The sequence below is a fragment of the Zalophus californianus genome, chromosome 14 (assembly GCF_009762305.2).
Source record: "Zalophus californianus isolate mZalCal1 chromosome 14, mZalCal1.pri.v2, whole genome shotgun sequence".
Lineage (NCBI taxonomy): Eukaryota > Metazoa > Chordata > Mammalia > Carnivora > Otariidae > Zalophus > Zalophus californianus.
This window is the reverse complement of record NC_045608.1, coordinates 25,411,424-25,555,602: the sequence shown is the minus strand read 5'-3', so window position 1 is coordinate 25,555,602 and position 144,179 is coordinate 25,411,424. Positions and strand designations below refer to the sequence as shown.

The 144,179-nt window shown below is 47.0% G+C and overlaps 1 protein-coding gene, 2 long non-coding RNA genes and 1 gene segment (V, D, J or C); 1 reads left to right on the top strand and 3 right to left on the bottom strand.

Moving 5' to 3' along the window:
• Positions 1-40,663: 40,663 nt before the first annotated feature.
• LOC118356287 lies at positions 40,664-41,694 on the bottom strand. Its single transcript, XR_004819607.1, has 2 exons — positions 41,597-41,694; positions 40,664-41,447 (listed from the first exon to the last, which is right to left on the bottom strand). It is a non-coding gene; the product is annotated as an uncharacterized LOC118356287 (long non-coding RNA).
• A 1,372-nt stretch (positions 41,695-43,066) lies between these two features.
• On the bottom strand, positions 43,067-139,495 carry LOC113915726. The segment is given in 4 exon segments: positions 43,067-43,526; positions 44,941-44,975; positions 138,931-139,237; positions 139,353-139,495. Coding segments are annotated over 4 exon segments (708 nt in total).
• Positions 51,616-57,925, bottom strand: IGLL5 (immunoglobulin lambda like polypeptide 5). 2 transcript variants are annotated; one of them, XM_027575939.2, is made up of 3 exons: positions 57,555-57,925; positions 54,670-54,841; positions 51,616-52,068 (listed from the first exon to the last, which is right to left on the bottom strand). In XM_027575939.2, the coding sequence occupies exons 1-3, from the start codon at positions 57,636-57,638 to the stop codon at positions 51,749-51,751; spliced, it is 576 nt and encodes a 191-aa protein (XP_027431740.1). In that variant the 5' UTR covers positions 57,639-57,925; the 3' UTR covers positions 51,616-51,748. The 2 variants fall into 2 exon arrangements, with proteins under 2 accessions (XP_027431740.1, XP_027431741.1); XM_027575940.2 differs by lacking the exon at positions 57,555-57,925 and having other exon boundaries at positions 54,651-54,702.
• LOC113912576 lies at positions 63,129-66,883 on the top strand. The gene is made up of 3 exons (XR_003516883.2): positions 63,129-63,333; positions 65,763-65,862; positions 66,686-66,883. It is a non-coding gene; the product is annotated as an uncharacterized LOC113912576 (long non-coding RNA).
• Positions 139,496-144,179: the final 4,684 nt, after the last annotated feature.

Genomic DNA, 144,179 nt, shown 5'->3' with positions numbered 1-144,179 from the left:
ATCTTCGGGGTAAATACCCAGTAGTGCAATTCCTGGGTCATAGGGTAGCTCTATTTTTAACTTTTTGAGGAACCTCCACACTGTTTTCCAGAGTGGCTGCATCAGCTTGTATTCCCACCAACAGTGTAAGAGGGTTCCCCTTTCTCCACATCCCTGCCAACATCTGTTGTTTCCTGCCTTGTTAATTTTTGCCATTCTAACTGGTGTAAGGTGGTATCTCATTGTGGTTTTGATTGGAATATCCCTGATGGCTAGTGATGTTGAACATTTTTCATGTGTCTGTTAGCCATTTCTATGTCTTCTTTGGAGAAGTGTCTGTTCATGTTTTCTGCCCATTTTTTGACTGGATTATTTGATTTTTGGGTGTTGAGTTTGAGAAGTTCTTTATAGATCTTGGATACCAGCCCTTTATCTGTAATGTCATTTGCAAATATCTCCTCCCATTCCGTGGGTTGCCTCTTAGTTTTGTTGACTGTTTCCTTTGCTGTGCAGAAGATTTTTATCTTGATGAAGTCCCAAAAGTTCATTTTTGCTTTTGTTTCCCTTGCCTTTGGAGACTTTTTTTTTTTTTTTTAAAGATTTTATTTATTTATTTGAGAGAGAGAGAATGAGAGACAGAGAGCACAAGAGGGAAGAGGGTCAGAGGGAGAAGCAGACTCCCCACTGAGCAGGGAGCCAGAGATGGGACTCGATCCTGGGACTCCAGGATCATGACCTGAGCCACTCAGGCGCCCTGGAGACGTGTCTTGAAAGAAGTTGCTGTGGCCGATATCAAAGAGGTTACTGCCTATGTTCTCCTCTAGGATTTTGATGGATTCTTGTCTGACACTGAGGTCTTTCATCCATTTAAAGCTTATCTTTGTGTATGGTGTAAGAGAATGGTCTAGTTTCATTCTTCTGTGTGTAGCTGTCCAATTTTCCCGGCACCATTTATTGAAGAGACTGTCTTTTTTTCCAATACTTTTTTCTGATTTGTCAAAGATTAGTTGACCATAGAGTTGAAGGTCCACTTCTGGAGTCTCTATTCTGTTCCACTGATCTATGTGTCTGTTTTTGTGCCAATACCATGCTGTCTTGGTGATCACAGCTTTGTAATATAGCATGAAGTCAGGAAACATGATGCCCCCAGCTTTGTAAGGAACCAGAAAAGACCCCACATCGCCAAGGGAATATTGAAGAAGATTTATATTTCCTTGATTAATGATGATTAGTGATGTTGAGCATCTTTTCATGTGCCTGTTGGCATGTCTTCTTTGGAAAAATCTCTATTCAGGGCCTTTGCCCAATATTTAATTGGGTTATTTGTTTTTGTGATATTGAGCTGGATGAATTCCTTATATATTTTGGATATTAACCCCTTATCAGATATAGGCATACCTTTGGAGGTATTGAGGGTTTAGACCCTCAGAACACTGCAATAAAGTGAAAATTGCAGTGAAGCAAATCAAATGAATTGTTTGGTTCCCCAGTGCATATGAAAGTTATGTTTGCAACATACCATAGTCTATTAAATGTGCAATAGCATTATATCTAAAAAAGATGCAAATGATCTAATCAAAAAATATTTCATTGCTAAATAATGCTAACCATCATCTGAGTTTTCAGATTCAAAAATGTAATTACTAATCACACATCACCATAACAAATATAATAATAATGAAAAATTTGAAATACTGTGAGAATTACCAAAATGTGGCAGAGAGATATGAAGTGCACAAATACTGTTGGAAAAATGGTGTTGATAGACCTGCTCAACTCAGGATTGCCAAAAACCTTCAATCTGCAAAAAATGCAGGGTCTATGAAGTGCAATAAAGTGGAGTGCAATAAAATGAGGTCGGCCTGTATAAGATTTGCAAATATATTCTGCCATTCTGTAGGTTGCTTTTTCATTTTGTTGTTTCCTTTGCTGTGTATCCCAGGTATAATTTTAAATATTCCATTTGCCACATTAAAAGTAAACAGATGAAATTAACTAAAATAATATATTTTGTTTAATCCATTATGTCTAAAATATTACCATTTCAATATGTAATCAATGTCAAAATTGTTGAGATATTATATATTCTTTTTTTCCACATTAAGTCTTTAACATCTGGTATATATTTTACACTTATAGCACATCTCAGTTCACACATTAACTTTTCACCAGAAGTACTTGATCTGTATTTAGATTTAATAAAATTTACAGTTGAAAAAGTAGATTCATATAACAAGTTGTTCTAAACCTACTTAAAATTTTTACAGTAACTGAATTAAAGTACAAAATTTCATTTTCCTTTAAATTAATGACAAAAGTGTTCATCTTTTTAGAAGAATTATTTGACTTGGAAGCAAAAGCATATCATTTTCAAAATTGTATCTGTCCAAGTTAAGTAATTCACTAACTCTGTTGTCAACTCAGTATTATTAACATTGAATTCAGAGGCAATTACATAGTTTGATAAGCATTTCTAAATTGATGAATAGCACAAAGCATTCTTCAAATTTTTTGTAGATTTGCCTGCCAATTACATAACATAGCCAGTTTACAATTAAAATCTTTGACATATTGACTCATGTTAGGAGAATGCATAAGATCATCATCATCATTATTATTTTTAAAGATTTATTTATTTTAGAGGGGGGAGGGCAGAGGGAGAGGGAGAGAGAGAATCTCAAGCAAACTCCCCGCTGAGCATGGAGCCCCCACTACAGGGATTGATCTCACAACCCCAAGATCATGACCTGAGCCAAAACCAAGAGTTGGATGCTCAACTGACTTAGCCACCCAGGCACCCCAAGATCATTATTACTGATTTGTATCATAAAGTTCCAATTTCAACATAAATTCTAATATTTGGCTAGCTAGGTTACAAATAAGCTTTTCCTTTCTTTGAGTATTCAAATTTAGCTAATTCATGCATAGTACATATTAGTGAAAAGTGTAAGTTCAGATTGCCATTTTTTTGGTCTTCGATTACTGAATATTGACTATAAGCATTCCTTTTGTTTCAAGAAAATCTTGAATTATAGTTGACATTACAGTAATTCTTGTAAAATTTCCGAGACTCAACCAACGGGCATTGGCAAAAGCATATCATTAAATTCATTGCTTTCTGTTTCTTCCAACAGTTCTATAAAATGATTATTCATATTTGCACGTATAAATTGAATGATTTTAACAACTGTATCCAACCACAATACTTTCCTCAGAGTCTGCTGTAAAAACTAAGCACAAGTATTTTTAATATGTATCATAGAGTGAAATAAAGCAATAAGGGAAATATCAATCTCTTGTTTAAAAATCCCATTAAATCTGGAGTTTTGACCTAACTAACATAGCTGGAGCACTGTCTGTTAGAATAACAACTTTTTTTTTTCATATTTAGCTGAAATTCTTCTTTGATAAATGTAAAAAGTTAAAAATATCTGTCTCAAGTTTGATCTTTTGGGTCATGAACCAGCAACATTTCTTATAGGTTTGGATATCCTTTGAGACAAAAGGTATTCAAAATATTAATTGAGGGGTGCCTTGGTGGATCATTCAGTTAGGAGTCTGACTCTTGATTTCAGCTCAGGTCTTGATCTTGGAGTCACGAATTCAAGAACTGCATTGGGCTCCATGCTGGGTGTGGAGCCTACTTAAAAAACAAAACAAAACAAAACAAAACACCCCAAAATGCAAAAAATTAATTGAGCATGGTCTCATATCACATGGGTCAACTAGACTTAAGGAAAGGTACTTGCAAATTTTCAGAATTTGAATCTATTCATTTTTGGCATCAGGGCTTAATTGAAAAATCTTTCACTTTTGTAATGTATATTTTTAAAACATTTTTTCATAATTTTCTAACAAATTACCACAGCTAAAGTAATAATTCCTTTTGTCATCTTTCCATCTAAAATGTTTTTCTGGGGCGCCTGGGTGGCTCAGTCGTTAAGCGTCTGCCTTCGGCTCAGGTCATGGTCCCAGGGTCCTGGGATCGAGCCCCACATTGGGCTCTCTGCTCAACAGGAAGCCTGCTTCTCCCTCTCCCACTCCCCCTGCTTGTGTTCCCTCTCTCTGTCAAATAAATAAATAAAGTTAAAAAAAAGAAAAATCTTTCACTTTTTGTAATATATATTTTTAAAACATTTTTTTCATAATTTTCTAACAAATTACCACAGCTAAAGTAATAATTCCTTTTGTCATCTTTCCATCTAAAATATTTTTCTTTCTAGGGCAAGAATCTAAGCTGTTTCAAAGTTGGCAAAAATTGCAAACTCAAATTTTGTTAAAAACCATTACAGTTATTTGGGACATTTGTTTCTGATTTCAGATAACTAATGTTATAACTTTTGTTTTAACCATTGAAAGCAAACTTTAAAAAAAATCAAATTCACTGTGTAGTTATTGAAAATCCTCTTAATATTGTTTACTCTATTAAAATTTTTTACATACCCAACAAATAGCCCTGTCATAGCATGATGCATAAACATTATGTCCTTGAGGTGAACTGATCCCTTTGTTGTTATGCAATGACCCCTTTTGTGCCAGGTAATATTATTTGCCCTGAAATCTACTTTTATGTTAATATAACCACTTCAAGTTTCTTTTGATTAGTGTTAGCATGGTATATCTTTTTCTATCATTTTTACTTTTAGTATATTTGTGTCTATATTTAAAGTGGATTTCTTTTCTTTTTTTAAAAAAAATATTTTATTTATTTATTTGACAGAGAGGTATAGCGAGAGAGGGAACACAAGCAGGGGGAGTGGGAGAGGGAGAAGCAGGCTTCCCACTGAGCAGGGAGCCCGATGCGGTGCTTGATCCCAGGACCCTGGGATCATGACCTGAGTTGAAGGCAGATGCTTAATGGCTGAGCCACCCAGCCACCCCAAAGTGGATTTCTTATAGCCAGTATATATTGGGTCTTGGTTTTTTATTTAATCAGATAATTTCTACTTTAATTAGCATGTTTAAGCCACTTACATTTAATGTGAGCATTGATGTGGTTGTGTTTAAATATACCATCATGCTATTTGTTTTCTATTTATCTCATATATTCTTTTTTTTTTAATTTGAGAGAGAGAGATTGAGAGAACAGTTGGGGGAGGGGCACAGGGAGAAGCAGACTCCCTGCGGAGCAGGGAGCCTGATGTGGGACTCCATCCCAGGACCTGGGATCATGACCTGAGCCAAAGGCAGACACTTAACTGACTGAGCCACCCAGGCGCCTGGATCTCATATGTTCTTTTTTCTTTTCTTTTGGATTAATATGTGTGTGTGTGTGTGTGTGTGTGTGCGTGCGTGTGCGTGTGCGTGCGCACTTATCTCCTTTGTTGGTTTATTGGCTATAACTCCTAGTTGTGTTATTTCAGTGGTTGCTTCAGAGCTTATAATATACATTTTTAACTCAACCCAGTTTAGCTTCAAGTGATATTATTTCACTTCATATATGGTATAAGAACTTTATAATTGTATACTTCTATTTCTCCTCCCCAGTCTTTGTGATGTTGTCATATATTGTACTTTATATTTCTTATAAATTTTAAAATTTGATTTATACATCTTATTTCATTTAAAAACAGTTTATTATCATTGAAAGAGATTTAAATAATAATTAAAAAATCTTTACTCTCAAAGTTACCATTTCTGGCACTCTTCATTCCTTTGTGTAGATCCAGACTTCCAGCTTGTGTCATTTTTCTTCTGCTTGAGTGACTTCCTGTAACATTTCTTGTGTGCAGTCTGCTGCTGATACATTCTTTAAGATTTCATATGTCTGAAATTTTTTACTAGGTGAATTCCAGGAAGACACTTTTGTCTTTCAATATGTTTAAGATCTTGCCCCACTGTTTTCTAGATATATTAATTCTGATGAGAAATTTGCTGTCATCCTTATCTTTGTTTCTCTGTACATAATATGTATTTTTTCCTCTGGTCACTTTTAAGATTTTCTCTTAAATGAGTTGGTTTGAGAAATGTGATGATTATGATGTACCTTGATAGGGTTTTCTTCGTGTTTTTGTGAATATGTTTGTTGAATTTCTTACATGTGTTAGTATATAGTTTTTATCAAATTGAGAAAATTTTCTGCCCTTTTTTTTTTAAATGCTTCCCCTCCCCTCTTTCAGAGATACCAAATACGTGCATATTAGATCACTTGAAGTTATCCCCAGGTTACTGATGTTTTGTTTATTTATTTTTCAATCTAAATTCAATTCAATTACAAATTTCAGTTCTTTTCTTCTGCAATTTCTAATCTGTAATCAATCTCATCTAGTATATTTTTCATCACAGATGTTGTAGTTCTTGAAGTTTGATTAAAAAAAAAGTTCCATGTATTTGCCTAACATTTGATCTTTCCTCAAGCTTCTTGCACATATGAAATAACATTATAACAACTGCTGTAATGTCCTTGTCTATTCATTTATTTTCAGTGTCAATCTGGGTCAGTTTTGATTAGTTGACTTGCTCCTTATTACAGATCATGTTTTCCTACTTCTTTGCATGCCTGGTCATTTGTGGTTGAATGTTAGACATTGTGAATTTTATCTTGTTGGGTGCTAGGTATTTTTGTATTCCTACAAACATTCTTGAGTTTTGTTCTGGTATGTGGTTAAATTACTTGGAAATAGCTTAATCAATTCCAGACTTGCTCTTGAATATTTTTTTTTAGGTGAGACCACAGGGGCATTAAAGTTAAGGTTAATTTCCCCTACTACTCAGGCAAATCTTCTGAGTACTCCATCCAAGCTTTTTAATTATGAGATTTTTCCTGCTCACTGGTGAGAACAGGCATTATTTTCAGCCTGCATTTTCTCTAGATATTGGTCTCTGTAATTGTTTTGGGTAGGTTTTCCGTGGCCTCAGATAATTTCCTCAAATGCTTGCACTGATCACTATTTAGTTGAATACTTGAGGGTGACCCATTGAAGATTTGCCACATTTTCTTTCTGTTCAGCTCTCTTTTCTGACACTATGCCCTATGAACTCCAGCTCTTTTGGATCCCTGAGCACCTTTATCTCTTTAATTCAGAAGGCCACTGGGCTCTGCCTGTATTCTCCCCACTCTGAGCCTCAGCCTGGAAACTCTCTCCATAGAGTAATCTCAGGCAATTGTAGGGCTCACCTTATTTGTTTCTCATTCTTCATGGACTATCTTCTTTCATTGCCTGATGTCCAGTGACTCAACAGCCATTTTTTTCCATATATTTTGTGTTGTTTTTTCCCTTGTTTCATGCAGGAGAGTAAATCTGGTTCCTACTACTGTATATTGGCCAGAATGTCCTTTTCTTTAGGAAAAAAAACTAGCTTTATTGAGATATAATTCACATATCATACATTCCAAATATTTAAAGTATGCAATTCAGTGGTTTTTAGTACATTCACAGAGTTGTGCAAATATTACCACAATCATTTTTATCACCCCCAAAAGAAACCCCATACCCTTTAGCAGTTACCCCACCTCCCCTAATCCACTCATACCATCCCAGACCTAGATTTGTAGATTCTGGACATTTCATATAAATAGGACCATACAATATGTAGCCTTTTGTGTCTGGATTTTTTTCACTTAATATAATGTTTTCAAGTTTGTGAAAATGTTCTAAAATTGATAAAATGTTCTAAAATTCACAACTTTGGGGGATGCCTGGGTGGCTCAGTCAGTTAAGCATCTGCCTTCTGCTCAGGTCATGATCTCAGGGTCTTGGGATTGAGTTCTGCATTGGGCCCTCTGCTCACTGGGGAGTCTGCTTCTCCCTCTCCCTCTGCCTCTCCTCCTGCTTGTGCTCTCTCTCTGTCAAATAAATAAATAAATAAATAAATAAATCTTAAAAAAATAAAAAAAGGACACCTGGGTGGCTCATTTGGTTAAGTGTCTGCCTTCTGCTCAGGTCATGATCCCAGGGTGCTGGGATCGAGCCCCGCATCAGGCTCCCTGCTCAGTGGGGAGCCTGCTTCTCCCTCTGCCTGCAGCTCCCTCTGCTTGTGCTCTGCTCTGTGTCTCTCTCAAATAAATAAAATCTTTAAAAAAAATAAAATTCACCACTTTGGGCTATTATAACTAATACTATTTTTTTTTAAAGATTTTATTTATTTATTCATGAGAGAGAGAGAGAGGCAAAGGGAGAAACAGGTTCCCCGCTGAGCAGGGAGCCCGATGCAGGACTTGATCCCAGGACCCCGGGATCATGACCTGAGCCAAAGGCAGATGCTTAACCATCTGAGCCACCCAGGCGCCCCACTAATACTATTTTGAACATTCATGTATATGTTTCTGTGTGGACACATGGTTTCCTTTCTCTTCAGTATATGCCTATGAGTGGGATTGCTGAATCATATGGTAACTCTATGTTTTCCTTTTTGAGGGAATTCCAGACTCTTTTCCAATGTTGCTGCACCAGGGTTGTTCCCATCAGTGGTGTATGAGAGTTCTGATTACTCCATATCCTTACCAACACTTTTTGTTATTTGTCTTTTTGATTATAACCATCCTAATGTGTTTGAAGTAGTATCTCGTTATAGTTTTCATCTAATATAAATTAAATGACTAATTATGTTGAACATATTTTCATTTGCTTATTGGCTGTTTGTATATCTTTCGTGGAGAGATGTCTTTGGGTCCATTGCACAAGTTTTTTAGTTGGGATGTCCTTTTATTATTCAGTTGTACAAGTTCTCTATATATTCTGGACCCAAGTTTCTTATTAAATATATTATTTGTGAATATTTTCCCTATTCTGTGAGTAGTCTTTCATTTTCTTAATTGTATCTTTGAAGCACAAAAGTTTTTAATTTTGATGAAGTCCAATTTATGTATTGTTTTCATTTGTTGTTCATGCTTTTGGTGTTATATCTAAGAAATCGTTGCCTAATCCAAGATCATAAAGATTTACCCATATGTTTTCTTTTAAGAGTGTTATAGTTTTAGCTCCTATATCTAGACTTTTGACCTATTTTGAATTAATTTTTGTATATGGGGTGAGGTAGGGGTCCAGTGTAATTCATTTACATGTGAATACAGTTTTCCCATCACCATTTGTTGAGAAGACTATTCTTTCCCCATTGAGTGCTCTTGGCAACCTTATCAAGTATCAACTGACCATAGAAATATGGGTTTATTTCTAGACTCTTGCATCTGTTATGCTGATCTATATATCTATCCCTCTGTCACTACCACATTGTCTTGATTATTGGTTGCTCTGTAGTAAGTTTTAAAATAGGGAATTGTGAGTTCTTCATCCTTGTTTTTTTCAAGTTGTTTGGCTATTTTGGGTCCTTTGAGTTTCCATATTATTTTTAGGATCAGCTTTCTAATTTCTACAAAGAAACCAGGATGGGGTTCTTATAAGAATCTGTAGACTTCGGAGAGCATTTCATCTTATCAATATTAAGTCTTCTGATCCATGCACATAGGATATATCTCCATTTATTCGGGTCTTCTTTAATTTTTTCCCACAATGTTTAGTGGTTTTCAGAATATACATTTTCTACTACATTTGTTAAATATATTCCTAAGTATATACTCTTTTTGATCTTACTGTAAATATAATTATTTTTTTACTTTAATTTTTGGATTATTCATTGCTAGTGAATAGAAATACAATTGAGTTTTCCCAGCTTTAGTGTGATAATTGACAAATAAAAATTGTATATAATTGGGGCATCTGGGTGGGTCACTTGGTTAAGTGTTGAATCTTGGTTTTGGCTCAGGTCATGATCTCAGGGTTGTGAGATGCTTTGGGATTCTTTCCCTCTTCCTCTCCCTCCCCATTTGCACCTCCCCCGCTGCTTGCACTCTCTGTCTAAAATAAATAAAATAAAATCTTTAAAAAGTTGTATATATTTGTGGTGTGTAATGTGATGTTTTAATACATGTATACACTGTGAAATGATAACCACAATCAAGCCAATTAACATATCCATCACCTCACATAGCTGTAATTTTTTTGGGTGTGGTGAGAACATTTAAGATATGTTTTCTAAGCAAATTTTAAGTACATGATATAGTATACTATAGCTATCATGCTGTATATTAGATCTCCAGAATTTATTCATCCTGAATAACTGAAACTCTGTACCCTTTGATCAACATCTCACAACTGATTTTTGCATATTGATCTTATATCCTGCAACTTTGCCAAACTTGTTGGCTTTAGTAGTGTTTTTGTGGATTCCTTAGGATTTTCTATATACAAGGTCACGTCATCTGTGAATAGAGGTAGGTTTACTTTTCTTTTTTAATCTGGATGCCTTCCCGCCCCCGCCCCCCCCCACTTTTTCTTGCCTAATTGCCCTGGCTAGAACCTCTTTCCCTGACCATTGCCATTTCAAAATGGTTTTTGAAACTTTCCTCTCCCCCAGTGGTTTTTGAAACTCTGGAAATGGATGCTCAGCTGGATGCTTACACAGCTTCCATTGCAGAAGAGACTTGAGGATAGATGCCCCAGTAAGTCAAACCTCCCACCTTTCTTAATTAAAATTTTTTTGCTAGGCACACATTAATTTGTAGAGTAAAACTCTTGTTATCTTGAATTTGAATTTTCCTAGCTCTTTTGGTGTAAAAGGGCACTCATAATCTAGCTAGCTCCTAAGGTAGTCTTCTTTTAGGGTTGGATTCATTATCTCCACCTTGGCAGGGGATTGGGGCACGTGAGAAACAAGCCTGTTCAGGGTGCCAGCCCTCTTCCAGCATGCTCGCCACCTAGTGGGCAAATTTTGTATGGACTGCCTTGAGCCTGGATTAGATTTGGTGGTCTCTGGCGCCCTCCAGCGATAAAACGTGGTAGCGCAGTGATTTCTGCTCATTTGATCATATTTAATCGGCGGTGAAGTGATTCTTGACCCAGTGAGTATGATCACCCTTGGCAAGGAAGCAAATTTGGAGTTAGCTGAGGGGCCAAAGTAAGCAACCTGTATGCATGTCCACAGGCTGCTGGCTGTCATTTCCCGTGGGCCTGAGTCGGGTTTGGGCTCATTGTGAAGACATTTAAGACATGTGCTTCCCTAAGTCTCTAGTCCAATATTCCTGCCAGATCAGTGTCCAGAGTTACCCTGTGGTTTTGGACTCGTGCAGCGAGCTCAGCAGACTTTTGCAGTAACTACGAAGGATAATGGCAGTGTCCCAGTATGGTCGTCTTCCCAGTTGTGCTGGCCAGTGGTGAAAAGCCGAAAAAGAGAGGCTGCTCTGGGGCTTATTGTTTTACACCTAGACTTTCAAAGGACAAAACACATCCACGTCCCTCCTTTGTTGGGGTTCCTACGATTCCAGATCTTTTTCCCCCCCATTCCACGGAACAGTAGAGGATCACCTTAATGGCTGAGAACCACTTATTCCCATCCATTTTATTATTATTATTTATGCAGAGCGCCTGCATCCATTGGGACTGATCTGACTGCAGGTGTCCTACCACCCCAGCCCGCTCTCTATTGGTAGTCAGGCCAAACTGCCTGAATCTGTGACCCCAAGGCTGAGGAGCCTGTTGTCCTTGTGGTCAGTCCAAAGCTACGATCTTGTACTCCTGAGCTGCAACCTGTGCTGTGTTTAGCTTAATTGGGCAACCAGTCCAGGGACTCCGGTTCCTTATTTTATTCCTTCATATCATTTAGAAAAAACAAAATCCAACCTCTTTGGTAGCAGTTTGTTCTGGAATGTTGGTTTTAATTGTCACGGGCCAACCCTCTTCTGCCTCTCACCTTCCATGAGATTTCCCACATGAAAAGCCCTACAACTGATTGAGGAATAATCATTTTTGAAAAACATGACACTGGGGGCCATCCTGTGTGAGGCCATCCCTGCAGTCAGAAATTCTACACTCTGAGACATCATTAAGGGTATGGAGAGATGACTGAATAATTTCCTCCATCCATGAGACTTGGAAACAGGGAAATGTTTGAAGGGAGAGAAAGCTGAACATCTAGCCTTGGTCTCATTGTATGAAGCCTCTGGGAGGGGCAAGGGTAAAAGAAAATCGGTTCCCTCTTTTTTGATATGTGACACAGCTTGTATGTGCTTTTGGACACATGCCCGGCCCATCGTCCTTAACTAGAGCTAGGCCTCAGGCATTTGCAAGAGTGTTTATATTTGGTCCCAAGCTGTCACAGAATCTGAGTCCATCAGAAATTTCTGACTTATACACCCCTGGACAGGCTGCTCTAACTTAGCTGTCCTGGGATTAAATCTCACAAGTCCTAGGAGACCTTGCACTTGACGTTGCTCATTGGCGAGGGCAAGAACACCTGCCTCCATTCTTGGTTCCCTCCCCGCAATGGCAGTCCCAAAAAAAGCTGCTTGTGTTCTCACTGGCTGATCTGTCCTGTCTGGTTTAACCCCAGTTTGGATTGGGCTGATCAGCAGTTGGGTTCTTCGGTCACCACATTTGCCTTTTGTTGTTCCCTGTGGCGGTTGGCTGTTTGCATTCTGCAGGACCCGGTGCCTGAAGGCTGCACCAGTTAGAACTCAGAGGACATAGAATGGAGTGGAGGGATGAGCCCAGAAGTTTTGGAAAGCCAGATGCAAAATATTGGACTGTATCCTGCAGGAAGGCAGTTTTCTCAGGAAGTCTTTGATAAAGATAGCACCCAAACGATCAGCCTTATCTCCTACAAAGTGGATTTCTTTTTTTTAGCTGATGGTAATTGATTTCTACCTGTACTGGGGGGGTTACATTTGAATTCATAATCTTTCCCACTCCCCCATGCCCAGGCCCCTTTAGGTTTTATCTGATTACATGGGGTTACAGGTGAGTGAGGGGTCTCTACATACCCTGGTCCAGTTCCCTCGTGGTACCTCCCCTTTCCCATCTCCCACTTCCCTCTGGAAGAAGGTGTTTTTTATTTTGTTTTTGGCTTTTAGATCAACAATAACAACGGTTGTGAGATGACTCTGTTTTCAGGCCATCTTTTGATGTTCTGTTGTTAGGTCAATTAGAGCAGAGCCAGGAGACAAACCGCACCAGTAATTTGATCAGGAAATGTTTACTATAAAGAGTTAACTCATCAAAAGGGTAAAAGAAGGTGCTGAGAGGTGCCCTCACGTACTTACTACCCACTACCCCTAGATGAAGCGAGGCTGGACAATAAATAAACTAAGAGCTTAGGAGAAGGACTCCATACAGGGCTGAGATCCAGACCTTTCCCAAGAGGGCATGACTTTGCAGAGATACACAGCCTGCCAGAGGGAAAGAAATGTGTCACAGGGTGTGGGCCAGAGCTGGTTCCTAGAAGTGGTTCACCATTGCAAAGGGTGTGTGTGTGTGTGTGTGTGTGTGTGTGTGTGGCGGGGCAGTGGTGCAGGCTGGACAGGTCTGCAGGAGTAGCTTCTGGGGTAGGGAGACAGCTGCCTGAGGATGCAGCCAGAGCAGGTCTGTAGAAATAGCAGCCAGGGATTTATGTTTGAATTAATAATCCCCCCCCAATGGCCCTCCAGGGATCTGGAAAAAAATGGAGTCCTGGACTAAGCAGAAGCTTTCTAGAATATGCTATTGAAAAAAAAAAGAGTACACTACTGAAGGGATTCAAATATAAACCTTCAGGAGTCAGCAATCTGTTGGGGATCGGGATGGTCAAGAGGTAAGCGTAATGGTTTTCCTATTCCAGAGGCTACCCTCATTTCTCCACCTATCCTTACCACAGGTGAGGATATAAGGCTCTGAGATCTGGGAGCCAAGGGTGACGCATGAAATCAGGGAAGTCTTGGACCAAAGAAAAGACTTGGGTTTCGGGGCCAGATTCTAGGTCCCAGGAGGGAAGACTCATCATGAACAAATGCTTCCAGGTATGCTAACTGGGTGACTCTGGTTTAGGGATGCTGTGGTGACTGCTTTGGGTGGATACACTATTCTGGTACTTCTCCATCGGGGGTAGGTTGCTGGTCTGCAGTGGTGATCTGCTGGCATGACGTGGGAATTTACTGCCCTATAAGGTCACTTCTTACTCCAACCCTTGGAGCCACTTCCACCCAAGAGGGAGGAAGACCTGCAGGGGTCCCCATCATGGTTCCTCCCAGGCATTGAGTCTTTTCTGGAGATGGTCGACCCCTGGGCCGAACAAGACAAAGGGGAGAAACCTTTGGGATGCAGTTTCCTATTTCTTTCTGCACACTCTAGACCCTTCTCTCTGTGGTTTGGGACTTGCTTGTCTCTACCAGTAGATGTCGCTGTCCACTTGTACAGAAGCAAAGGGAGCCCGACTATTGGCAGCCCAGACCGGAGAGCGAAGCACCAGGCATCTGCAGAGTCAGTCAGTGGTGTGTCGGAGACTGCTTGCACCAGCTCGTGAGAATTACTGATTGAACATATTTCTTCTGTGATGCACCTTAGTAGCTCAAAATCAACCATGGTGGGAGTAGTTACACCATGGAAATGGGAAATGCTACAAACTGGGGCTCCACCCTCCCCACTGCCAACATGCACACTCTGCGTTGGTTGTCAACATTCACCAGCACACCACTGGGTGTAGTGACCGCTTAGAGATACGGACTGGGAAATTGAGGCTCGGGGAATTTATTAGTGGCAGAACTGGAAAAGAACCCTACTGTGTGTGAAGCACCACGTTAGGTGTTTTTGGAGAAAACAAGAGTCCGTGAGTCCCTCACCTTTGCCCAGTCTGAAGAGGGAGACTTGACACGTTCTTGGAGTAGAGGTCTTACCTGGCATCTCGCACACAAGTGGCATTTTGCCTGCGTGATTTCAGAGCCGTAAGGGAGGGTTGTTGTAAGAGCACAGGAGTAAAAACGAGAAAGCCTGGCAATATCTTGTGCTGCAAAGACTTAGGGAAGTAGGACCCCCACTCTGCTGGTGGGGGTGTAAATTAGTGTGGCCACAGGGGGAGCAGTAAACCTGACAAGTATGCATTCTTTTTTTACTCAGTGGCTTCACCTCTGGGTATACTTGGAATAGCATTATTTGCTAACTGCTCCATTCTTCATAGCAGCAAAAAGCTGGAAACCTAAATGCCTAGTGTATACCATATATACAGTATAGTATATATACCTATGTGTATATATGTGTATAGTGATATATATGTGTGTATAGTGGTATATATGTATATAGAGATATGTATATGGGGATATGTATATGTATATAGTGATATGTATATGTATATAGTGATATGTATATGTATATATATATATATATATCAGGTGATGCTTGTGACAATTTTTCTAGCCTCCAGTCATGCAACCTGGAGAATTATGCCTCATGTTGCTCTAGTTTGTGTGATAATAAATATTATTTAGCACACCCCAAACATATATGCATTTGTAATATATATATATGTATATATGACAGATATATATATATAGGTATTTTAATATGATGTATAAACTAGATGTATTTATATTGCTATCATGGCTAGATCTCAAGAACATAATGTTGAGTAAAAAAAAAATGTAGCTCAATAACATGCACAGGGGCACCCGGGTGGCTCAGTCAGTTAAGTGTCCAACTCTTGGTTTCAGCTTAGGTTGTGATCTCAGGCTTGTGGAATTGAGCCCCTCCATGGGGCTCTGTGCTAAGCAGGGAGCCTGCATTCCCTCCCCCTTTCCCTCTGCCCCTCTCCCTGCTTGTGCGCGCTCTCTCTCTCTTTAAAATAAATAAATAAATCCTTAAAAAATAAATAATATGTATGGTATAAATCCATTCGTTTAAATTTTAAAATTTGGAAAAAAATTCAAATTTCTTGTCACAGCTTAACATGACCTGTTGTTATTTATGTGTATAAGTTTATTTGTGTATGATCTCTCTCCCTCTTTTAAATGTAAGGCAAGCACTTTGTTGTGTTCATTTCTGTGTCCACCTCTGTTGTCACACTGTGGAAACGTAGAGTTGTACATCTACTTTGGAGAACAGTTTGGTGGTTGCTTAAAAAGTTAAGCAACTGGGGCACCTGGGTAGCTCAGTTGGTTAAGTGTACGACTTTTTTTTTAAAAGATTTTATTTATTTATTTGACAGAGACATAGCGAGAGAGGGAACACAAGCAGGGGGAGAGGGAGAGGGAGAAGCAGGCCTCCCGCTGAGCAGGGAGCCTGATGTGGGGCTTGATCCCAGGACCCTGGGATCATGACCTGAGCCGAAGGCAGACTCTTAACGACTGAGCCACCCAGGCGCCCCAAGTGTACAACTCTTGATTTTGGCTTAGGTCTGATCTCAGGGTTGTGAGATTGAGCCCCGCATCGGGCTATGGGCTGGGTGTGGAGCCTGCTTGGGATTCTCTCTCTCTCCCTCTGCCCCTCCCCACCCTAAAAAGAAGGTTAAGCAACTAGCTACATCCACTGTATTACCCAGTCATTCCATCCCTAGGGATATACCCAAGAGAAAAGACAACCTATGTTTATACAAAGACTCATACACAAATGTTTATTAGAACACTGCCTGGAATAGTAAATAATCATTAAATACTTTAATGAATGAATGAATGAATGAATATTTCAGGGAAAGGAAAAGATGTAGTCTGAGAGGGGAGGCTGTGAACATCAGCTGGTCTCAGGCAATGCAAGCCAAAATCTTGTCAGATCAAGACAAGGTGTATGGCCCACCCTGGCCAGAAAGTGTGAGGCCGGAGCTGGTCATTCAGGGCTGCTGAGGTGAAACTGGGCCATCTACGCATCCACCCACTGACATCTGTACTCAATAAAAAGGAAGGAAAGCTGGAAAATGAGTGAGGTGCCCTTTTGTTGCGATGGCCTTGAAGCCTTCCTCTAGCGCCCTCTATTGGCAATGTTTAGCATTGCACCAGCTGGCAAAACAACTTTCCATCCGATTAAGATGCAGCTACCTTTACACTCTCTCTCCCAGATGTGGAGACATACGCTCCCAAGAGCCACTGTATCTACAGCTAATTATATTAATTTCTCCTCAAAATCAATCACAGTATATAAAATGTTAATTAGAAGCAGAAAAAATGGTTAATACAAATACATACATATAACAAGCAATAAAACACCAAAAAACAAAAACAGTGCAAGTTTTTTCCATTGGTCATGAATAGGGTTGCCAGATAAAATACAGGATGCCCAAATATTGAATAATTTTTAGTATAAGTATGCCCCAAATATTGCACAGGATATACTTATACTAAAAGGCTTATTTGTTGTTTACTTGAAATTCAAATTTAACCAGGCATTGACATTATTTGCTAAGTCTGGTGACCCTAGTCATGAGGCCATAGTTGATATCTATGACTTTTTTTCCCTCTACCAATTTGATATTCCTCTTGTCTGTAGCTAGAACCTCAGCTGGTGATGAATATTCACCTGGTGGTTGAGGGGAAGATCTAAACCCTCATTCTTAAAGGCTCTGAGTACTAAGAAGTACTAAGATGCTTAGTACTTTGGGTTCTAGAGAAAGCCCTCCCTGCCCCCACTGTGTAGCACCAACCTGATCTCTCCTTAGAAATCCAGACCAATCCACGGCGCCTGGGTGGCTCAGTTGGTTAAGCGGCTGCCTTCGGCTCAGGTCATGATCCTGGAGTCCCAGGATTGAGTCCCGCATTGGGCTCCCTGCTCAGCAGGGAGTCTGCTTCTCCCTCTGACCCTCCCTCCTCTCATGTGCTCTCTCTCAAATAAATAAATAAAATCTTAAAAAAAAAGAAATCCAGACCAATCTGTTCAACTAGTAGAGTAGCCCCCTTTTCTGCCTGTTGGGTTTTAATTTAATGGGAGCATTGTATTATGCCCTGGTGGAAGCATTGTCTTCTTGGGAAATCAATTTTCCAAAGCAGGAGAGCTCAAAGCTGCCAGCACAGGAAGAAAACATTCTTTGAGTAGATTATTAGGATTAATTGTGGGAGAAGCCACTCTCACTTCTACCCCTTGATTCCCAGACTCATGTATTCTGGCTCTGGGGAGAGACTGCATCATATAAGGGTCTTTGATTCAAAGCATAAGCTGAATCCTATAAGACAGAAACCCATATTTCATGGTGTTATCTCTCAACTTGTGCCATAACTGAGTCTTTAGTAAGCCACTCCACTTTTTTTTTTAGGCTCCATGCCCAGCATGGGGCCTGAACTCATGACCCTGAGATGGAGACCTGAGCCGAAATTGAGTTGGACACCTAACCGACTGAGCACCCCCAGCCCAGGCATCCAGGCACCCCCAAGCCACTCCCCTTTTAAATAGGCCAGCCACTTCTGGGTGATGGGGTATGAGTTAAGACCAGTTATTTCCATGCTACACTTCTTTTGCCGTGGAGTAATTTCCTTGATTAGACACTGCTTTGGGGGAATGCCATGACGGTAGTTAAGGCATCCCAAGAGTCCAGGGATGGTGTTACTGGAAGAAGGATTACAGGCAGGGAAGGCAAATCCATATCCAAAATTTGTGCCCCTTCCGTGAGGGAAGTGCAATGGAATCAACCTGCCACCAGGTGGCTGGTTGCTTCCCCAAGGAAAGGTGCATCATGGGGGCTCTGTGTTGGTCTTTGCTCTTGGCAAAGTAGCCACTAGGTGGCAGCAGTAGCCAGGTCAGCCTTGATAGACCGTATATCTGAAGAGCTCATGCCCAGCCTCCAAGCCTGTCACCATGACCCTTTTGTTCATAAGCCCATTGGGCAAACACTGAGATGGCTGGGAATGAAGCTGACTGACATTGTGAAGTGTGCCATTTTGTCCACATGATTATTGAGCTCTCCTCTGCAGAGAGCGTTCACATGTCACTTGGTGATATGGGATGGGACCGGCTTCACATTCTATTCACTCCAAGAGACCTATTCCTATACCTCTTCTTACTCATTCCTTTTCATTAACTTTCAAATAGTGACCCTTGATCCTTCTGAGTCCCTGACTGTCTCAGTCTGCTGGGTTGCTATAACATAATACCATAGACTGGGTGGCTTAAACAACAGGCATTTATGTCTTACTGGATGCTGGAAAGCCTGAGATCAAGGCACTGGCAGATTCCGGTCCTGCTGAGGCAGCAAAAGAAGGATTACAGTTCCCTCTCACTCGGGAATATAGATACAAACATTCTAAATAGAAAATTAGCACATTGAATTCCAGCTATAGTGTGGGATACTACATAAAGGACAAGTCTGGTTCATGCATTCCAGAAGGCAAGATTGGTTTGACACTAGAAAAATCTATGCAGATTTCCAACATTAAAAGAAGCCCATATAATAAAATGCAGAAAAAGCATTTTTCTTTTGCATAAAATCCAACAAATGACTTTAAAAGGCCCCTCATACAAAGAATATAACAGAACTTTGTTCTAAGATTTATTTATTCATTTTAGAGAGAGACAGAGAGTGAGTGAATGCATGAGTGGGGGGAGGGTCAGAGGGAAAGAGAATCTCCAGTAGACTCCCCGCTGAGCTGAGTGCAGAGTCCAATGTGGGGCTCGATCTCCCGACAGAAATCAAGAGTTTGATGCTCAACCGACCAAGCCATCCAGGCACCCCTAGAAATTTCTTGATCTATGAGAGAATCTTTAAAATTATACCAGGCATCGTGTTCCATAACGAAATGTTTAAAAACATCCCTTTGTGACAAGGATGCTCATTATTCTCCCTGCTGTTGCACCTGTGTTACTGTACCAGCAGAGGGAGTAAGCAAGGCAAAGAAATGAAATGTGTAAGAATTGAGAAAACAGTAACAAAATTGTTGTTATTCACAGATGGTATGTTTAGGTATGTAGCAAGTCCCACAGAATGTACAGATAAATTAATAGAACCTATAAAAAAGTGTAGCAAATTTACCAGATCCAATTTCAAATATAGAAATGTATTATATCTCCATATATCAGCCAATGAATAGAAAATGACATTTAAGAAGGTTACAATTTACAACTGCATTAAAAATATCAGCTAACTAGGGATTAATCTAAAGAGATGTCCATGCCATTTGTCTATGGGGAAGTCTACATACAACTTCATTGAGAATTATTAAAACCTATTAATGGAAGAGGGAGAGGATATTGATGGATTGAGAGATTCAATGTGGTAAGCTGTCAGTTTTTCCCAAATTGATTGGTTAATTCCCCTGAGAAGTGGTTCAAAGTGCAAAATACCTGTACCTTTTTTAGGGGGGGCAGAAGTCAGGGAAGCTGATTCTAATTAAGAGAAGCTCAGATCCTCTTGCCTGAGATGAATGCTTTTCTTCCCAGTCATCTGGGCAACTTCAAGTTTACAATCAAGAAGGACCTGGTTCCCTCCATTGCCCACTCAGAATTGTCCCTCTTTGTCCTGGAGGACCTATAACCCGTGTCTTCCTTTCCCCAACCCCGGACCTGGTGGGGTCCCTGCTATGGACACACCGCTGGCCCAGCGTGTGGGTCCCCCCCCAACTCCGGGGCTCCCTGTGCTCTCCCGGGGCCGCCTCGCCCCATCTGGCTCTAGCCTCCAGCAGTCTCGCTGGGGCTCCCGGACCCGCCTCACCTCATCTGCCACCAGGGGTCTCTGTCCCCTCTATAGAAGCTCAGGGAGGGGCTCCCGCGCGCGGACCTAAACAAGCGGAGGAGAACAGAACAGTGGGGTGGGCTCAGGGACCTTCGAGTGACGCCACGGGAAACTGAGGCTCAAGAGTCCAGAGTCACACTAGGCGGGGCAGAATGGAGACCAGGATGGCGGGGCATAGTGACCGCCGATTGACGCCTGGGGGCTTTACCGGGGGTTCTCAATGCTGCGGGGGGGATGCGCACCGCGGGGGCAGCAAGCTGCGAGCGTCAACAATCCAAGGAAGGGTGTGAACATGGGGAACGGGGGCCGCGACCTGTCTCCGGGCCGCAAATGAGTCTGGCTGCTCCGGAGAGCCGGCTGATGCTCAGAATAAAAGTGACCATAGACGCCCCGTGTCCCCGCAGTTGCAGGAATACAGACGCCCTGGGTTCCTGCGGTTCCAGGTCTGGTGTGTGCCCCCCAGAAGCGCTGGTGTGTGCACCGGGGACGCGGGGTTCCCTGGCCCAGTGTTTGTGAAGGAGGAACCGGAACTGCCCCAATGTTCATCCATCTACCAGGATGGCCAGTACCGTGCTGTCTATTCACACACAGAGGCATCCAGCTCAGTGGTTAGATCCCAGTCGTTATCTGTGTAGCAAGTTAGAAGGAAAACAGTATGTTGACATGATGTTCGGGTACATTTGAAAACCTGGAACAAAATGCAAGGTGCTCAGCATTTGCTGCAAGGCCTCAGGGACATGCTGGCTCCTTCTCCTGCCTCCTGCCCTTCCTTGGCCTCCTTGCTGTTCCTGCAAGTTGTCAGGCACACCCCACCCCAGGGCATTTGCACTTACTGTACCTTCTGCATGGAGCGCTCTTCTCTAATCACCTACCTGGGCTGTTCCTCTCACTTCCTTCACGAGTGGCCTCTCCTGATCATCCATCTAAACCCACAGTTGTCACTTCTCTCCCACTTAACCCCTTCCTTTCCCTAAGGAACTCATCACACCACATATTACAGCAGAACGTATTGTTTGTTCTGGCCTCTGTCACCCACTGGAACTTTGCTCCAGGACTTGGTCTCTGAGGCCACAGTCCTGTCCCCAGGGCATAAAGCAATGCCAGGCTTTGGAGCAGATCAGTTTCTACCTGGGGAATGAATAGTGCTCGTTTCTTTCCAGGAAGTAGGGAAAGCACGGGATTTGGGGGGTGGGGGTGGAAACAAGGGGAGTCCAGCATGATCAGTTGGTTTTCTTCTCTCAATAAAAGATATGAGCTAGTTGACCAGAGGTTAGCACGTGTTGCTTCTGTGTGCCAGGTCTATTTCAGTGTTCTTGGTATTTTTGTGTTTCTGGAAAGTGCAGCCTCCTCCCCTCCCAACTCCCCCCCATCTAGCACAGAGGAGACCACTCCTCAGGACCCTCTGGTCTGGAAATTCCTCTTCCCCAAGGCACCTTCTTCCCTCATGGTGGGTCATGCACCTTGCATGTGAGGGAAGTGCGGGTATGAGACCCTCAACTCCTTTGCCCAATCCCTCCCCTGGGAGAAGACCCAGTCTCTGGGCTCTGGCAGGACCCTGGGAACTGGAATGAACTGGAATCTGAGCACCTAGGCCTCATGGAAAAGGGGAGAGAACACTGGCCTGGGAGTCAGGGGTCAGGGCTCCCTGTTACCTGCAGGCAGGCACGGGGTTTGCATGAGCTAAGCCAGGCGGGGGCCTATTGACCAGAGAGGAGCCCGAGTCTGGGAGGCCTGGAATGGGGAATGCTGACTTTCTGAATTTGACTGCAGACCTTGAGGGATCTTCAGCCCAGAGTAGTTACTGCTGAGTCTCAGGGTACAGGTCACAGAGCTGGAGGCCAGTGGAGAGGGGGCCCCCTCAGGGCCGAGGGCATGTGAGTGCCATGTGGGAGAGAGCACTGATCTTGAGTTTGGTGGCCAGGCTTACAGTGTGACCCAGGCAAGTCCTTTGCCCTCTTCAGGCCTCAGTTTCTCCTGTGAAAGCTGAGTGGGTGGAACCCAGTCTCTAAGGTCCCTGCTCTTCCCCAGCAACCCCTCTCAAGCTCCCTCTGGTTCCTGGAGCAACTGGATTGGGCAGCCGGGACCCCTGATGGGCCTGACAGCCCAGGCTCTGAGACCCTCCCCACCAGGGTGGAGGCACGAGGCCCTGCTGCTGGAGGTCTCCCCTCCAACCTCCACATCAAGGGCAACTGCCCCAAGAAGGCCAGATGGGTCTCTGGCCTCAGAAACGGAGGGGCCATGTGTTATCTGGGGCAGAGGGGACCAAATCCCCTCCCGGGGCCCTGACTGTGGGAACCACCAGCAGGGCCTCTGGTGCCTTCCCAGAGCCCCACACATGTAGGTTCACAGCCCCTGGCCCACAGCCCCCCATTCCAGCACTCACGCCCTCCCAGCCCCCTCAGAGCTGCCAGAGGCCGAGCTCACAACCCTGAGCCTTCTCCTTCCACCCGGGGCTGGGGGCTGCCAAGGAGACACAGAATAGGGGTCTGAGACCTCCTGAGGAGGGGCCACCCTGTGGCAGGTGCTCCAAGGAGCTGGGAAGAGGCCTCGGAGCCCCCCTCTGCCCCCTGCCTCAGAGTAGAGCTGAGGTCCGAGTGGGACTGGTGGGGGGACCGTGTCCTCGGTGCCGCTCTGGCCACGCCCCAGCTGTTAGGACCCGGGGGGGACTTCTGGGCTCTGGGGGATGTGCTGCGTTTCTGGAAGTCGGTCTGTAACATGCTTCCAAAGCCTTAGACAGGCACGACCTTCGATCCCTGCGGCGAAGGTCAACCCACAAGTCTGTGGTGGGACTTGCGCACAGGGATAGAGGCCGGGGCGGTGGCTGCGTCTTGTATGGAACGGTGGCGCTGGCGGGACCCGGGACGGGCTGCCTGGCATTCGAACCTTGGGCTCCCAAGTGCGACGCACGCCCAGGCTTCCCCACCCCTGTGAGGCTGTGCTGTTCGGTGACAAAAGAAGCTCTCCGTCTATCTCTTGGCTCTCGCCTGTCATCCCTTGTCCATCGTCTACGGTCCATCATCTATGTGTTGTCCGTGTGAAACGCAAGGTCAAGCCTGGAAGGACATACACCAGATACCACCAGCATGCTCTCCAAGCTGCGCTGGCAACTTCTTTATACTTTTTTCTGTTTTCTCTGAAAAGAATTTTTGAATTTCTTTTTGTAATCAGGAAAAAACCCAAGCTGTCTCCATTTTTAAAAAGAGAACAAACGGAAACAACACGCGGCACGGTGCCAGGGCCCCGGAGAAAGCCTCGCTCCGGGCTGCAGTGGTGTCGGCGGCCGGCCCCGGGGGCCGGGGGTGGGGGGGGCAGACCCGCCCAGTGTCACCCAGGACCGGGAGCGACCAGGTGGTGGCTCATCGGCGCCAGGCGAGCAAAGGAGCCTGGTCAGGTCCGCAGGGCCGGACAGCACAGACGCTGCGTCGGAACAGAAAATACACGCGGTCTCACTGGCTCTACGGGAAGTTCAAAACCAGGCGAAGCTGAGAAGTAGTTGGTTCAAGGTCACACAGAGCCCTGAAACTACGGGAAAGAGTAAAGGGGCGGTTAAGCCGGGGGCGCTGAGGTCCTGGGCACGTTCAGAGCCCGTGAGGCTGACTAATGAACAGTCTACATCATAAAGAGGTCACCATTTAAAATGAACAATTGGGTCGCCTAGTACATTCACCATGCTGTGCTGTTATCACCACGGTTGTTGTTACTTATCAAACTTACAGATGCACTTTATTTATTTTGTGGTTGGTACAGTTTACAGTGAAAATAGGATTAAAATAGAAGGACATCCATCAAAATATCAGCAGTGGCTCTTCTGGGTGCAGTACGAGGGCTGGTTTTTTGTCCTCTGGTTTGTTTTTCTGTACTTCTCATGTTGTTGACAGTGAGCACTTATTATTTGAAAACTAAAGACCAAGACCAATAAACTCTATTTTCAGAGGAACTCCGAAAACAAACAAGGTGATTCTTCTTTAGGTGGAGCTGACACCTGTGTCCCTGTTGCTCGTCTACATCCTGTTGCCTCCATCTGGGCCTGGAGTTTGGACCGCCCCCCTGCCCCCCCCCCCCCCACCGCAGGTGCCCAAATCTGTCTGCTAGGATGACCCTGAAGAAGGAGAGAAATCTCTTCCAGGCTCAGCAATCCCCTCCCTGGATTCTCCGCTCCACGTCCTCTGGCCGACTCCCCGGCATGCTTGTGTTTAAGAAATTCTTTTTGTTTCAGACTCTGGTTTTGTTGGTTTTTGTCAACATGAGCTCATGAACTAGAACTGCAGGTCCCCTGGGAAGCCGGTCGAGTTGTTTTTCCACAAGCCACTACCTCTTTCTCCCTCAACTTTACTTTGTTGTTCAAGTCCTCTTACAACAACCTTGAGAGACAAATTTAAAGAGGAAGTTGAAATTCCATCCAAATGGTGGTCCCTGCTGTTTCTATCCCGACTTCCCCTAGATCTGGAAGCCTCTGCCTGGTGGACGTTGCTTCCAGGTGACGGTAATACTATCTCAGGGCTGTGTTTTAAGGCAGGGCCCTGTTCCTGGGCAGGAAAGTTCTCACAGTGGACTGAATTCCTGTGTGCTTTGCTGTCCCTTGACCCACAAAGAGCTATTGGGCATGTCTCTGGTCTCAGTTTCCTAAATGAAGGTTGTAGATTAGATCAGTGTGGTTAACTCTCAATGGGTCATGGCCTCTTTCTGCAAAAAGCCCCAAACCTCTCCCCACAATGCATGTTTATACAGATACATTTCAGGGTTTTGTGAACTCCTGAGTTAGATATCCTAGAATACCTCGGGCCTCCAGGGCATCCTACTATGGGGAGGGGGTAGTTGAGCCTCTATTTTGTGACTCCAGACAGCAGACCTTAGATCCATTATTTTATCCCTGCCAGGTGCTGTGCTGAGCACTTTCCAGAATTATCCCCCTGAATCCTTACACAGCCCTGAGGGATGGCTGTCACTATCATCACCTGCACATCACACAGGACAATGTGGAGAAGACAGTCCACACTCAAGGTCATGCACCTGGGGAATGATGTAGTCAGGACTAGAACCGAGGTCTGTCTGGACTCCAAGCTCAGGCTCTTCCCACAAGCTGTGATCCAACTCCGGGGGGAGTCAGCTCGATGACCTGCAAGGTCCTTCCACACCAAGAGCGCACCTGGGAAGCCCTCTAGAGTTCCTAAAGCACCTTCATGCCTGTCTATCCTTTCAGCTGACTTCCCAGCAGCTGAGCTGGTGAGGTGGGCAGGGCAGGTACTGACCCACATCTTTGTTGCCTGTGAGGGGACAAGGCTTAGAGACACTGAGGTAAGGACAGCCCCAAGGTCATACTCGAGTCAGCATCAACATCAGAACCCAAGTTTTGGGTTCACTTGCTGCTTTGCACAGAGCTGCCAGGCACCAAGGATCTGTGTTTCTCATGGTTAGGATCTACCCACCCACCCAACTATCTGTCCATCCATTCACCCATCTAATTACCAACCTATCCATGACCCACCACTTCACCTACTCATCTACCCATCCATCAATTATCCATCCACCCATCCACCCATTCATCAATCATTCACCCCGTACACACTCCATCTCTTCTTTCCTTCTTCCTTCATTCAAATTGTGTGTTGAGAGCCTTGCAGTTCCCAGGCACTGAGCTGGGGATAAAACGAACAGCCAGCAGACCCAGGAGGAAGCCACATCTCTTGGGGGCAGCATCTTTCCCTTTGTCAATGAGGGTCCTGGAAGGGGCAGCTGAGGCAGGAGGCAGGCAAACTGGAGTGGTGGCTGTTGAATTCCTGCTCTTTTGAGCCCTAGGTCACAGCACCTGACTAAAACATGGGCTAAAAACTTGTATTTTTCTAGGGAAAAAGTGAGGAGTGAACAGCCAAGGCATGGTGGCTGTTCTCATTGTTACTTATAGAACAGATGGGTGGCAGTGACCTTAAGTGGAGAGGTTTTTAAAAAAAGATTATTATTTATTTATTTATTTATTTATTTATTTATTTATTTATTTATTTATTTGAGAGAATAAGCAGGAGGGGCAGAGGGAGAGGGAGAGAGAATTTCAGATAGACTCCAAGCTGAGCGACAAGCCTGATGTGGGGGTTGATCTCACGACCCTGAGATCATGACCCCATGATCATGACCTGAGCTGAAACTAAGAGTCAGATGCTTAACAGACTGAGCCACGCAGGTGCCCCTTAAGTAGAGAGTTTCTTTCGAGATTTTGAGAATGTAAGAAGAGAAATGACATCTATACAACTTACTATATTACTAAATATAAACAAGATCAGATTTAACCAACTATGGGTACTGTAGAGTGAGGCTCCAGTAACAATTTCTAACCTGTTTCCATGATTCATTGAAGCAGACTTTCTGGGAAGGGATTTTGTGCACATTTTCTTGTGCATTCCTCACAATGGAAATAGGATCAAATAGCAACTAATATGATCAATATGGACTAGGTCAGAATATGGGGAGAGGGAGTAATTGTCATCTCTGTGGCAGAGAAGTTTGTCAACCTAGGTCTTCCCACCTGTGCATACCAAGCTCTGACCTTCCTGTCTAAGGAACTGATGAAAACTTTCGAAATTTATTCTGGCCTGCTTCAGAGAGTGCTTCTTTCCTTCACATCTGCCAATTCTGGACTAACCTTGTCCCACGCTAATCTGCTTTATTTGTAGGAAGCTTTTTATTACTATTTTATTACTATTTGCAGAAATTGCTTAAACTGTTGGTTTGCGATTGCTCATTCTTCTGTTTTCAACTGCCTTTATTTATTGATTTTTTTAAAGATTTTATTTATTTATTTGACAGAGAGACACAGCAAGAGAGGGAACCCAAGCAGGGGGAGTGGGAGAGGGAGAAGCAGGCTTCCCGCCGAGCAGGGAGCCCGATGCAGGGCTCAATCCCAGGACTCTGGGATCATGACCTGAGCTGAAGGCAGACGCCCAACAACTGAGCCACCCACGTGCCCCTTCAACTGCTTTTAAAATACATTGCTTTCCTCCAATCTTCCTTGCCAAATACCTGCTGCTAATTCTTCTCCACCCCCGGAATACTTTCTTTTCTTAATGGTCCAGCAACTTCCCTTCTGCTTCCTGTCTCTGTGTGGAGCGGGAGCTAGGACAGTTTCATGACTGTGGACAGGGCCTGAGATTTAGGGATAAGAATCCATGTTGGTATTGAAATGACCTCTCTCCATATACATTCTGCCCATTGTACCACTGCCCAGGAGGGACAGCCCTCTGTCTCTCCATTAATGTCATCCCAAACTCTGCACCTGGCATATCATGAGTGCAGCAGGTAAGCAGGACATATTTGCTGGATGTGAAGTGATTGGAATAAATATGCTTATTCAAGTGAGAAAAACTATTTTGTCAAAATTACACAATAAATGCATGAGCTTTGTAGAAAAATCAGAAAAGTCAAATGTGCAAAATGGAAACAAAGCTTACCTGTATTTCCAGCCACAGGTAGCTCCAGCTCAGGGCTACAGATATGGGTGCTTTAACAGGCTCACATGCTCACATATGTCACATCTTGTCTTGCAACCTCTTTGTGATGCCTCTTTCAGATGCCAATCAGGTCTTCCAAGGCACCATTTTTAGAAGATCATTGATCTTGGATCAGTTTATTGTTTTGTTTTCTGATTATGAAAGTAACACATATTCTTTGAGGAATCAGAAAATACAGAAAAGAATAAAGAGGAGAATAAAGCAAACATCTGATCTCACTACCAGAGAGGACTCCTGTTGGTATGTTGGTGTGTATGCTTCCAGATTTCCTCCGCATACAGTCATGTCCTTTTCACAAGCTCGGGCTCAGACGAGACCTTACCTTATCATCTGCCCGTGTCCCACAGTCCCCCACTGTGGAAGTGGCCCACGGCACTTATCTGAGGCTGTTTGGAGCTGTGAACATTAGACTGTCTGAACATATGGCTGTTAGAAACCCACCACGGGGTGCACCGTCCTGCTGATGAATTTCTACCAGCAGGACTCTGGGATCAAAGGGAAGTGCTTTAACAGGCCATGGACACCGGGGATGAATTTCCTCTGGAAAGGCTGGACTGTGTCTCCCTGAGTCCCCTGGGAATCATGGGGTCTTGGGAAGTCAGAGTGCTTGTGCTCACCCTCTGCTCCCCTCATCTGTTCATTCTGCTGCTGGGAGGGACAGAGCCCAGGCCCTCCCTCCTGCGCTGATTCCCTCTGTGACCCTGGTCATCCCTTCCTCGGGACTCTACGGGCAGTGGGGGACACCACTGGCTGGTTCTGAGACCCCCTAAGGCCTGGCCCTCCAGGATTCCGGGACTCAAGGTGGAGCTCGGGGAGGCAGCCAGGGGGCAGCACCATGACGGGGTCAGGGCTCCAAGAGGGGCCGGACTGGGGAGGGCTCTGCTACCCCCACCTGTGAGCTGCACAAACATCCGGTTATAGCCCTGAAACTGCCCCTACCCTAGTCCCCAGCCACACCTGGCCCTGTTTGTCACACGTCCCACGCCCTGCTGGCTGCAGGCTGGGTTTCTCTTCCCCTTACTTCTCTCTTTTGGTTACCCTGAGTTCTGGTTTCAGCCAACGCGGGGTTAACTTTAGCTTGGGGGTTCCCAGGGGTGGCCAGCTGTAGGCAGGACCGCTACTCTGCCTCCCTTGCCTGAATCCCCTCCCCCACCCAGCTCCCACCCCGGGGCCTCCGCGCCCCTGCCGATCCGGGGCCTCCCAGAGCAAACCCTTCATCCAGGAATCCTAGTTTTCTCACAGTTTCTGGCCCTCGGGGCTCCTCGCCCAGCTCTCCTTGAGCAGACAGGAAGGTTGGGGCCCGGAGAGGGGAAGGGAAATGCCCAGGGTCACAGAGCATGTCAGAGGTGTCCCCTGGGCAAGAGCCCAGGAGATGACAGCAATAGCTGGTGGTTGCTGAGGGTCACCATGGGTCAGGCACGTCACAGGCTTGAATCTCCACACCCACCCTGTGGGGGGGAGATGAGTGAGCTCCCCCTTGTACAGACGAGGAAACTGAGGCCCCCAGAGGGGACGCAAATCACCCAAGGTCAAGGGCGGAGAAGGGTTGTGTGTGGGCGGGGACCCTGGGGTCTGGGCTCCCACCGTGAAGTCTCCCTGAGGCCCTTCGCCTGCTGGCCCTGTCTCCTCTCAGGGGCCTGCAGTCCTGGCTCCACCTGATGTCCACTCCTGGGCCTCCTTTCTGCACCCCTGAAAGGGAGTTGGGGCCGCAGAATGATAGAGGGAGGTCACCCCCCGGGAGCATGTCTGGGCCCCGGCAGAGGGCAGCTCTCCCCGTGCTCTGCTGGCCTCAGTCTCCCGCCCCGTCAGATGGGAGGCCCCAGGCTGGGAGTCGGGACATGCAGACGCTGCTCCAGCTCACTCTGGGAGGTTAACCATTTTGAGCCTCAGTTTCCCTACTGGTGAAATGGGATGATGATCCTGGTTGTCAGCCTCACAGAATCCCTGAGTGGCTCAGCTGAATACCACATGTCCCCATGTTTTGTAAGTGCTACAGGGACGATAGGCCACTCACTAGGGTCTCAGGGATCAGTTGATTTTGGAATCAAGGACCTAGTCAGTGCTGAGGCCTTCAGGGCCCTGCCCCTGCCCCTCTGCTAGGCTCCAGGGCTCTGCACACTCCGGTCTGCTGACTGGGCTCAGCATGCGCGTTCAGGCCCCCGCCCTGCTGTCCCCTACCTGCGGCACTGACCACTCGTCCACCCTGGAGAACTCCTGCATGCCCCTGCGACCCCGCCCTGGCCGGCTTCCCAGCATCCCCTGCCCTGTGGTCACTGTCTGGGTCTGATTCTCCTTCCTCCCCAGGGCAGGACCCAGCCCCGTGGCACAGAATCCAAGGGCTTTCTGGGTGGTGAGCAGGATGGCGGGCCAGGCGGCATGGAAGACAGGAGTCTGGGGTCTTCGAGGTGGAGGGGTCAGGGGGCTTCAGTGGGGCTGGAGAGCACCAGCTGAGGGGTGCTACGGTCCCCCTCTGCGCCTTTGCTCATGCTGCCCCCCCCGCCCCCAAGATGTCCTCCCCACCTCGGTCCTTCCAGCCCTGGGGGTTCGGCTCCCAGGCCCTGTTTTGGGGTTACCGAAGTCACTGCTCCTGCCAGACCACCCTTGCCTACTGTGCAGGACCCCCAAAACCCCCCATTCCCTGTCTTCTCCACTAATGTTTGTTGGGGAGGAGAGTCTCATCTGCACTGTGAGCTCCAGGTTGGGCAGGGATGAGCATCCACTGTCCTAGCTTCACTCCCAGGCCTGGGCCAGGCATGTATGTGTCTATTGTGGGGCAGGTGAGGGGTGGTATGAGTGAGCAGTGGTTGATGAGTTGATTGGCCGTGGCTGGGGTGAGGGCCACCCTTCCCTGGGCTCATCAGCAGGGGCACTTGCCCCAGGCCTGCCCATGGGACACTTCACATCTCATGTGTCAGGTGACATGGTGTTATAGTTGAGGCTAGTAGACCTGACTCCTGGCTTCCCCAGGTTGGGGGAGTTACTGGTGGTATCCCCCAAGAATGAGCTGGTGGAAGGGATTTACCATCTTTGGGGGTAACTATGCTGGGTACTGGGTTCCCATCCTCCACTCCTACCAAAGACCTCAGAGCCCTGGAATGTCCTGGGAGCCTCTCTGATTGGAGAAGGATGGGGGCGGGGGTGGTGGTGGAGAGGAGAGTAGGGGAGGTCAGCCTGGAGGGTGGATCAAGAAGGCCTATAACGGGGGGTGGGAGGAAGCTTGGGGAGTTTGGTTACCCACAGGTGGGGTGCATTGGACCTCACCATGCTGGCCACCTTTGCCCCTAGCATCTAGACCTAGCTCCCAGTAGAGGGCCAGACTCGGCAGTGAATGGTACCTGAAGACCCTCTTCCAAAGGTGAAGCAAGTACATTCCTGGTCTCACTTTGACCTTGGCTAGACCAGTCCCACCTCTCCTGGGACATGGGCACCCGAGAGCCCTTCACAGGCCAGGCCCCCAGAAAGCCTTTGTGGATGGATGGGCGGATAGATGATGAATGGATGGACAGACAGTTGAGTGACTGACCGATCTGAGGTCCTGACTACTGAGGAAGGACCCCATGAGGCCTCTTGAGGGATAGCTGTGCTTCCAGGCTACCCAGACCCTGGACTCCCAGGGCAACAATTGGGAGGGTCTACATCCCCACCCCTCCGCCCCTGCCTCTGGCCCAATTCCCAGAGTTTCAGGTCTGGAAGCAGCAGGTGAGGTGTGACCGAGTGTCCCACATCCAGCCCTGACCAGCCATACCCACTCAGGGCCCCTCTGAGCAACAAGTGTCCAGCTGTCTCCCATAGTAATCTGTAGCTGCCTGCATGGCACTTAGGAAGGTTCATGGGGAATCCCAAGGAGGGGACAGGATTGACATGAACACAGTATTCTGGAACAGAATACTGCTCCTGGTGTTGATCATGATCTCGAACCCTGCCCACCTTAGGCCTGGGCACAGGGGCTTGGGTGGCCTCGATGCTGGGATGCAGGCCCCTTTTCCAGCGGGGCTTGTGGAATCTTCTGGAGCTGGAACCCCTGCCCCTCTGAGAGGTAGAGGCACCTGCTACTGGGGCTGGGGCCGGTCTGGGTTTCCCCAGCTATTTTGGGCATCAGGGACTTTTGGTTTCACCAGGCCAGCTGCATTGGGGTGAGGGTGCCAGGCCTGCGGGGAGCCCAGCCGCGGGCCGGGGTGCTGGCCTGAGGCTGGCTGGGGTTGGAAGAGCCCAACGATAATGACGACAACAACCACAGAGACAAACAAAACATCCATTTTCCATCTGATTATCACTCCCCTCCTTCCGAGGGTGAGGTTGCCTTATTGTCAACCAGGCTGCACAGAAGAGAAAATGAGGCCCCAAGCAGCCAATCCCAGCTACGGGGACCCGGCCCCCAGTCAAGGCTCCTCCTGGCCCCTGGCCTCCTCCAGCTGCTTGGGTGGGAGACCCCGGCTGGACGTCGCCTGGTTCCTTCACCCCACTTTATTTTCTCCAAGGTGCAAACCCCCATCTCCTGCGCCATACCGTCCATGTAAGTGCTAGGCCTGTTTCCATTCCCCCCAAACACGAGTGCTCTGAGCAGGGCTGTGCCTGCCTTGCCCTTGCCGTGGGCCCACACATAGTAGGTGCCCAGGGGAGAGATGCTGAGCAGGTGACTTTGTTCTGGGTCCTGTCTACACCGGAGGCCACATCCATGCTGGGCCTCGGTCCACCCTAGAACTGAGTTGGAGCCCCTGTCTGACTAGGGACCCCTGAGGATGGGGCTCCCCTGGCTGGTCTGGGGTCCCACCTTCTCCAGCCCTGCGGCCCCGGGCCCAGTACCCCTTCCCTCAGAGAGCTGCGCTCCACCGCCTGGCCCACGGCAGCCTTTCTGTCCTCTGCTGGGAGTCAGGCCGGGTCTGGCCTCAGCTTCCTCTCTCCTCCCAGGGTGGTCGGGAGACCCCACATCTCCCCACGAAGGATGGGCACCTGGTGAGGACACATGGCTGGTCCAGGCTCCGGACCACAAAGCACCGGGCACAGTGGATGCTCAGTGGCCCCTCAGTGGCCGTCAGCCCTGACATCAGATGTCCCTGGGCTGGACGCTGAAGAGCAGGAGGGACCTGGGGCCAAGTCAAGGGCGTTCATGTGGCCACAGGAAGAGGGTGTGATGACAAAGGTGTGCCCTGGTGGGTCATGCTGACCATCAGCTACTCTGTCTCCAGAGTGGACACAGGGGCATCGGATGACCCCAGCTCTGTGATGCTGGCCACAGAAGTCACCCAGCCCTGTCCCTGGGCCCTGTTCTGGTTCCTCAAGACATTCTCTCTGATTCCTGCTGGATTCCTGGGGACAGGGCTGCCAGAGGACCCCGCCCCTTGTTGGTCCCCACACACGCCGTACTGTCACTGGGTGGGAAATAGAGTCTGGGTCACACCCGGGTCTCTCAGGGCCTGGGCTGGTGTGAGCTCACACCCGGGGGCTCTGGGTTGGGGCCCACGGAGACCAGGAACCCCATGGTGACCACCGGGTGTGGCCCCTGGTGAGGTCAGCCGGGGGACTGCGGGTCCCATCGTGGTGCCTCTGCCAAGGCACGGGGCTGTGCTGTGGGTGTGTGGCACGGCTGACCGTGGGGCCTGGGGCTGACCTTGGCCCCCCCATTATAACTCCTTATAAGGAGCATCATTCAGTCTTCCAGCAAACACTTATAAGCTCAGATGACCAAAATTTACCATCCAAACTGGGACATTTCTGGGATTGGAAGGAGTGCTATTAATAATTACACTGGGACACGGCCCGAACTGGGAATGTCCAGGAAAATCCAGAACGCAGGTCCCCCGCAGCCCCCCCGCCATCCTGCGCTAGGCACAGGTGTTCTGTTCTTGGGGTGACTGTCACTTATGGGGTTCCTGGCCAAATGAGGTTTGCTGTAGTCCCAAGTGATCAACTGGCTTTTTAGAAAAACTGGCCCTGCCCCAACCCCATTGCCCTCTGTGACATCTGTGGCCATCTGCAAATGCTCAAGGTGTCTGAATGGGAGCAGAGGTTCTCCCAGATCACCCTAGAGGGAACGAGTCCTTACAAAGGGGTCCTGTGTGAGGTGCCCCTGGGGACGTTGGACAGCAGTGTGTTTGGGAAAGACCCGGCCAACTCCGTGGATGCTGGTTTGAGACGCTCCTGGGCATGCGGCCAGGGCCACCTTTCCTCCCGCATGTCCTGCTCAGGAGCCACACGTGGGAGGTTAGATGTGGGATCACACGGGAAGATGCGGAAACTGACGGGGGCCACAGAAGCCCTGGAGAGGACGCTGCTGTGTGGGGAGGGAGGAGGGTGAAGGGGAGCCCGCTCTGAGATATGGACTGGTCACTGTGCTATGTCCTGCGTCACTAAAGCCGATGGGCATTCCAGGGGGCAGCTGACTGTTGGACGCCCCTGGAAGCTGTATTTTCCAGGTGCCTGGAAACCTAGGTTTGGGATCTCTGTGTTGGGAAATGAGCGTTTCTTGGTGAGGGTCTATATTGCCATAGGACACAGGCTGGGGTCTGACCCCATTCCCACCGCTGCTGGGCTCAGTGAATACTGGCGGATGAAGGAATAGGGTGTCCTCCTGCCCAGGCTGGGCTGGGAAGCAGTGTCTTGGTGCCTGTGCAGGCTCAGATGGGGGCTGGGCAGATGGGAGAGTCACTTAGCTCCGCTCAGAAGGACTAGGCTTCCCCCATACTCTTGAGCTGTCACCTCTCCTTCCCCTCCCTCCCCTCCCCCAGGACCCTTAGCAGTCACCTCCCTCTCCTGCCCTCCCCCAGGGCCCTGAGCTGACACCTCTCTTCCTCTCCCTTCGGCCCTCCCCTGCCTGAGGCTATTCTGGGCTCCGTCTTTTGGGTTGAGAAGGAAGTCACAGCCTCCCGCCCCCATCTGACTCAGTCCCGGCCCAGTCCTTCAGCCCAGGCCTCCAGCAGAAAGGAGGTCCCCTGAAAGGGAAGGGGCCGCCCTGGGTCCTACAGCTAGGCAGGGCGGGGCCAGGTCAAGCCCCATTCCCCAGACCTGTCACTCTTCTCCATCCTGCGTGGACCTGCCTGCCTGGTGCCCTGGGGCCATCACTCCTTCCCTGCTCTGAGCTGGGCAAGGCAGCCCCAGTGCGATCCTCATGGTCAGTGACCTTCAGTGAAATGGGCTATGACAGCCCTAACGGACTCCAAAGGTCCATGAGGGACTGTGACGGCATCCTGCTGATGTTTCTGTTGGTCCAATCTTAAGTGAGCAGAATCTGCTGCATCAGACGCTCCCTGGGCTGGGAGCTGATGTGGGGGGCTCAGGGATGAGGGTGGGGTCAGTGGCAGTCTCCACAGCTGTTTCTTCGCAGCATATGAGCTCTTCCTGGGCACGTGGTCCTTGTCCCTTGCACCAAGCCCTGGCCCACAGCGGCGCTCGCTTGAGGGCTTATTGAATGAAGGATTGTGTGAATGAATGAACGAATGAATGACATGTCATGTTGGGCTGAGCTGCTGTGGAAAGAGTCTGGGGAGCAAGTCAGCAGCAACCAGCCGTGTGACCCTGGCAGTACCCCTGCTCATCTCACCGGCAGAGCCTCAATTCTCTCATCTGTGAAATGGGTACACAACACCAGTCCCTGCCTTGCTTTGTGGATTCAGAGAGTCCTCCCATGACTCCCCTCCTGCCTGCCTCCTGCCCACCTTGAGTCAATATAGAATGAGGAACTCAGGTCCTACAGAGCCTTCAGGATGCCTCTGATTTCTGGAGGTTGTGGGGTTCTATATGTTTAGCACCTTTTCCTGGTCTGACACAGGCATGGCCTCCTCACAAGGGACAGTGGCTTCAGGTTGGGGATCCTTGAACACCAGCAGGACCCACACAAGCACAGCTTCCTGTCTGGCGTGGGGGTGGGGGAGGTGTGGTGACCTTGGGTCAGGAGGCCTGGGTATCTCCCATCTGTGTGACCCTGATCAGCTCTGGGAACTTCTGTCTCCTCATCCTTAAGGTGTGTGTGAAGGGGGGTATTAGCCCTGCCCACTGGGGTGGTCTGGGAATCACACAGGTCAAGAGTATCAGGCATGAGTGCCAAGCTTGGGTCACTGTCCCTATGGCCAGTGGGATAACACCTCAGCGGAGTGGAGGACAGTCCCACCACGGGGCGGTAGTCGTGGAGGGGCTCGGCACCCAGTCAAGCATCTGTGGGACGTAGCCCGGCACCCAGTCAAGCATCTGTGGGACGAAGGGAGGTGCGGACCAAGGGAGGGACGAAGGGCGGGCGTCCCGCATCGAGCTGACTCAGGTTGGTGGGCTCTGCTAGAGCAGGGCACCACCATCCGGAGTGAGGTCAGCAGCCTGGTTGGGTTGTTGAGCCCAAGGCCAGGCTGGGAGATTGGGTTGGTAAAAAAACAAACCTTTTTAGATCCGGTTTATGACTTACAAAGAGAAAGAAAGAGTAGCTGAAGGGGCCAGCTCCCCATGGCCCTGACGGGTGACACCAGAACAAAGCGGGTGGAGGAGAGTAGAGGACAGAAAAGAAGACTCAGGGGATGGGCCTTGGGAGACTGAGAAGTTCAAGATGGGGGAATGGTGTGCGGCGCTCCCGTCTGCCCAGAGGTCAGCAGAGAGGGGCCCGGGGAGGACACCGTTGGCTCAGGGCCCCTGAGGGCCATTGGTGCCCTGGCAAATGCAGGGGACAGCTGGGGTGACAGGAGACCACCTGGTCTGAGACAGGGTAAAGGGGGACAATGGAGCCCTGGAGTAGGGTGCAGGGGAGAGGTAGGTGGCAACAGGAGAGAAGGTAGCATCCACGATGAGTTCTGGGGGTGGGAGAAAGAGTAGGTTTACGGCCAGAAGGGCAGGTAAAGGTGACTGGCAGGTGGATTGGCCTGGATGTGCCATCCTGGAGGGTCAGAGCATGCATGGGGCAGGGGCGCCTGGAGGGGCAGACTGGGGCTCCAGATGGTCTACTCTGGGGTGACCAAGTGCCTTGGAAGCCACTGGGGATGCCCAATAACTGAGGGAGGTCAGAGGTCAGAGGTCCTGATGGAGTGCCCAGCGACCCAGCTTTAGGGGGGCTTTCCCACACAATCTGTTAGGGGATGGGTCCACACCCAGATGCCCCATTATTTTCTGATTGGGAAATAGAATCCTCAAGAGTCTGTTGGGTCATAGATGGGCTATGCCTGAGTCCAGGCATTTCCTTACTTCTGGGTTACTTCTTCCCCCGGGATCATGTCTGTGGTCCTGTCGTGGCCATTGGCAAGGACAGTGGCCCCTCACGTGGAGATGTGGAGGCCTGAAAGCTGGTGCTGGGCCTAAGAGACTGCCCTGTGATGGAGATGGAGGGGGGGCCCCGAGGCAGCCCTGACTTACTGCTGCAGCCGGACCAGGCAGGGCCAGGGGGAGGGGACTGGAGTGGCATGCAATAGTAGTGACCTCAGGGAAATGGGTGTCCCTGGCATTTCACTGGGGGGATGCGTGGGGGAGTTTTCGGGAGGTGGGTCCCAGAGGGCAAAGCAGAGTGCAGACTCCGCTCCCTGCCCCTCCACCCCCCCAGGCCCCATACTTCCTCACAGGGTGTCTCCATCCTGGGGCCTGAGGGTTCCAGAAGTCCCGTCTCCTCTGCTGGGTGCCCTTCTGCACCTTCCCTTGGAGCTTTGGTGACATCTCAGGGCAGCAGACCAATCCTGGAGGAAATGGAAACCCCGGAAGGTCCTCGGCAGGATAGGGCAGGGGTGGAAGTGGATGGGGGTGGGGTGGGGGTTGAGAACAGAGTAGAAAGCGGCTCGGTGTCCTCACCTGTCGGGGTCTGTGCTGTCCTGGCCTGCTACCTGGAGAATGCCGCTTGAGTCAGTGGCACCATTTGACAGCTGCTGTGCTTGGCACTGGACTCCCTCCCCCCGGACCCCCATGCCAAAAGTTTGGTGTGTCTTTCCCTCAGGAGATCATCCCCCTGACTGAAGATGTTACAGAGAATCCCTGGATCCTGAGGGGGAGTAGCTGGGACGAGGGAGTTGGGGGGTTGAGCTGGAGGAGTCAACTGCCAGGGACTGACTCTCTTGGTGCTGGGGCAACCAAGGGTGAGCCCTGCTGTGACCCTCACCTTCCAGAACTGAGGCTGAGGTGGGGTCTCCAGGAGGAGACCTCTCTTGGCTCCTCTCTTGGCCTCTTTTGGCCCCTCCCCTGATTTTTGACCCAGAGGAAGGTGAAGGGGCATGAGGAATCCAGACACTCTGACGCGAGGCTCTGTCCTCCTTAGTGCCTCGTTGGCTCCCACACCTCTATCCCCTTAGGCTGTGGGTCCTGGGACAGGGACCTGAGTTCATGGGGGCTCAGAGTTCTCTAGGGAGGTAGCTGCACAAATCAGGAGGACCTGGCTGGGGTGGGCAGGGTGCTGATGGTGGTCTGGGGCCCGGGGTCAGGAGCTGAGATCTGGAGTAGCTGGTGATGGGGTGTCCAGGTTCACTCCCTGCTGTGACCTTGGGTAGGTCACTCACTTTAGGCAAGTCACTTGGGCAAGTCACTCTGGGCCTTGGTGTTTCCATACAGGACAAGGATCATAATAGGATCTTCCTCCAAGGGCAGAAGATGGTGATAGGTAAGGCCTAGAGAGCATTTAGCTGGGGACCACCTGGAAAGAATGCCCCAAAGCCGTAGCTAAAATTAAAGTCCCTTTTCTGTGACCCCAGGAAGAGAAGGGGATGAAGGAGGCCAGGGAAAAAGGGGGGGTGAGCCTGGGCTGAGGAGGCCCCCGGAGTGGCCAGGATGCAGAGGAACGTGGGAGAAAGTTCCTAGCCACCCCCCGCGCCCCCGGGAATGGGGTAATGGAGTTGTGGTCAGCTGAATAAGGCCCCCAAAGGTGTCCACGTCTTAACCCCCAGAACCTGTTTTTTTACCTGGCAAGAGAGATTTTGCAGATGTGATGGAATTAAGGACTTTGAGGTGGGGAGGTGATCCTGGATTATGTGGGTGGACCCAGGTACAGTTTTTCTAAGAGAAGAGGGATGCGGTGGTGGGGCGGGGGGATCAGAGAGAGATAGGAGATGTGGCATGGAAGCAGAGGTCAGAGAGAAAGGGAGAGACTTGGACATGCCACTACAGCTTTGACAAGAGGGAAGGAGGTGTCACAAGCCCAGGAATGGAAACCCCAGAAGGAGTGGCCCTGCGATACCTTGATTTCTGCCTTCGGGACCCATTTCAGACTTCTGATCTCCAGATCTATAAGAGAATAAGTGTGTTGTTTTCAGGAGCTAAGTTTGTGGTGATTTGTGACAGCAGACACAGGGAACGAACGCAAGGAGCCAAGGGAGCGACTTACCCAGGACATTTGGTGTGGCCGCCACTGAGTGGTGACACGTCTGGCCCACCGCCATGTAGCCCCCCAGAGTGCAGGGGGTAGTGGGAGCCCAGGGGCCCAGCACAAAGAGCTGAGGGTTCTGGGGCTGGATCCACTCGCCACCCCTCATGTCCAAGAGCAGCCGGAACCCCAGATCCCCAGAGCCCCACAGCGCCACCCAGAAAGTCCCCAGATTGACCCTGCTTTTCCCAGTGACTTCCAGGGTTGGGTGGAGAGGATTCAGAATAAACGATGCCTTCCCCTCCACCAGAAGATGGCAGGTGACTTTCTGAGCCACACACCTGAGACAGTTCCCCATCTTTCTTTGGCAGAGCTGGGGCACGAGCGGGACAGTGGCTCACAGGCCCCGGAATACCCAAGGGGCCATCAGGCAGAGGGGGCGTGGCCTGGACGTGCAGTGGGTACAGGGCGCTGTGACGTGGCGCCAAGGGTCCATTCTGGATCCAGGGGCAGGAGCTTGCCCGGCTGGGCTGCACTGGGCCAAATCAGGGGACTGTAAGTAGGTAGGCATCCCCGCCCCACGGGGCCATGGTGACCTGGTGGTAACGGAGACAGGAACACGGGGCGGGGGGGGGTCCCCGTGCAGAAGCAGTGGTAGCGTCCTCATGGTCATTGCCATATCCTGAGGCTGCCAGGTGGTTATCTGTGTGCATGTCAGAGCCCAAGTCCCATCAAAGGGGAGGCCTCAGGTGAAACAGTTTCCCACTTTTTGTTATGGTACAAGACGCCTGGCCTCAGCATTGAGACACCAGTTTCCCTCCAGCAGGTATCCCTTTCCAGAGAACTTATAGGGCACCTATTTCCCTCCTTGCACTGGTTCCTGGGGAGCTCAGAGTTTATTTTGCTGGTGCCCGACTCCCCCGGCAGGCCCTGTGTGCTACAGTTTCCTTCCTGGCTTCCTCCTATTCCTCACATCTCTGAACCTGCCATCTGGTGAGGAATCGAAGTGGCCCCCAGATTCAAGAGCCTGTGAAGCCGAGCTACTGGGGTGTCCTGGACCCCATGGGTGGTCCAGTCTGAGGGAGCGACGGGGAGGGGGTAAAGGTGGGCAGAAGCTGAGCTGGGCAGTGTGGGGGGAGGAGGGCATACGGGGGGCGAGGGCCAGGAGCGGAGGGGTTCCAGGCCAGAGCAGGGTTTCCAGGCTGAGGAAAGAGAGGACACCAGGGTGTGGAGGGTCCCCACAAGGTCAGGGAGGGAGGGCTGATCTGGAGGTCACCAGCCATGGCCGCTCCGACCAGAGAGATAGCAGGGAGTGGGCATGGCTCTGTGCCGGAGGAGGAATGGTGGAGGGCCAGGACAGAGGGACTGAGGTTCTAGTGGCCAGACTCCTCATGCCCCAGCCAGTTTTCCGGGAGATGCCCCAGGGAGACTGTGAGCCTCTCCTCTTGGGCTACTTTCCTACCGGGCGCCTAGGATCCCATGCATCTCACCCTGAAAATCCTGGAAAGGCTGCAAATTAAATCTGAGACCAAAAAATAATTAGCAGAGAGCATGATTTCTGATTGACAAAAGGACATTTTATTGAGAGCTGATTGGGTGCTGGGAGCAGGGCTGGGGATGACAGGTGTGACCCCAGGTCTGTTGGGAACATCCCAGTGCCCAAATCAGGGGAGCCCTGGCACCCTCTCTTTGGTCTCAGTCCCTCTGCAGGTTCACCTGTCCTCAAAACTCGCCATCCCACCCCTGAGCTGCCCTGTTCCTGGCTGGCATCAGCCTTGAGACCTTAGAGCTTCTGGAGAAATCCATCTGTCCTCCAGCATCGGTCTGTCTGAGTTCCCCCCCAGGTTACTCTCCCTCGTACCTTCATATGGGGCTTCTGTCTGGCTGGCTGGGTCTGTCTGTCTTTAACACGGTATCCACCTTTCAGGCTCTCCTCCCTTCCGAGGAGAGGCTTCTTGCCTCACAGTCCCAGCCTGTGAGAACCCAGGATTCAGGGAGGAGCTTAACCTTTAACCGGGAGGCCATGGGGAGCCATGGGCAATGGGCCCCAAGACTGCTCGGGGTGGACATGGTCCACACAAGGAGGATGAATATAGGGAGGGAGCAGAGGATGGGCTGTCCTGCTGGCTTACCTTCTATTCTGGAACATTCTCTGGGCTATTCTGGGTAAGAATGAAACTACCCCAGAAGGAAAACTGAGGATTCCTACTAACCCAGAGGCCAGAGGAGATGGTCAACTGGAGAAGCAGCTCTGAGTCACAGCGAGGAGGGGCGTGTGTGGGGGGGTCACTGGAACCGGTGCATCCTGTCTCCACCAGGTGCTTCAGAGCAGGAGCAGGCTACAGGGGGTGAGATGGCCAGACAAGAAGCTGAAGCTTCCAGAATGCCAGAGCGATTCAGAACCCAGGCACAGTCAGGACAGTAAGGAGAGAAAAATGCCCCCAAATATCACTCTGGTCCCCAAAGAGAGAGAAGGGGGGAGACTCACCAAGGACGGTCACTTGGGTCCCTGCGCCAAACACATAACACCGTGATACAGTCTTGAACACAAACCCTCTGTCAACCCTGGCAGCACACCCCTTCCCCGCCAAACCCAGGCCCACCTGCAGCTGCTTGGGAGGCTCAAAGTCCAGCCTCCTCTTTGTGGGGGCTGGTCTGGCCCATGGGAGCTTGAGAGGGGGCCCCCTCCCCCCTGCATCTTCAGTTCCTTGTGGGGTGAGCTTCCCCGCATCCCCAGCCATGGAGGGGTCAGAGGGAATGTCTGAGTGACGTATCACATCCCAGGTAACTTCCTGGAAGGAGCTCGGTCTGTGGCTCTGCTTGCTTGGGGAATGTCACCTGGAAGAACTGACAGTCCTCTTTCCAACACAGACATGATGGGGCCTGTGCCCTCTGCTGAGCTGGGGCCCATGGAGGGTTCTGGATGCTACCACACGTCCTAGGCACAGACCCCACGGTTCTGGATGCTACCACACGTCCTAGGCACAGGCCCCACATGGCCGTGTGTGCAATAGCACGCATGCGTGTGTACTAGCGTGTGCATGCAACTTGATCGTGCGTGTGTACGTGTCCAGTCTGACTGTGGGACGCGGAGCCTGGACCTGCCATCCTGAGCTAGCTCCCAGCACAGCAGTCTTCCTGGTTCTCAGGGCCGATTCCCAACTCCTAAGAAGGTGAACCAGTTCACAGTCCACAGTTGTCCAGGGTGCAGTCCGGAATGTAAACTTGACATTGACAGTGACTACCCATGGACATTTTGGGTTAGTGCTTGTGGTGGGTCAGTGATGGATTGGACTCTACAGGGTCCCTGCCTCCCAAGGACCTTGAATACAGCTGGAACCCCCATGACACATGTGGGAGGAGGAGCCCTCAGTGGGAGTGTGAGATTGAGCGACTAGGGTCCAGGGACTGAGGGTCCTGTAGTGAGTGTGACAGAGATGCCGGTTGGAGGGGTACAGGACAGTGTCACTGGGGAAGCAGGAGCAGGGGATGCCCTATGCTCTACATTGTGATGATAGGGAATGCCCATATGGGGTAGGAAACCGGGGAAACATGGCAATGAGTGGGGGCATAAAGGATAGGAGAATGAGCATCTCTGAGGGAGCTTGTACCAGATGGTGAGGCTCCAGGTCCAGGGAGGAGCTCAGATATTATCCATGAGTCCATGGGGAACCAAGAGCCGTGGGCTTTGGTACTGCTGGTGAGTGATGTGGTCCTCATAAGAAGGGCAAGCGAAGAGACATTCGGGAGGATGGTCTATCTTGGTTCTGCTGTTCAGATCTCCTATTCTGGAATATTCTATGGCCTTCATGGTTGAGAGTAAAACTAGCCCTCCCAAAACTATGAGGATACCTTTTGCAGACTCCTTTCCCCCAAAGGCAAAAGATTGATGATCACCCCCAAAGACGGTTGGGTTTAGGCCGCAAAGTGTTAGAAGCGCAATGAGCAGAGAGCACGATTTCTGATTGAATAAAGGACATTTTATTGAGTGTCGAGCGGGTGCAGCGAGAAGGGCCGGGGTGACCCTGGGGGGAGGGCAGGTCCTCCTGGAGGTCCTGTGGTTCCAGGCCCCCTTGGGTGGGGGAGGGTGTCGGGGACCTAAGAGCACTCTGCGGGGACCACCTTCTTCTCCACGGTGCTCCCCTCGTGCGTGACCAGGCAGCTGACGCTGCTGTATGATTTCCACTTGTCAGGCGACAGGCTCAGGTAGCTGCTGGCCGCGTACTTGTTGTTGCTCTGTTTGGAGGGCTTGGTGGTCTCCACGCCGTCGGTGACGGGGCTGCCGTTTGCCTTCCAGGCCACCGTCACGCCGCTGGGGTAGAAGTCACTGATGAGGCACACCAGGGTGGCCTTGTTGGCGCGGAGTTCCTCAGAGGAGGGCGGGAAGAGCGCCACCGAGGGCGCGGACTTGGGCTGACCTGTGGGGAGGGAGGGGCGGCAGGTCAAGGTCAGAGGATTACTCTGTCAGCTCCTACCTCAGTCCTGATGGAGGGGCATGGCTGTGCCAAGTCCCTGGCTTGGGCCTCAGGTGGCCCTTGCTGCCCTGAGGTCAGGTCAGCCATGGGTTGGGTCACTTCCCTTGTGTGGGGAGAATCTGAGTGCCAGAGCCTCCAGTTTCTGGGCCCCTCCACGGATTCAATCTCTCCTCAGGTCACATAACCTTCGAAATCACTCAGTCCACGCCCCGATCTAGCTCTACGGGCCCTGAGACCCTGCTTGCCTGATGAATCTGCCCGTCCTTGGACCTCATTCTCAGGGTGACGTCCCCCAGTTGGATTACCCGGGATTTCCTAGATCTGGTCCGTCCCTGGTTTCAGGGCTCTCTTGCCGTGTGAAAAGTAGTGGTCCTGCCCCCAGACCGCCTCACTCCTTCCAGCAGCCTGCCCACATCGCCAGGGATCCCCACCCCGACCAGGGATGCTGGGTGGGGCGGGGCTCCGAGCCCCTGGGGCCGGGTTCCAGGGAGTGCAGCAGATGAGGGGTCCCGTGCAAGGTGAATGTCCAGGTCTGAGGCTGGTGCTGTGTCTGCCCTAAGGGGTCTCCCTGTTCTGTGAAGTTATGCCAGGGGGTCTGTGTGTCCCAGCATCTGAGTGCCGGGTAGGCACCTTCCCTGTCGCCTGTCCCTCTCAGGGAGCGAGAAGCCCAGTACGTGCTCAAGGGAATTTCCAGCCGTGGTGGGAGGGGAAGGGGTGGACCTCTGCTGCCCGAGTGTCCGGGGACCTGTCCCATTCTTGGTGCCTGACCGTCCTCGTGGAGGTGGGTGTTCCCAGCACCCTGGGCCCCCTTCTCCTCCGAAGCCCTCGCTTCGTCCTTGACCCCTTGTCTTGTTGCTCCGTCCTTGCCTCCTGGTCCCCAGACCAAGGCTCACCTCACTGTGTTCCAGGCAGCCCTCTGGCTGTGATCCCAGGGCCAGGAGCCAGCGCCTGAGCGGCCCCCAGCATCCTCCCCTCCTGCTATGGCCCTGCTGGCAGGCTGAGCCTCCCTTGGCCTTGTCCGTCACCTGTCAGTTCCCCCCAGACTCTTGAAGCCAATAGACCCTGAGGGGGGAGCCCAGGATCCCCGAGTCCAGAGGACAAGGTTCCCATGGGGAGAGAGGTGGACCCACAACGAGGCCCGAGTGTCGATCGGGGAGGGTTTGGGGGCCGGTCCCCAGCAGCTCGGAACAGGCATCTGACAAGATGGGACCAGTGGAGGCACGAGGGACGGACAAGGAAGGCAAAACGTACAGACCCCGCTGACCTTCAGACCGAGCCCTAGTCCGCACTGAAAGGAGAGAAGCTTTCCCCAAACTGTACCCTGGATCCCAAAGAGGAGGGCAAGGGGGAGACTCACCGAGGACGGTCAGCTGGGTCCCGCTGCCGAACACAGCACACTGTGACACAGCCTCGAACACAAACCCTCTGTGAGCCCCTCCAGCCTTGACCCAGGCCCACCTGCAGCTGCTCGAGAGGCCACCAGTGCAGCCTCCTTGTCACGGGTGCTGGCCTGGCAGATGGGCGGCGGGTGGGGGGGGGGTGGTGGTGGCTGCTGGCACCTGGGGACCTGGGATTTCATGTCCATGGAGAATTCAGAGTCCATCTGTCCTCAGTCATGGCGAGGGGCTGGAGGACGGTCTGGCTATGGCATTGGTTCCCAGCTACCTCCATCCTTAGGGAGGAGCTATGTGTCAGGGTGTCTTTGTGGAAGGGGGGAGCAGGCCTGTTTCACTCAGAGTTGATGGAGCCGGCACCCCTCTGCAGACTGGGAGTCGTGGAGAGGGTCCTGGGTGCCACCACATCCTCAGCACAAGACGCCATGCAGATTTGGGGTCAGCGATGGGAAGTGGGTGGGTGGAGAAGCATGTTCCCCCCCGCCCGAGCACTCAGATCCCTCCAGAGGGCCCTGAGCACCCGAATTCCTGCCTTTGGCTGGATCTTCCAGAAGCTATAGTGGATGGTCAGTGTTTAGTCCCCGACCTGAGCTGGGGGAGGTCAGACGTCACCCTGTAGGGGTGTGTGGGCTAAATGTCAGCTGGATAGACCTGGCGGGCCCCTGGTGGGTGGGGAGGCGGTCAGGGCCTCTAGCAATTTGACCCGGAACTCCAGTGTGGGAGTCTGTGCTGGCCACCGGAACTGACTCAGGATCACACAGGCCCATGTTCAGCAATCACGCCTAGCACGCAGGACACATACTGAACCCCGGCACTGGACCTTCTTGTGGAGAGGGGGCCCTGGCCCCCAGGAACTCGGCCTGCATTCTGGCCTGGGCACGTCACCCGCAGTGCTCAGGCAGGGGACATGCAGGCCTGGCCACCTTCTTTCTGTGACACGGCGGCACGCTTGGTCGGCACTGCTGCTGTCCTCCCCTGTCTGCCTGCCTCTTCGGGTCCAGATCCTTCCCCCCGCCTTCCCAACCCAGGAGCTCATCATGTCTCTTGTCTCTCTCCATCCTTGACTGCAATCTCCCTGCCCTTCTCTCTGCCACTGGCTGGGTCTGGTGGGCACTGTGGCGACTGGGTGTTCTTTGCCCAGGTCCCACATGGGGTTCCTGAGTCGTCCCTGTACTCTGGCTTTTCCTGATCTTTCCCCAGACATGCCCACCATTGCAGTGTTTGGAAAGATGCCAGTGCCTTTGCGGTGATCATGAGTGTGCATGGGTGTTGGTGTGCATTCGTCCCCGTGTATGTGCATTGGTGTTCTAGCTCAGCTACCATACTTGGCTCCTAAATCGTGGAGTCATTGGAGAGACCTGGTGGCAGCCCATTTCCACAATCTGACCCTGGATTTTTAACCTAGAGGTCCTAGGTGGGTCACCCAAGTAGGAGTGTTGGGCTCACAGTTTGGCTTGGCCTTGGAGGAGTCCTAGAGAGCATAGCTGATGTCTGTCTCCCAGAAAACATGAATACAAGTGGGAGCCGAGAGACAATGTGGGAGGAGGGGCCGCGAGTGTGATTGGGAGTGGGAGTGCCCCGTGTCCTGGCTGAAGGCCCTGTCGTGAGTGTACCCGGGAGAGTCTGTGAGGGGAATACAGCAGTGTCCCCGGGGAAACAGGGGAGGGGGTTCTCCTAAGGAAGGGAGGGTGTTCTAGGGTGTGATGGTGGGGCAGGTCCACATGGGATAGGAATTCAGGGAAATCATGGCACTGAGACGGGAGCCTCTAGCGATAGGGGAGTGAACATTTCATGAGAGGGGCTATTTCCAGATTCTGAGAGGCACTCCGAAGTTATCTGCACACCATGGGGAGCCAAGGTCAGCGAGGGCAGCTGCGCATGGCAATGGGCATGGTGCAAAGAAAGAAAAGAGCATAGAGGGCGCCTGGGTGGTGCAGTCGTTAAGTGTCTGCCTTTGGCTCAGCTCATAATCCCAGGGTCCTGGGATCGAGCCCCGCATCGGGTTCCCTCCTCGGCGGGAGGCCTGCTTCTCTCCCTCTCCCTCTGTCCCTGCTTGTGTTCCTGCTCTCGCTGTCTCTGTCTCTGTCAAATAAATAAAGAAATCTTTAAAAAAAAAAAAATGGAAGAGCATAGAGTCATTGTGAAGGATGGTCTTTAATCTCTTTTCTCCCGTTGGGATTTTGTGTTTTGGAATACCATCTGGCCATCGTGGGTGAGAACCTGGGAGGTCTACCCCTCCCAAAATCATGAGGATGCCTTCTTCAGACTGATTCCCCCCGGAAGCAAAAGATTGATGATCACCCCCAAAGACGGTTGGGTTTAGGCCGCAAAGTGTTAGAAGCGCAATGAGCAGAGAGCACGATTTCTGATTGAATAAAGGACATTTTATTGAGTGTCGAGCGGGTGCAGCGAGAAGGGCCGGGGTGACCCTGGTGGGAGGGCAGATCCTCCTGGAGGTCCTGTGGCTCCAGGCCCCCTTGGGTGGGGGAGGGTGTCGGGGACCTAAGAGCACTCTGCGGGGACCACCTTCTTCTCCACGGTGCTCCCCTCGTGCGTGACCAGGCAGCTGACGCTGCTGTATGATTTCCACTTGTCAGGCGACAGGCTCAGGTAGCTGCTGGCCGCGTACTTGTTGTTGCTCTGTTTGGAGGGCTTGGTGGTCTCCACGCCGTCGGTGACGGGGCTGCCGTTTGCCTTCCAGGCCACCGTCACGCCGCTGGGGTAGAAGTCACTGATGAGGCACACCAGGGTGGCCTTGTTGGCGCGGAGTTCCTCAGAGGAGGGCGGGAAGAGCGCCACGAGGGCGCGGACTTGGGCTGACCTGTGGGGAGGGAGGGGCGGCAGGTCAAGGTCAGAGGATTACTCTGTCAGCTCCTACCTCAGTCCTGATGGAGGGGCATGGCTGTGCCAAGTCCCTGGCTTGGGCCTCAGGTGGCCCTTGCTGCCCTGAGGTCAGGTCAGCCATGGGTTGGGTCACTTCCCTTGTGTGGGGAGAATCTGAGTGCCAGAGCCTCCAGTTTCTGGGCCCCTCCACGGATTCAATCTCTCCTCAGGTCACATAACCTTCGAAATCACTCAGTCCACGCCCCGATCTAGCTCTACGGGCCCTGAGACCCTGCTTGCCTGATGAATCTGCCCGTCCTTGGACCTCATTCTCAGGGTGACGTCCCCCAGTTGGATTACCCGGGATTTCCTAGATCTGGTCCGTCCCTGGTTTCAGGGCTCTCTTGCCGTGTGAAAAGTAGTGGTCCTGCCCCCAGACCGCCTCACTCCTTCCAGCAGCCTGCCCACATCGCCAGGGATCCCCACCCCGACCAGGGATGCTGGGTGGGGCGGGGCTCCGAGCCCCTGGGGCCGGGTTCCAGGGAGTGCAGCAGATGAGGGGTCCCGTGCAAGGTGAATGTCCAGGTCTGAGGCTGGTGCTGTGTCTGCCCTAAGGGGTCTCCCTGTTCTGTGAAGTTATGCCAGGGGGTCTGTGTGTCCCAGCATCTGAGTGCCGGGTAGGCACCTTCCCTGTCGCCTGTCCCTCTCAGGGAGCGAGAAGCCCAGTACGTGCTCAAGGGAATTTCCAGCCGTGGTGGGAGGGGAAGGGGTGGACCTCTGCTGCCCGAGTGTCCGGGGACCTGTCCCATTCTTGGTGCCTGACCGTCCTCGTGGAGGTGGGTGTTCCCAGCACCCTGGGCCCCCTTCTCCTCCGAAGCCCTCGCTTCGTCCTTGACCCCTTGTCTTGTTGCTCCGTCCTTGCCTCCTGGTCCCCAGACCAAGGCTCACCTCACTGTGTTCCAGGCAGCCCTCTGGCTGTGATCCCAGGGCCAGGAGCCAGCGCCTGAGCGGCCCCCAGCATCCTCCCCTCCTGCTATGGCCCTGCTGGCAGGCTGAGCCTCCCTTGGCCTTGTCCGTCACCTGTCAGTTCCCCCCAGACTCTTGAAGCCAATAGACCCTGAGGGGGGAGCCCAGGATCCCCGAGTCCAGAGGACAAGGTTCCCATGGGGAGAGAGGTGGACCCACAACGAGGCCCGAGTGTCGATCGGGGAGGGTTTGGGGGCCGGTCCCCAGCAGCTCGGAACAGGCATCTGACAAGATGGGACCAGTGGAGGCACGAGGGACGGACAAGGAAGGCAAAACGTACAGACCCCGCTGACCTTCAGACCGAGCCCTAGTCCGCACTGAAAGGAGAGAAGCTTTCCCCAAACTGTACCCTGGATCCCAAAGAGGAGGGCAAGGGGGAGACTCACCGAGGACGGTCAGCTGGGTCCCGCTGCCGAACACAGCACACTGTGACACAGCCTCGAACACAAACCCTCTGTGAGCCCCTCCAGCCTTGACCCAGGCCCACCTGCAGCTGCTCGAGAGGCCACCAGTGCAGCCTCCTTGTCACGGGTGCTGGCCTGGCAGATGGGCGGCGGGTGGGGGGGTGGTGGTGGTGGCTGCTGGCACCTGGGGACCTGGGATTTCATGTCCATGGAGAATTCAGAGTCCATCTGTCCTCAGTCATGGCGAGGGGCTGGAGGACGGTCTGGCTATGGCATTGGTTCCCAGCTACCTCCATCCTTAGGGAGGAGCTATGTGTCAGGGTGTCTTTGTGGAAGGGGGGAGCAGGCCTGTTTCACTCAGAGTTGATGGAGCCGGCACCCCTCTGCAGACTGGGAGTCGTGGAGAGGGTCCTGGGTGCCACCACATCCTCAGCACAAGACGCCATGCAGATTTGGGGTCAGCGATGGGAAGTGGGTGGGTGGAGAAGCATGTTCCCCCCCGCCCGAGCACTCAGATCCCTCCAGAGGGCCCTGAGCACCCGAATTCCTGCCTTTGGCTGGATCTTCCAGAAGCTATAGTGGATGGTCAGTGTTTAGTCCCCGACCTGAGCTGGGGGAGGTCAGACGTCACCCTGTAGGGGTGTGTGGGCTAAATGTCAGCTGGATAGACCTGGCGGGCCCCTGGTGGGTGGGGAGGCGGTCAGGGCCTCTAGCAATTTGACCCGGAACTCCAGTGTGGGAGTCTGTGCTGGCCACCGGAACTGACTCAGGATCACACAGGCCCATGTTCAGCAATCACGCCTAGCACGCAGGACACATACTGAACCCCGGCACTGGACCTTCTTGTGGAGAGGGGGCCCTGGCCCCCAGGAACTCGGCCTGCATTCTGGCCTGGGCACGTCACCCGCAGTGCTCAGGCAGGGGACATGCAGGCCTGGCCACCTTCTTTCTGTGACACGGCGGCACGCTTGGTCGGCACTGCTGCTGTCCTCCCCTGTCTGCCTGCCTCTTCGGGTCCAGATCCTTCCCCCCGCCTTCCCAACCCAGGAGCTCATCATGTCTCTTGTCTCTCTCCATCCTTGACTGCAATCTCCCTGCCCTTCTCTCTGCCACTGGCTGGGTCTGGTGGGCACTGTGGCGACTGGGTGTTCTTTGCCCAGGTCCCACATGGGGTTCCTGAGTCGTCCCTGTACTCTGGCTTTTCCTGATCTTTCCCCAGACATGCCCACCATTGCAGTGTTTGGAAAGATGCCAGTGCCTTTGCGGTGATCATGAGTGTGCATGGGTGTTGGTGTGCATTCGTCCCCGTGTATGTGCATTGGTGTTCTAGCTCAGCTACCATACTTGGCTCCTAAATCGTGGAGTCATTGGAGAGACCTGGTGGCAGCCCATTTCCACAATCTGACCCTGGATTTTTAACCTAGAGGTCCTAGGTGGGTCACCCAAGTAGGAGTGTTGGGCTCACAGTTTGGCTTGGCCTTGGAGGAGTCCTAGAGAGCATAGCTGATGTCTGTCTCCCAGAAAACATGAATACAAGTGGGAGCCGAGAGACAATGTGGGAGGAGGGGCCGCGAGTGTGATTGGGAGTGGGAGTGCCCCGTGTCCTGGCTGAAGGCCCTGTCGTGAGTGTACCCGGGAGAGTCTGTGAGGGGAATACAGCAGTGTCCCCGGGGAAACAGGGGAGGGGGTTCTCCTAAGGAAGGGAGGGTGTTCTAGGGTGTGATGGTGGGGCAGGTCCACATGGGATAGGAATTCAGGGAAATCATGGCACTGAGACGGGAGCCTCTAGCGATAGGGGAGTGAACATTTCATGAGAGGGGCTATTTCCAGATTCTGAGAGGCACTCCGAAGTTATCTGCACACCATGGGGAGCCAAGGTCAGCGAGGGCAGCTGCGCATGGCAATGGGCATGGTGCAAAGAAAGAAAAGAGCATAGAGGGCGCCTGGGTGGTGCAGTCGTTAAGTGTCTGCCTTTGGCTCAGCTCATAATCCCAGGGTCCTGGGATCGAGCCCCGCATCGGGTTCCCTCCTCGGCGGGAGGCCTGCTTCTCTCCCTCTCCCTCTGTCCCTGCTTGTGTTCCTGCTCTCGCTGTCTCTGTCTCTGTCAAATAAATAAAGAAATCTTTAAAAAAAAAAAAATGGAAGAGCATAGAGCCATTGTGAAGGATGGTCTTTAATCTCTTTTCTCCCGTTGGGATTTTGTGTTTTGGAATACCATCTGGCCATCGTGGGTGAGAATCTGGGAGGTCTACCCTCCCAAAATCATGAGGATGCCTTCTTCAGACTGATTCCCCCGAAAGGAAAAGCTTGATGATCACCCCCAAAGACGGTTGGGTTTAGGCCGCAAAGTGTTAGAAGCGCAATGAGCAGAGAGCACGATTTCTGATTGAATAAAGGACATTTATTGAGTGTCGAGCGGGTGCAGCGAGAAGGGCCGGGGTGACCCTGGTGGGAGGGCAGATCCTCCTGGAGGTCCTGTGGCTCCAGGCCCCCTTGGGTGGGGGAGGGTGTCGGGGACCTAAGAGCACTCTGCGGGGACCACCTTCTTCTCCACGGTGCTCCCCTCGTGCGTGACCAGGCAGCTGACGCTGCTGTATGATTTCCACTTGTCAGGCGACAGGCTCAGGTAGCTGCTGGCCGCGTACTTGTTGTTGCTCTGTTTGGAGGGTTTGGTGGTCTCCACGCCCTCGGTGACGGGGCTGCCGTTTGCCTTCCAGGCCACCGTCACGCCGCTGGGGTAGAAGTCACTGATGAGGCACACCAGGGTGGCCTTGTTGGCGCGGAGTTTCTCAGAGGAGGGCGGGAAGAGTGTGACTGAATGAGGAGACTTCTGCCCACCTGTGAGGCGGAGGAGGGAAGCAGGTCAGAGCGAACGTAGGTAATCCATCTTGGGGTTCCTTGATATCAGCCTTTGTGTGGGTATAGGTTCCTGAGCATCCAATCAGTGCCCCCGTTTCTAACTCTGTGTTGCAGGTACATGCCAGGGAGCGTGGGATCAATTATTCCTCAACTTCCCATCCTTGATTGGGAACTTTGAGTTGGACACCTGCTACCACCCATCCTGAGACTCTCTTGGAACCTTTGCCCTACACAGATCTCCAACTCTCACTCATGTTCCTACATTCTCTGTCTTTCCCACAGTGTCTGCATGGGGCTCTATGTCTGTCTCTCTGTCCCCCAGGAGATGATGTGAGCTCTCTGACTTCCTGTTGTGTAATCCTGAGGACATTTCTGGCCCAACACTTCTGTGCTCAGGGTGTTAGGGTCTTTGCCCTAAGGGGTCTGTTTTTACTCAGATCTGTCTCTCCTGGGCTATCCTGGATGGGGTGGGAGCTTTGCTGACCATACAGAGCCTGTCTGCCTGTCCTACTGCCTCTGTATTTCAAAGTCTTTTGGCAGCCTTGCCCTCCATCTTCTCCAAATTGGTCTCATCATTAGAGCCTTCGTGTCATATATTCTGCCTTTCTTGGTGGCAGGATGTATGTCTTGTAGAGACTCAGGAGTTTACCTTGTTACATCCCATCTTTGCGTGATACTTTCTCTAGCACCTTCTCTTCTCTGCACTGTCCTCCCTCTTGCGGGCTTCCTTGAGTCCCCAGGCCAGTTCAGGGCTCTGTATTGTAGCCCCTGGAGGCCCAGGTGAGGCCCTGAACACCTGTAACATTCCTGGCCATGGATCCCGTGTCTCACAGCTCTGCGGAACTTATCAGAACCTCTGACCTGTGTGTCCCCAGCCTTGGACCTGAGGGTTCTGGGTCCCTCTAAAGGTGCCAAATGGTCATCCCCCCAATGGTCCTTATTCTCTCTTCCCTTTTTGATGGGGGACCCAAGTGCCTCCCAGACACAAGGATGGAAGAACAGGAGGCCACAGAGGAGAGGACAGAGCAGAGCACATCTAGGACCCAGCACGACCCTGGCAGAGAGATAGAGGAGTTTCTAGGTCATTCCAACGATTGTTTGCCTCTCAAGTTGTAGGTGAGGGGGTGGTGATGACCAAAGAAGTAAGCAGGAAAGTCTTACAGGGAGGGGAGGAGGTCAGGGTCCCAGAGGCTGGGATCCCGGGTGAAAGCATGACAAAGGCTGAGACAGGACACGAAAAGAAAAAAAAAAATAGCGGAAAATTGCCCAAACCTCTGGGAGAGCAGGGAAGGAGGGAGAAGATGGGACTCACCCTGGACGGTCAGCTGGGTCCCTCCGCCGAATACCAAACACTGTGATACAGGCTCATACAAAAATTCTCCCTGGGAGGCCCTGCCCCACCCACGAGCCCCCCACCTGCAGCTGCGATGGAGGAAGTGGGGGCAATGCTCCAGGCTGGTGTGTGCTCAGCAGTGGTGGGGGGGCGGGACACATCCCCCACCCCTAGCAGATGACAGGACCAATGACCCCATGTGTTCTGCAACAGGATCCTTGGAAGCAATTCTTCCAAAGGAAGTTGGTATCTGATCTGCTGTTGGTACTGCTATCTCCCAGGATTTAAAATAGTTTGTGGAAGGCCTGTGTGTAATTTGAGTTAGGTTCCATGGAATTGAATAGGACATCCCTTCTCTGCATGTTCAAACAATCCCAGTTCCTTGTTGACACCATGAGGTGAGGGCAGAGGATGTCCCCTCCCTCCCAAACCCTCTTTTGCAGGGAAAAGCAGGTTGATCTGGGTTTATGTGCCATTGGAAACTTCCTATGTCCCCAACCATCACTCCAGAGGGCTCAGCTTTATCTTCCTGGGAATGTCCTACTTTGGGACTGTCCTAAGTAAAATCTGGGCTGGTCCTGTAGGACATGCTAGCCTGTGTCCCGGTGACCTTGGGAGCAGCCCCAGGCAATCCCCTGTCTGGTCTCATGTTGGGGAGGGTCTGGTGTGTGACTGCTGCTCTGCTTCTTTCAGAGAGTCTCAATCCCACCTCCCACTAACCAGAACTGGCATCAGTGACTGATTTTGGTCCCGGGGTGGGTAGGCACAGATGAGCTAGAGTATGTTGTCAATCAGAAAGCAGGAGCTTACAGATCTCCTGGGGTCATGTGCGTGTACCCGGGAGCCACCTGAAGAGGCTCTCACTGGACTGATGTCCATATGTGCAGCCACATTGCCATCGTGCACAGAGGACAACCCTGGTGTGATCCGTTTGATCCCAGAGTTTACCAGGTCACCACACAGTGATTATTCAGCAGGAGAGGATGGAGGGAGCAGACAATCTTCTATAAAGTGGGGAACAACAGGGAACAGTTTACATTTCTTCTTTTCCCTAGATATGAAAGGCACCATGGAGAGAATAAAGAGCAGAGCAGATGAAGGCCCTCCCCTCATGGGCATGTGCTTCCCCGCCCTCCCAGGAGAAGGAAGACAGAGAGGAAATACTGCCATGATGCACCCTTCCCATCAGATGGATGGAGTCATTGAACATCCAGGTAGTTAATGCTACCTAGAAGGGTCCACTTGACCTGGGTCCTTTGATGCATAGTAGCCAACTGTTCTGGGTGGTGGTTTTGCCAAGTCCAAGCTGGACCTTCTGACGCCAGAAGTCCTTTGTAGGAACAGGAAGCAGATTGAAGGTTTCGGGGAGGCTGTGGTGGGAGAGTCCCAGGACCAGCAGCTCAGACCCACAGCCACTACCTTTGAAGGGAAAGTAGAATGATTTGGGAGATCTTACTGACCTAAGGAACCTGAAGACACATCCATCAATGACACTGTCAAATCTTATTCCATAGTCATAAAAGGAAAAGGAAATACCACCAAATAATATTTACAACATATACACTTAACCAGGGATTGATATCCAAATATATGAGGAGTTTCTATAGATCCATAAGAAAATACAAGGAACCGAATGGAAAAATAGACAAAATTATGACTGGTAAATTCACAGTAGAAATAAAATCAGTAAAAAAAAAAAAAAAAAAAAAAAAAAGAAAGGAAAAACCACTCACCAATGATCAAATAAACGATTAAACAACAAACATATCCTCATTAATGCTCATCAGGGATGAGCAAATTAAAAAAAACTTCAACAGTATCACAGTATTGGCAAGGATGTAGAGGAAAGGGCACCGTCATTCACTGCAGTGAATATAAGCTGGGACAGCCTTTCAGAAGGACATTTGGGTACCATATAAGAACATTTTGAAAGCACATTCTCTCTGGTCCAGAAATTCCAGTTTTAGCCATTAATCCAAAGTAGGTATTTAAGTGCGCTTCAAGTACACACATAACACATGCACACATATGTGGGTATTTCCATGACAGCATCACTTGTAATTTATATTTTTAAATGGAAACAACCTAAATGTCCATTAATGGGGGAATAATTACATACAGTCTGGTTCAACCAAATGTTGAAGTCTTACAAAGCCATTATAAGAACATGGGAGATCCATACAGATTGAGATAGAAAATGTCAGTAACAGACTGTTCAAAAAGCTAGTTGCAGGACAATATGCAGAGTATGATTCCATTATTTGAAAAATAAATCCCTCCAAATCGAGTAGATATGCGCGCGCGCGTGTGTGTGTGTGTGTGTGTGTTTTCAAGGACATACACACATGGGAGAAGGATTGGAAGTATATCGACCAACCTGACAGTGGTCATCGCTGGAGAATGGGTTTTAGGGTAAGATGTAGATTTTTTTCTTTAATATACTTCTTTACTTAATCTTTTTTTTTTTACAACAAGTACATGTTACTCATATTAAAAATTATTTTAGAAAATAAAAACAAAATATATCTTCCTGTGAACATTTTCAAAAGTATAGAAAATCAGAAAGCAGAAATTTAAATCAGGTGAAATCCCATCAGCCAGAGACACACCACTGACATTTTTCTATATTTTCGGACAGGCTTTTGAAAATGCACACATACTTTAAAAACGCAATTTCAGAAACAGAGTTTTGGAGGCTTGTGCAAGATTCCTTATGATAGATGTTCCATACTGTATTTGGTCACACCCTTTCTGCTGGATAGATTATTTCGTTTTCTCGCACCATTAATAATGTTGAGCTAGCCATTCTTGTTTGTAAATCTTTGGTTACATCTTTGATTATTGCCCCCGCCCCCGCCCCCCACCACCCCATGAATTCCTAGAAGTGGAATTACACAATTTAAATAAATAAATAAGTATACTTTAAAAAAATGACTTGCTGCATATTGTTAAAATGGTTATACATTTTAGACTTCTATAGACAGTCCATGAGAGTGCCCATTCCTCCCTGGTCAAACTCTGGTACTTGCTAATTTTAGAAGAGATCTTGGTTCTTGGTACTTGGTCCTTCCTCCCCATCCCCAAGGTGCAAGCTTTGGCCGTTATCCATCCTTGGTCCTCTAATCTGGCCTCATACCAGTCTCCTATCGGAAAACCGTTTTCCAAACACGAATCCGACCCTGACAGTCTGCTTTTAAATCCCTCAACAACTCCTCTGGACCCCAAGATCAAGGACGCAGCGCCTAACACACAACGGCGCAGCGTGGCGCGCATGCTCTCTCCCCTGGCTCCGGTCCGGGAGCGCTCTGCCGCGCCTGCGCACTTCTCTCCTCTCAGCCCAGGCGGCTCCCAGTGCCTCGATTGCCCGCCTCACGCCTCAGTGCCCTTGCATCCGTCAGATCAGTTTGATCTGTCGCGGCGCCTGAACATGACCCCCTTGGTTCAGGCCCACCCTCTTTGGGTCCCCAGGCTGGCCCCTGCAACTATTTATGACTAAGTTGCAGAGTGGACATCCTTGGGGGAGACTCAGCCAAGACCTTGCTTCCCTCTCTAACTGCCTTGCAGACCACCTCTTCTGTTGCACCATTTTGTTTCAACACAGGACACGCTGATGGGTTCACAGTGTTCAGGCCTCGGACTTCTTACAGTTCTGAGACTGTGCCTGTGTGACCTTGGGGAGGTCAACTTACCTCTCTGAACCTCTGTCTTCCTCTGCAAGATGGGGATAACAGCAGGATCTGACTTGGGCTACAGAGAGAGATGTTCTGCCCCTAAAACAGTTAGTGCCTGTGGGCACAACCTGCTCCTGCCTCCCTGTTTCTGTCCTACCCAGAGGACAAGGGTGAGACAAGGGTGGTACTAGTGCAAAATTTAAGGGGTGCTAATAATTCAGTCATCAAGATAAATCATATTTCATACAATATTAAAAGCTAAAAATCAATGCAAAAAAAATCCACGCAGGACAAATATCAACACTTTAAATACAGCCAGGGTCTGCCCCGGCCCCTTCTCTCTGGCTGATTCTTCCTTCACCCTCTTCCCATCACTGCTGCTCTTCTCCTCAGATGCCCACTCCTGGCTCCCACCTCAGGGAGCTCCACATATTCCCACCATGACTCTTTTGGCTCCTTACCTGTCTCATGGGCTTCGAAAGCTGGATAGGCTCCTTCCTGCTGGGGCTCTGCTCAGTGGTGCTGCGCTGGGGACAGTGGGCCATGGGCACCCATGGCCAGGCTTAGTAGCAGTAGGAGCTGGCACTGCCTCGGTCAGGGCTCTGTCCTCCTGGGGGGCCTCACAGCGCACTTGGCCAGTCTTGGGCCTCATCTGCCCTCAGGGTGGAAGCTCCGCTTGAACTTCCTGGAGAGGGGCCCCCAGTCCCTCTTGCTGACAGCAGCTGTCCCAGTATGCCTGGCCCACCTGGCCCTGTCTTCTGCCTGGACCTTCTCTGGTCCCTGCACCCAGTGCCCAGCCCTCTCCAGGGCCCATGGCTGTTACCCCTGGGGGTCTCCCTCAGAGTGACATCTGCTAACTGCCCTGCTGTGGTCCGATCCTGGGCTCCACCTCCTCCCACTGAAGTCCGCCCACAGTCCCTGCCTCTGGGGCCCTGGGTGGGGCATACCTGACCTGCCTTATTTCCCTCTTCCCCAAGGGTGTCCCAGATCTGTCGAGCATCTCCCTGGGGCTTGAAGGGGCCACAGGGAGCAGCTGACTGCCTAGTGGATCAGGAATCACAAAGGCCTGATTCCTTGGGGTGGGGCTGGAGCTAGGGCTTCTCTTCTGACCAGTCCCCCAGGCTGGTCCCTGCACACTCCACTTCCTTGGCGGCTTTGGTCAAGCCTGGCTGTTTCCCCTGTGATCATTTCAGCTTCGCAGCCAGGCAAGGGCCCTGCAGAGAGTGATTCTATATCCTTCACTCAAAGAGTAACAGCAGGCTCAAGAATGTTGAAACCTTCCAGATCTAGGTCACTTCTGTGCCTCAGTTTCCTCATCTGTAAAATGGACACAGTTCCTCAGCAGCAGGGCAGTCATGAAGATGAATGAGAGCATGTGAATGCCAAGCCCCGGATGTAGCAGGTATCCACTGCTAGCCCCTCGGACTTTGGGCTTTAGAGCAACTGTTGGCATGTCCTGGGGGCAGGTGTGCTTGCTTTACAGGTGAACACAGTAAAGTCCAGAGAAAATAAATGCAGGGGCCAAGGTCCCTCTGGGAGTGGGCTGCAGGGTGAGCGAGAATCTAGGAGTGAGCTTGTCCCCTGCATTGCAGCTCTCTGTCCACCTGGAAGGCTCATGCCTTGCTTGCAAGGGAGCCAAAGTTTGGGTTCTGTTGGGCAGGGGGGCAGGGGGGATGGGCCGCACAGGTGCTTTGGGTTGGGGTCCGTTGGAAAGCCCAGCAATATAGTATGTAACTCAATCAGACTGACCGCAGGCGACGGGGCTGACTGCCACCTGGGCTGAGATCGTCTTGCTTGTTTGAGGATGAGGAAATCGATGTTCAAGCATTCTGTGCAGAGGCCTGGCTCTGGCATGGCTCCAGAACATGCTTTGTTGATGACGCCTTTTTTTGCACACGAGGTGGGGCCAGCCTGGAACTGAGGGGTGGGGGTGCTTTGGAACATTTCAGTGCTTTAACCTTTAAGGCTTCCAATCCGGCCGCCTGGAGTGCAGCCCCAAGAGGACAGTTCAATAGGGGGCAGCAGAGACCAGCAGTAGAAGGAGGCTAAACCCCAGAAAAGGCTGGAGCTCTGGAGGGGTTGGCGGGAGGCCAGGGAAAGGCTCCAGCAGTGGGGGCACGTGGGAGGATGCAGAGGCTGGACTCTGGTTCTGCATCTTCCCTGGCGCCCACCTCACCCCTGGAACCACCACCTGGTGGGGGGAGGCGAGTGAATTGAATCACCCCGGTGTAGGGTAGGATCCTGACCTGACTTATAGTTTTGATGTTGTATTCATCATGGAATTCTGCATTCATTGCGATTTCAAAAAATATTGCATTAGATATTATTTATCTTGATTACTGAGTTTTGGGCTCCTCCCTTAAATTTTACACGCCACGACAGTGTCTTACTCTGCTCCCACTAGTCCTGGCTGTGTCTGGAACTCCGGGAAACCTGTTGGGGGCGGGGAGGTTAGGCGGGGGGCGGGGTTCTGGAGTGGGAGTGGCCAGCTCCCTGAGGTTCCAGCCTCAACTGACCAAGTGGGTTGACATTTGCATAGCGGAGCTCTGTTTTTATAGCGACCTATCTTGTTTATAAAAAGTTATTATAAAATAGATAATCACATAATATCGACATCATTTTATTGCTGGACCTTCTCTCCAGACACATCCTTTGATTTTCACTGATTTTATAATATTCTCCCAAATACCCACCCGGATGTTTACTTTTGTTGACAAATAGAGCCGACGGTTACTAACAGAAGCACATCTGAATAGTATCTTTGACAATGAGGACTGGCTTTGCCAATTAGATTACACAGTGGCGCTTCTCCCTGGATTGAATGGTTCAAATCGGCAACACCAAGTTTTGGAGGAAAAATATACCTGAAGCACATGAGAAGATGAAAGCATGTTTCTCAAAAAAAAATATTGTATTTGCGAAGATGCACGATGATTACAGATATTTTAATTTTTTCCCAATCTTTTAAACTCTATCATGCACAAGGGGTCTCTTAGTAACTTCCAGTCAAGTTCCTTGGCGCATATCCCTGATATGAATCTGAGAAAGTGGATGACAAATGGCTGGGTGACACTCCCACCCCCCCCACCCCCCGCGCAGCTGATTCTGGGATGGAGCCAGACTGCAGGAGCTTTACAGGGAGAGTGTTTGGGACCAACCCATGTGCAAGCGATGGGGAGGGGTGGAGCAGGGTGGGCAGAGGGAGGAATCAGCTATAGTGGAGCTTTGCTGTTGGGATGGTCCTTCTCAGCTTCCCAAAGTGGGCCGAGAGGCTGGGTCTTCAGACTCTCACGCTGATCAGCTTTCAGAGGCCAGCTGCCTAGGGGAGGACCATGGCTCGGCTCCGGGTGGCTATCTTCATCAAGGGAGCTGACAGATGAGGGCAGGGCTGTCTGTGTGTGCCTTTCCCAGCAGATGGGGCAATAAGCCCTTCATTCCAGAAAGGGTCTGGTGGTGCATCAAACTGTCTACCAGTTCAAATCCTCTCAAAGGCAGGAGGTTTCCAATTCTTTGCTTTCAGCAAAATTAAAAGTATATGAGGTAGAGCTGCCAGCTGATAGGTCATTGAAAAAAGTAATTTTTGAGCATCAACCACTAATGATTTTTGGCACATAATTAGGAAGAAGCTCAGATTTGTGAGCGAAAGTCTATTATAAAACTTCTGTTTATGAGGTCAAGGTTTCTTTGAGTTTCATATAAAAATGAAAGCCAGAACAGAATAGATGCAAGACCTTGCTTCATTCTGGCAGGACATCATATTCATCAATGGATCCACAAATCAACACCATTTAATGATTATCTATGTAAATTTTAATATGTTTATGTAGTTTTGATCACATACTGCTATGAATAATTAAGATGCCAACTCAGTGTGGCAGAAAATAATTTAACGCTCAAGGTCACAGGCTATGAAACTAAATTTTAGAATGTAAACAATGTATATTTTTAGGACAGAGATGTATGGCAGGATAATGAATAAAAGACTCAGGTGTAAAAGTGTATGAGCAGATCAAATTCAATGAGGGGTGTGGAGTGAAAACAAAGTTCAAGATGAGAGAAGAAATGGAAAATTTCCAAATGTTAGAGGAGAATTTTAAAAAAGAGTGGGTTGGTAAAGATACAAATGTAGGGATCCGAAGGGGCACGTGCACCCCAATGTTTGTAGCAGCAACGTCCACAATAGCCAAACTGTGGAAAGAGCCAAGATGTCCATCGACAGATGAATGGATAAAGAAGATGTGGTATATATATATACAATGGAATATTATGCAGCCATCAAAAGGAATGAGATCTTGCCATTTGCAACGATGTGGTTGGAACTGGAGGGTGTTATGCTAAGTGAAATAAGTCAGTCAGAGAAAGACATATATCATATGACCTCACGGATGTGAGGAATTCTTAATCTCAGGAAACAAACTGAGGGTTGCTGGAGTGGTGGGGGGTGGGAGGGATGGGGTGGCTGCGTGATAGACATTGGGGAGGGTATGTGCTCTGGTGAGCGCTGTGAATTGTGCAAGACTGTTGAATCACAGATCTGTACTTCTGAAACAAATAATGCAATATATGTTAAGAAAAAAAAAGAAGAAGAAGATAGCAGGAGGGGAAGATGGAAGGGGAGTAAATTGGAGGGGGAGACGAACCATGAGAGACGATGGACTCTGAAAAACATATCGAGGGTTCTAAAGGGGAGGGGGTGGGGGGATGGGTTAGCCTGGTGATGGGTATTAAGGAGGGCACGTTCTGCGTGGAGCACTGGGTGTTATGCACAAACAATGAATCATGGAACACTGCATCAAAAACTAATGATGTAATGTATGGTGATTAACATAACAATAAAAAATTTAAAGATAAAAAACAGTGGGTTGGGGTGTCTCGGTGGCTCAGTTGTTAAGTGTCTGCCTTCAGCTCAGGTCATGATCCCAGAGTCCTGGGATTGAGCCCCGCGTCGGGCTCCCTGCTCGGCGGGAAGCCTGCTTCTCCCTCTCCCACTCCCTCTGCTTGTGTTCCTTCTCTCACTTTGTCTCTCTCTATCAAATAAATAAATAAAATCTTAAAAAAATAAAAAAATAAAAGAGTGGGCATCCAATCATGATGATACTCACTTTCATTCTATATATATAGAGGAACGTTGAGACCGTTTTACAAACTTCGGGAGAAAACTTTACATGTCTACTTACAAAGCAGCAGGGAGTGTGAACCTCAATTCTTTTGGAGGGCTCTGCTGCAGGCCCTGTCCCCCTCCCCCAAGGAGGCTCTTCTCTAATGCATAAAAGTCCTGGGTCTCAGCACAGGGTGATCACATAAACTAATAAGCAGGACCACCATGAGTTGGGGGGCAGCTAGGAGCTGTGCCCTTTCCTTCCAGTATCTTGACTCTTCTGATCACTCCTGAGAGAATTGAGTGAGGCGCTAAGCCTGGAGAGGGGCAAGGCAGTCCCAAGGCTCAGCTAGTAGGGGGACCTCTGCACCCACAGGGCACTGACAACAGCCTCTGTGACTCAAAACAGACCCCCACCTGCCATTTCTCAGCAGGGTAAAGAGAGGCCCCGAGAGGGCAAAGAACCTGCTGGAGTGTCCTAACCCTGGAGGGTTGGAGCTGGGACCAGAGAGGATGCCTGGCCCTCAGGCCTACAGCTGCTCAGACAGCTGGTGAGAGTGTCAGGCCAGGGTAGGAGGGTTTGTGTCTCACTTCCCCATCTGCCTGTGTCACCGTGAGCATCAGCACTGCTGTACCCCGCCTGACAGTAATAGTCAGCCTCGTCCTCGGCCCGGGCCCCGCTGATGGTCAGGGTGGCCGTGCTCCCCGAGTTGGAGCCTGAGAATCGGTCAGGGATCCCTGAGGGCCGCTCAGTGTCCTTATAAATGACCGTCACGGGGGCTTGGCCTGGCTTCTGCTGGTGCCAGGAAGCATATTTACTTCCAATGTTGTCTCCCTGACAGGTGATGCTGGCCGTCTGTCCCAGGTTCACCGACATCGAGGAGGGCTGAGTCAGCACATAGGAGGCCATGGACCCTGCAAGAGAGAAGATGAGAGTTGCCTTCCAGCCCGGGTGTCATCCCCCGGACACTCCCACCCCTGGCTTAAGTTCCAGTGATTCTCTAGGCATGATCCCACCCTGCTGCCGTCTTTGTTCCTGGGCCGCCTGGGACTGCCTGGTGGATGGAGCCTTTGAACAAATGAGAAACATCCCCCCCCCCTTCTCCGGGCAGGCACAGCCCTTCAAGGATCACACGGAGCCGGTGAGCTAGGTGGGGGGGTATCACCTCAACAACCCCTCATCCCACAGCAGGGTCTTGAGCATCCTCCACCCCCCACCCCCTATAGTCCACTGTTGAACTCAGAGTCGGGGCAGGATTGTCCCAGAACCCGGGACTGGGGTGGTTGTGAGCCTGGGCTCAGCACCTGTGCAGTGAGCCAAGAATCCCAGGAGGAGAGGGGTCCACGCCATGGTGCAGGTGCCTCGATTTTGCTCCCTGAGGCTCAAAGCTGGGCAGATTTCCTCCCAGGCCTCTCTTATCCCTTGCTGGAGACACCTGCTGGTTATGCAAATCAGCCAGATTGCAGGGGCAGCTGCTGTGGACCCTTGTGGTTTTAGAAATGGGCTCAGCTCCAAGGGACTTAGATATGGGAGGGGCAGCCCCTACAAACCGTTCCTCCTGCCCAGGCAATTCACATTCACCCTGTGTTCCCACAGTCTCGGGTCCAAACTCTATCCCTCTCCCTGTCCTGACCTGGCTCCCGGGCACGTGTGGTCACAGCAGAGCTGTGAGGTGGAGTCTGTCTGCATTTTCTGAACCCATCATAGAATGTTTACTCTCTAGGTACGAGAGGATCATAGGTCAGTGTGTGTCCTACCCTTGGTCTGTGTTGCTGAACATCAGAATATGAACAAAATTCCTCCCTTGCCAGGTGCACATGGAGTTTTAGGGAATCATTGAGGTGCTGTAGGATTCTTTGCCGAGGAAAAGCTCCATGGACAGTTCGTGGATGCTGTGCCTCAGTATCCCCAGGGTGCACTCCATGCCAGGGACAGACCCAGTGCTTGAACAAGGATTGACAGTGACTCAGTGTGGCAGGAATGGGGTGGGGTGGAGCGTCATGAAGCAATGGACAGGTGCTAGAGACAGAGACAAATTCCACAGGAGAGAGATAAGAGACCCCGAGTCAGAATTTTACACGAGAGTAAAGGTGATGGTGTAGAAAACCTACACCTTTCGCTTCTGGTCTCAGGTCCTGGTACCCAACCCTCCCTGTTAGTACCCCTGAGGCTTTGCCTGGTGATCTCTGCTGCCCCCCAGTGGCCGCTGCGCACTGGCGACTGGAGGTGCAAGGAAATCCTCTGTCCAGGTGGAGATTCAGAACCCACTGCTCACATCCTGATTGCCCCTGATCCATGCCCTGCTGGCCCCAGGGGAGGATTTCCTCTTCTCTGAGGAGCCCCTGCCGACCTCAGCACCAGGCAGGAGGAGTCAGATTATCCCCGAAAATAAGAAGAGGCTCCTGTGAAGAGAAGGCAGGGCCCATCTGAGGTATCAGGGCTCACGTCTCTGGGGTGGTGGGTGGTCGTGGGTTTGGTTTTGGGGCTGGGCACCTGGAGACACAGGCCTGAGAGCCAGCCTCTCACTTATTCTGGCTGCTGGAGCACCACCTAGTGTGATGATGACTCATGTCAAGGACAGAGACAGGAGGACACCCAAGCAACAAAAACTTGTCCAGACCCAGCTTGGTCTTCCATAGCTTCCATCCTGGGAAGTCAGTGTGAACAAGACACAAGTCTTTCCTGGCTTCCTGCCTGGGCGGAGCAGCATAGGGGACACAGTTTCTTTGGTGAGACAGCACACAGTCCCCAACTCCGTCTGCCTGCATCTGGTCTTCTAGGATCATTGAGAAGCCACACTATTGCTCTTCTCAGGTCTGTCTGGGTCAGCATTGACCCTGTGGCCCAGAGCTAGGCCATCGACATGTCATTCAGCTGGGGATCTTTTTGGGGAGCTTTGTCTGTGAATGAAAGAAACAGACTAGATTTATGCAGTGCTCTTTCTGTTGTACTTGGGTGTGATGCCTGGAGGTGCGGCGGCCATCCTGAAGTCTGTTGTCAAAAACAAGGCAAAACCAAGCCTCCATAGTAGTGATGATGGTAGAGATAGTGAGAGGATTTGGGACCTCAGGGAATTGGTAGTACCTGGAGAACTGCCAACTGACTTCAGACTTGCTGCTGTCCGGGAAAAAGAGCTGCTTGAATGTTCATGCTTCCGATTGAGATGGGCATGCATTGCATTAAACACTTCCTGCCCAGCTGGGATTTTAACTAATACAATTAATTAAATAATGTTAGAAGAACCTGTGCAGCATTGGGTGATGTGCAGAGAAATGAAGTGACATCAGACAAAATGACAGGCAGGGAGTGTGTGGGGAGAGGCTGGAGGAGGCCCCTCTGCAGAGGGGACTGTGCGACTTCTGTCAGGATGGGGAGCAGGGACAAAACTGAAGTGTGTTTGGAGTCAGTCCCTGCGGGGAAGAGTCTGGTTGGTGTGAGGATGCAGGGACGGTGAGGACCTTAGATGTTTGTGATTCAAAACTAGTGGAGCTCCAAGGTGACATTTACTCTTCCGTTAAAAACTCAGTGGCAGGAATGATGTGTTAGAATCAGCATGCTGTATGTTTCCAGGGAAGGTGAATCACGAGAGGAGCCCTGTGTGACGTGGCCAGCACAGAAGGCTCAGCTCCCCGGGACCTCAAGTGGAGAGACAGGGCCTGGAATTTCCCAGGTGAGCTCCTCACAGTGTCAGGACTCCTCTCAATGTCCTGGGTAAGAGTGTGTGAGTCTGACCCTCAGAACAAGGTCCCTGGAGTTGAGGAGGTAAGGATGGATCAGCCCTTCTTCCTTCTGAGGACTGAACCCTGGACCTCTGCTCACCCCCCGCCCTGGTTCCCTGTGAGGCTCCCCTTGGGCAGCCCCAGCCTCTGTACTGTGACTCCTGCTGCAGCCCTGCTGCCCCCTGCTGGTGGAGGAGGCTCAAACCAGGAGCCTCCCTCCTGCAGGTGCCCCCACAGCACATGTCACCTGAGCAAGAGTATGGACCAGGGTTTCCAGGGTCCCTCAGGCAGCTTCCACCCCCTGCCCAGCCCAGCCCAGCCCAGCCCAGAAGGTCACATACCTGGTGCAGGACAGAGGGCAGGTGAGATTCCTGGACTTGTCCAAGCATTGAAATGCCCTGGGCTGGCCACTTTTTTTCATACCACAGGGAAAGTACAGGGTAAATTGTAGAGCATTTCTAGGTTTCAGGCTAGGGAAGAAACCTTTGTGAGATCCTGTCAGCACCCCTTTCTCTCCATTTAGGAGTCGAGTCTGTTAGTGTCTGCATGTCAGTGAGTGTCGCTGCGTCACAGTAGAACAGGGAATGCTTCTAGGACACATGCACCAAAATCTTCATTAGCATTATTCCTGTCATCTCTGCTTCTGCTGTTTCTATTACAACCCATAGCACTAACAGTCTGGGGGAAGATGGTTTCTACACGTGCCTCTCAGGTGATTTGGATGAAACAGCGGAGTTGGGAATTCAGACCTGGATGTGCAATTTCACTTCACAGATGTCACACTTGGCTGAGCCCCTTTCCTTGGATTTCTGCAGAGGACGGACAAGAGACTCCCAGCCCAGCGCCGGCTCACTGAGACCCTGTAGTCTCTGTTTCATTCATAAAGCTGTGTCAGTGTGTTTATATCATTGAATTTGGAGGGAGGGAGGGTGAGGCCAGGCCGGGCAGCAGGGCTTCTGTCCCTCAGCTCACTGCCATCCCCATCCTGGCCTGTCCTATGAAGGAGCCTCTTCAACCTGCAGGCGGGGAGGGTCAGTGGGGTCGGGTCGCAGGTTAGAGCTGGAGGATCTGTAGGGACAGTGGAGACTGGCTGTGCAGGGGCCTGGCCTGGGTCCTTCTGGCTCTGCTCTGTACTATTGCTTGGTCCTCTCCGTCCTCCAAGTTGGAGGGAATGACAGAGGTCTCCTGGACACACTACTGGGGTCAGATGAGTCTTGCAGTGGACCCAGGGCCTGCAGGTTCTGGACACCGTGGGGCTCATTCTCTGGGTCCCACCCCCTCAGCACCCTCTGGGCTGAGCTCGGTGTCAGGGTCATGCTCAGGGTCCTGTGGGGGCTGAGCCTGTGGGCAGGGCCTGGGGCAGCTCCTGGGTAGAGATTGCGGAGGGGGAGCAGGAGAGGGTCCAGGCGTGGTGGGCACCCCAGATTTCTGTCTCTTGAGCCCACAGCTGAGGCTGGCCTTACGAAGCCTCCTTTATGCCCTCACTGGTTCTTGTGGAAATGCTCCTTCTCAGGCTGGTGTGGAGAATCTCTGGGTTTCTGGGCAGGCTTCCTGGATCCGGTTCATGTGGTGCTGAGCTCACCTCTGGGCTGCACAGGGGAGCTCTGGTCACTCTGTGTTTTAACATCTTAAGGCCCGCGGGTGAGCAGGCAGAGGTGAGGGCATTTATGTCGCTGTTCTCATGAAATGTGCCCTGTGATCCTTTGCTTCCATTTTTGTGAGTGTTTCAAATATACATGACGTCAAATATTCCATCCTAAGTATTTTACAAATTCATCTTCCTAGATTCTCTATCTGTCCTGTGACTTTTTTTTATTTTCTGCATTGTGGAACAGAATTGAGTGGGAATAATATCCTGAAATTCTCTCGCTTAATGTCATTTTATTTACTGTAGGTTTCTAATACTGGTGTGCCGCTGTTAAACTCAATTTGACAACATTACCTTTTAATTGTGGTGTTTCCACATTCCCTGACCGTGAGTAGTAACGTAGTTTATTAGATCACTTCTTGCTGCTCATTTTCTATATATTCCTTCATTCCTTAGTTCTCTTTTTCCATTTATATCTTCTTGAGTAATGGAGCATTTTCTACGATCCATTGTATTCCTCTGTTTGGCTCATTGGCTGTAACTCCTTGCTGTCCTGTCATCTGTGACTCATCACAGGCTACATTCCGCTGACGCCACACCACGTGACACAGAGCATCAGACATTAGAGCTCACTTCTCAGAGCTTTGGTAGGAAGGGCATACCCATCACTGGTAGCTACATGATAAATTCCACCACATGCAGTGATTCGATTGGCTGTAGACAGTGATTTACTTTTCAAAGAGAGGGAAATCATCAAAGATATTATTCATATTTATCCCTGTAGTTACCATTTCTGACTCTTACATTCATTTTGTACATTCGGGTTCTTTCTGGAATCATTTCCTCCTGCCTGAGAAAGTCCAGTATTATTTCCTGTGTTATGGGTCTGCTGATGATCAGTTCTGTCAGTTTGGTAGGGCTGAAAAATTGTTTTATTTAACCTTCAGTATTGAGGGATATTTGCCCTGGATAAAGAATTAAGAGGCTTTTTGTTTGTTGGTTTTTTTAGTACTTTGAAGATGTTAATCCTCTGCCCTCTGTGTGCATTTCTGCTCAGGAGAAATCAGTCTGAATCTCTATCACTGTCCCCTGAATCAAGTGTCTTTCCCCTGTGGGTGCTTTTTCACACTGTGTCTTCTTTTCTGCCTTAAACAATGTGCTGCTAGATGGGGGTTGGTGTATTGTTTTTCCCCCTATATTTCTTGTACTTGGGGTTTCTCAAGAAGTTTGAATCTGTAGGTTTTGAATTTTCATGAAATTTCGAACATTTTTGGCCAATGCTTCCTCATATTCTTTCCCACCTCTCCCCCTCACTCCCTGGGTCACGGTCACACGTGCACGACGTTGCGAACGTTGTCCTACACTCAGGCCTGCGCGGCTCACTTTTAAAGTCTTTCTGTGCCTTTCACTCTGCAGTGTCTGCTGTGTCCTCAGGCCCCTCCCCAGTTCTTCATCTTGCCATGTCTGCTGCTAATCTCAGCCCTGGTATTCGAGCCCTGAGACGTTACAGTTTTCATCTCTAGCAGTTTGATCGGGATGCTCTAATTTTCTTCTCTGTCTCCTCTTAGCATTTCAATCCTTCAGACTAGATTTGGATGAAAGTCTGCAACATCGTCCTGCTTTCCGTGCACAGCCCTCCCTCCTGCCCTGCAGCTTCCAGACCTGCCGCCCCAGGACTGCTGGGCCCCTTCTCGACGTGAGTGCCTCTCCCACTGTCTCTGTCTCTCTGCGCGTCCCAGATAAATACACACATGCATGAACATGACATCCATGTCCTATTGGATCTGTACCCTCTAGACATTCCTAAGTCATGCACCTTTCGAGCTCTCACTCTTTTTAAAAATGGTTTTATTTTAATGCTTTCTTTAGAGTTTACAGTTCTCACTTCCTACCTTAAGAAAGTTCCTCCCAGTGATATGACATCATTCACATGCAGGATGAGGACCTCATAACATGGTCTCATCTTCCTTACCATTTGTGCATTCATTGTCCTGTGTATTATTTGTAATTCATTATGAATCAAACACATTGTTATATTTTTTTGCTTTAAGCAGTTGACTTTTATAGACATTAACCTTTAACATTGTTTTTATATTTATCCTTTTAGTTATGACACCAGATGCTTTTTATTTCTTTGTGTAGGCTCACATTTCCCTCTGCTACACTTTCCCTCTGTCCAAGGGGTGTCCATTACTGTTGCTTGTGCTGAGGGTCTGGGGGTGATCAGTTCTGGGAGGTTTGCAGTCTGAGAAAGGCTTAGCTGTCTTCAATTTTCAATGCCATTTGCCCTGGGTAAGGAACAAAGTTAACAGTGCTTTCTACTAGGATTTTGAAACCATTGCTCCCCTGTATTCTTGCTCACATGGCTTGTTAACGAGAAAGGTGCTCCCAGCTCAACGCTGGTTCTCTGTAGGGAACACGACTCTCCTCTCTGGCTGTGAGCGTATCTGCATCGCTGGTTTGTAGCGATTTCATACGACGTGTGCTGGACTGTCTCTCATGTTCCCTGCACCTGAGCTTCACTGAGCTTCTTCCATATCTTGGTTCCTGGGGTTCTCCAAATTTGAAGACTCTTTGTAGATTATATCTTCACAGATTTTTTTGATTCACCTTCAGTTCCTTATCTTCCCTCCCACAGTCCCTACACGTGCGCACCGTCTGGGTGGCGTGAAGGTGTCCTCCAGACACTGAGCCTTTATAACTTCTTTAGGGTTTTTGCTCTGTATCTCATTTTGAATAGTTTCCATCACTTAGACATCAAATTCTATAATCTCTTCTTTGGCAGCCTCATATCCGTTCTCAGTCTGTCCTGTGTATTTCTTAATTTTGGACCATTCAATTTAGCGAAGATTTAGAAGATTTGGGCTTTGAAAAATGTCTTCCGTATCTGCTCCTAATCATTCAGAGGAGATGGAGATCTGATGACTGTTTACCAATCCCCTGCCGATCCACCCTGGAGGGTTGGGAGGAAGGGACAGATTGGGGACCTCAGACTTGGGGACCTGGATCAGACCTGCTCGTTGCTCTGTGCACAGGCCTCCTGGGGTTGGGGGAGAGTGTGACACAGATGAGGAAGGGGTTTGTGTCTCACTCCTTGGCTGGCCTGGCCACTGAGACCTGAGAGGTAGAGTAGTTGTTTTCTGATCCCATTCTACAACTGGCACTATGGGGCTTGCACAGGTTCAGGGTCCAACCTATATCACAGCTTGCGGGCCACAGAGACCAAATATAATTCATCTTCCCTCAAGAGCACATGGCATTTCCAAAGCCATCATGGTGCTGTAAGTGCCTGCTGTCAGCTGTGAGTCCCTGCAGGAGGTCATAGGGGTTGTGCCTCAGTATCCCTATTTTGCAGTCAGGGTCAGGAACAGATCAGGTGCAAAAAGAAATATTGTCCTATAAGAGAATGAGAGAGGACCTCAAAGTTTAGTAACTCTTAGAGGAAAGGGTTGTCGTAGGTAACTTGTCTTCACATTTGGGGAAAAATATATAATAAACATCTTAATCTATAAGTTAAGTCAAGAAAAGCTTACCGAGAAAATAACTGTGTTGCAGAAACTGAGAAAGGGAAGAAAAGAATTTTTCAGTCCCCTGTAGGAGGACCTTCTCAGAAGGAGGAAGAGCTGTGTCTGGCAGGACAGGGGACTGTCAGCACAGGGAAAGGGGGGGGGAAGGAAACATTTGATCACAGGAAGGGTGAATGTTTATGGACAGTGGCAGCATTTTGTTTCATTAGGGTGGGCTAGGGCTTGGGTTGGTAGGGGACTTTTTGGCTGCACCCGTATTGGAGAAATAGGCAATGTCTCCATGGGCAGGACCGTAACACAGGTACCCTGAGGAATTTGTACTTGAGAGTGAGGAATGACACTGTAGATAAATGGCCAAAGCCAAATGACCTGAAAGTCTCAGGTACTGGTTACTAGCCCGGGCTGCATATCAGAAGCCCTGATGCCCAAGCCCTCTGCATCTGCAGGTGGCTTTGCCAGGTGATCCCTGTTGCCCCCTGGTGGCCAATCCACACTGAAGCTGGAGGGGCAGGCATAAAGGTGTGGATTGATAAACCACAGCTCAGTTTCTGAGTCCTGATCCAGTGAGGAATGACTTTTCTGTGCATGGCTTCTGCCTGCCTCATATTCTGACATGAGGGGCCCAGATTACTCATGAAAACATGAACAGGCTCATTTGGAGGAAAGAGGACTGGTTTCACTGAGGCTTCCCTGCACATGTGGTAGCATTGGGGAACACAGGACTTAGGGGATGGCTCTTTCTGGTGCCAACTGTGGATGCAGGGCTGATGTATGTGTGTGTGTGTGTGTGTGTGTGTGTGTGTGTGTGTGTGTGTGTGTGAGAGAGAGAGAGAGAGAGAGAGAGAGAGAGACCAGGGACTAGTGTCCCGAAGACAGAGAGAGGAGAGCATCCACCCAGCACACATTTATTCAGACCCACATTGGTCTGGCTCCCATGCCATCCTGGGCATTCTGCATGAACAAGACACAGTCCCTACTGAAGAGGGAACTCTGGCGCTGGTCAGGTCAGGAAGAGAAACAAACAGTGAGACATGTGAAGAAAGAGCCCAGTCCCGACTTCAGGTAGGTGCTGAGGTTGGGAGGGATAGTCGTGTGGAAGAACAGAACAAATCTGAGAGATCTGAGATTCAAATCCAGTTCCAAGCCTGTGTGGAGATTTCTCTTAGGTTAGTGCTCAGGCCACAGAAGGGTGTGTCAGGTGTGTGAGGGGCAATTTCCAGGTAATAAGTCAGGTCCTCTGCGCAGCTGCTGGGAACATTGAAGGGCCTCCAGGAGGAAGCTGCTGAGGTAGGAACAGGTTTGGCACAAGTGTGCTCAGTGGCTGGGATCTCCCTAGGTCACCTGGGGGCTGAGGTTGCTCAGGGCAGTGGTTATCAACCCTCCCCTCCCCCCAATACACACCTAAGCCACAGGAAGACTAGGGTGCTCCATGTGCTCTGATATTGTCTCCCCGTCTTGTCCCCTGTCGATGACCTGCACTGCTTTCCCCAGCATCCACAGACCGGCAGAGCTAAACTGGAACATGAGGGGGGTGGTGCACCTGACAGGGAAGGGAGCCGGGAGAGGAGTGCAGGTCCCCGGAGAGGGAGAGAGAAGAGCAGAAGCCAGCAGGTGCAAGGCAGCAGCCGTCCCCTGCCCCAGGCCGAGAGGGGAGGTGGGCCAACCTCAGCCAGAACGTTCCAGGTCCTGAAGGAGACAGCGCCTTCCTCTCAGTTCTGCCCGCTGCCTGTGGGGGGCGCTGCTGCACTTGGCCACAGTGACCCCTGCTGACCAGGGAGGTGCCCGCCCATTCATGGTCATGATGATGAGAAAGCCTCTGGTGGGAATCTCCAGATTATAATTCCCTAGAGGGACATTGTCGTGATCCTTTAACCTGCAAAATCCCTTGAAATCTTCTTTTGGTCATAGGGATTCCCATAAAAAATCATCTTTCTTTTTCTTTCTTTCTTTCTTTCTTTCTTTCTTTCTTTCTTTCTTTCTTTCTTTCTTTCTTTCTTTCTTTCTTTCTTTCATTCTTTTTTTTTGTTTCATTAGGTCAATAAGTAAATTCTAGATGAAAGATTCCAATGGCACATGACATACTTTTGTGAGGAGAAAATGGTTTTCTTCTCACAACTCCTTTGAAGATATCCCTCTGACACAAGCCAGGGTGGAAATAGGGGAAGCTTCTGCTTTTCCTTCCTACTAAATTCCTCCTCTGTCATTTGGACCTCATGCTATTGCTCTACAAATCAAATTCAAAACTGCAAGTGAAAGATTCATGAAGAGAAATTCAACTTATGATACAATTTTATTCACATCTTGGAAAAGGTCTCTCCCCTTAGAACTATATGTGAGGCCCGAATGCAGCCGTGGCCACCACATGGGGTCACATGGGGTTGGGTGTGAGTCCATGTGGGTCGGACCTGAGCTAAGGGTCAGACCTGCCTGGGGCAGGTGACCTGGGGCAGTGGGAGGACGGTGGTGCCAGGAGAAAGTCCCCTGTGGACCCCAAGGTGGTGTCCGCACTTCCTCCACAGTTTCATAAAATCTGAGGGAAGGGCCTGAGGCCGCAGGGGCCTGGTCCCCTCTTCAGGAAGCCTCAGGCAACCCTTCTGCATGTGGGGACAACTCATCCGGGAACCAGAGGAGACACAGCCCCTGGGGCCCACCTAGGCTGCCTGTACCCAAGGAGAAGAGGAATTCCCACAGGACTGTGCTGTCTGAGGCAGCTGTCTCCCCTCCCGAGTGATGCATGATTACATCTGGGGTCCAAGTGACCTCCTAAATCTTTACTCTCAACCATGAAACTCAACAACAGTCCCCATAGTCAGAACAGCCCCCCACTGTGCCACTGTTCAGTAGGATAAACACAGACCAGAGGATAGAGAACCTGCTAGAGTCTCCCACCCCGCAGGGGCCAGGCCAGGATCAGGGAGGACACCTTATCTGAAGGCCTGAGTAGCCATTGCTCAGAGGGCAGGTGAGAGAGAGAGCCAGGCCATGGAGGAGGGTTTGTGTCCCAATGCACATCCGTCTCTGTCACCGTGAGTCACTGCCAGACACTCTCACTGTGACGATAGGTGACAATAGGCCTTGTACTGGCCCTTGTGGTCCTGGTCATGCTCTGGTGAGGCATGTCCTTAAGTTGTATCCTCAGAATCAGCCCCAGATGGTCACTCACATCGGTATATATAACCAGCTCGGGGACCTGGCGTGGCTTCTGCTGGTATCAAGATTCAAGTTCACTCCTGAGCTCATCTTCAGAGCAGGGGATCCTGGGCCTGCCCAGGGCCACTGACATGGATGGAGGCGGCCTCAGGTCAGGGGAGGCTCGCAGCTTATGAGAGGAGCAGAGAGGGGCCTGGAGGAAGACAAGGAGGCTGAGTCAGAAGTGACTGGCTCAGCCCTGAGGGGAGAGAACAATGTGAACACAGTAAGTGCAGGGCCCTGACCCCATGGACCCTGAGTGGTAGGGAGCAGGGCACCTGTGCCTCACACTGTGCCTCTCTGTGGGCCTCTCACCTGTGCTCGGCGCAGCAGGGAAGCAGGATGAAACTACTCAGAGTGTGGTCCTCGGAGGACCGGCACCACAGGCTCATGCACATGCAGATGCCCCGGGCCAACCCAGAGCTGCATCTGCATCTTGTGGAGCAAACCCTCCCCAGGGGACTGTGTGCTCACCGAGTTTCACAGGCTGTGGGTTCAGGCCACCGTGGAAAGTCTCACTTCCTCTCCTTGTCTTCACAGATCCTAGGAGGAACTAGGAGGCTTAGGTCAGTGCATTGCCTAAGCCATATCTGTGTTGGGGAGCATTAGAACCCGATCAAGAGTTCTCCCTTGCCATGTGCACGTAGAGTTTTAAGGAGCCATTGAAGTGCTGTAGGTGTCTGTCCTGAAGGGCTGGTCACAGATATTGTGCCTCAGTATCCCCAGGGTGCAATGCATGCCGCGGCAGACCCAGCTTCAGCAAAGATCGACAGTGACTGAGTGCAGCAGGAATGGGCTGGGTGGGGAGGCATGAAATCCTGGACCTGTGCTAGAGACAGAGACAAATTCACAAGGACACAAATATGGAGAGCCCCTGAGTCAGAATTTTACCTCAGAGTCAAAGGTGATAGTGTAGAAAACCTGCACCTTTTCTTTCTGGTCTCAGGTCCAGGTGAACAACCCTCCCTGTTAGAACTGCTGATGCCAGACCCTCCCCAGGGCCAGGTGGCTTGGCCAGGTGATCTCTGCTGCACCCTGGTGGCCGTTCCCCCGGGAGGCACAGGGAAGCCCTTTGTCCAGGTGCAGATTCAGAACCCACTGCTCACATCCTGATTCCCTGATCCTTGGACTGCTGGCCCCAGGGAGGAATTACTCCTCTCTGTGTGGCCCCTGCCACTTTCAAGGCCAGACTGCAGGAGATCTGAGTACCCATGAAAATCGGAACAGGCCCATGTAAGGAGGAGAAGGCAAAGCCCATCTGAGGTATCACTGCTCCTATCACTGGGGTGGTGGGTCATCAGGTGTGTGGTTCTGGGCTGGACACCAGGGGACACAGGACTCAGGCACTGCTTCTTACTGGCCCTGGTGGCTGGTGCACCCAAATAGGGTGGTGGTGGCTACAGCTCCAAGGACAGAGACAGAAGAACACTCACCTGACTAACCTTTATTCAGACCCACTTTGGTTTGGCAGACTTTCCATCCTGGGAAATCTTTGTGAAGAAGACAGTTTCTCTCTCAGAGTTTCCATGTTGTGGGTGGGGTGCAATAGTGGACGCACTTGTTTTGGTGAGACAGTAGACAGTCTCTACTACCTTTTACCTAAGTCTTATCTTCTATGTTCATTTGAAAGCCAAACCATTGCTATTCCCACGTCTCTTGGCCAGCATTGACCTTGTGGTTCAGCACTGGCCAATGGATATGTCCTTCATCTGGTGATCTTTCTGGGGACTTTCACTCTCATGAAGAAAGGAGACAGACCAGATATACGGAGTGCCTTTCCTCTTGAGCATGGGCGTGATAGCTGGAGCTGCAACAGCCATGTGAGGTGTGTTGTCAGCAAGAATGAAAAGCAAACCTCCATAGGTGAGATATTGGGGGGGGGGAAGGGAGTAGATTTGGGACCTCATGGAATTGGTGAGTCTCTGGAAAGTAGCCATCTACCTCCAGACTTTGTTGGGAGGGAATTTGTCTGTTCCTGCCTCTGATTATCATGGGTATGTTTTGCATTAACGTTTTTTTTGAATGTTAGAGTAGGGAAATAACGACCACAAATCAATGAACATGATAGGGGAAAACTGTTCTGTAGTAGGTAATATGCAGACAATTAAGATGGCTAACAGGCAAATACTGTGTGGGGAGAAGCTGCAGGAGGCCTCTCTGGGGAGGCGACCCTAGAGCTGCTGTCAGTCAAGATGGGAAGAAGGAAGGGGCACGAGGACGTGTGTTTGGGGACAGCAGGGTCAGTCCCTGCAGGGAAGATTCCTGTTTGAGCCTGAAGGAACAGTGAGCACGTAAGGTGTCTGTGATTTCAAACTTGTCAGTTTCAAGGTAATATGTTCTTATAAGTTAAAAATTGGGGGGCTGGAGTGATGTGTTGTCAGAATTCATTTTGCTGTTTGTTTCTGGTTTTGATGAATCCCAGGAGTGGTTCCTGTGTGAATTTGGAGCAAACTGAAGGGGAGACAGCAGTCTTTTGGTAGCTGACGGTCATTGTGGCTCATCTGCTGGGTGTTAAGTCTTTTTCTAATGAAAGGATGTTGCATTTGTCAAATGCTATTTCTGCTTCAATTGAGAAAAGCATGTGAGTTTTGTATATTATTCCATTGATATGATGTATCGCACTAATGGTTTTGTATGTTGAAACACCTCGTATTGTTGCAATAAATCCCTTTTGTTCCTGATGTCTAATTCTTTCTTTTTTAAAATTTTTTTAAATTGTTATGTTAATCATCATACATTATATCATTAGTTTTGGATGTAGAGTTCCATGATTCATTGTTTGTGCATAACACCCAGTGCTCCACGCAGAACGTGCCCTCTTTAATACCCATCACCAGGCTAACCCATCCCCCACCCCCCTCCCCTCTAGAACCCTCAGTTTGTTGTTCAGAGTCCATCGTCTCTCATGGTTCATCTCCCCCTCCAATTTCCCCCCCTTCATTCTTCCCCTCCTGCTATCTTCTTCTTCTTTTTTTTCTTAACATATATTGCATTATTTGTTTCAGAGGTACAGATCTGTGATTCAACAGTGTTGCACGATTGACAGCGCTCACCAGAGCACATACCCTCCCCAATGTCTATCACCCAGACACACTCTCCCTCCCACCCCCCACCACTCCAGCAACCCTCAGTTTGTTTCCTGAGATTAAGAATTCCTCATATCAGTGAGGTCATATGATACATGCCTTTCTCTGATTGACTTATTTCACTCAGCATAACACCCTCCAGTTCCATCCACGTCGCTGCAAATGGCAAGATCTCATTTGATGACTGCATAATACTCCATTGTGTATAAATACCACTTCTTCTTATCCATTCACCTGTCGATGGACATCTTGGCTCTTTCCACAGTTTGGCTATTGTGGACATTGCTGCTATAAACATTGGGGTGCACGTACCCCTTCGGATCCCTCCATTTGTATCTTTGGGGTAAATACCCAGTAGTGCAATTGCTGGATCATATGGTAGCTCTATTTTCAACTGTTTGAGGAACCTCCATGCTGTTTTCCAGAGTGGTTGCACCAACTTGCATTCCCACCAACTGTGTAGGAGGGTTCCCCTTTGTCCGCATCCCCGCCAGCATCTGTCGTTTCCTGACTTGTTAATTTTAGCCATTCTGACGGGTGTGAGGTGGTATCTCATTGAGGTTTTGATTTGGATTTCCCTGATGCCGAGCGATGCTGAGCACTTTTTCATGTGTCTGTTGGCCATTTGGATGTCTTCTTTGGAAAAAGGTCTGTTCATGTCTTCTGCCCATTTCTTAATTGGATTTTTTGTTCTTTGGGTGTTGAGTTTGATAAGTTCTTTATAGATTTTGGATACGAGCCCTTTATCTGATATGTCATTTGCAAATATTTTCTCCCATTCTGTTGGTTGTCTTTTGGTTTTATGGACTGATTCTTTTGCTGTGCAAAAGCTTTTTATCTTGATGAAATCCCAATTCATTTTTGCCCTTGCTTCCCTTGCCTTTGACGATGTTTCTAGGAAGAAGTTGCTGCGGCTGAGGTCGAAGAGGTTGCTGCCTGTGTTCTCCTTTAGGATTTGGATGTACTCCTGTCTCACGTTTAGGTCTTTCAACCATTTGGAGTCTATTTTTGTGTGTGGTGTAAGGAAATGGTCCAGTTTCACTCTTCTGCATGTGGCTGTCCAATTTTCCCAACACCATTTGTTGAAGAGACTGTCTTTTTTCCATTGGACATTCTTTTCTGCTTGGCCAAAGACTAGTTGCCCATAGAGTTGAGGGTCCATTTCTGGGCTCTCTATTCTGTTCCATTGATCTATGTGTCTGTTTTTGTGCCAGTACCATACTGTCTTGATGATGACAGCTTTGTAATAGAGCTGGAAGTCCGGAATTGTGATGCCGCCAGCTTTGCTTTTCTTTTTCAATATTCCTCTGGCTATTCGGGGTCTCTTCTTGTTCCATACAAATTTTAGGATTATTTGTTCCATTTCTTTGAAAAAAGTGGATGGTATTTTGATGGGGATTGCATTGAATGTGTAGATTGCTCTAGGTAGCATTGACATCTTCACAATGTTGATTCTCCCAATCCATGAGCATGGAACGTTTTTTCCATTTCTTTGTGTCTTCTTCAATTTCTTTCATGAATATTTTAGAGTTTTCTGAGTACAGATCCTTTGCCTCTTTGGTTAAATTCATTCCTAGGTATCTTATGGTTTTGGGTGCAACTGTAAATGGGATCGACTCCTTGATTTGTCTCTCTTCTGTCTTGTTGTTGGTGTATAGGAATGCCACTGATTTCTGTGCATTGATTTTATATCCTGCTACTTTACTGAATTCCTGTATGAGTTCTAGCCGTTTTGGGGTGGAGTCTTTTGGATTTTCCACATACAGTATCATATCATCTGCAAAGAGGGAGAGTTTGACTTCCTCCTTGCCGATTTGGATGCCTTTGATTTCTTTTTGTTATCTGATTGCTGTGGCTAGGACTTCTAATACTATGTCAAATAGCAGTGGTGATAGTGGACATCCCTGCCATGTTCCTGACCTTAGGGGGAAAGCTCTCAGCTTTTCCTCATTGGGAATGATATTTGCTGTAGCTTTTTCATAGATGGCTTTTATGATATTGAGGTAGGTACCCTCTATCCCTATACACTGAAGAGTTTTGATCAAGAAAGGATGCTGTTCTTTGTCAAATGCTTTTTCTGCATCTATTGAGAGGATCATATGATTCTTGCTCTCTCTTTTGTTAATGTATTGTTTCACGTTGATTGATTTGCAGATGTTGAACCAGCCTTGCAGCCCAGGGATCAATCCCACTTGGTCATGGTGAATAATCCTTTTAATGTACTGTTGGATCCTATTGGCTAGTATTTTGGTGAGAATTTTTGCATCCATGTTCATCAAGGATATTGGTCTGTAATTCTCCTTTTGGATGGGGTCTTTGTCTGGTTTGGGGATCAAGGCAATGGTGGCCTCATAAAATGAGTTTGGAAGTTTTCCATCCATTTCTAATTTTGGAACAGTTTCAGGAGAATAGGTATTAATTCTTCTTTAAATGTCTGATAGAATTCCCCTGGGAAACCATCTGGCCTTGGGCTTTTGTTTGTTGGCAGATTTTTGATGACTGCTTCAATTTCCTTAGTGGTTATAGGTCTGTTCAGGTTTTCTATTTCTTCCTGGTTCAATTTTGGTAGTTGATGCATCTCTAGGAATGCATCCATTTCCTCCAGGTTATGTAATTTGCTGGCATAGACTTGCTCATAATATGTTCTTATAATTGTATGTCTTTGGTGTTGCTTGTGATCTCTCCTCTTTCATTCATGATTTTGTTGATTTGGGTCCTTTCTCTTTTCTTTTTGATAAGTCTGGCCAGGGGTTTATCAATCTTGTTAATTCTTTCAAAGAACCAGCTCCTAGTTTCATTGATCTGTTCTACTGTTCTTTTGGTTTCTAGTTCATTGATCTCTGCTCTGATCTTTATTATTTCTCTTCTCCTGCTGGGTTTAGGCTTTATTTGCTGTTTTTTCTCCAACTCCTTTAGGTGTAGGGTTAGGTTGTGTATTTGAGTACTTTCTTGTTTCTTGAGAAAGGCTTGTATTGCTATATACTTTCCTCTCAGGACTGCCTTTGCTGTATCCCAAAGATTTTGAACAGTTGTGTTTTCATTTTCATTGGTTTCCATGAATTTTTTTAATTCTTCTTTAATTTCCTAGTTGACCTATTCATTCTTTAGTAGGACGCTGTTTAGCCTCCATGTATTTGAGTTCTCTCCGACTTTCCTCTTGTGATTGAGTTCTAGTTTCAAAGCACTGTGGTCTGAAAATATGCAGAGAATAATTCCAATCTTTTGGTACCGGTTGAGACCTGATTTGTGACCTAAGATGTGATCACTTCTGGAGAATGTTCCATGGGCACTAGAGAAGAACGTGTACTCTGTTGCTTTGGGATGGAATGTTCTGAATATGTCTGTGAAGTCATTTTGGTCCAGTGTGTCGTTTAAAGTCTTTATTTCCTTGTTGATCTTTTGCTTAGATGATCTGTCCATTTCAGTCAGGGGGTGCTAAAGTCCCCCACTATTATTGTGTTGTTGTCAATGTGTTTCTTCACTTTTGTTATTAATTGCCTTATATAATTGGCTGCTCCCATGTTAGGGGCATAGATATTTACAATTGTTAGATCTTCTTGTTGGATAGACCCTTTAAGTAGGATATAGTGTCCTTCCTCATCTCTTATTACAGTCTTTGTTTTAAAATCTAATTCGTCTGATATAAGGATTGCCACCCAGCTTTCTTTTGGTGTCCATTAGCATGGTAAATAGTTTTCCACCCCCTCACTTTCAACGTGGGGGTGTCTTTGGGTCTAAAATGAGTCTCTTGCAGACAGCATATCGATGGGTCTTGTTTTTTAATCCAATCTGTTAGCCTGTGTCTTTTGATTGGGGCATTTAGCCATTTACATTCAGGGTAACTATTGAAAGATATGAATTTAGTGCCATTGTGTTGCCTGTCAGGTGATTGTTCCTGTATATTGTCTGTATTCCTTTCTGGTCTATGCTGTTTTTAAGCTCTCTCTTTGCTTAGAGGACCCCTTTCAAGATATCTTGTAGGGCTGGTTTCGTGTTTGCAAATTCCTTTAGTTTTTGTTTGTCCTGGAAGATTTTGATCTCTCCTTCTATTTTCAATGACAGCCTAGCTGGATATAATATTCTTGTCTGCATATTTTTCTCGTTTAGTGCTGTGAAGATATCATGCCAGTCCTTTCTGGCCTGCCAGGTCTCTGTGGAGAGGTCTGTTGCCAATCGAATGTTTCTACCATTGTAGGTTACATATCTCTTCTCCCGAGGTGCTTTCAAGATTTTCTCTTTGTCTCTGAGACTCGTAAGTTTTACTATTAGATGTCGGGGTGTTGACCTATTTTTATTGATTTTGAGAGGGGTTCTCTGTGCCTCCTGGATTTTGATGCCTGTTTCCTTCCCCACATGAGGGAAGTTCTCTGCTATAATTTGCTCCAATATACCTTCTGCCCCTCTCTCTCTTTCTTCCTCTTCTGGGATCCCTTTATTCTAATGTTGTTTTGTCTTATGGTATCGCTTATCTCTCGAATTCTGCCCTCGTGATCTTGTAGTTGTTTATCTCTCTTTTTCTCAGCTTCTTTATTTTCCATCATTTGATCTTCTATATCGCTGATTCTCTCTTCTGCCTCATTTATCCTAGCAGTTAGTGCCCCCATTTTTGATTACACTTCATTTATAGCCTTTTTGATTTCGCCTTGGTTAGATTTTAGTTCTTTTATTTCTGCAGGAAGGGTTTCTCTAACAACTTCCACGCTTTTTTCAAGCCCAGCTAGTATCTTTAAAATCATGATTCTGAACTCTAGGTCTGACATCGTACTAATGTCCATATTGAGTAGGTCCCTGGCAGACGGTACTACCTCTTGTTTTTTTTGCTGAGGTGATTTTTTTCGTCTTGTCATTTTGTCCAGAGGAGAATAAATGAATGAGAGAACAAAATGCTAACAGGCTAACAACGTCCCCAGCAAATATACTCTATACAAATCAGAAAAGACCTGAAACCAGGGGAAAAGAAAGGGAAAGAAAGAAAAAAGAAAGAGAAAAAAAAAGAAAAAGAAAAAGATAAAAACAAACAAAAACAGAACAAAACAAAAAAAACAATATGATCAAATATGATCAGGCTAGTGTATAGATCAGTACCACACACTAGATTTTGGGTATATTTTGGTCTGTTAGAAGAAAGTGCCTCCTAAAATTTTAAAGAAAGAAAGACTTATATATGTACAAAATAAGGGTTGATACAATGAAGGCATGGAAGATGACTGTAAAGATGAAAATTATAAAAGATTTTATAAAAGGAATTGATACGATAAGAAGTTGTTTGAAAAAATAAAGAAGAAGATTTAAAAAAAAAAAAAGGGAGAGAATGTGCTCAGGCAGGAGACTAGAACAAAGACATACACCAGTGATTTAGGGTATATTTGGATCTGTTAGAAGAAACTGTATCTCAAAATTTTAAAGAGAGAACAACTTATATATATATGCCAAAAATAAGGGTAACTACTATGAAGGGATAGAATATGACTCTAAAAATGAAAAATAAATTTTTTTTTTTCAAAAAGTGATTGAGAAGATTTTGGTTGAACAAGGGAAAAAGAAATATTAAAAAAAAAACAGTTAAAAAATTAACTTTGAAAAACTAATGAATTATGGTAAGAAAAGCCATGAATTCTATGTGCAGTATTCCCCCAGCGCTGGAGTTCTCCTGTTCTCCTTGATCCGTAAACTTGGTCTTGGCTGGCTGTTCTTGCTGACCTTCTGGGGGAGGGGCCTGTTGCCGTGGTTCCCAAATGTCTTTGCCGGAGGCGGAATTGCCCCGCCCTTGCGGGTCGGGCTAAGCAATCTGCTCGGGTTTGCTCTGGGGAGCTTTTGTTCCCTGCAAGCTCTCGGTACAGCTTTGGAGGATGAGAGTGAAAATGGTGGCCTCCCAGTCTCCACCCGGAGGAGTCAAGAACTCGGAGCCCTGCTCCTCAGTGCGCCCCCAGAGAAAAGCAGTCAGTCACTCCCGTGTCCCCGGTCTCCGGCCGCACTCCGTGCTCACCCGGCCTGTGACCGAGCGTTGCTATGTCTGGCACCCAACCCCGTGTGGAGTCTCCCAACCCAGCAGATCCCTGCGGTGCGCTCCCGCGCCGCTCCTCCCGGGGAAGGAAGGGGAGTTTCCCTGGATCTGCCGCCTGTTGGGTCCCTGCTGGAGGAGCAGTGGCCCGACTGTGTCACCGATCACAGTTTATGGCAACCCCGAGCTGAGAGCCCGCACCTCGGCTCCGTCTCTGCAGCCCGCTTCCCTGCTCTGATCCCTGGGAGCTCTGCCGCACTCAGGCACCCCCGGTCTTTCTGTGACCCCAAGGGTCCTGAGACCACACTGTCCCGCGAGGGTTCCACCCCCGGCTTGGCGACGTCCCTCCGCGGAGTCGACTTTTAAAAGTTCCAGTTTTGTGCTCCGCGGCTCTAGCACTTGCTTGAAGCGGCCGACGGAGGCCCCCTCCCCCACCGTCTATCCTCCCGAATATCGCCTCGGATTTACTTCTCCGCATGTCCTACCTTCCAGTAAGTGGTCGCTTTTCTGTTCAGAGAGTTATTGCTATTCTTCTCTTCGATCTCCTGTTGAGTTCGTAGGTGTTCAGAATGGTTTGATCCCTATTCAGCTGAATTCCTGAGACCCGACGAAATCCAGGTCTCCTACCTCTAATTCTTTCTATATGCTGCTGGATTAAGTTTGATAGTGTTTTGTTGAGGATTTCCGTGCCTGTATTTGTAGGAGACAGCGGTCTATAGTTTTCTAGTGATGTGTACCTTTGGTATCAGTGTAACAATGGCTACATGAAATGAATGGGGGAAGTCTACCACATTCATCTATTTTTTGGAACCCGTTGTGAAAAATTCATATTGCAGTTGAGTTTTGAACAAAGCAGGTGTTAGGGGTGCTGACACAGGTGCAGTCTAAAATCTGCATATAACTTTTGATTCTCCCAAATGTTAAGTACTAATTGCCTCCTATTGACCAGAAATCTTACTGACAACATACACAGTGGATTAACACATATTTTCGATGTTATATGAATTATACATTGTATTCTCACAAAAAAAGTGAGTCCAAAAAGAAAATGTTGTGCAGAAGAAAATTAGGAAATTAGGATAGCTGGTGCTGGTGTGTGGGGCCCAGGAAGCCCCTGCCCGGCCAGCACCATGTGAGTCTCTAGCATGGACGGGCACTGTGCTCACTCCATGCGCCAGTTCTCAGCAAAAGACATCGATGAGAATATGTTCAATCTGCACAATCTGTACCTGTGCATCATCACCAACATGCCCTAACAATGTGGCAAACAGACATGAACTGCACTAAGCTCCTCGACCCGCAAGCCCTCTATGCTGAGTGGGGTTCATGGAACCCGGCCTTCCCTTGTGACCAGCCGGAGAGGCAGCAACCAGGGAGTGATGTGCAGATGGGACAGTCCGCCGATGGCTCTAAGGTCAAATTCCATAAGCACAGCAAGATCTGAGTGACTAGGGAGGTCACCCACCCACTGTGGAAGGGGATGGAAGCTCAGCCCAAGGGGTGGAGTATGCAGGGGAATGCTATCAAATGGACCTTCACCAAGTTCCATATTGTCCAGAAAGCTGTGTGGTGACATGGTATGTCCCACAGAAGGGCCCCTGGTAATAAAGAAGGAGCTTCCCTGCCACCCATAGCTCTGCAGATGTGCAGCCCCCACACAAGCCCACTGTCTCTTGGAGCGGTCCACACAGTACCCTTACTGTTTCCCTGAAAACCAGGCTTCTGCTCTGGTGTAGACCCCAGACCAGGCAGGCACCCTCTACCAGAGGAATGTCCCTCCACCTTGCTAGCTGCTCAGCACTCCCCACCCCTGGCTGTCTTGTGGGAATAAAACATACAAATTTGGGGGGAAAAGCATGAACAAGAGAAAATACATTCACATTACTGTCGTGTAAACCCTTGTGAGTAACTGGACTGGAGCAATGCAACCCGAGTTGATTGAAGGTCAACTGTGTGCCTTTCCTGTTGGTTCTTTCTGGAGAACCTAACGAATACACCTCGTTATATATAACTCTTTGTTATTGAAAGGTTTTAGTTTATTGTTGCTTTAGGGTTTACAGGACCAATCCACCTTTCCAAAATCTACCTTCCAGTGATTTTATATCACTTCACACAGAACATAAGACTATTTTAATATGTTCTTCTCACCCCACCCCCCAATTTGTGCTATGGGGGTCCTGTGTTTTATTTTGAGGTTCATCATGAACCAGGGCATATTGTTATTATGTTTGTCTTCACACAGTTATCATTCAGAGACATTAATGTAAGACAGATGTTTAGGTTTGTCCATGTAGACCCCATAGCTGATTATCTTCATCCCTTTGTGTGGATTCACATTGTTATCTGATAGACTATTCCTCTCTGCGAGGAGTGTCTGTCACTTGCCGTGGTAGTGAGTGTCTGTGGGTGGTCAATTATGTGACATTGTGCAGTCTGAAAGCTTTATCTTGCTTCATTTTTGAGAGATATTTTCACTGGATAATGAATTTCAGGTGGATAGATTTTTCTTTTTTACAGATACATTTTTTAAGGTTTTATTTATTTGAGAGAGAGAGAGAGTGTACAAGTGGGGCAGAAGGAGAGGTAGAAGCAGACTCCCCGCTGAGCAGGCAGCAGGACAAATGGCTTGATCCCAGGATTCCAGGATCATGACCTGAGCCAAAGGCAGACGCTTAACCAAATGAGCCACCCAGGTCCCCTACAGATACATAGTTTAATACCTTTCTTTTAAAAGATATTTCTCCACCGTCTTCTTGCTAGCATTGCTCATAATAAAATCTGCTTTCACCATATTTACCCTCTGCATACCACCTGCATGTTCTCTCTGGCTGCTTCGCAGATGACTCTTCCACACTGGTGTTCAGCAATGTGACTGTGATGTGGATGACACTGTGGGTACTTCGTGGTTCCCAAGCATGAGCTTTGTTGAACTTCTTGAATATGTTGGTTATTGTTTTCACCAAATTTGTAATATTTCTGTCCAATATTTCTTTAAGCATCTTTTCTATTCCCTCCTGTCTGTCTTCTCTGCTCGGGGGCTCCAGTTACAAGTATAGTGGGCTGCATGAGGTGGTCCCGCAACCAAACGAGGCTCTGTTCATTTCTTACAGTCTTTTTTGGGGGGTCTTATTTCATTTTGAATGGTTACTACTTTGATGTTGTGGAGTTCGCGAATCTCTTCTTTCGCAGAAACTAATCGGTTGTCATCCAGTGCATTTTTACTCTCAGACACTGACTGCACTTTTCACCTCCAAAGTGAGATGTGGCCCTGTTCAAAGGTCATCCACGTCTGCACTGAACATGTTCAGTCATGTTCTGCCTCTTCAAACAAATGGAGTCTCATTGCAATGGTAATTTTTGTGTTGTCCCTCATACATCTTCTGTAGAGCCTGCCTTCGGGGCAGGGAGGAGGGAGAAGCCTGTGGACCTCAGACCTGGGGACCTGGGTCAGACCTGCTCAGTGGTTTGTGTACAGGTCTCCTGGGGCTGGAGGAGAGGGTGACACAGGTGGGGAAGGGGTTTGTGTCTCACTTCCCCATCTGCCTGTGTCACCGTGAGAAGTACCACTACTCTCATAGGACTGACAGTAATAGTCAGCCTTGTCCTCAGCCCGGGCCCCGCTGACGGTCAGGGTGGCTGGGTTCCCCAAATTGGTGCTTGAGAATCAGTCAGGGATCCCTGAGGGCCGGCTGCTATCACCATAGATAATCGTCATGGGTGCCTGGCCTGGCTTCTGCTGGTGCCAGGAAACATATGTATTTCCCACGTTGTCTCCCCAACAGGTGATGCTGGCTGTCTGTCCCAGGCTCACTGACATTGAGGGGGGCTGAGTCAGCACATAGGCAGCTATGGAAACTGCAAGAGAGAAAAGGAGTGGTGGGCTTTCAAACTCAGGTCTCGTCTTTAGGAAGCCCCCACCCACGTGACCTAGATTGGAGTTTAGGGATACTCTGGACTTACAGGGCACACCTCCCATCAGTCTCAGCCCCTAGGACCCCTGGGCATGGCTGGTGGATGGAGCCTTTGAACAAATAAGAACCCTGACCCTCTTTCCCTGGGCAAGTGCAGCCCCTCAGGGCTCACACAGAGCCCTCCAGCCCCTCATCCTGCAGCAGGGTTATGAGGATCCTGCCCCCCCACAGGCAGTGCCCTGCTGAGCTCCATGTCGGGGCCAGGCTTGTGACAGTTCTGTGGGTCTGGGTGGCTGTGAGCCTGGGCTCAGCACCTGTGCAGTGAGCCAGGAATCCGAGGAGGAAAGGGGTCCACGTCATGGTGGTGGTGCCCCGATTTTCTCCCTGAGGCACTAGGCTGGGCACATTCCTTCCCAGGCCTCTCTTATCCCCTTGCTGGAAACACCTGAAGGTTATGCAAATCATTTGGGGCTCAGAGGCTGCTGCTGAGGACCTTCGCGGTTTCAGAGAAGGCTTGGCCCCAAGAGGCAGAGAGAGCGAGGGGTGGGCCCTGCAGACCTCCCGTCAGCCCAGGGGATTCTGCTTTACCCAGTTGTCCCATAATTGGTTCTGAAATGTCCTTCCCAGATTTTCTCCTTTCCTTGCTCCTAGGTGACCATAAGAGGCTTAGGTCAGTGCAGTGTCTACCCAGATACCCCTGTTTGTGAGCATCAAACATGAAGAAAATTCTTCACTTGCTAAGCACACATGGAGTTTTGCAAGAACCATTGAGGTGCTGTAGGTGATGTCCTCAGGGAGAACTCCTAGGGCAGGTCATAGATTCTGTGGCTCAGTATCCCCAGTGTGCACTCAGTTCCTGGGATAGATGCAGTGCTTGAGCGAGGATTGACAGTGACTGGTTTTTAGCATAAATGGGCTGGGCTGGAGAGGCATGAAGTACTGGACCTTGTGCAGGAGACAGAGGCAAATTCTTAAAGAGACAGATCTGAGGAACACCGAGTTAGAATTTTTTGTTAGCGGTAAAGGTGAAACTATAGAAAGCCTATGACTTTTCCTTTAGGTCTCAGGTGGTAGTGACAAACCCTCCCTGGCTGTTAGAACCCCTGATGCCCATACACACCCCATGTCCAGGTGAGCTCTGCTGCCCCCTAGAGGCGACTCCACATTGACGGCTGCAGGTGCAGGGAAGACCTTCCTCCCCGTGGAGATTCTGAATCTATTGCTTAGAACTTGAGTCCCTGATCCATGAACTTTTCGCTCCATGTGAGACATTGCTTTTCTCTAAGTAGTCCCTGCCAGCCTCAAGATCATGCAGGTGCTGATCAAATTACCCGTGAAAATATGAGCAGGCTCATTTAGAGGAGGAGAATGCAGGGCTCATCTGAAGTATGGGTGGTGGGTGGTCATGCATGTGGTTTTGGAGCTTGGCACTAGGGGACACAGGACTCAGGGATGGTCTCTTACTGGTGCCAGTGGCTGGTGCAGGAACAACCTGGTGCAGAGGTGACTACTGCTTCCAAGTCAGAGACAGGAGAGCAGTCACTTAACAAACATAATCAGACCCACTTTTGTCTGGCAGACATTCTATCCTGGAAATTAGTGTGAACAAGACGCAGTCACTTTATCAGTTTCCATCTCGGGTCTGGGGCTGCAGAGTGGATATATGTGTTTTGCTGATACAGCATACAGACTCCAACCCCTTCTACCTGCATCTTGTCTTCTATATTCTTTTAGAAGCCACGCTATGGCTATTCTCAGGTGCCACTTGGTCAGCATTGACTCCATCCATGGCCCAGAGCTGACCAATGAATGTGTCATGTGCCTGGGGATCTTTTGGGGGACTTTTGCTCTTGTGAAGAAAAGAAACAGTATAAATGCATGTTGTGCTCTTTCCCTTGTACTTGGGTGTGATAGCTGGAGCTGCGGCAGCCATCCCTAGGTCCGCTCAACAATAAGGCAAAGCGAAGCCTCCGTAGTAGTGATGGTGGGAGAAAGAGTGAGTAGCTGGAGAACCACCATCTGAACTCAGACTTATTTCTGTGGGAGAAAAATAAGCATCTGAACGTTCATGCCTCTTGTTGAGATGTGCATGTATTGCCTTAATCTTCCTGACCAGTTAGGATGACAATAAACACAAAATGATCAATTAATAAAATAATTATAGAAGAACGTGTGCAGTGTTGGGTGATGTGCAGAGAATGAAGTGACATCAGACAAAATGACAGGCCGGGAGTGTGTGGGGAGAGGTTGGAGGAGGCCCCTCTGCAGAGGGGACTGTGGGGCTTCTGTCAGGATGGGGAGCAGGGACAAAACTGAAGTGTGTTTGGAGTCAGTCCTTGCGGGGAAGAGTCTGGTTTGTGTGGGATGCAGGGACAATGAGGACCTTAGATTTCTGTGATTCAAAACTAGTGGAGCTCCAAGGTGACATTTTCTCATCAGTTAAAAACTCAGTGGCAGGAGTGATGTGTTAGAATCCGCATGCTGTATGTTTCCAGGGAAGGTGAATCACGAGAGGAGCCCTGTGTGAACCTCCCTGCGAACTGAGTGGGAAGCAGGAACCCGTTTGTAGCTGACAGTCAGAGTGGCTTCTCTGAGGCTCACCTGTGTGTGTGTGTGTCTGCATCACATCAAATTCCTGCCACACACTCCTTTATATTTATACACATACACATATATGAGTATACTTGTATGTGTGCACATATACTAATTGTGTCTGCTGTGTGTATGTTTGTAGATGTATGTGTGTGTACGTATATATACATCTATTTGCAGTGTATATACATATATTTTCTAGAGATTCTGAAGTCTGCATGGGTACTGAAGTTGCAGTTGATGTGATTTTGGTTTTTTTAGGAGGCATGTGGTTACGTTTTATCAGTAATGATAAGGTGGGTGTGGTTGCCACAAGAAATAGTGGGATCAAATACTAATTAGACTCATTTGACAGAGGACACTGGTATCATTTAGTTAATGATGCTATTCCTAGGCCTGAAATAGATGGACAGCTCACCAACTTTTTTCGTCTGTATAATAGAAAGCTCCATTTTGGGAAATACTTTGGCTTGCTACTGAACCTTAACAGAGAATGTATGCTCCTTATTAGCCACTAAATTATTCTGTGACCTGAACAACCTGCCTGGACTGACAGTCTACTGACCAACAATGCCATGGAAATGGGCATTCAGAGCAGCTGTCCAACATCAAACAGAAGAGGTTAATTTGATATCAGGCTTCACCAGGGCCTGAAGGAACAGATGAGTTGTATGAGGAAGAAGCCCAATGCTCATGACCCTAACCCCTGCTGCATTGTCTTTTCTCTGTCTCCCTAACTATGACCTGAAGGGGATGATCCTAAGACCAGCTGATATAGAGAAAATACACACAGCTTGTTTACAGAGGTTCCTGTATGATATGCAGCCAACTCTGATGGTTAACAATATTAATACTGCAGCCCTCCTCTGGGACACCCTGCATAACATGGGTGGAGGAAAACTCTCCAATAAGGTAATATTTGAGTGGAGTACTTGGTTCATTTCACCTGAACAGAGAGAAGGACAGAGCCTCTACTGACCTATAGGCTCTACTCAGAGTTCAGTGGATGGCCAGAGATGTCAAGAAACACAGTAAGAAAACTGGTGAAAGATGTTTGTGGAAGAGATGTGAGTAGAACTCCCCAAATGAATACAGGGCAGGATGCTATGTGTGTTCCATGAAAATGTCTACCATAGTGTGTCCTCAAAAAGAAATGGTGTTAATAATCAGGTGGATAATGTGACATGACTGGGGACAGTGGTCAGCCTTCTTGTCCATCCACTTTTGAACTTGTCCAGGGGGCTCCATTACACAGTGCCCATGTTGCAAGGTGTGTGGTTATTCATGGGGTAATCACTGTCAATTTCCACTCACTAAAGTTCACCTGGCTATGGCCACTTCTGAGGACCACTCTACCAACAGCGGAGACCAACCCTGAATTCCCAGCATGAGACCATTCTCTTGGGAAACAGCCTGGAGCCTGGTTGCAGACTAATTACATTAGACCTCTTCCATCATGGTAGGGATAGCTCTGTACTTTTTGGAATAGATCTTTACCTACATAGGCTTACTTTGACTGCAATGCTTCTTCCCAAACAATTACCCTTGTACTACAGGTTGCCTCACCCACTGTTCTAGTATTTCAGGGAGACTTCTGTCCAAGGTACATATTTCACATCAAATGAAGGGCTGTAATGTGCCCATGTCCATGGAATTCACTGGTTCTACCTTCTTCCCCACTGTTCTGAAACAGCTGGTTTGGATGAATGGACTAATGTCTTCTTGAAGACTCAGTTTCTGTCCCAGGCATGGGACAACACCTTGTGGGGCTGGAGCAACATTTTCCAGAGTTGATATTTGCATTATATCTGTGTCCAATATATGGAGATGTTTCTGGCATAGCTAACATTCATGGGTCCAGGGATCTAGAGGTGGAATTGGGAACATCCCCTCTCACTGATATTCCCAGTCACCTCCTGCAAATTTTTTTTAAATTTTTTTATTGTTATGTTAATCACCATATATTACATCATTAGTTTTTGGTGCAGTGTTCCATGATTCATTGTTTGTTCATAACACCCAGTGCTCCATGCAGAACGTGCCCTCCTCAATACCCATCACCAGGCTAACCTATCCCCCTACCCCCCTCCCCTCTAGAACCCTCAGTTTGTTTTTCAGAGTCCATCATCTCTCATGGTTCGTCTCCCCCTCTGACATACTCCCCTTTTCTTCCTCTCCTGTTATCTTCTTCTTTTTCTTTTTTCTTAAAATATGTTGCGTTATTTGTTTCAGAAGTACAGAACTGTGATTCAACAGTCTTGCACAATTCACAGCGCTCACCGTAGCACATACCCTCCCCAATGTCTATCACCCAGCCACCCCATCCCTCCCACCCCCAACCACTCCAGTAACACTCAGTTTGTTTCCTGAGATTAAGAATTCTTCATATCAGTGAGGTCATGTGATACATGTCTTTCTCTGATTGACTTATTTCACTCAGCATAACACCCTCCAGTTCCATCCACATCGTTGCAAATGGCAAGATCTCATTCCTTTTGATGGCTGCATAATATTCCATTGTGTATATATACCACATCTTCTTTATCCATTCATCTGTCGATGGGCATCTTGGCTCTTTCCACAGTTTGGCTATGGTGGACATTTCCTGCAAAATTTTGACTGTCACCATGACCCTACACTCTGGTGACCTAGAGGTCTTAATTCTAAAGGAGAACTGCTTCCACCCAGTGACACCACAATGATTCTATTCAACTGAAAGCTGAGACTTCCCCTTGTCACTTTGAGTGTCTTGTGTCTCCATGGATGTCTCTGTCTGTCCTTCCAGGCTGATTGTTCATCCCCAACAAGTATCCTAGCCAAGAAAATGTGACAGCCTCATCCTGCCTCCTGCACATGCACTCCTGATCCACAAGGTGCAGAGGTTGCCTGGAGGACTAGGTTGGAGATAGGTCTGGGAATCTCAGATCTGGGGCCCGGGGCCAGACCTACTGTGCTTTGTCCACAGTCCTCCTGGGGCTGAAGGAGTGTGTCATACAGATAGGGAATCATTTGTGTCTCACATCCTTGTGTGTCTCTGTCACTGTGAGCATTAGTACCATTGTCTCACACCTCACAGTAGTAGCGAGCTTATTCCTTGGTCTTGGTCCTGCTGATATTTAGGGTGGCCGGGTATTGCAATTTGAAGTCAGAAAATTGGTCAGGAATCCTTGAGGGACGCTTACTATTGTCTATTATGACCAGCACTGGGTCCTGTCTTGGCTTCTACTGGTACCAGTATACACCACATTTCTATATTGTCTCCCTGACAGGTGATCACGGCCATCTATCCCAGAGTCACTGAGCGCAGGGCAGCTGAGTCAGCACCAGGGAGGTGTTTCAGGAGCCCGGTCATGGGCTGAGCTGGGCCCTTCCAGAGCATAGACAACACCTGATTCAGGGAAAGGTGGTCCTGTGGCCTCAGCATCTACCCCTCCTGCTTTATTCCCCTCTGCATCCCCCAGCTGCACTCTGGTCCCATCCTTGGCATCAGAATAGGAAACTCATTCTGACACTTGTTCATCATGGTGCATGTGGGAATTTACTTGTTATATGATCACCTGCTGTTGAAGATTCATCACAACCTCTAGTCTATTTCCGTGTGGTGCTTCTGTCTCCTGACACCCCCCATCCCACTGCAGACCAGCGACTGGCATTGTCAACCCTTGATTCCTTTAATTTTTTTTCATTCATCTTTCATGTAAATATATGAATTGGGCCATAAACCAGCCCTGACTGAGGGACTCACTTCAAGCTCCGTGTCTCTGTGAGGGTTCCCAGGGTCATGTCTTTGCACATGGAGGGAGCTCTGGGGACTGGATTGTCAGTAGTCCCTCCTGGGAACTGGGTTCTGTCCCTGAAGCAAGGACAGCACAGGGACCAGAGATGTGACCTGAGGCCATGGGAATCATGTCACCCTGGAGACAGTCTCACAAGGAGGCTGTGAATGCTCCTTCCAGGGACCAGGGGCTCCGAGTGCCCCACCTCCCGTCCCCTGAGACACTCGTGAGCAAGGAAGCTGCAGCCCTGGGTCAGAGTCTACCTGGAGGTGGGGAAGGAGAGGCAGAGGGTGAGGGGTTAGGGCATCTCTGGACGTGGCCAGCACAGAAGGCTCAGCTCCCCGGGACCTCAAGTGGAGAGACAGGGACTGGAATTTCCAGGTGAGGTACTCACTGTGTCAGGACTCCTCTCAAAGTCCTGGGTAACAGTGTGTGAGTCTGACCCTCAGATCATGGTCCCTGCAGCCTGAGGAGATAAGGACGGATCATCACTACTTCCTTCTGAGGACTGAACCCTGGACCCCTGCTGACCCCCGGGCCTGATGTCCCTGTGAGGCTCCCCCTGCGCAGCCCCAACCTCTGTCCTGGGGCTCCTGATGCAGCCTTGCTGCCCCCTGCTGGTGGAGGAGGCTCAGATCAGGAGCTTACCTCCTGCAGGTCCCTCCATAGCCTCTGTCACCGAGGAGGGGTGTGGACCTGGGTTTCCAGCCTCCCACAGGCAGCTGCCCCCCTGCCCAGCCCAGCACAGAAAGTCACATACTCAGTGCAGGCAGGCAGGGCAGGTAAAATTCCTGCCCCTTGTCCAGGGATACAAACGCCCTCGCCTGTCCCACTGGCTGTTGCAACAGGGTTGGTGCAGGGTAATGTGGAGTGTATTTTGAAAGGGTCACAGCCCAGGAAACTTTTGTGCGATCCTATTGGCACCCCTTTCTCTCCATTTAGGAGTGGAGTCTGATGCTGCCTGCATCCCAGTGAGTGTCGCTGGGTCACAGTGGAACAGGGGATGCTTCCAGCACTAATGTTACACGTGGACCTAATCTTTATCAGTGTTATTCCTATCATCTCCAACATACTGTTTCTTCTTTCTTTCTTTCTTTCTTTCTTTCTTTCTTTCTTTCTTTCTTTCTTTCTTTCTTTCTTTCTTTCTTTCTTTCTTTCTTTCTTTCTTTCTTTTTCTTCCTTCCTTCTTTCTTCTTTCTTTCTTTCTTTCTTTCTTTCTTTCTTTCTTTCTTTCTTTCTTTCTTTCTTTCTTTCTTTCTTTCTTTCTTTCTTTCTTTCTTTTCTGTTTCTGTTTCTATTACAACCTATAGCACTAACAGTCTGGGGTGGGAGGACTTCTACATGAGCCTCTAGGGTGATTTGGATGAAACAGGGAATTTGGGAATTCACATCTGAAAATGCAATTTCAATTCTTACACATCATACTTTTCTGAGCCCTTTTCCTTGATTTTTACAGAAGATAGACAAAGACTCCCAGCCCACCACCCCCTCACTACCACCCTGCAGTCTGTTTCATTTATAAAGCTCTGTCAATGTTTTTATGTCATTGAATTTGAAAACAAGGGTTCTTTTTTTAAGATTTTATTTATTTATTTGTGAGAGAGAGAGTGAGCACACAAGCAGTGGATGCTGCAGGCAGAGGGAGAAGCAGGATCCCCGCTGAGCAAAGAGCCTGGTGCGGGACTCAATCCCAGGACCCTGGGATCATGACCTGAGCCAAAGGCAGACACTTAACCAAGTGAGCCACCCAGGTGTCCCAAAACAAAGTGTTCTAACATCAGTATAAGCGTCCCCATTTCACAGCACATAAAGTTGAGGTCCAGGGAGACTATGTTCCGAGGAAGGGAGACGAAAGTGGAGCGAGTCCAGAATGGAGCCCAGATGTGCTGAGTTCAGGCCCTAGGCTCCTCAAGGCAGAGCTTGACCAGCGGGAGGGAGGGATAGATGGGGAAGCAGGGTGAGGCCAGGCTGGGCAGCAGACCTTCTGTCCCTGATTCACTGCCGTCTCCATCCTGGCTGGTCTATGAAGGAGCCCCTCAGGCTGCACATGGAGAGAGTCAGAGGGGTTGTGTCCCAGGTTTGAGCTGGAGAATCTGTGGGGACAGTGGAAACTGGTTGTGTGGGGTCTGGCCTGGGTCCTGCTGGCTCTGCTCTGCATTATTGCTTGGTCCTCTCTGTCTTCCAGGTTTGAAGGAGCGACAGGCTTCTCATGGCCAATCTACAGTAGGTACCTGAGTCTTGCAGTGGATACAAGGCCTGCAAGTTCAGGAGACTGAGGGGTTCATTCTCTGAATCCCACCTCCTGCAGCACCTTCTGGGCTGAGCTCAGGTTCAGGGTCATATTCAGGGTCTTGTGGGGACTGAGCCTATGGGCAGGGCCTGGGGCAGCTCCTGGGGAGGGAGTGAAGTGGGGGAGCTAGAGGGTCAAGACCGTGGTAGTGGTTCCAGAGTTCTGTCTCTTGACTCCACAGCTGAACCTGGCTGTGCCAGACCTCCCTCATGCCCTCAGTGGTCCCCATAAAAATGCTTATTCTCACGTTGGTGGAAAGAATCTCTCTGCTTCTTGGCAGACATCATGGATTCAGTTCACGTGGAGCTGTGCTCCCCTATTGGCTCCATGGGGGAACTCTTGTGTTTAATTATTATAAAAACTGAGGAGAAAAGGAGAGGTGAGGTCATTTCTGTAGCTGTTCTCATTAATCTACCCTCCCTTCATTTGTTTCCATTTCTCTGTGAGTGTTTCAAATACACATGACATCAATTATTCCATCCTAACCATTTGTAGGAGTTCAATTCATCTTCCTAGATTCTTCATCTGTAATGTTAGTTTTTTATATCCCAAACTGTGGAAGGGAATTGAGTGGAAACTGAACTTGTTCTCAGGATAAGTTTATTTCCTTGTAGGTTTCTTATACTCTGGCGCTGTTGTTAAACTCAATTTGACACAATTATCTTTTTTTAAAAATTTTTTATTGTTACGTTAATCACCATACATCATTAGTTTTTGATGTAGTGTTCCATGATTCATTGTTTGTGCATAACACCCAGTGCTCCACGCAGAACGTGCCCTCTTTAATACCCATCACCAGGCTAACCCATCCCCCCAACCCCCTCCCCTCTAGAACCCTCAGTTTGTTTTTTGGAGTCCATCGTCTCTCATGGTTCGTCTCCCTGACACAATTATCTTTTAATTGTGCTGCTAACAACATTTTCTGACTGTGGGTAGGGACGTAGGTTATTAGATCCCATCTTGCTGTTTATTTTCCATATGTTCCATGTGTTCTCTGTTCTCCTTTTCCATTTATTTCTTCTTCTTGAGTAATGGAGCATTCTCTATGATCCATTGTATTTCTCTGCTTGGCTCATTAGCTGTAACTCCTTGCTGTCCTGTCATCTATGACTCGTCACAGGCTACATTCAGGTGATGTCACACCACTTGACAGAGAGCATGACATTAGAACCCACTTTCCACTCTTTTCTCAGCGCTGTGGTAGTGTTACAGGATTGCACGTTCTTGTCTGATGGAGTCAAATATTGTGGGATTTCAATAAGATGGAAACCTTTTGCACAGCAAAGGAAACAGTCAACAAAACTAAGAGGCAACCCATGGAATAAGGTAAGATATTTGCAAACTTATTAATTCTTTCAAAGAACCAGCTTCTAGCTTCATTGATGTGCTCTACTGTATTTCTGGTTTCTAATTCATTGATCTTCACTCTAACCTTACTTATTTCTCTTCTCTAGCGTGGCTTAGGCATCATTTGTTGTTTTTTCTCCAGTTCTTTAAAGTGTAAAGTTAGTTGGCGAATTCGGGATTTTTCTATTTTTTTGAGTGAGGCTTGGATGGCTATGTATTTCCCCCTTAGGACTGCCTTGGCAGTATCCCATACGTTTTGGACAGATATGATTTCATTCTTATTGGTTTCATGAATTGCTTGAGTTCTTCTTTGATTTCCCAGTTGACCCAAACATTCTTAAACAGGATGGTCTTTAGCTTCCAAATGTTTGAATTCCTTCCAATTTTTTTCTTGTGATTGAGTTCCAGTTTCAAAGCATTGTGGTCTGAGAATATGCAGGGAATAATCTCAACATTTTGGTATCGGCTGAAACCTGATTTGTGACCCAGTAGGTGGTCTATTCTGGAGAAAGTTCTATATGCACTTAAGAAGAATTTGTATTCTGTTGTTTTAGGGTGGAATGTTCTGCACATATCTACGAAGTCTATCCAGTCCAGTGTGTCATTCAAAGCTCTTGTTTCTTTGTTGATTTTCTGCTTAGATGATCTGTCTATTGCTGAGAGTGGAGTGTTGAGGTTTCCTACTGTTAATATGTTATTAACAATATGTCTCTTTATTTTGTTTACCAGTTGGCTTATGTAGTTGGCTGCTCCCATGTTGGGGTCATAGATATTTACAATTATTAGATCCTCTTTTTGGATAGACACTTTAAGAATGATATAGTGTCCTTATGTATCTCTAACTACAGTCTTTAGCTTAAAATCTAATTTGTCTGATATGAGAATTGCTACCCCAGCTTTCTTTGGAGGTCCCATTCGTATGAAAGATGTATCTCCATCCCTTCACTTTCAGTCTGGATGTATCTTTAGGTTCAAAATGAGTCACTTGTAGACAGCATATGGATGGATCCTGTCTTTTTATCCAATCTGCAACCCTGTGCCATTTCATGGGAGCATTTTATCCAATCTGCAACTCTGTGCCATTTCATGGGAGCATTTAGGCTGTTCATGTTGAGAGTGATTATTGAAAGATATGATTTTATTGTCATCATGTTGCCTGTGAAGTCCCTGTTTCTATTTATTGTCTCTGTAAATCTCTGTTCTATAATATTCTTGGGGTGTTTCTTCTTTTATAGAACCCCCCTTAATATTTCTTGCAGGGCCAGCTTAGTGTTCACATATTCTTTCAGTTTCTGCTTGTCCTGGAAGGTCTTTATCTCTCCATCCATTCTGAATGACAGCCTTGCTGGATAAAGTATCCTTGGCTGCATGTTCTTCTCATTTAGTACCCTGAATATGTCTTCCCAGCCCTTTCTGGCTTGCTAGATCTCTGTGGACAGGTCTGACATTATTCTGATGTTCCTTCCTCTGTATGTAAGGAATCTCTTCCCCCTAACTGCCCTTAAGATGGTTTCCTTGGTTCTGAGATTAGCGAGTTTTACTATTACATGCTGGGGCATTGGTCTGTTCTCCTTGATCTTGGTAGGGGTCTTCTCTGCCTCTTGGACATGAATGTTTGTTTCATTCCCCATTCATTCATTAGAGAAGTTCTCAGCTACAATTTACTCAAATATATCTTCTAGTCCTCTCTCTCCACCCCTTCAGGGATCCCAATAATTCCGACACTGGAACATTTCATGGCATCACTTATTTCTCTAATTCTGTTTTCATGGATTCTAAGCTATTTGTTCCAAGGCTCCTCCTGTTCCTTTCTACCAGTTTGTCCTCTAGATCACTAATTCATTCTTCTGCCTCGTTTACCCCAGCTGTTAGAGAATCTAGCTTGCACTGCATCTCATTTATAGCATTTTTAAGTTCTGCCTGATTAGTTCTCATTTCTGTCCTTAGAGAATCTATGTTGCCATTAATTGTTTTCTCCAGCCTAACTATTGTCTTCATAATGCTACCCTGAAGTCTATTTCTGACATCTTGCTTATATCCATATCCATTAGGTCTGCAGGAGAGGCCATTGTCTCTGAGTCTTTTCTTTGTTGGGAGTTCCTCCTTCTAGTCATTCTGTTGAGTTGTGGTTGAAGGGATGTACAGTCAAAAATATCAACCACAATCCAGGCAAGGTTCACCCTGGGAAAGTTCAGAGCAATCAGAAGCCACTACCAAAAATACCCCTGCCAAGATGAAACCCAAGAATAAGATTTATAAAGTACAAAAACAAAAGCAAACAAACAAAACCCACAAAAAAACCCTCCAAAAAAGAAACAAAAACAAAACAAAAGGGGGGGTGAAGGGAAAGTGGTTATAATCCCTCTATGTGTATGAGGTAGGGTGTTTCAGCTCTTCTTGGGTGTATTTTGTTCTCTGTGTTAGAGAACACTACTTTCCAGATATACAGGGAAATTAAAACTGGTATATATGTAAAGGTAGTACTGAGTCAGGAAAAATGGACTACATTGAAGCTTATATCTCTCTCTATATATAAAAAGAAAAAGAAAAAAAGTATATGTGTGAAAAAGTTCAAGTTAAAAAGTTAGTATGGAATATGATGTATTATACATCTTGTTGAAATGATAAGCAGGTAAAAAAAATCCAGAAGAAACATGAGAAAGAATTAAAAAAAAAAAAGAGAAAAGTTGTACCTAAGAAATACACAGGTTTTGAGGCAACACCAGAAGCTTAATATACTAATTTTCCCCTGGTGTTGGGGTTTTACAGTTTTATGGGGACCCTGGGGTTGTTGTCCTCTTGTTCTTCCAGCTTGTCTTCTGGGGGAAAGGCCTGCCACATTATTTTTCAGTCAATCCTACATGGGTGGAGTTGCCCTGCCCCTTATCAAGGGGCTGGGCTCCATGGAAACCCGTTTTTTTTTTTTGGCTTTTGTTCTCTGGTGGCTTTTGGCACCTTTTTGGAGGGGGCACCTGGGTGGCCCAGTTGGTTAAGCGACTGCCTTCGGCTCAGGTCATGATCCTGGAGTCCCGGGATCGAGTCCCACATCGGGCTCCCTGCTCAGCAGGGAGTCTGCTTCTCACTCTGACCCTCTTCCCTCTCGTGCTCTCTATCTCTCATTCTCTCTTTCTCTCAAATAAATAAATAAAATCTTTAAAAAAATAAAAAAGAAATAATACCTATTCTACTGAAGCTGTTTCAAAAATTAGAAACAGAAGGAAAACTTCCAAATTCGTTCTGAGTCCAGCATTACCCTGATCCCAAAACCAGGCAAAGATCTGTTCATCAAAAAGGAGAATTTCAGACCAATATCCCTGATGAATGTGGATGCCAAAATACTCACCAAGATCCTAGCCAATTGGATCCAACAGTACATTAAAAGGATAATTCACCACGACAAGGTGGGATTTGTTCCTGGGATGCAAGGGTGGTTCAACATTTGCAAATAAATCAACATGATAGAGAACATTAATAAAAGAAAAGACAAGAACCACATGCTCCTCTCAATTGACGCAGAGAAAGCATTCAACAAAATACAGCATCCTTTCCTGATTAAAACTCTTCAGAGTATAGGGATAGAGAGACCATTCCTCAATATCGTAAAAGTCATCTACGAAAAGCCCACAGCAAGTATCATTCTCAATGGGGAATAACTGAGAGTTTTTCCTTTAAGGTCAGGAAGATGATAGGGATGCCCACTATCACCACTATTGTTCAACATAGTACTAGAAGTCTTAGCCTCAGTAATCAGACAACAAAAATAAAGTGAAAGGCATTCAAATTGGCAAAGAAGAAGTCAAACTCTTTCTCTTTGCAGATGACATGATTTTTGTGGAAAACCCAAAAGATTTCACCCCCAAATTACTAGAACTCATACAGCAATTCAGCAACGTGGCAGGATACAAAATTAATGCACAGAAATCAGTTGCTTTTCTATACACGAACAATGTGACTGAAGAAAGAGAAATTAAGGAATCGATTCCATTTATAATACCACCAAAAACCATAGGATACCTAGGAATAAAGCTAACCAAAGAGTAAAGGATCTATACTCTAGAAACTACAGAACACTTATGAAATAATTGAGGAAGACACAAAAAGATGGAAACACATTCCATGCTCATGGATTGGAAGAATAAACATTGTTAAAATGTCTGTGCTACCCAGAGCAATCTACACTTTCAAAGCAATCCCTATCAAAGTACCATCAACATTTTTCACAGAGCTGGAACAAACAATCCTAAAATTTGTATAGAACCAGAAAAGACCTTGAATTGCCAAGGGATTGTTGAAAAAGAAAACCAAACCTGGGGGCATCACAATGCCTGATGTCAAGCTATATTACAAAGCTGGGATCATCAAGACAGAATGGTATTGGCACAAAACAGACACACTGATCAGTGGAGCAGAATAGAGACCCTCAACTCTATGGTCAACTAATCTTTAACAAATAAGGAAAGAATATCCCCCATTGGAAAAAAGACAGTCTCTTCAACAAATGGTGCTGGGAAAATTGGACAGCCACATTGCAGAAGAATGAAACTGGACCATTCTCTTATACGGTACACAAAGATAAACTCTAAAGGGATGAAAGACCTCAGTGTGAGAGAGGAATCCATCAAAATCCTAGAGGAGAACAATAGGCAGTAACCTTTTCAATATTGACCACAGCAAATTCTTACAGGACACATCTCCAAAGGCAAGGGAAACCAAAGCAAAAATGAACTTCTGGGACTTCATCAAGATAAAAAGCAAAGGAAACAGTCAACAAAACAAAGAGGCAACCCACAGAATGGCAGAAGATATTTGCAAATGATATTACAGATAAAGGGCTGATATCCAAGGTCTATAAAGAACTTCTCGAACTCAACACCCAAAAACCAAATAATCCAGTCAAAATATGGGCAGAAGACATGAACAGACACTTCTCCAGAGAAGACATAGAAATGGCTAACAGACACATGAAAAAATGTTCAACACACTAGCCATCAGGGAAATTCAAGTCAAAACCACAATGAGATACCACCTTACACCAGTTAGAATGACAAAAATTAACAAGACAGGAGACAACAATGTTGGTGGGGATGTGGAAAAGGGGAACCCTCTTACACTGTTGGTGGGAATGCGAGCAGGTACAGCCACTCTGGAAAACAGTTTGGAGTTTCCTCAAGATGTTAAAAATAGAGCTACCCTATGACCCAGCAATTGCACTACTGGGTATTTACCCCAGAGATACAGATGTAGTGAAAAGAAAGAGCACATGTACCCCAGTGTTCAGAGCAGCAATGTCCACAATAGCCAAACTGTGGAAGGAGCTGAGATGCCCTTCAACAGATGAATGGATGAGGAAGACATGGTACATATATACAAGGAAATACTACTCAGCCATCAGACAGGATGAATACCCACCATTGGCTTCGACATGGATGGAACTGGAGGGGATTATGCTAAGTGAAATAAGTCAAGCAGAGAAAGACAATTATCATATGGTTTCACTCACATGTGCAACATAAGGAATAGCACTTTGGCCATTAGGGGAAGGGAGGGAAAACTGAATGGGAAGAAATCAGAGAGGGAGACAAACCATGAGAGACTCTGGACTCTGGGAAACAAACTGAGATTTACAGAGCAGAGGGGGCTGGGGGGATGGGGTAACTGGGTGATGGGTATTAAGGAGGCCACGTGTTCTGACGAGCACTGTGTGTTAGACACAACCATTGAACACTACATCAAAAACTAATGTACTATATGCTGCTAATTGAACATAATAATAATAACAAATAAAAGGATGTTGGGTGGGTAGGCTTAAATGACAAATCTCCTCCTAATGCTTTCTTAATCAGTGTCTCCATGTTAACCATAATACCCTAAGGAAGCAAGGCTGGGAGTTCAACTTGTGTTGTAGCTAATCAAAGGACAATGTTCTGTCTTTGATTTTCAGCAGTTCCAGCTCAACTGCTACATGAAATAAGGCTTTCCTTCAGGGCACACTTAGAAGAACTTAGCTCAGTTATGAGGTCCTTGAGCTGGGAATTCAAATCCCTTAGCTTATCTTTTTTTCCTGTTTTAGCCAGTAACATTAGAGCAGGCAACCAATGTCATTATAGTCCTTAGTTTTCCAAACATGTTCAAAAGTAACATTAACAGAAACACTTAGTTTCTTGCTTCTTATAAATGGTTGACTAGAAGTATCCAATGTACATATCTCGTTTATCTCCATAAACATTTCATGACATGCACTATCAGTGCTCTCATTAGTAATGGAAATAGAGTCATGAGTAGAATTGTTAAATCTAATCAGATTAGACAGAGAATTTCAGAAACCTCAGAATCAATTCAGGAAATTCATCATTAAAATTCTGTTCCTTTGACCCACTCTGGGTACCAAAATATCTGTGTTAGTTTGCTCCAGAGAAACAGAAATATATATTTGTTTATTATGAGATTAATATATTATTAATCACATATACATGAGATTAATATACTAAATCATATATATGATGTATATATCTCATGTATATATAATCTCATGTATATATAATTTATTATAAGAATTAGTTTATATAATTATGGAGGCTGAGAAGTCCCACAAGCACAGTTGACTATCTGTAAGCTGGAGAACCAGGAAAGTCAGGGACATAATTCAATTTCAGTCCAAAGGTCTGAGAATTGGGGGTTCATGGTCAAAATCCTGGTCTGAGTTCTGACGTGGAAGACCCAGCAGTGCCAGTGTCCAAGCAGAGAGAACAAATTCCCTATTCTCCACCTTTTTGTCCCAGTCAGGCCCTCCACTGCTAGATATGCCCTCTAACATAGGCAAAGATGATCTTCCTTACACAATCTGCCGATTCACATCTTAATCTTTTCCAGAGATATCCGCATAGACACATTCAGAAGTAATGCTGAACCAACTATCTGAGCATTCCTTATCCCACTCCAGCTGACACATAAAATTAACCATCACATGGCTGTGGGCAAACTAGAAAAAGTGTCACCTATGGGAAGCACAGGACACAGGCAAAGAGGAAACTCTCACTATCTTAAGACAACTAACCAAACAGTATATTGCCTATTGAACATCACTAGTGGGGGAGGGAGACATCACTAAGAAAGAACTGAATTTTCAAGGCCTTGCCACTGAAAGCCCCCTCTGCACAGAGTAGGGAAGCATCTTCAGAGCAAGAAGGGAGTCTGTGAGTACAGGACAAGTTTTGGTCTCAGTTCCCCATGAACATGGACCACTGTGGAAAGTGCTACTGGTTGTATATAAGCAACAGTAGTACTCAGCCTCATCCTGAGCCAGAAGCCCAGATATGGTCAGGGAGGCCATGTTTCCAGACTTGGAGCCAGAGAAATGATCAGGGATCCCTGACAGCCGAGTATTTAAATTATGAATCAGGACGTTGGGGGACACGCCTGGGAGCAGTTGATACCAGGAAACATAATTATAATTCCCAATGTCATTGCTGGTTCCAGTACAAGAGATGGTGATGGTACTTCCCAGAGTCCCTGACACTGAGGGAGGCTGAGTCAGGGCAGATTGGGCCCAAGAACCTGAAAAGAGAAAGAACACACTCTGCTGAGTTCAAAGCTGGTGCCCCAGGTAAGTCTGAGAAGGAGACAAGCATTCAGCCCAGATGTCCCTGTGCTCCCTTCAATGAAGGCCTCACCTGTGACCCGAGTGAGGAGGGTGAGGAGAATAAGAGCCCAGGCCATGGTGGAGATGCCCCAAGAACACTGCTTTCGGAGATGCCCCAAGGCCCAGCAACCCTGGGCCTGGCTCCCCCGTAACTCTCTTATCCACTCCCCCTGCCTCAGAAGAGGGAGGGACCTCCATGCAAATGTGCTTCCTGACCTGCCTCCCCTCAACCACTCTGACCTGTCCCTCTATTCTAGATACTTCTGCAACCCTGGAGGGCAGAGCTTAGCTGTCCAGAGGTGAAAATGCTTTGACAAGGATTTTCTGAATCATGACAGACTGAGCCTCATAATTCAAACCAGCCTTTGAATATCCTTACCTGCCACTGGGGAAGTCTTGGTGTGGATGTCGGAGGAATCCCAGGACCACACTGCTATGTGGGAGGAGGGTAAGGAGAGCTCTCCAGGTTGCCTAAGATTAGGGGCGATTCAATTACTCCTGTTCCCAGGAACGCAGGTAGAGCTGGGCATCTCTTTGTCCCTCAACTCCATTTTGGTGCCCCTCAGTTACCTGGTCCTCAAGCATTACTGTGTGCCCTGCTCTGCAGTGGTTTGCGGTTAGGAGATGTTTACTGGCACATTGAGAAATGAATTATTGGAACACAACAGGTATTACGTCCCCCTTCCCTTGTGTCCCACTTAGAGTGGCTCCAGAAGGAGGTATTGGAAAAGTTTCAAGGACAGGAGAACAACAAAAATTGCTTTTCCCAAATTCAAGCCTTCGCTGCCCCCTAGTGGACTCAGAGCATAAATGCCAAGCACCCAGGAAGGCTGCTGAGAGAGAGCTGGAAACCCATGCTCTGCTCCTCCTCCTGCCCTCCTTCCAAACCCTCCCCGCTCAGTCTCAAGCCCCCAGATTCCTTCTGATGCAATTCAAGATCCTTTCTACGTGTTCTTTACTTCCTGCAAAACGAATTATGGCACCTGCAAAATTGAGTGGCCCAGATGCTCCCTCCCACAGTCACCTTGCTCATACCAGGAAGGCCATGTCACAGGGATAGAGTATGTGCGGTGGATATGGCTCAGGGTGAGGAAACATCACACATTAAATTAATACAACCCCAGTCAGTACAAGGATGAGAAAAGAGGGACCATGAGAAAACGACTGAATTCTTAAAATGATTAGAAAACAAGATTAACGCAAGAAAGATAGCTGGGGCAGGGTGGAGAAATACCTCATTGAAATCAAGAGAAAGGATTCCAGGGTCCGAGCCTCTGGGAGAAGCGGAGAGGAGATAAGATTGGCCTCAGGGGCCCAGCTCCAGGGACTTCTCACAGGGCAAGTCTGTGTGTCACAGGGGACACAGGATGCTTTCTGTCTGTCTCTGGAGCACGCTTTGTTTTTTTGTTTTTGTTTTTGTTTTTGTTTTATGTTCAGTTATCCAGCATGTAGTACTTCATTAGTTTATGATGTAGTGTTCGATGATTCATTAGTTGAGTATAACACTCAGTGCTCATCACAACATGTGCCGCCTTAATACTCATCACCCGGTTACCCCTTCCCCCACCCTCTTCCCCTCTGTAACCCTCAGTTTGTTTCCTGGAGTCCAGAATCTCTCATGGTTTTTCTCCCTCTCTGATCTCTTCCATTCAGTTTTCCCTCCCTTCCCCTATGGTCCTCGGCACTATTCCTTATGTTCCACATATGAGTAAAACCATATGATAATTGTCTTTCTCTTCTCGCCTTATTTCACTTAGCATAATCCCCTCCAGTTCCATCCATGTCGAAGCAAATGGTGGGTATTCATCCTTTCTGATGGCTGAGTAATATTCCATCATATATATGTACCACATCTTCTTTATCTACTCACCTGTTGAAGGGCATGTCGGCTCTTTCCACAGTTTGGCTATGCGGACATTGCTGCTCTGAACATTGGGGCACATGTGCCCTTTCTTTTCACTACATCTGTATCTCTGGGGTAAATACCTAGTAGTGCAATTGCTGGGTTGTAGGGTAGCTCTATTTTTAATGTCTTGAGGAAACTCCAAACTGTTTTCCAGAATGGCGGTACCAGCTTGCATTCCCACCAATAGTGTAAGTGGGTTCCCCTTTCTCCACATCCTCGCCAACACTTGTTTCCTGTCTTTTTAATTTTTCCATTTTAACTGGTGTAAGGTGGTATCTCATTGTGCTTTTGATTTGAATTTCCCTGATGGCTAGTGATGTTGAACATTTTTTATGTGTCTGTTAACCATTTGTATGTCTTCTTTGGAGAAGTGTCTGTTCATGTCTTCTGCTCATTTCTTGAGTGGATTATTCATTTTTTGGGTGTTGAGTTTGATAAGTTCTTTATAGATTTTGGATACCAACCATTTATCTGATAACACATTTGCAAATATCCTTTCCAGTTCTCTAGGTCGTCTTTTAGTTTTGTCAACTGTCCCCTTTGCTGGGCAAAAGCTTTTTATCTTGATGAAATCTCAAGAGTTCATTTTTGTTTTTGTTTCCCTTACATTTGGAGACGTGTCTCGTAAGATGTTACTGCAGCCCTGGTCAAAGAGTTTGCTGCCTGTGTTCAAAGATGGTGATCTTGATTACAGCATGATAGAGAAGAAAATAAGTCGATGGGGCGGAGCAAGATGGCGGAGGAGTAGGAGACCTAGATTTTGTCTGGTCTCAGGAATTCAGCTGAATAGGGATCAAACCATTCTGAACACCTACGAACTCAACAGGAGATCGAACAGGAGAGTAGCAACAACTCTCTGAACAGAGAAGCGACCACTTACTGGAAGGTAGGACGTGCGGAGAAGTGAATCCGAGGCGATATTCGGGAGGATAGACGGCGGGGGAGGGGCCTCTGCCGGCCGCTTCTGGCAAGTGCTAGAGCCGCGGAGCACAAAATCGGACCTTTTAAAAGTTGGCTCGGCGGAGGGACGTCGCTGCAGTGGCTAAGCGGGGGGTGGAATCCTCCCGGGACAGTGTGGTCTCAGGACCCTTGGGGTCACAGAGAGACCGGGGGTGCCTGAGTGTGCCAGAGCTCCCAGGTGTCGGGGCGGGGAAGCCGGCTGCAGATACGGAGCAGAGTCGCGGGCTCTCAGCTCGGGGTTGCCATAAACTGTGATCTGCAGCCCAGTCGGGGCACGGCTCCCCCAGCAAGGACCCAACAAGCAGCAGATCCGGGGAGACTCCCCTTCCTTCCCGGGGAGGAGCGGTGCGGGAACGCACTGCAGGGATCTGCTGGGTTTGGAGACTCCGAGCGGGGTCGGGTGCCAGAGATAGCAACGCTCAATCACAGGCCGGGTGAGCACGGAGTGCGGCCAGAGACCGGGGACACGGGAGTGACTGCTTTTCTCTGGGGGCGCACTGAGGAGTGGGGCCCCGAGTTCTCGGCTCCTCCGGGCGGAGACTGGGAGGCCGCCATTTTCGCCCTGGTCCTCCAAAGCTGTACCGAGAGCTTGCAGGGAACAAAAGCTCCTGAGAGCAAACTGGAGCAGCTTCCTTAGCCCGGACCGACAAGGGCGGGGCAATTCCGCCTCCGGCAAAGACATTTGGAAACCACAGCAACAGGCCCCTCCCCCAGAAGATCAACACAAACAGCCAGCAAGCCAAGACCAAGTTGATCGATCAAGGAGAATAGGAGAACTCCAGCGCTAGGGGAATACTGCACATAGATTCATGGCTTCTTTTTTTTTTTTTTTTTTTTTAACCATGATTCATTATTTCATCAAAGTTAATTTTTGTTGACTTTTTTTTATTTTTCTTTTTCCCTTTTTCAACCAACATCTTATAAATCCCTTTTTTTAAAAAAAAAAACATTTTTTATTTTTTTTTCATTTTTAGAGTCATATTTTATCCCTTCATAGTAGTTATCCTTGTTTTTGGCATATATATATAAGTTGTTCTCTCTTTAAAATTTTGAGGTACAGTTTCTTCTAACAGATCAAAATATACCCTAAACCACTAGTGTATGGCTTTGTTCTAGTCTCCTGCCTGATCACATTCTCTCCCTTTTTCCTTTTTTTTTTTTTCCTTAAATCTTCCTTCTTTTTTCAAACAACTTATCTTACCAAGTCCTTTTATAAAATCTTTTATAATTTTCATCTTTACAGTCATCTGCCATCCCTTCATTGTATCAACCCTTATTTTGTACATATATGTCTTTCTTCCTTTAAAATTTTAGGAGGCACTTTTTTCTAACAGACCAAAATACGCCCAAAATCTAGTGTGTGGCACTGATCTATGCACTAGCCTGATCATATTTGATCATATTCTGCCTTTTTTGAATTGTTTTGTTTTTGTTTTTATCCTTTTTTTCTTTTTTTTTTTTTTCTTTTTCTCTTTCTTTTTTCTTTCTTTCCCTTTCTTTTCCCCTGGTTTCAGGTCTTTTCTGATTTGTATACAGTATATTTGCTGGGGACGTTGTAAACCTGTTAGCCTCTTGTTCTCTCATTCATCTATTCTCCTCTGGACAAAATGACAAGACGAAAGAAATCACCTCAGCAAAAAGAACAAGAGGTAGTACCGTCAGCCAGGGACCTACTCAATACGGACATTAATACGATGTCGGACCTAGAGTTCAGAATCATGACTTTAAAGATACTAGCTGGGCTTGAAAAAAGCGTGGAAGTTATTAGAGAAACCCTTTCTGGAGAAATAGAAGAACTAAAATCTAACCAAATCGAAATCAAAAAGGCTATTGATGAGGTGCAATCAAAAATGGGGGCACTAAATGCTAGGATAAATGAGGCAGAAGAGAGAATCAGCGATATAGAAGACCAAATGATAGAAAATAAAGAGGCTGAGAAAAAGAGAGAGAAACAACTACAGGATCACGAGGGCAGAATTCGAGAGATAAGTGATACGATAAGACGAAACAACATTAGAATAATTGGGATCCCAGAAGAAGAAGAGAGAGAGAGAGGGGCAGAAGGTATATTGGAGCAAATTATAGCAGAGAACTTCCCTAATGTGAGGAAGGAAACAGGCATTAAAATCCAGGAGGCACAGAGAACCCCTCTCAAAATCAATAAAAATAGGTCAACACCCCGACATCTAATAGTAAAACTTACGAGTCTCAGAGACAAAGAGAAAATCCTGAAAGCAGCTCGGGAGAAGAGATATGTAACCTACAATGGTAGAAACATTAGATTGGCAACAGACCTATCCACAGAGACCTGGCAGGCCAGAAAGGACTGGCAAGATATCTTCAGAGCACTAAACGAGAAAAATATGCAGCCAAGAATACTATATCCAGCTAGGCTATCATTGAAAATAGAAGGAGAGATCAAAAGCTTCCAGAACAAACAAAAACCAAAGGAATTTGCAAACACAAAACCAGCCCTCCAAGAAATATTGAGAGGGGTCCTCTAAGCAAAGAGAGAACCTAAAAGCAGCAAAGAGCAGAAACGAACACAGACAACAGACAGTTAACAGTCACCTTACAGGTAATACAATGGCACTAAATTCATACCTTTCAATAGTTACCCTGAATGTAAATGGGCTAAATGCCCCAATCAAAAGACACAGGCTATCAGATTGGATTAAAAAACAAGACCCATCAATATGCTGTCTGCAAGAGACTCATTTTACACCCAAAGACACCCCCAGATTGAAAGTGAGGGGGTGGAAAACCATTTACCATGCTAATGGACACCAAAAGAAAGCTGGGGTGGCAATCCTTATATCAGACAAACTAGATTTTAAAACAAAGACTGTAATAAGAGATGAGGAAGGACACTATATCCTACTAAAAGGGTCTATCCAACAAGAAGATCTAACAATTGTAAATATCTATGCCCCGAACATGGGAGCAGCCAATTATATAAGGCAATTAATAACAAAAGCAAAGAAACACATTGACAACAATACAATAATAGTGGGGGACTTTAACACCCCCCTGACTGAAATGGACAGATCATCTAAGCAAAAGATCAACAAGGAAATAAAGACTTTAAATGACACACTGGAACAAATGGACTTCACAGACATATTCTGAACATGCCATCCCAAAGCAACGGAATACACATTCTTCTCTAGCGCCCATGGAACATTCTCCAGAATTGATCACATCCTAGGTCACAAATCAGGTCTCAATCGGTACCAAAAGATTGGGATCATTCCCTGCATATTTTCAGACCACAATGCTTTGAAACTAGAACTCAACCACAAGAGGAAAGTTGGAAAGAACTCAAATACATGGAGGCTAAAGAGCATCCTACTAAAGAATGAATGGGTCAACCAAGAAATTAAAGAAGAATTAAAAAAATTCATGGAAACCAATGAAAATGAAAACACAACTGTTCAAAATCTTTGGGATACAGCAAAGGCAGTCCTGAGAGGAAAGTATATAGCAATACAAGCCTTTCTCAAGAAACAAGAAAGGTCTCAAATACACAACCTAACCCTACACCTAAAGGAGCTGGAGAAAGAACAGCAAAGAAAGCCTAAACCCAGCAGGAGAAGAGAAATCATAAAGATCAGAGCAGAAATCAATGAACTAGAAACCAAAAGAACAGTAGAACAGATCAACGAAACTAGGAGCTGGTTCTTTGAAAGAATTAACAAGATTGATAAACCCCTGGCCAGACTGATCAAAAAGAAAAGAGAAATGACCCAAATCAACAAAATCATGAATGAAAGAGGAGAGATCACAAGCAACACCAAAGAAATACAAACAATTATAAGAACATATTATGAGCAACTCTATGCCAGCAAATTAGATAACCTGGAAGAAATGGGTGCATTCCTAGAGATGTATCAACTACCAAAATTGAACCAGGAAGAAATAGAAAACCTGAACAGACCTATAACCACTAAGGAAATTGAAACAGTCATCAAAAATCTCCCAAGAAACAAAAGCCCAGGGCCAGATGGCTTCCCAGGGGAATTCTATCAGACATTTCAAGAAGAATTAATACCTATTCTCCTGAAACTGTTCCAAAAAATAGAAATGGAAGGGAAACTTCCAAACTCATTTTATGAGGCCAGCATTACCTTGATCCCAAAACCAGACAAAGACCCCATCAAAAAAGAGAATTACAGACCAATATCCTTGATGAACATGGATGCAAAAATTCTCACCAAAATACTAGCCAATAGGATCCAACAGTACATTAAAAGGATTATTCACCACGACCAAGTGGGATTTATCCCTGGGCTGCAAGGCTGGTTCAACATCCGCAAATCAATCAACGTGATACAATACATTAACAAAAGAAAGAACAAGAATCATATGATCCTCTCAATAGATGCAGAAAAAGCATTTGACAAAGTACAACATCCTTTCTTGATCAAAACTCTTCAGAGTATAGGGATAGAGGGTACATACCTCAATATCATAAAAGCCATCTACGAAAAACCTACAGCGAATATCATTCTCAATGGGGAAAGGCTGAGAGCTTTTCCCCTAAGGTCAGGCACGCGGCAGGGATGTCCACTCTCACCACTGCTATTCAACATAGTATTAGAAGTCCTAGCCACAGCAATCAGACAACAAAAAGAAATCAAAGGCATCCAAATCGGCAAAGAGGAAGTCAAACTCTCACTCTTTGCAGATGATATGATACTGTATGTGGAAAACCCAAAAGACTCCACCCCAAAACTGCTAGAACTCATACAGGAATTCAGTAAAGTAGCAGGATATAAAATCAATGCACAGAAATCAGTGGCATTCCTATACACCAACAACAAGACAGAAGAGAGACAAATCAAGGAGTCTATCCCATTTACAATTGCACCCAAAACCATTAGATACCTAGGAATAAATCTAACCAAAGAGGCAAAGGATCTGTACTCAGAAAACTATAAAATACTCAGGAAAGAAATTGAAGAAGACACAAAGAAATGGAAAAACGTTCCATGCTCATGGATTGGGAGAATCAACATTGTGAAGATGTCAATGCTACCTAGAGCAATCTACACATTCAATGCAATCCCCATCAAAATACCATCCACTTTTTTCAAAGAAATGGAACAAATAATCCTAAAATTTGTATGGAACCAGAAGAGACCCCGAATAGCCAGAGGAATACTGAAAAAGAAAAGCAAAGCTGGCGGCATCACAATTCCGGACTTCCAGCTCTATTACAAAGCTGTCATCATCAAGACAGTATGGTACTGGCACAAAAACAGACACATAGATCAATGGAACAGAATTGAGAGCCCAGAAATGGACCCTCAACTCTATGGTCAACTTATTTTTGACAAAGCAGGAAAGAATGTCCAATGGCAAAAAGACAGTCTCTTCAACAAATGGTGTTGGGAAAATTGGACAGCCACATGCAGAAGAATGAAACTGGACCATTTCCTTACACCACACACAAAAATAGACTCCAAATGGTTGAAAGACCTAAACGTGAGACAGGAGTCCATCCAAATCCTAAAGGAGAACACAGGTAGCAACCTTTTCGACCTTAGCCGCAGCAACTTCTTCCTAGAAACATCGCCAAAGGCACGGGAAGCCAGGGCAAAAATGAACTATTGGGATTTCATCAAGATAAAAAGCTTCTGCACAGCAAAAGAAACAGTCCACAAAACCAAAAGACAACCGACAGAATGGGAGAAAATATTTGCAAATGACATATCAGATAAAGGGCTAGTATCCAAAATCTATAAAGAACTTATCAAACTCAACACCCAAAGAACAAATAATCCAATCAAGAAATGGGCAGAAGACATGAACAGACATTTCTCCAAAGAAGACATCCAAATGGCCAACAGGCACATGAAAAAGTGCTCAACATCGCTTGGCATCAGGGAAATCCAAATCAAAACCTCAATGAGATACCACCTCACACCCGTCAGAATGGCTAAAATTAACAAGTCAGGGAACGACAGATGTTGGCGGGGATGTGGAGAAAGGGGAACCCTCCTACACTGTTGGTGGGAATGCAAGCTGGTGCAACCCCTCTGGAAAACAGTATGGAGGTTCCTCAAACAGTTGAAATTAGAGCTACCGTTCGATCCAGCAATTGCACTACTGGGTGTTTACCACAAAGATACAAATGTAGGGACCCGAAGGGGTACGTGTACCCCAATGTTTATAGCAGCAATGTCCACCATAGCCAAACTGTGGAAAGAGCCAAGATGCCCATCGACAGATGAATGGATAAAGAAGATGTGGTATATATACACAATGGAATATTATGCAGCCATCAAAAGGAATGAGATCTTGCCATTTGCAACGATGTGGATGGAACTGGAGGGTGTTATGCTGAGTGAAATAAGTCAATCAGAGAAAGACATGTATCACATGACCTCACTGACATGAGGAATTCTTAATCTCAGGAAAGAAACTGAGTGTTACTGGAGTGGTTGGGGGTGGGAGGGATGGGGTGGCTGGGTGATAGACACTGGGGAGGGTATGTGCTACGGTGAGCGCTGTGAATTGTGAAGACTGTTGAATCACAGATCTGTACTTCTGAAACAAATAATGCAACATATTTTAAGAAAAAAGAAAAAGAAGAAGATAACAGGAGAGGAAGAAAAGGGGAGTATGTCAGAGGGGGAGACGAACCATGAGAGATGATGGACTCTGAAAAACAAACTGAGGGTTCTAGAGGGGAGGGGGGTAGGGGGATGGGTTAGCCTGGTGATGGGCATTGAGGAGGGCACGTTCTGCATGGAGCACTGGGTGTTATGAACAAACAATGAATCATGGAACACTGCGCCAAAAACTAATGATGTAATATATGGTGATTAACATAACAATAAAAAATTTAAAAAAAAATAAAAAAAAAATAAAAAACTGAAAAAAAAAAAAAAGAAAAGAAGTCAATGACAATTCAGGTGTGCTGAATCTAAACTGATCTGCACTGGTGTGGGAGTGGAGGCATGTAAAGTGAGGATTTTCCTGAGAGCTATGGACATTGCACGGAGCGGGCATTGCTTTGTGCCTCTGTTCGTCTGTTGAGGAGTTGGAAAGGCTTACCCTCTGGGGCCATTTCACACAGGCAGAGAGAAAGCTGTGACTCTCCCCAGACATTTCAGCAGAGAGTGTGTCTATCCATCACAGAGGCTTGGACATTCTTCATATTGCCACCTAGTGCATATTGAAAAGAATTCCCACTCAGAGCTCTGTGTCTTCCTGAAATAAAGTCTCTTCATCCAGAAAGAGTTTTTTGACCTAGTGTGTTTTCGAAAAGAGATGGGTTTGGGACAAAGACTCAAATCAGGGCTGATTGATCCTTGCCAGAATGGAAATGGAAAGTCCACACAGAAAATGGGCATATTTCTATAGAGTGTGAATGTTCTGATAAAACTATTTTAGTGTCCTTGTTAATACCCCATGATAGACATTTAAAGAGCACAAGAGAATTGATGTCCTAGTCAAAGGTAGGAGGAAGTAATTGGTGGACATGCCGTTGAGGGAAAGAAAAGCTGTAGTAGGGGGAAGTGATAGCGGTTTTTTTTTTTTAAGATTTTTTTATTTATTCATTTGTCAGAGAGAGAGAGCACAAGCAGAGGGAGAAGCAGGCTCTCTGCTGAGCAAGGAACCCGATGCGGGACTCGATCCCAGGACCCCGGGATCATGACCTGAGCTGAAGGCAGACGCTTAACCGACTGAGCCACCCAGGCGTCCCAGTGATAGTGTTTTTATTTGAAGCGATTGTTCATGTGTGTTTTGAACTTACATGTACTATATTACCTCAGAATTAATGATGTCTATTACTGAGATAATAAGAAAATGGCGACCTGTTAGTGACCCTCTCATAAATCCATCAGTTAAGTCTGAGGTTCAGTGACTATTCTTATAGATTGGATCCTTGCCTCCTGAGATCACTGTAGAGTGGTTCCTGGGGAACAGTCCAAGTGTCCAGGTTCTTCCTGCGTGGGACTTGGTGGGAACCGCCTTTTCTTCTGCTCCATGCTCTGTTAGTACAAAGAGCAAACTCAAGTTGCCATGGTGCAAGGAATATTACCTTTTTAAATCTTCTGGATTCTTGTGACCTCAAATTAAAGCATGTTATTCAAATGAGAAGCAGGACTGCTGCCAAGGGGAGCAAAATGATCATTTGCACATAGTATGATTAATAATCAACAAAGCTAAAGTAAATAAACTAAAAATACACAATACACAAAAATCAACCCCTAGATCCTTATCATTCAGGTTGAATGAAATAAGATGGTTCTATAACTATAGAAAGTGAGATAAAAAAGAAAGATAAAATATCCTGAAGAGATGCAAATGGAAAAGGAGTGGCACTTAACTCAAAGATTCTATGGACAGGCGGAGCAACATGGCGGAGGAGTAGGAGACCTGCATTTCGTCTGGTCTCAGGAAGTCAGCTGAATAGGGATCAAACCATTCTGAACACCTACGAACTCAACAGGAGATCGAAGAGAAGAATAGCAATAACTCTCTGAACAGAAAAGCGACCACTTTCTGGAAGGTAGGACATGCGGAGAAGTGAATCCGAGGCGATATTTGGGAGGATAGACGGCGGGGGAGGGGGCCTCCGTTGGCCGCTTCTGGCAAGTGATAGAGCCGCGGAGCACAAAATCGGAACTTTTAGGAGCCGGCTCCGCTGAGGGACGTCGCTCCAGTGGCTAAGCAGGGGGTGGAACCCTCACGGGACAGTGTGGTCTCAGGACCCTCGGGGTCACAGAAAGACCGGGGGTGCCTGAGTGCGGCAGAGCTCCCAGGGATCAGAGTGGGGAAGCGGGCTGCAGAGACGAAGCTGAGGCGCGGGCTCTCACCTCGGGGTGGCCATAAACTGTGATCCGCGGCCCAGTCGGGCCACTGCTCCTCCAGCAGGGACCCAACAGGCGGCAGATCCAGGGAGACTCCCCTTCCTCCCCTGGGAGGAGCAGCGCGGGAGCGCACCGCAGGGATCTGCTGGGTTTGGAGACTCCACACGGGGTCGGGTGCCAGAGATAGAAATGATCGGTCACAGGCCGGGTGAGCACGGAGTGCGGCCGGAGACCGGGGACACGGGAGTGACTGGCTGCTTTTCTCTGGGGGCGCACTGAGGAGCGGAGCCCCGAGTTCTTGCCTCCTCTGGGGCGGAGATTGGGAGGCCGCCATTTTCACTGTCGTCCTGCAAAGCCGTAAGGAAAGCTTAGAGGGAACAAAAGCTCCTGAGAGCAAACCCGAGCAGATTACTTAGCTGGGACCGACAAGGGCGGGGCAATTCCGCCTCCGGCAAAGACATTTGGGAACCACGGCAACAGGCCCCTCCCCCAGAAGATCAGCACGATCAGCCAGCAAGCCAAGACCAAGTTTACCAATCAAGGAGAACGGGAGAACTCCAGCGCTAGGGAAATACTGCACATAGAATTCATGGCTTTTTAACCATGATTCATTAGTTTTTCAAAGTTAATTTTTTAACTGTTTTTTTAATTACTCTTTTTCCCTTTTTCAACCAACATCTTATCAATCCCTTTTTTTAAAAAAGCATTTTTTATTTTTCATTTTTAGAGTCATATTTTATCCCTTCATAGTAGTTACCCTTATTTTTGGCATATGTATATGTTGTTCTCTCTTTAAAATTTTGAGATACAGTTTCTCCTAACAGATCAAAATATACCCTAAATCACTAGTGTGTGGCTTTGTTCTAGTCTCCTGCCTGATCACATTCTCTCCCTTTTTTTTAAAAATCTTCTTTCTTTTTTCAAACAACTTCTTATCGTATCAATTCCTTTTATAAAATCTTTTATAATTTTCATCTTTACAGTCATATTCCATCCCTTCATTGTACCAACCCTTATTTTGTACATATATAAGTCTTTCTTCCTTTAAAATTTTAGGAGGCACTTTTTTCTAACAGACCAAAATACACCCAAAATCTAGTGTGTGGAACTGATCTATGCACTAGCCTGATCATATTTGATCATATTCGTTTTTCTTTGTATTGTTCTGTTTTTGTTTTTAATCTTTTTCTTTTTTTCTTTCTTTCTTTCTTTTCTCTTTCTTTTTTCTTTCTTTCCCTTTCTTTTCCCCTGGTTTCAGGTCTTTTTTGATTTGTATAGAGTATATTTGCTGGGGACGTTGTTAACCTGTTAGCATTTTGTTCTCTCATTCATCTGTTCTCCTCTGGACAAAATGACAAGACGAAAAAAATCACCTCAGCAAAAAGAAAAAGAGATAGTATCCTCAGCCAGGGACCTACTCAATACGGACATTAGTGCGATGTCGGACCTAGAGTTCAGAATCATGACTTTAAAGATACTAGCTGGGCTTGAAAAAAGCACGGAAGTTATTAGAGAAACCCTTTCTGGAGAAATAAAAGAACTAAAATCTAACCAAGTTGAAATAAAAAAGGCTATTGATGAGGTGCAATCAAAAATGGGGGCACTAACTGCTAGGATAAATGAGGCAGAAGAGAGAATCAGCAATATAAAAGAGCAAATGATGGAAAATAAAGAGGCTGGGAAAAAGAGAGAGAAACAACTACAGGATCACAAGGGCAGAATTCGAGAGATAAGCGATACGATGAGATGAAACAACATTAGAATAATTGGGATCCCAGAAGAAGAAGAAGAGAGAGAGAGGGGCAGAAGGTATATTGGAGCAAATAATAGCAGAGAACTTCCCTAATGTGAAGAAGGAAACAGGCACCAAAATCATCAAAATTTGAGAGAACCCCTCTCAAAATCAATAAAAATAGGTCAACACCCCGACATCTACTAGTAAAACTTACGAGTCTCAGAGACAAAGAGAAAATCCTGAAGGCAGCTCGGGAGAAGAGATCTGTAACCTACAATGGTAGAAACACTAGATTGGCAACAGACCTATCCACAGAGACCTGGCAGGCCAGAAAGGACTGGCATGATATCTTCACAGCACTAAATGAAAAAAATATGCAGCCAAGAATACTATATCCAGCTAGGCTCTCATTGAAAATTGAAGGAGAAATCAAAAGCTTCCAGGACAAACAAAAACTAAAGGAATTTGCAAACATGAAACCAGCCCTCCAAGAAATATTGAAAGGGGTCCTCTAAGCAAAGAGAGAGACAAAAAGCAGCACAGGTCAGAAAGGAACAGAGACAATATACTGTAACAGTCACCTTACAGGCTATACAATGGCACTAAATTCATACCTTTCAATAGTTACCCTGAATGTAAAAGGGCTAAATGCCCCAATCAAAAGACACAGGCTCTCAGATTGGATTAAAAAACAAGACCCATCAATATGCTGTCTGCAAGAGACTCATTTTACACCCAAAGACACCCCCAGATTGAAAGTGAGGGGGTGGAAAACCATTTACCATGCTAATGAACACCAAAAGAAAGCTGGGTGGCAATCCTTATATCAGACAAATTAGATTTTAAACCAAAGACTGTAATAAGAGATGAGGAGGGACACTATATCCTACTTAAAGGGTCTATCCAACAAGAAGATCTAACAATTATAAATATCTATGCCCCGAACGTGGGAGCAGCCAATTATATAAGGCAATTAATAACAAAAGCGAAGAAACACATTGACAGCAACACAATAATAGTGGGGGACTTTAGCACCCCCCTGACTGAAATGGACAGATCATCTAAGCAAAAGATCAACAAGGAAATAAAGACTTTAAATGACACACTGGACCCAATGGACTTCAGAGACATATTCAGAACATTCCATCCCAAAGCAACGGAATACACGTTCTTCTCTAGTGCCCATGGAACATTCTCCAGAATTGATCACATCCTAGGTCACAAATCAGGTCTCAACCGGTACCAAAAGATTGGGATCATTCCCTGCATATTTTCAGACCACAATGCTTTGAAACTAGAACTCAATCACAAGAGGAAAGTCGGAAAGAACTCAAATACATGGAGGCTAAAGAGCATCCTGCTAAAGAATGAATGGGTCAACTAGGAAATTAAAGAAGAATTAAAAAAATTCATGGAAACCAATGAAAATGAAAACACAACTGTCCAAAATCTTTGGGATACAGCAAAGGCAGTCCTGAGAGGAAAGTATATAGCAATACAAGCCTTTCTCAAGAAACAAGAAAGGTCTCAAATACACAACCTACCCTACACCTAAAGGAGCTGGAGAAAGAACAGCAAAGAAAGCCTAAACCCAGCAGGAGAAGAGAAATCATAAAGATCAGAGCAGAAATCAATGAACTAGAAACCAAAAGAACAGTAGAACAGATCAACGAAACTAGGAGCTGGTTCTTTGAAAGAATTAATAAGATTGATAAACTCCTGGCGAGACTTATCAAAAAGAAAAGAGAAATGACCCAAATCAACAAAATCATGAATGAAAGAGGAGAGATCACAACCAACACCAAAGACATACAATTATAAGAACATATTATGAGCAACTCTATGCCAGCAAATTAGATAACCTGGAAGAAATGGGTTCATTCCTAGAGATGTATCAACTAACAAAATTGAACCAGGAAGAAACAGAAAACCTGAACAGACCTATAACCACTAAGGAAATTGAAGCAGTCATCAGAAATCTCCCAACAAACAAAAGCCCAGGTCCAGATGGTTTCCCAGGGGAATTCTATCAGACATTTAAAGAAGAATTAATACCTATTCTCCTGAAACTGTTCCAAAATTAGAAATGGAAGGAAAACGTCCAACATTTTATGAGGCCACCATTACCTTGATCCCAAAACCAGACAAAGACCCCATCTAAAAGGAGAACTACAGACCAATATCCTTGATGAACATGGATGCAAAAATTCTCACCAAAATACTAGCCGATAGGATCCAACAGTACATTAAAAGGATTATTCACCATGACCAAGTGGGATTTATTCCTGGGCTGCAAGGCTGGTTTAACATCCGCAAATCAATCAACGTGATACAATACATTGACAAAAGAAAGAACAAGAATCATATGATCCTCTCAATAGATGCAGAAAAAGCATTTGACAAAGAACAGCATCCTTTCTTGATCAAAACTCCTCAGAGTATAGGGATAGAGGGTACATACCTCAATATCATAAAAGCCATCTACGAAAAACCTACAGCGAATATCATTCTCAATGGGGAAAAGCTGAGAGCTTTTCCCCTAAGGTCAGGATCATGGCAGGGATGTCCACTATCACCACTGCTATTCAACATAGTATTAGAAGTCCTAGCCACAGCAATCAGACAACAAAAAGAAATCAAATTTATCCAAATCGGCAAGAAGGAAGTTAAACTCTCACTCTTTGCAGATGATATGATACTGTATGTGGAAAATCCAAAAGACTCCACCCCAAAACTGCTAGAACTCATACAGGAATTCAGTCAAGTAGCAGGCTATAAAATCGATGCACAGAAATCAGTGGCATTCCTACACACCAGCAACAAGACAGAAGAGAGACAAATCAAGGAGTCGATCCCATTTACAATTGCACCCAAAACCATAAGATACCTAGGAATGAGTCTAACCAAAGAGGCAAAGGATCTGTGCTGAGAAAACTATAAAATACTCATGAAAGTAATTGAAGAAGACACAAAGAAATGGAAAAACGTTCCATGCTCATGGATTGGAAGAACAAACATTGTGAAGATGTCAATGCTACCTAGAGCAATCTACACATTCAATGCAATCCCCATCAAAATACCATCCACTTTTTTCAAAGAAATGGAACAAATAATCCTAAAATTTGTATGGAACCAGAAGAGACCCCGAATAGCCAGAGGAATATTGAAAAAGAAAAGCAAAGCTGGCGGCATCACAATTCTGGACTTCCAGTTCTATTACAAAGCTGTCATCATCAAGACAGTATGGTGCTGGCACAAAAACAGACACATAGATCAATGGAACAGAATAGAGAGCCCAGAAATGGACCCTCAACTCTATGGTCAACTCATCTTTGACAAAGCAGGAAAGAACGTCCAATGGAAAAAAGACAGTCTCTTCAACAAACGGTGTTGGGAAAATTGGACAGCCACATGCAGAAGAATGAAACTGGACCATTTCCTTACACCACACACAAAAATAGACTCCAAATGGTTGAAAGACCTAAACGTGAGACAGGAGTCCATCCAAATCCTAAAGGAGAACACAGGCAGCAACCTCTTCGACCTCAGCCGCAGCAACTTCTTCCAAGAAACATCGCCAAAGGCAAGGGAAGCCGGGGCAAAAATGAACTATTGGGATTTCATCAAGATAAAAAGCTTTTGCACAGCAAAAGAAACAGTCCACAAAGCCAAAAGACAACCGACAGAATGGGAGAAAATATTTGCAAATGACACATCAGATAAAGGGCTAGTATCCAAAATCTATAAAGAACTTATCAAACTCAACACGTGAAGAACAAATAATCTAATCAAGAAATGGGCAGAAGACACGAAGAGACATTTTTCCAAAGAAGACATCCAAATGGCCAACAGACACATGAAAAAGTGCTCAACATCGCTCGGCATCAGGGAAATCCAAATCAAAACCTCAATGAGATACCACCTCACACCAGTCAGAATGGCTAAAATTAACAAGTCAGGAAACGACAGATGTTGGCGGGGATATGGAGAAAGGGGAACCCTCCTACACCCTTGGTGGGAATGCAAGCTGGTGCAGCCACTCTGGAAAACAGTATGGAGGTTCCTCAAACAGTTGAAAATAGAGCTACCATATGATCCGGCAATTGCACTACTGGGTATTTACCACAAAGATACAAATGTAGGGATCCGAAGTGGTATGTGCACCTCAATGTTTATAGCAGCAATGTCCACAATCGCCAAACTGTCGAGAGAGCCAAGACATCTATCGACAGATGAATGGATAAAGAAGAAGTGGTATATATACATAATGAAATATTATGCAGCCATCAAAAGGAATGAGATCTTGCCATTTGCAATGACGTGGATGGAACTGGAGGGTGTTATGCTGAGTGAAATAAGTCAATCAGAGAAAGACATGTATCATATGACATCACTGATATGAGGAATTCTTAATCTCAGGAAACAAACTGAGTGTTGCTGAGTGGTGGGGGGTAGGAGGGATGGGGTGGCTGTGTGATAGACATTGGGTAGGGTGTGTGCTATGGTGAGCGCTGTGACTTGTGCAAGACTGTTGAATCACAGATCTGTACTTCTGAAACAAATAATGCAAGATATGTTAAGAAAAAAGAAAAAGAAGAAGATAGCAGGAGGGGAAGAATGAAGGGGAGTAATCGGAGAGGGAGAGGTACCATGAGAGACGATGGACTTTGAAAAACAAACTGAGGGTTCTAGAGGGGAGGGGGGTGGGGGGATGGGTTAGCCTTTTGATGGGTATTAAGGAGGGCACGTTCTGCGTGGAGCACTGGGTGTTATGCACAAACAATGAATCATGGAACACTACATCAAGAACAAATGATGTAATGTATGGTGATTAACATAACAATAAAAAATTAAAAAAAAATTCTATGGACAAATGAATGTACCTCCCTTGAGGTGTTGATTCCGTGATTGCATTGATCAGAAAAACACTGACGGATATTTTGACTATAGGGACATCTGTAATGTTTCATATTGCCTCTATCAAAAATAACAATTTTCTCGTCTCTTATAAAAATATTGAAATGTATATAGTTTCATTACTTGAGACAACCCAGGAGGGTTTTCCTACACCTTGAGACTCATATGCACCAGACACAAAGGGCTTCATAGCTCTAGAAACATCATATTGAAAAGAATCCTGATCACTCAACGTCTAGCTTCTGTATTTCTTAGTAATGCTTTCTACTATAAATATAATAATTACTTTCTCTGAAGAAAATTGTTGTTCCATCTTAAAAAGAGGCACACTAGTCAAGGTAATATGATACCTGCCTTCCTATGCATTTGGTAGGTAAAAGATATAAAGGATCTTGTTGATGGTATTAGAGTCAGGAAGAAAGTCTCAATAGATGCTTTAGGAAATCACAGGATGACGGCCCCTTCATGTCGACAGGATTTCCCCAGGAGGGCACATACCCTCCAGGCAGGTGCAGACTCTGATCTTCCTTAACAAGCAGGATGCTGTGATTCAAGATGTTATTCTGTAACCCTATTAACACAAGCCACATTGCACTGTAGTTTGACCCACTGCTAGGAGTCAAGATGTGTCCCTCTTCCAGTGTAGAGCCTAAAGCAAGTAGGTACTGAGCATTTCTCAGGAAAGAAAGAAGGTATGGATAAAGAATTTGAAAAGAATTCATAGAAGAACATTATGGGAGAGACTAAGAGCTATGCTAAACTGAATATCCATCCCGATTTGCCAGCTAATGAGATCATTGCCAGGATATTGTACTTCCAGTGTCAACATGGAATAGTTCTGCTGAACTTAGAAGAGACCTGGTCCTGCCCTAAATTCTGTGGACCATGCTCAGGATAAATCAACGCCCAAAGAATTCTTGGCCATTACTTATGTATATGTGTTGTTAGTGATTTGCCATCACTGGCATTTCACCAGAAATTGGGTTTACTCACCATGGAAATCAGATATCTTGGGGATCCCTGTGGAATGGGGACATGCCCAGCAGATAGCTCTTCCTTGTGGAACAACGCTTTTTGGAAAGAGCCCAGTCTACTGAGCAGACAGTCCACATGCAAGGCTGCTTTCAGGACAGGGGTCCATTGATCTCAGGGTAGGGAAGAATTTACTTATCACAGATTCTTATATCATATCTTTCCCTGTTCAAGTTCCTTTGAAAAGGGATCAGTGATGATAGAACACTGGAAAAAATAACTTCCCTTTATCCTCATTCTCTTAACTATGTCAGCAGATCTTTTCAGGTAGTATTGCTTCAGGTACTGACATGCAGGAGAATGGCTTACCAAGGAGGGTCATGTTGACTAGGGAAGGGTGGAAACGACTGAAAAAAAAAATCACTTCTAAAATGTGATTTATCCATACAATGAGATATATGTGGCAGTAGAAGTAACTAAATACTAGTATATGCTACAACCAGAATGAATCTTAAATCTATTATTCAAGTGAAAGAAGTCATCCCCAAAGATCTCATATTGTGGACACCATTTATATGAAATGTCCAGAGTAGGCAAAGCCAGAGGACAGAAAGTAGATCAGTGATTACCAGGGGTTGGTGAATTTGTGGGAAATGGGAAATGAATGCCAATAGGTATAGGGTTTCTTTTGAGGACAATAGCAATGTGATGGTGGGTATGTTTTCATAATTTGGAGAACATACTAAAAGCCACTGGTTTAAATGGGTCAGTTGTATGATATGTAAATATAACTCAATAAAACCATTCAAAAAATAAAAACAGAAGGAAGTCAAATAGGAAATTGTGTTAAATAAGAATATCAATTCTGGAAAACTGATTCTGAGGCAGGCTACACCCCTGTGTGAAATTCAGTCATTTAAAGTGAGGATTCCCTGCAAAATGTAGGAAGTGCACAAAGGTCTCTAAGGCCCCAGTATCTGTCATTGCAGAGTTGGAAAGAGTCATTATCTAGGACCATGTCCCAGAAACAAATAAGCTCTGTCATTTCCCACTTTGTTTCCTTTCACCTTAACTTGAAGAGAGAGAGAGCAGTGATACCTGAATTCTCAACACCATGCTACATGAACCCCTTTTGCACATGGTTTGGGAGCATCTTCAGAGCAAGGGGGAAGCCTGTGAGCACAGGGCAGGTTTTGGTCTCACTTCCAAATGAACATGGACCACTGTGGAAAGTGTCACTAGGAGCATATGAGCAGCAGTGATAACGAGCCTTGTACTCAGCTTGGAGTTCAGAGATGGTCAGGGAGTCTCTGTTCCCAGACTTGGAGCCAGAGAAGTGAGCAGGGAGTCCTGAGGGCTGAGTATGAGTATAATAAATGAGGAGTATGGAGGCTTTGCCTGGGTGCTGTTGGTACCAAAGGACAGCATTATAATGCCCAATGAAACTGCTTCTTCAAAACAGAAAGTGGTGACTGTCCATCCCACAGTCCTGGGTGGCCATTCATGGTAAACTGGTCCTAAGACCTTGAAAAAAGGAAGAAGTCACTCTGCTGAGATCAGTACTGGGGCCTTAAAGAAACAAAGGAAAAGACAAATGATCAGGGTAGATGTCCCTGTAGTTCCTTCTATGGAAGCCTCACCATGACCTGAGTGAGTAAGATGAGGAGGACCCAAGTCTAGCCCATGTTGGAGATGCCCCAAGAGCACTACTTTCTGAGACTCCCACCCCTCTTCCTGGCTCCCCCAGACCTCTCTTATCCCCATCACCTGCTTCAGAGGGGGGAAGTGCCTCCATGCAAATGTGTTTCCTGCACTTTCCACTCCTCACCCTTTTGATCTGACCCTTCAACCTAGATACTTCTTCATCCCCGGTCAGAGAAACCTAACTGAAGGATTAAAACGCCTTGACATGGATTTTCTAGGACAGAGCACATCTTAGTGCCCAGGAAATGGAGCCAGACTTGGAATGTTCCTTAGTTTCTACTGTGGGAGTCCCCATATTATAGTTGATGAATAGTCCCAGTACTTTCCCTCTGTGCTGTTTGGATTGCAGGTGGGGACAGGATGCAGAGGGGTTGGAATTAGGAGAGCTTCACTCTTTCCTTTGTAGGCACCAAAAACAGAGCAGGGAGTGGTTCACATCAATTATCTCCTTCCTCTCCTCCTCAGTAGGGTGGGTCTTCCTCCTTCTCAGTCCCCTTCCTTGTTAGGACTCTGAGGCTCAGGACTTAGGGTGTTTGTTGGCCTTTCACACAAAGGACTATTGGGGCGCAACAGATTTGGATCACCCCCGGCAAAAGGTCCTCCTTTGCATGACTCAGGAGTAATGAGCTCTTGAGACTTCATACAGGTCAAGATAAATCACAGCCATGACCTTCTCCAAATCCAGGAACTTGCTGCCCTCTGGTGGCCACAGATGGTGCAACCCAAGCACCAAGGAAGTCAGCTGAGTGAGAGCAACAGTTCCTGCTCTGGTACTTCTCCTCCTTCCTTCTTCTCCTCCCAGTCAGTACCAGGTCCATAGATCACCCTTAAATCCATCCAAGCACATGTGTTTTTATCTCCATTTTCAAGAATGGGAGGGATCCCTTGCCAACCAGGTGACTCAGACCCTCACTTGAGGACCAGGTAGCTTGACTCTGCACAGCTTTGTCACAGAGTCTATGTTAGTGTGACATTTCTTGGCTCAGACCTGAGGAAATGTTAGAGGTCAAATAAAACCACACTCTGAGGGAAGTCTGGATGAGAACAATGGCAGGGGGAGAAAAAAACAATTGGTTTCTTAAAATGTTGATACACAAAAAATATTGATGGAGAGAGAGCGAGAGAGAGCGCACGCTCTATCACCATTGAGAACAACTTAAAACAAAACAAAACAAAACAAAACAAAACAAAACAACAGGAGTAGAGTTTTCCAGGGTTTGTGGGTCTGGTATAAGGGAACTAGGATCAGGATTGCTCTAAGGAGCCCAACTCTGGGACTTCTCATCAGAGTGCATTTCTCTGTCTATTACATGAGACAGAGGACATTCTTGTCTTAATCTTCTGAGTACAGAAACTAACTACCACAGAGCTGTAGCACCTTCCAGAGGTAAATTCCTCTCGTCCATAGAGAGGTGCCTGACCTACTGTGCTTTCTAAATGAGATGGTTTAAAGGGGGAAATTCCAATTAAGCCTGAATGGTCCATGCCAGGAGAGACAGAACACTCAGGAAACAGACTAGGAATACTATGAAGTGTGAATGTTCTGAAGAAACTACTCCACCTGCCCCAGAGGACAAGGGGCCTCTATAGAAATGAGCTTCCGGATGTCCTTGTGTTTCAGAAGTGTCATCAAAGCAAGGTGGTAGCCTTTGAGCAGAGGACAGGTTTTGGTCTCACTTCTTCATGAACTTGCATCACTGTGGAAAGTATCTCTACCAACTTATGAGAAGCAGTGATAATCAACTTCATCTTCCAACTGGAGCCCAGAGATGGCCAGGAAGGCCGTCTTGCCAGACTTGGAGACAGAGAAGCAATCAAGGATCCCTGACTACAGAGAAAGTACACAATAAATCAGGAATTTGGAGGACATGCTTGGGAGCTATTGATACCAGCAGACAGTGTCATAGCCTCCAACGTTACTGCTGCTTCCAGCACGGGAGATGGTGATGGTCTGTCCCAGAGCCCCGGATACTGAGGGAGGCTGAGTCAGGGCAGACAGGGCCCAGGACCCTGAAAACAGAAAGAACACAATCTAGTGAGATAAGTGCTGGGGACCCAGGTGAGGTTGAAGAGGAGACAAAGGATCAGCCCAGATGTCCCTGGGCTCCCTTCCCTGGAGGCCTCACCTCTGTCCTGCGTGAGGAGGATGAGGAAGACAAAAGCCCAGGCCATGGTAGAGACACCCCAAGAGCACTGCCTTCTGAGACCACAACCCTAGAATTTGCTCCCCATAACTCCCTTATCCACCACCCCCCCGCCTCAGAGGAGGGAGGGGCCTCCTTGCAAATGTGCTTCCTAAACTGCCTCTCTTTACTCACTCTGACTTGTCCCTCTATTCTAGGTACTTCTGCATCCCTGGAGGGCAGAGTTTAGCTGTTCAGACATTAAAATGCTTTCCTATGGATTTTCTGAATCATGACAGACTGAGTCCATAACGGACCCTAGGAATTCAAAGCAGCCCTGGAATATTTTTACCTTCCACAGGGGAAGACTTGCTGTGTATGGGGGAGGAATCACAGGACCACATTGCTGTGTGGGAAGAGGGTAAGGGGAGCTCTCCAGGCTGGCTGAGATTAGGGGAGATTCAATTACTCCCCTTCCCTAGAGCAGAGGCAGAGGTGGGGTCTTATTCTTCCTCAACTCTGTCTTGGTGCTGCTCAGTTACCTGGTCCTCAAGCATCAGTCTGGACCCTGCTCCACAGTGGTTTAAGGTTAGGAGATGTTTACTGGCACTTTGAGAAAAGAAATTATTGGAACCCAATGGGTATCAAGCCCCCCTTCCCTCGTGTCCCACTTAAAGTGGTATTGGACCAGCATACAGTATAGGAGAAAAACAAAAATTGCTTTTCCCAAATTCTGGCACTGGCTGACCCCTAGTGGCCTCAGTGGATAAATGCCAAGCACCAGGGAAGGGAGCTGAGAGAGAGCTGGAAACCCAAACTCTTCTCCTCCTCCTGCCCTCCCTCCAAATGCTCCAAGCTTAGTCGCAGGCCCACTGATCCCTTCTGATGCAAGTCAAGATCCTTTCCACTTGTTCTTTACTTACTCCACAATTAAATATGGCACCAGAAAAAAATGAGTGGCCCACATGTTCCCTCTCAGAGTCACCTTGTTCATACTAGGAAGGCCATGTCACAGGGATAGAGTATTGAGGTGCATGTAGCTCAGGCCTGAGGAAACATCACACATTAAATTAATATAACCCTAGTCAGTACGAGGATGAGAAAAGAGGGACCATGAGAAAATGATTGAATTCTCAAAATGATTAGAAAACAAGAATAATGCACAAAAGAGAGAGCTGGGTAGGGTGGAGAAATACCTCATTGAAATCAAAAGAAAGGATTCCAGGGTCCGAGCCTCTGGGAGAAGGGGACTGGAGTCAAGATTGGCCTCAGAGGCCCAGCTCCAGGGACTTCTCACCAGGGCAAGTCTGTGTGCCACAGGGGATGCAGGATGTTCCTGTCTACCCCTTTGTGCACACTTTGTGACCTGATCTCACAGCTGTGTGCTTCCTAGGGCAAAGTTTCAACATCCACAGATGCTTGACCTAGTGTGTTTTTCTAGAAGGAGGTTGGTTTAGAGAAAATCTGATCTGGACTAACAGATCCTTTCCAGGAGTTCTATGGAATAGAGATGCTCTGATGACACACTTTTCATGTCACTGTTCATACCACATGGCAGGTGATTCTAAGAGGTTCTGAACAATGTGTCCTTGGCCAAGAGCATGGGATGAACAGAGTGATGGTCACTTGGATGGGGGAAAGGAAAAGTGTTTTTGGAAATAGAATAATTTGGGACTTGAGATTAGTGGTCAGGTGTTTTAAACATTTAACTACTTAACTATTTAGACATTTGTTTAGGGAATGATGTTTATTTTGTGGATATTAATAACACAGTAACTAGATAATGACCTTGTCATAATCAGCAAAGTAGTGAAACTAGATTCCTGGCCCATTAGTTTGAATCTCTGTTTCTTGGGGTTCTTTAAGGTGGAGAGGCCTCCTGTGAGCATTCCAGGTATTCAGATGCAAGCACTGATCTTCATGAGGAGCTTCTTTGCATCTGTTACATCTTCTGTGAGTACTAGAAGCACCCTCAGGGCCCCTCCGTAACAGAGGAGTAAGCATTCCATGTAAATTGTTTCAGAGTATTTTGCCCACATAATTAGACATGACATAGAAATAATATCATGACTACCACAAAAGGAAGCAAATTTAACATTTGCACATAAGATGATGAATGAACAATAAAGCTAAAACATGTAAAAATCTTAAAATCACAAAAATCCCTACCTGGATACTTATTTTTTAAGATATGATAAGCATAGAGATTCCTTAAACAATAGCAAGTTAAAAGAGAGAGAAGGAAAGAGAGAGAAAATATCCAGAAAATACGAATGGCATCTGACCTAGAGAATCAATGTGCATATGTGTATATATATATGTGTGTGTGTATTTATTTATAATTTAAATATATGATATACTTATATGTATTTACATAGTATATTTTGTACATAACTATATAATATCTTGTGTACATAATTACAATATATATAAATTATATGAAATCCACATTATACATAAATATACAAAAATGGTAAATATAAATTAAAAAATATACTTTTAGGGAAAAAGATGGTGGAGGAGTAGGGGACCCTCTTCCAACTGGTCCCTGGAATTGAGCTGGATATCTACCAGACCACTCTGAACACCCACGAAATCAGCTTGAGATGTAAGAAGATATATCTGAATCTCAACAAACAGAATATCGCAGGAGGTTGGTTTTGAGGTATGAAGAGGGGAGCCATGATTCTGCGGGCACATATCTGAAGAATGTGAATGGAAGGGGGAGGGAGCCATGGGGATCCTACACCGCAGGTGAGCGATAGCCTCCCGTGCTGGGGACAGGGCACAGACTCAAAGACCTGTAGCGGCGGGGAAAGGACTTTAGGGCAGACACCCAGACTGAAACGTGGAGCAGCGGGCTGCACATGCAAACTGAGGGCAGTTTTAGAAGCACAAAGGGCAGAGACATGCCCCTACCTGGAGGCGAGGACTGGGAGCCCTGCTGAGGGGCCCACAACCCAGGATGCTGCAGTTTAGCGCAGCACAGACAGAAACAGAGATAGTGTGCCCTGGAGAGCTCACTGAAGAAGACCGTGATCTCTGTTCTGAGGCAGAGGGTTGGAAACAATTTCTTCTGCTCTGACTCTCAGAAGAGATGCGGAAAGCTGCCAGGAAAAGCCACCAGAGAACAAAAGCCCCCCAAAACCGGTTCTCACTGAGCCCATCCTCCCCCACAGGGGGCAGGGCAACTCTGCCCAAACAGGGTTGCCTGAGTAACAGCGCAGCAGGCTCCTCCCCCAGAAGACAGGCTGGGAGAAAAAGAGGCCAACAACAACCCTAAGGTCCCTATAAAACAGGTGCATCTTGCTTGGGTTGTGGTCAATAATTTGGACGCTGTACATTCCCTCAACCACCCCTCAACAGAATGAATAGGAGGAGGAAACCCCAAAATAGGAAAGACTCAGAGACTGTGACTTCTGCCACAGATTTACAAATGGTTAAAGACAGATATAACCAAGATGTTGGAAATGGACTTCAGGGTAACAGTTATGAAGATGATAGCTAGAATGGAGAAATCGATTAATGGCAACATAGAGTCCCTAAGGGCAGAAATGAAAGCTGAACTGGAAGAACTCAAAAATGCTACCAATGAGATCCAATCTAATCTCGATAATCTAACAGCTAGGGTAAGGCAGAAAAACGAATTAGTGATCTAGAAGACCAATCAATAGAAAAGAAGGAAAAAGAGGAGGCCAGGGAGAAACAACTCAAAATCCATGAAAACAGAATCAGAGAAATAAGTGACAACATGAAATGTTCCAATGTCAGAATTATTGGGATCCCTGAGGGGGTGGAGAGAGAGAGAGGACTAGAAGATATATTTGAGCAAATTGTAGCTGAGAACTTCCCTAATCTGGGTATTGAAACAAACATTCCTGTCCCAGAGGAACAAAGGACCCCTACCAAGATCAAGGAAAACAGACCAACACCCCAGCATGTAATAGTAAAACTCGGAAATCTTAGAACCAAGGATACCATCTTAAGGGCAGTTAGGGGGAAGAGGTCCCTTATGTACAGAGGGAGGAACATCAGAATAACACCAGACCTATCCACAGAGACCTAGCAAGCCAGAAAGACCTGGAAGACATATTCAGGGCACTAAAGGAGAAGAACATACAGCCAAGAATACTTTATCCAGCAAGGCTGTCATTTAGAATGGATGGAGAGATGCAGAGCTTCCAACACCAGCAGGAAATGAAAGCATATGTGACCACTAAGCCAAGCCTGCAAGAAATATTAAGGGGGATTCTATAAAAGGAGAAAGACCCCAAGAGTGATATACAACAGAAATTTACAGAGTCAATCTATAGAAACAAGGTCTTCACAGGCGACATGATGACAATAAATTCATATCTTTCGATAATCACTCTCAACGTGAACGGACTAAATGCTCCCATAAAACGGCACAGGGTTGAAGATTGAATAAAAAGACAGGACCCATCCATATGCTGTCTACAAGAGACTCATTTTGAACCTAAAGATACATCCAGACTGAAAGTGAAGGGATGGAGATCCATCTTCCATGCCAGCAGACCTCAAAAGCAATTCTTATTTCAGACAAATTAGATTTTAAACTAAAGACTGTAGTTAGAGACACAGAAGGACACTATATCATTCTTAAAGGGTCTATCCAACAAGAAGATCTAACAATTGTAAATGTCTATACCCCCAACATGGGAGCAGCCATCTACATAAGCCAATGGTTAACCAAAATAAAGAGTCACATTGATAACAATACCTTAATTGTAGGCGACCTCAATACTCCACTCTCAGCAATAGACAGATCATCTAAGCAGAAAATCAACAAAGAAACAAGAGCTTTGAATGACACACTGGACTAGATGGACTTCGTAGATATGTACAGAACATTCCATCTTAAAACAACAGAATACTCATTCTTCTCGAGAGCACATATGGAACTTTCTCTAGAATAGACCACACACTGGGTCATAAATCAGGTCTCAACCAATACCAAAAGACTGAGATTATTCCCTGCATATTCTCAGACCATAATGCTTTACAACTGGAACTCAAACACAAGAAAAAATTTGGCAGAAATTCAAACACTTGGAAGTTAAAGAGCATCCTGCTCAATAATGTTTGGGTCAACCAAGAAATCAAAGAAGAACTTAAACAACTCATGGAAACCAATGAGAACGAATACACATCTGTCCAAAACCTATGGGATACTGCAAGAGTGGTCCTAAGGGCGAAATATATAGCCATCCAAACCTCACTCAAAAAAATAGAAAAATTCCGAATTCACCAACTAACTTTACACCCTAAAGAACTAGAGAAAAAGCAACAAACGATGTCTAAGCCACAGATCAGAAGAGAAATAATTAAGATTAGAGCAGAGATCAATGAATTAGAATCCAGAAATAAAGTAGAGCAGATCAATGAAGCTGGAAGCTGGTTCTTTGAAAGAATTAATAAGATCGATAAACCACTGGCCAGACTTATCCGAAAGAAAAGAGAAAGGACCCAAATTAATAAAATTTTGAAAGGGGAGAGGTCGCTACTAACACCAAGGAAATAGAAACAATTATTAGAAATTATTATCAACAACTATATCCCAATAAACTGAGCAATCTGGATGAAACGGAGGCCTTCCTGGAAACCTATAAGCTGCCAAGACTGAAACAGGAAGAAATTGACAACCTGAATAGGCCAATAACTGGTAACGAGATTGAAGCAGTGATCAAAAACCTCCCAAAAAGCAAGAGTCCAGGGCCTGATAGATTCCCTGGGGAATTCTACCAAAGATTCAAAGAAGAAATAATACCTATTCTCCTGATATCATTTCAAAAAATAGAAACAGAAGGGAAACTTCCAAACTCATTCTATGAGACCAGCATTACCTGAATCCCCAAACCAGGCAAAGACCCCATCAAAAAGGAGAATTTCAGACCGATATCCCTGATGAATATGGATTCCAAAATCCTCAACAAAATCCTAGCTAATAGGATCCAACAATACATTAAAAGGATCATCCACCACGACCAAGGGTGGTTCAACATTCACAAATCAATCAAGGTGATAGAACACGTTAATAAGAGGAGGGAGAAGAACCATATGGTCCTCTCAATTGATGCAGAAAAAGCATTTGACAAAATACAACGTCCTTTCCTGATTAAAACTCTTCAGAGTATAGGGATAGAGGGAACAATTCCTCAAGTTCATAAAATCCATCTATGAAAAACCCACAGCAAATATCATCCTCAATGGGGAAAAGCTGAGAGCCTTTCCTTTAAGATCAGGAACACGGCAAGGATGCCCACTGTCGCCACTATTGTTCAACAGAGTACTAGAAGTCCTAGCAACAGCAATCAGACAACAAAAAGAAATAAAAGGTATTCAAATTGGTAAAGAAGAAGTCAAACTCTCTCTTTTCGCAGACGACATGATACTTTATGTGCAAAACCCAAAAGACTCCACCCCCAAATTACTAGAACTCATACAGCAATTCAGTAATGTGGCAGGATACAAAATCAATGCACAGAAATCAGTTGCTTTCTTATACACCAACAACGCAACTGTAGAAAGAGAAATTAGAGAAACGATTCCATTTACAATAGCACCAAAACCCATAAGATACCTCGGAATAAACCTAACCAAAGAGGAAAAGGATCTATACTCTAGGAACTACAGAACACTCATGAAAGAAATTGAAGAAGACACAAAAAGATGGAAAAATATTCCATGCTCGTGGATCGGAAGAGTAAACATTGTTTAAATGTCTATGCTACCCAGAGCAATCTATACCTTCAATGCCATCCCGATCAAAATTCCAATGACATTTTTTCAAAGTGCTGGAATAAACAATCCTAAAATTGGTATGGAATCAGAAAAGACCCTGAATCGCCAAGGAAATGTTGAAAAGGAAAAACAAAGCTGGGGGCATCACGTTGCCCGATTTCAAGCTATATTACGAAGCTGTGATCACCAAGACAACATGGTACTGGCACAAAAACAGACATACAGACCAATGGAACAGAATAGAGAACCCAGATATGGACCCTCAACTCTATGGCCAAATAATCTTTGACAAAGCAGGAAAAAACAATGCAATGGAAAAAAGTCTCTTCAATAAATGGTGCTGGGAAAATTGGACAGCCACATGCAGAAGAAGGAAACTCGACCATTCTCTAACACCATTCACAAAGATAAACTCAAAGTGGATGAAAGACCTCAATGTGAGACAGGAATCCATCAAAATCCTAGAGGAGAACATAGGCAGTAACCTCTTTGACATGGCCCACAGCAACTTCTTTCAAGATACATCTCCAAAAGCTAGTGAAACAAAAACAAAAATGAACCTTTGGGACTTCATCAAGATAAAAAGCTTCTGCGCAGCAAAGGAAACAGTCAACAAAACAAAGAGGCAACCCACAGAATGGGAGAAGATATTTGCAAATGACACTACAGATAAAGGGCTGGTATCCAAGATCTATAAAGAACTTCTCAAACTCAACATCCAAAATACAAATAATCAAGTCAAAGAGTGGGCAGAAGATATGAAAAGACACTTCTCTGAAGAAGACACACAAATGGCTAAAAGACACATGAAAAAATGTTCATCATCATTAGCCATCAGGGAAATTCAAATCAAAACCACACTGAGATACCACCTTACACCAGTTAGAATGGCAAAAATGGACAGGGAAAGAAACAACAAATGTTGGAGAGGTTGTGGAGAAAGGGGAACCCTCTTACACTGTTGGTAGAAATGCAAGTTGGTACAGCCACTTTGGAAAACAGTGTGGAAGTGCCTCAAAAATTTAAAAATAGAGCTACCCTATGACCCAGCAATTGCACTCCTGGATATTTACCCCAAAGACACAGATGTAGTGAAAGGAAGGGCCATATGCACCCAATGTTCATAGCAGCAAAGTCCGCAATAGCCAAACTGTGGAAAGAGCCGAGATGCCCCTCAACAGATGAATGGATAAAGAAGATGGGGTCCATATACACAATGGAATATTACTCAGCCATCAGAAAGGATGAATGCCCAACTTTTACATCCACATGGATGGGACTGGAGGAGATGATGCTAAGTGAAGTAAGTCAAGCAGAGAAAGTCAATTATCATGTGGTTTCACTTATTTTTAGAACATAAGGAATAGCATGGAGGACATTAGGAGAAGGAAGGGAAAAGTGGGGGGGCGGTAATCGGAGGGAGAGATGAACCATGAGAGACTACGTACTCTGAGAAACAAACAGGGTTCTAGAGGGGAGGGGGGTGGGGGGATGGGTTAGCCCGGTGATGGGTATTAAGGAGGACACGTATTGCATGGAGCGCTGGGTGTTATACGAGAACAATGGATTGTGGATCACCACATCAAAAACTAATGATGTACTGTATGGTGACTAACATAACATAATAAAATTTAAAAAAAACACAAACCCTTCTGATTTTTGTGTCCACACAATAAGACATGACATTCAAACAATAAATCTGACAGTCATCCAAAAGTGACAAAATGACCACATGCACACAATATCTTTATATTCCAGTACGAAACAAAGCAAATGTGATTAAAAATACACAGAAATCAATGCCCAGCATCTTATTTTGCAAGACCAATTAAAGATGATGATTCCTTATACACTTGCAATTTTAAAATAGGAAAAAATGCAGAAATGATGCCAAGGAAAATGACTGGCACTTAATGAGAAAGGCTATGAACCCATGAATGAGAATTTCCCTGAAGTGTTATTCTCTGATCACACTGTAGAGAAAAATACTGGTCGATATTAAATCACTGGGACACCTAAAAGATTTCAAATCATCTCTACCAAAATAACCTCCTTAGGGGTGCATGGCTGGCTCAGTCGGTAGAGTGTATGACTCTTGATCAGGTTCATAAGCTTAAGCACCATGTTGGGTGTGGAGACTACTTTTTAAAAAAGTTAAAAACCATTTTTTAAGGGGCACCTGGGTGGCTCAGTTGGTTAAGTGTCTGCCTTTGGCTCAGTTCATGACTCCAGGGTCCTGGGATCAAGCCCTGCATCAGGCTCACTGCTCAGTGGGAGTACGCTTCTCCCTCTTCCAAATCTTGCTTTCTCTCTCATTCTCTCTCTCTCTCAAATAAGTAAATAAATTAATTAAAAAAAATTTTAAAAGCGACTTCCCTTCACCTAAAACTAACATAATATCATACACCAATCTTACCTAAATATTTAAAGTAGCAACCACTCTCTCATCTTTTCATAAAAATATTTAAATGTATATTGCTTCACTATTTCAGAATACCCAAGAGGGCTGCCCTTACCTACAGCTTGAGACTACATACCCAAGACAAAAAGGGCTACCCCAACCCCATTATGTCATATTGGAACCATCCTGTTCCCACAATATCTATGCTCAGAATTACTCTGTAAGTTTCCGTGTTATTAACATACTAGCTACTTTCTCATAAGTATATTGTGGCCCCATCTTAAAAAGAGACTCACTAGAATAGACAATGGTGCCTCCTGCCCTCCTATGTACATGTGCATACTTGTTAAATATCCTATTGATGTCATTCCAGTCTGAAAACACTTATACTAGATACCACAGAGAATATCCAGACAGTGGCCCTTCTACCTCCTTCCAGTTTTCTCCACAAGGACACACATCCCAACATGCAGATATAGTTTTTGTACAGCCTTCCAAAAACCTGAGGGACTAACTCAGGCCTTTATTCTGTGTCTTCAAAAGCAGATGCACCTTCTCACTGTGATGTGACCCAGTTGCTTAGGGGTCAATGTGTGGCACATTTCTAACCTTCTGACTAAAGCATGAAGGTATTGACCATTTATTGGGGAAAGAAAGTAGGCAACTGAAAAGAGATCTGGAAAATTAACTAAAGGAGAGAACATAATGAGAGAGACTGAGTTCTCAGGAAAGCTGACCATGCATCCTGATTTGCCCCAGAGTGAGGGCATTGCCAAGATATGGCAGTTTCATTGCTAAAACGGGGAAAATTCTGGCAGACTGAGAATAATTGGTTATTGAAACAGGTTTTCTCTGGTCTACACCAGGTTTAAAAACGGAGAGAGACTCCTTGGACATATATGATGTGTATGTGTATTTAGAGATTTGTCATAACTGGGATTCCAGGTAGAACTTGGGCTGGCTCCTTATGAAAATCAGGTATAAAGGGATTCCCTGAAGAATGGAGACAAGCCTTCTCTTCCCAGGCGGAAAACGGAACCATGTTGGAAAGAGCCCACCCTGTCAGGAAGACAGGGCTGAATCCTGATAGGGATTCACTGGTCTGAGGGGTGGGGAGCTTCCACATACCATAGTCTCAACTCCAAATCCCCCTGCTCGGTTTCCTTGGATATGGGGTCAAAGATGAAGGAGCACTGGAAAAACAACATCTTCCTTTTCTATCATTCCTTCATCTAGATCTTCAGCTTTTTACTGAGTTGCTTTTTTCTCAAACACTGACATGCAGAACAATATCCCACCAAGGTGGATCATGTTGACTAGACTATGGCAGACACTGAGTTGAATAAGACAAGGTATATAGCATATGTGTGTGTGTGTGTGTGTGTGTGTATTCCAATCTGGACTAACGGGAGTGAGAGGTTTTCATTTAAAGCAAGGATGTGCCTGAGAATTGTGAACATCATACAGAGCACATGTCTTTTGTCCCTCTCTTCCTCCCATTAAAGAATGGAAAGATCATCTTCTGGGAACATGGCAAGGAACAAAGAGATTGTCAATTCCCCCAGACAATTCACCAGGAAGCCTGTTTTGTTTTACTACATTGAAGGAGCGAGAGGACCTGAGAGAGAACTGAATTCTCAAGGCCATATTGCACGAAGCCCCCTCCGCACATAGTTAGGATTGAGGAAACATCTTCAGAGCAAGGAGGGAGCCTGTGAGCATAGAACAGGTTTTGGTCTTACTTTCCCATGCACTTGGACCACTGTGATAAGTGCTACCACTTCTATATGAGGAACAGTAATACTCAGCCTCATCCTCAGGCTGGAGCCTAGAGATGGTCAGGGAGGCCGTGTTGCCAGACTTGGAGCCAGAGAAGCGATCAGGGATCCCTGATGGCCGATTATTTACATTATAAATCAGAGTTTTGGGGGCCATGCCAGGATACTGTTGGTGCCAGGAGACACCATTATACCCCCCAATGTCATTGCTGGTTCCAGTGCAAGAGATGGTAACTGTCTGTCCCAGAGCCCCAGACACTGAGGATGGCTGAGTCAGGGCAGACTGGGCCCAGGACCCTGAAAAGAGGAAAAAATACAATCATTAGTTCAGTGCTGGGGCCTCAGATGAATCTGAGGAGGAGAGAAAGGATCAGCCCAGATGTCCCCATAGACCCTTCCCTGGAGGCCTCACCTGTGCCCTGAGTGAGGAGGGTAAGAAAGACTAGAGACCAGGCCATGGTGGAGACTCCTCAACAGCACTGCCTTCTGAGACCCCAATCCCAGGCATGTCTCCCCAGATCTCTATTATCTCCTCCCCTGCCTCAGAAGAGGGAGGGCCCTCCATGCAAATGTGCTTCCTGAACCTTGCTCTCCTCACCCCCTCTGATCTGACCCTTCATTCTAGATACTTCTGCATCCTTGGGCAGCAGACCTTAGCTGAATAGACTCAAACACTTTGACAGGTATTTTCTGAACGTCAAGAATTTGAATTGTTATGCCTGATTTGTCCAGAAGAGAAAGATCTCCTGAAGCCCTCACGTTGAAGATTCCTGGACCCTCTGAGTTTTTGCAATACCATGACTACGTCTCTGTGATCATCCCAGGCTTGGGGCCCTTTCTTCTGTGCCCTCCACTAGGCACCATCTTCTGAGGATCTCTCTACTCTTAGGAAAGTGTCACTACCAGCCCCAGTGGAAACATCTGCTGTGAGTTGGTGTGTGGTGGTGGGCTCTCCTCCAGCTGCAGGCTTGTCACTCTCTCCACCCACACTTGTTTGTGCTGATGCATGTGCAACATTGAAACCCACTAGCTTGTCCGTCACCCCAGCTGCTTACCAACATGCCACATGGAGGGTCAGGTACACAGGCGTAAGCGAACCCCATGAGGGGAAAAGGAGTACCTGCCAGGACATTCTGTACATTCCACTCACGAACAAGCCGCTTGCCCTTCTTCAGCCTGAAATCTCAACCCGAGAAATGAAGAAGAAAGTTACACTGTCCCTGGTACATGATCTATGGAGAGATGAATCAGAATAGGGATGTGCAGGTTTGATAATGGGACATTTCTCGGTGCCCAGGGGGTTATTTGTTATACACTTTATATTATCCAGCGCTCATTCCATTTTATCTTTGATCCATTTGTCTGGCAATAGACACATGTTTTTTTCTACTCAGTTTTTCACCACCAGTCCACCCCCTGGTCACCATAAAACTATATCTCTGTGACCTCCGAACACTGAAGGAAAAGAAGCACTGTGGAATATCTCTTCCTATTTCTTTTCTGTGAAAGTTTTAAAATTGCTTTTCAATTTTCCCTCTTCTCTAATGCCTGGTTCAACAGGAAACATTGCCCAAATTGGAAGTACTATTATCCAGCTCAGGTTCCCTTTAAGACATAGTAAGCAGACACCAGCATTCCATCAATGAATGCTGCCGTAAACCTGGACATAATGCACGTGGGAACTGTTTGAATCCCTAAAACAAACTCCTACAAGGCAGATTGGGAATGACATTGACATTGCAAGGAACTTATAAACAATGCTGACTTTCCTATTTTTGTTTAAGAGTCTTGCAAACTGCCCTCAAGGCAACTGGCAGCCATGACCAGGCACCAGCTTGAGACAGAAAGAGATCCGGAAATACCCTATTGTCCTAGCTTGACATGTGAGAAAGATGACTTCTAATACTCAGAGCAAGATTGGATATGCACTTTTTCTTTTCTTTTATACTTTATTCTTCTCCTTCTCTATGCCCCTTCCCAAAGGGAATACTTCTACATTGAGAGAAATAACGGTAGTGGATTTGGGAACTTGCTTTTCTCACTTTAGGATTTTGGCCCAAAACACAATCCTCTCTGTCTTCGTGCAACATGGCCCAGACATCAGCACTGTCAGGAGAATTGCACAGCAGTGGAGAGAAGCCAAAGATCCAGGTTTCTGTCCACAAAACCAAAAGGAAGTTCTAGGGAACTGGAAATACTGGGGAGATGGTAGAGAGAGAGTAGCCTGGAAAAGCAATGCTGTAAATTGTTTATGAGTTCTTGGTTCATCTCTAAGTTGCACTTATGCAGTGTCTGACGCTAAGGAGGATGAAAGATGTGGGGAACAGATCTGAGGAAGGGACTTCCATTGACATCCCAGATGTGACCTGTGGAGCTCACTGTGTAGCTTCCACTTAGGACAGATGCAAATAGCAGAACAAGGGTTTTGCAAACTTTCTGACACAGAAATCACATTCCACGGAAGGCTTTTGGAAACTAGGAGCCTGGAACTGATTGGGTCAAGTATCTGCTAAAACAAAACCTTCACTTGGGATTTACACAGGAATCATGGTTTCATAACACTGGATAGATTCAGGACAGGTGCCAAAATTACTCAATATATGAAAAAAGGAAAATCTCAAATGGCATGAAAAAGAAATTTAGAGATACTTAGCCCAATATGACAGTTAATTTGGATTTTCTCACAAAGACTTTAAACCAGCTGCTTAAAAGTTGACAAAAAGAGAAGAATTTCTCTGATAATTACTGGAGAGATAAAACATCTCAGCCAAGAAATAGGAGACATAATGAAGCACATGTAAAAAGTACACTATATGGAACTGACTACAGACTGGAAAATAAAACACTAGTGACCTCAGGGTCATAGCAAGGAAAAGTATGCAATCTAAAATACGGAGGGAAAAAATTTTTAGAGATCAAAAATTGTCAAGGAACTGTGGAACTTCCTCAAGTGCCCCCAAAATAATAGTAGGATCCTAAAAGAGGAGACAAAGAGAAATAGAAGGAAACATGTGCTTCCAGATGCTGAGCAAAGCCGAAGGACAAGAAACATGAAGAAAACCACGTCAAGGCACATTTTATCTGATTCTTGGTTGTGTGGACCCTTTTCCGGACAAGCGTTTGACTTGAGCAACTATTCATTTCTTAGTAAAACATCAACCAAGGAATTTTGTTCCCTCATGATTCTCAACTGGTCACGAGTATGGAAATGATGGTGGTGATGAATGCAAAAATTAGAATGAGTGCAAGTTATTACATAAGAAGATAAGTCTCCACATCCCTTCTCCCTACTGTAGTAAGCCTAATAGTCCATGTTCTACCCGCCCCTCCCCAAACAGATTTGTCTCAGCAGAGCATAAAACACACCTGTCTGGATCAGGGGGATCCAAGTAGAGTTGGATTAGGGGAATCCAAGTAGAGTTGGTGGTATGCTATTAGGATGAGAACATGGGGCTTATATAGATGTTGAAATCTGGGACGACCTCCCTCAGGCAATCATCCCCTTTTCAGACTCTTCCTCATGAAACCAAAAAGCTCATCCATGAGGAAACTGACATCACTAAGGGGCTGGCAACACTGAAAGCAACTTGAAATGCTTGTGTGTCTCTAGCCTGGTTTCCTTTTTGGTACTTTCCAGTCTGATCTAGGTTTGTCTTGACATGACAAGGCACCAATGTCATGGTCAGTCAAGAGGACTCCCTCTCTCTCCCTCCCAGAGAAGGGTTCAGGGACTCCTCTGGGAGAAAATGCTGAGCCAGATAGCAGAGAACTCGGGAGTCCTTACCTCTGACAGTATTTCTGCCAGATATTTAATAACTGGCTCACGTAGAACAAGACCAGATGCCCAGTTCTAGAGGTCCCTCATCTTTTCCCAGGGCCTCTTCAGTAGGTGATGTGCTAAACTCCCAGGAAGCTCAACCAACACTGACCTTGAGGCTCTCTTAAGCTTAATGTCTCCTGGGTTCTCCACTAATGGACACATTGTCCTTTCCTTTCTCAGCTAGTTTGTTGCTTTTGACTCACTGTTTCAAATTCCCAAAAGTTTGGGGATGCATACCTTGGTGCCAACAATGGATAGAAGATGAAAGGGATGATTAACGCCAAAGTCAGTATACTAGCTAATTCTAGATTGGGTAGGTGGCTGTGTTTGTTTTTTTGTTTTTTAAGATGGCTATGCTTTGAGTGAGTAGATGGGTTTTCCATTTATTATTCTTTCTAAAACTGTAAATATTTTATGCACTCTTGTTTAGCTATGATAAGCTTCATAATAAAAGAATTTGGAGGGGCGCCTGGGTGGCTCAGATGGTTAAGCGTCTGCCTTCGGCTCAGGTCATGATCCCAGGGTCCTGGGATTGAGCCCCACATCAGGCTCCCTGCTAAGCAGGGAGCCTGCTTCTCCCTCTCCCTCTGTCTCTGCCTGCCGCTCCCCCTGTTTGTACTCTCTCTTTCTCTTTGTCAAATAAAAAAAAAATTTTGGAAAACAAACTCTAATATACCTGAGCACTTTTCCTCTCCTTTACATAGAGCAGACTGTGAACAAATATAAAAGAGAAAGTTGCCATGAGTAACTGGAGGAAAAAGGGGAAAGAACTGCCCTCCTGGGGATTTTGCTCTTCATGGAAATAAATACACACAGATTCCATGAGAAAACTACTGGAAAAGAAAAAGAGCCAATGGCTGGACAAAACTGCTCTCCAGTGGTTCTGATGAAGCTGAGGTCTGTGACCTCCCTCCCAGCTCACCCCAGCATGTTCAGGGAAGATCCAGAAGGCGGGGGAAAAGGAAGAAAAGATGAGCCTGAATGTGGAATGGTTTGGAGGCACAAAGACAAGGCAGGAATATGCCAGGCTGCCTCCTGAGTAATTCCCTAGAAATGTGCCTTGACTGTGTAATAGTAAAGACAATCTAAGAATGGGGGCGGGGGAGGGGAAGGAATTGTCTCTGATCACAAAGAAAGGAAGGCCGCCCCCTCCTTTCCTTTTACCTTAGAAAACATGAGTTGTAAATTCTTTCTCTGCCTCCCTTAAATTATATACACGTCTGGTTCATAGGTAAATAAGACTCTTGTCAGGTTTACAACCAAGGAATCTTTTTCTCAAAGACCTGAGGCTCTTTGCTTTGAAAAGAAAACATCGAGGAAGACAGTGTCCCCATTTACAGTTTCTTTGGGAAGAAGAGCAGGGGCCTAACATCACTGGGAACCCGGCTCCAAGTTGGAAACCTACCTCCTGGCATGAAG

What these genes read in the sequence shown, in the direction of transcription:
- IGLL5 (XM_027575939.2), bottom strand. Translation starts at nt 57,638, where the DNA reads ATGGCCCACTGTCCCCAGCGCAGCACCACTGAGCAGAGCCCCAGCAGG. An exon ending in TTTCGAAGCCCATGAGACAG is followed by an intron (nt 54,842 to 57,554) that starts GTAAGGAGCCAA and finishes TTCCCTTCAAAG; the next exon opens with GTAGTGGCTGTGGGTCTGAG. An exon ending in CTATGCATCAAAGGACCCAG is followed by an intron (nt 52,069 to 54,669) that starts GTCAAGTGGACC and finishes TCCGCCTCACAG; the next exon opens with GTGGGCAGAAGTCTCCTCAT.